Here is a 144179-nt window from a genome sequence, read left to right as displayed (position 1 = left end):
GCTTCTGGCTAAATCTTCGCGTTACTTAAGGAACTGCTAGATCAAAAGTCTGTACATTTCTTTTTTTTTTTTAATTTTTTGATGTTTATCTATTTTTGAGAGAAAAAAAGAGAGAGAGTGCAAGCGGGAGAGGTGCAGAGAGAAGGAGGGGAAGACACAGAATCCGAAGCAGGCTGCGGGCTCCGAGCTGGGGGGCTTGACTCACAAACTGCACATTCCTTTACAACTTTTGATACATGGAGCTCAAAATGTACTAAATTCATCCTCTCCATCTGTGATACATCAAAATGACTGGCCAAGAGATGCCCAGATTAAACATTATTTCTGGGTGTGTTTGTGAGGGTGTTTCCAGATGAGATAATCATGGGAATCAGTGACTCAGTAAAGTAGCTGGTACTCCTTAATGTGGGTGGACATCATCCAATCCACTAAGGGCTTAAACAGAACAAAAGGTAGAGGAAGGAGAAGTTTGTCCCTTTTTTTCCCTGTCTCATTGCTTGAGTTGGGCATTACGTCTTCTCCCATACCTGATGAGATTTACTCCATCAGCTCCCCTGCTGTGTATTTAGTTTGTGAAAGTGCATTTCCTTCTACCCCCTTAAAAACAAAGTAATATCACTCTCTGTATTTTTTAAACTCAGTTTTAATGTCATGGGAATGAAAATTGCTTCCACTTTGTAGCCTTCCAAACTCCACAATGGGGCTACTTAGTCTTCATGTCTTTTCCCCAGGTTCTACCTTCCTGTCCTCGTCTGAAGCAAATTTAAGGAGCCCTGGGTCAGTGGCTCAACAATTTGGCATCAAATCAGGCTGTTCTGTTGATCTTACTTTGCTTCCTGCCGCTCTCTGTGACTGAACCACGAGTCTAACCTTTCATGTTACACCCAAGGTCCACCCATGTCTCCTCTAGCTTATTCCCTGGTGAGAAATCTTCTGTTTTCAGGCCTGTGGGGGTTGGATAGTGGTCCCCCAAAAGGTATGTCCACACTGAACCTGTGAACATGACTTTTATTTGAGAAAAGGGTCTCTGCAAGGTAATTAAGGATTCTGGCCTGAGATGGTCCTGGATTGCAGAGGAGGGACCCAAGTCCCATAACAAGTGTCCTTAGGAGAGAAGGGGAGAAGGCAGAAAAGAAAAACACGCAGAGCAGAAGGCCATGTGTGGTCAGAGGCAGACGATGGAGTTGCTGGTAGCTAGAAGAGGAAAGGAAGGATTCATTTAAGGAAAAATATTCTGTTGTTTTACAACACCAGATCTTTGGTAATTTGGTATAACAGCCATAAGAAACTATACAGGACCCTACTCTAAGGAGCCCTGTTCTGAGCCTTCTCTCAGTCACTGAGAAACACTCTTTGCAGGCAAGTGTCACGGAAGCTGGTGGCCTGTCTATTTAGATCCCATCCCATTCATCAGACAAACATTTACTGAGCACCTACAACATAGCAGGTCTTCTTCTAGGTGCTGCATGACAGCAAAAGTAGAGACATAGTCCTTACCTCTGAGGGGCAAACATTAAGTGAATACCTACCCTGCTATCCACAGGCTGTTGTGGGTGCAGACATTGCAGCTATTTCACAAAGTGCCTCGTGGACCATGTTGAAAGCTCGGGCTTTACACAGCAGATGGCAGTCCTCTTAGAGATTTTTATGTAACTGTTACCCACACCCCACACTCCAGGCTCCTCGGATACTGGACTTCCTTGACATCTATTCTAGGGCCAGTCTAACATCTGCCTGCGGCCTTCTGTGGCTCTCCCTCATTCTCCATCAGCTTGCCCTGGCTCTCCTCATGGCCCACACTTAAGTTTCGTCCATTGTCCATTCTCCAGCTGTCCATGGTCATGGTCACTGGCCCAGAGTAAACAGCTAGTCTTAGCCCCGGACCTCGTCTGATCTCTCAGTTGGGCCCAGGTGTGCTCCATTAATTAATTTGTTCATTCATTCAAGAATTACCTACTCAGCATTTACTATTCGCCAGTCCCTGGTTGTACAAAAATGAATAAAATACAGTCTTTGTCCTTAAGATGCTTACCATCTGTATTAGTCTGGTTGGGCTGCCATAACAAAATACCACAGACTGGTGGCTTCAACAACAGAAATTTATTTTCTCACAGTCCTGGAGGCTAGAAATCCAAGACTAAGGTGCCGGCATGATTGATGTCTGGCGAGGCTTCTCAGTTTACAGATGGCCACCACCTCGCCGTATCCTCACATGGCCTTTCCTCAGTGTGTGCGTGCTCCTGGTGTCTCTTCCTCTTATAAGCACACAAATCCTATTGGTTTAGGGTCCCTTATGACCTCATTTTACTTTAATTACCTCTTAAAGTCCCTCTTTCCAAATACAGTCACACTGGGTATTAGAACTTCAACATGAATTTTGAAGAGGACACAATTCTGTCCATACCACCATCTGTGTGGAAAAGTCATGTATGTACAGGCAGTTGCCATAAGGTATCGTGTATTTCTGGGCTGGAGCTTCTGATCTGTCCAGGAGCACCTTAAAAGAAGAGAGGAAGTTATTCAGGTGGAGGAACAAAGCAGGGAAATCCAGGCAGAGGGACACAGTCTATACTAAACAAAAACATAAAACAGTTACAGTCTGTCAGGTGGATGGCTGAGATCATGGAGATGAGGCTTGGAAGGCACCATCACAACATGCTGTCACCCACCTCCCTCTTCTCCCCTCTGCCACAGTCTTACTTTCCATGTGCCATTGTACCCTCCCTCCTCACTCCACTCAGATTATCACTGCCTTAGGTCTCAGTCCTGGAAACATTTAAAATGGCAGCCTATCCGCTTCTATAAAACAGCTCGTAGTGTACAAAACACCTTCACCACATCATTTGACCCATAGAAACTGCCCAGTGGAGGGAAACAAATATTATTATATTCATATATATAATGAAAGCAAGATTCAAATAATTGTAGTAATAATAATAATAATAATAATAATAATAGTAACTGTCTTGCCCAAGGTCAGAGTGCTATGTTGGAGTTAGTTTAGGGCTAGAGCCCATGCTGGTCTAGTTTCGCTCTTCTACACCACCTGCATTTTTCTCTGCTGTGTGCCTCGTGTGTCATATTTCTCCAGTAATGCATTTACATTTTGACAGAGCTTTCTGGAAATAATGTGTTAACCAGGAGAAAAAAAAATTCAGAGTGGGAATGTTGGGCCTGGCAAGGCATTTTTGGCTAGGCAGTCCTGTCAAAGCCCATTGAATCACACATCTGCCTCTCAAAGGGCCAGCCCAGAGCAAAGCCCATGGGTATATTTTGCCGAAAGGAGCAAATTAAAGCACTTCCAAGTCAGGAAATGCCAAGCTAGGCTTTTCTGTGGTGTTAACTTACTGGCTCAAAGACGACCAAATAGTAATTTACCTACAGCCTAGCCTGTTACCCAGAATGCTTCACTGGATCTTGGTCAATGTTGCCAAGGCAACAACAACTCTTACCACTTTGGTAATTTTTAGTTTCAATCACAAACTTCATATTAACTTGGCTGAAGGTCTGATGCAGCAAAACCGTAACTCACTGGAATGCATGAGGAATAAATTCTCTTAGTTTCCAACAAATCTGACACTTTAATCCTTAAAAAATTCTGTCCACTTTGGATGGAAATTTCTCTAGAATTCTTTTCTTGTATCTACATCTTCCCTCACATAATCAATGAAGCCTAATTTAGTTGAAGCATTTCTGGATGATTCAGGTGCTAGAGTGGACTTCCAAAACACAAATATAACTGCAAGATAGAAACCTAAACTCTTCTAGTTTGGGAAACTGCCTGCAGTCTTCACCCTAATCTACCTCTCTGATCGCATATTCTCTTTCTCTCCACATGCCCTATACTCCAGGAACATGGCCATCATCACTTTTGGGACGTTCCTGGAACACACCATTTTCTTTCTTATCACTGAGTATTTATACACAGGGAGGCCCTTGGAAGTCCTCCATTCTCTTCTTTCTTTAGAACATTTTTGCTCTACTTTAACTATGGAGGTAGTGTACATCTCCTACACAAAGCCTACTGAAAGTCTTTCACAACCTTCTCTTCACACAATCCCGGAGTACTTGGTGCCTAACCCTTTATTGCCAGTACTTATGTATCTGACTTTCTCGTGCCATCTTTGCCCTCTATGTCTACTTAGCACAGCCTTGACCTGACATAGGTGCTAAATACATAGTTCTCATTACTACCAAATAAACAAGTACTAAACTCTTCTTCATAAACACTACTCGGTGTTTACTATGTGCCAGAAACCGTAATGGGAACTTTCCATGTATTTCTCACTTAATTCTCATAAGAACTCAGTAAGTCCAGAGCCTGAAATCAAACCAGTTCTCCCATCTCCAAAATCCAGGCTTTTCTTCTATGTAATGTTGTACAGCACAAGCTGGACAAGTCCACATACTATGCTAAAAGCTGAGTGGTTGTTAATAAATTGGAGAGTGATTTGTAGCCTGGATTCCGTGCTACACTTGGATAGCAAAGGGACTGGGTGGGTTGAAGGAGAGCAAGGACCAAGGGTTTGTGTAGATTAGGAGGCTCTGAACAGGAATCAGAGGTCAGAAAGACAACACGCAGGGTAAAAGAAGGGCGCAATAGCTGGAAAAGGCAAATAAGTCTTAAAATCTAGAATCTAGAGTAGGAGCCACATATTCAGTTGTTCATAGGGCCAGAGAATTAAAGCAATCCAGACAGCTTCCACTAAGCAATCTTCTCTTTTTCACTTCTACTGCGTCTCATGGTCCTCTGGGTCTAATGTCCGTTTGACTACTTCTGATATGTGTAAGAAGTATTTTACATTCACCTCCCCTACAGGAAAATAGTGTATGCATGATGGAAAAAGGTAGTTCGTACTGAACCTCCACATGAAGACTATCAGAGGGCAGGACCAGTAGAGGCATTGACACGCTGAATTCCAGAAGGGAGGTGGAGCCCAGTATTTCTAGATAATATACTTTTTAAAGGAATCTGGAAAGTTGTATCGGTAAGTAAATCATCTGATTTTTCAAGTGAGAAGATTATGCAAAAATGCTAACAGGATTATGAGGGCTCCAGCTAAATCTTGAATTTTACTGGACTTAACCATCATCTAGAAATCTTGTTAAAACAGGTTCTAGGGGCCCACTCAAGAGTTTCCAGTCTGTAGGTCTCTGTGGAATCTGAAAATGTGTATTTCTTACAATATCCTAAGTGAATTAATCCTGGTGGGGACCATGCATGGAATACCACCTGCTGGACACCAGAAGTACCAGTTCCAGCATTCAGGCAGCCTGTTTGGCACCTCGGATCTAGAAATTTAGAGGAAAGAACTGGAAACAGGAGACATCAGAACAAACTCTGATCCTGGAACTGAGACTGTCATCCCATAAGCCCTTAAGTGCTTCTCTTGGAAAATGTGCTACAAAATAAGGCAAGGGTTAGCTATCAGAGGTCCAGATAAGTTCTTATACCCTGGCCTGAGACTAGGAAAAATTCATGAAGCCAAAAGATGGCCATAGAATTTGTTGGAAATCGCAGAGTTACAAACATAATTAGGAAATGAGACAGAAGAGGAGAAATCTAAGGGCCTGACATAAATTGGCTTAGAGAAGTCAAGTTCAAGCGGTAACTCACTAACAAGTCTTCAAGCACAAGATGGGAGTTTGGGAGAAGATGCTGAACAGCTGTTCTCTGTTTTCCACGGAGGCTTGGCTAATATAACCTGAGCTTCCTGAAGAGCGGGAGGGGTTGAAGTAGAAAAAGAATTCCCGTACCCAGCAGCTGTACAGGACAGGCAGTGATTGTCATTGAGCCCTGCTAGATTCTTACCGTTTGGATCTTTAAAATCAGATAAATGATAGACTCTTAGCATATTGAGAGACCCATCCCCTGCCAGTGTTTCTCAAAGTACAGGACTCCAGCCCGCTGCTGGAAGAGAAGATGTTTTGGTGCCACATAGAGTTATGTGACTTTGGATCGCAAAGGGGTAAAGGTACTCCCCTTTCGATTCTCTTTCATCACTTGGTCATGTCAAGGAGAAAGTCTCCCTGAGGTGCTGTCTTTCTCAACTGTCTAACCCTTGCCAATCTCCCTTTTGAACTGAAGAGAGAAGGCTTCAGCGGCAGAGCATTAAGCAGGCAACAGAGTGTACAAGGATTGATTGTCAACGTTTTGTTTCTTGGTATTCATTTTTTTGGTTTCCTGTATGGTGAGTGATGCTGGTTTTCCATTTTAAGGCCATGATAGAAAGTTTCCTTTTAAATAAACAAATTTAGGAAGGCAAAGTCCGCTGAATTATAGAGAAATATCAGGCAAACGATACTGATGAATGATCGCCATAGCTCAAAATTGCACAGATGGTACATGGAAAAATGATGTTTTGGAAACACTGATCAAGCCTAAGTGGCTCCTTTATGAATGAGAAAAGTGAAGCTCTGAAAATTAAAGGTCATTCTCGGTTTCATGCAGATTTTACAGATGCGAATTTACAGGGACTGGAGACAGGCTCACTTAGGATCAAGGTGTGGGGGACTAGAGATTCCATGGTGTGCATCTGAAGCATCTCTGTCTAGCACAGTGACTGGTGCACCCACCTTGAAATGAGTCAGTTTCATACCAGCACTGTGGCCATCCCTCTGTGTTAATTGGCAAGTGAGACCTTCTCAGTACATCATCTATAACATGAGCAGCTAATTCAGGATATTACTTGAGTGCAAAAGGAAGTACTACACAGGAACATATCTCATTAAACTCTACAAGGTCTCAAAACGTATGGCACAGAACGTAGAAACCCATAAAATACTGTTATTTTTCATGCTCCCCTAATATTAATATTTTGGTGGCTGAAACCAATGAATTTTTCTCATTGGATTTATCCTATTTTGAATAAAAAAGAAGTAACTAAACATAGTTTGCAAATATTTTATTTTTTTTCCTGAATTGACCCTCATGCATACAGTATCATTCAGCAATGATCTAAATGACACAATATTTCTACAGAGCTCTGGGTTTATCTCCTTCAAATATATCAAGGCTTTACTTCATTAAATAGGCAAAAATGTCTCATAATTAGTACACTCAAATATCAGCTTCAGTGAAGATGGCCTTTGCTTATGTTGTTTGGAGGCAAATAGGTGTTCCTAAGGATTTACGAGCAGATTACACTCTTTAGAAGATGCACAATCTCCTTGAAATTGGGTTCAAACCATTTTATGGGTTATTAATCCATCTTTCAGATACGGTAAAGGATAAACTTCAGCTAGGCCTTATCCAAGTAATCACAGATTCCTAATGAATATGGCCAAATTAACAAGTTTTTGCTATAAATATATGCAGTGAGATTTGGTCAATGTAAATGCAGTATGTTTAAAAATAGAGATTATTAACAAACCCCCAAGTTCAATCCAATAAAGAACCAGAGGGAAAAAAATGCATTTGCAATCAGCCTGCCAGAGATATTACAGAAATGAATGATTTCTAACCTCTGGTAACTCAAACCTGTAACATCCGTTGTATTGCACAAATAGATCATTCAGAAAGGTAAAGGTTACTTCCAAAAATAATAGTTGTATAAAGGTGCTCCATTCCCGGGTAAATTAAAGACGCAGGCTTATTCCTACTTTCCACGCTGAACAGAACACTGGAGGAACCTATTAATAGCATCGTTAGTTTCAAGGAGGCGGCTTACATGGAATTTGGATCTTAATGTACAGAAATAGATACTCATCTACTCTCCCAGCAATGCAACAACCTTAATGGAATAATCTTTTCAAAATGAAAACTCTGCCCTAATGAAAGTCCTCTTTTTCACTAAAATAAAAAAATGAAGCAGCAAAGGCAAGACTCTCCATTTACATGAATGATGTCACAGCTTCACCAGAAATGTATATTTAAGCCTGGGGACTATTTGTTGGAAATTTTAATGTTAAACTACCTACAGAATGCATTTAGCTGTAGATAGTACAAACCAATAGACATTAAAAAAATTCCTTCTGAAAATGGAACTTATAAATATTTATTTTGAAGGATCAACAGGGTAAGTTTTCTGTCGCCTAAGCAAGTTTAATACCACCCTGTAAAATAACTGAAGTTAAAGATAATTGGTACATTTAAACCTGTAATATATGAGGACTGTTGACTGCATTTTAGAATAGCAGATTTTATTTTCATTTCCCAGGAATCTATTTTATAGCAGACTAAGCTGCCCTTGGAAACAAGGTGTGTGTGTGTGTGTGTGTGTGTGTGTGTGTGTGTGTGTGTGTGTGATGAGGGCACAGATCTCATCTGGTATCTGAAGGGCATCTTAAGAAAGAGTGATGGGATTTGTTCCTTGTAGAACAAAATTACAGTGTGAATCCTGCCTCCTGGAATTCTGTAATCTGCAGACTTGCAACTAATTTTGGTGACCCCTGGCCCAAGAAAGGGACAGGGATTGAGTTTTGATGCTTCCAAAGATGGAAATTGACCACTCCTCTCTGCACCCATGCACCTTTGCAATGAGACTTTGCAGATTTTTCCACCAAAAGGAGGGGTCTGTTTCTTCAGTCTCTGAATCTGGGCTGACCTCAGGACTTGCTTTCACCAACAGAATGTCTCCCAGTGATGTCATGCCAATTCCAAACCTACACCTCAAGAGCCCTTGCACACTTCCCCTCTTGCTCCTAGAACCCTGTCACTATGACATGAACAAGTTCAAACAGCTTTCTGGGCTACCGGGAACACAGACAAGCTATTCCAACAGAGGCCATCCTAGACCAGACAAACCCCATCGGTCTTCCAGCTGACCACGGAGGCATGAGTAGGCAGCCACCTATTCAGCGGAACCACCCTGCTCATTGATTTAGGAGCAATAACTAATGGCTGTTGTTTGAAGCCAGTAAGATTTGGGGTGTTTGTTTATGTAGCAAAATCCGTTACTCCCACGATGAATTCTAAGCTATAAAGAGTATTGCCGTTTGAGTTTCACATCAGGCAGATGGATAGATTTGGGGCATAAAACTTCCAAAAAGACACGTATATGTCTGAAAGGATAAAGTGTAGCCCTGAGTAGGTAGGGATGCTTTCCTTCAAAGACCACTCGGCTTATGTGTGGTAGCTGGGCCAGTGAGACAGATCAGCAGCCTACGTGAAAGAGACTTTGCTCCAGTTGTGGTCTAGCAGTGTTGCTAGGATGGTGAGGGCCCTGGACTTATTGCACAGTAGTGGGTGATAGCTGCAGGGAAGAGGTATGGAGAGCAGGCTCTTCTTGCCTCGGGGTCAAAGCAGAATGGACAACCTCTATAGGCTGTCCCAGTCTCCCAATGTTCTCCCAACCCCCCAAGGGAGCTCACCGGTCTTCTTGTCAACCAGACAGATGGGATTAAAGTAATTTGGATTAATAAGAATGTTTCCACTCTGTGAACTGTAAAGTAGTTCTTAACCTGCTACATCAGAATAAAAGATCTTTCTACATCGCATTTAATACTCTTGATCTTGAAACTACTTTGAGTGGCATTGTTACTCTGCCTCTCTTTTGTTAGCATTGGCCTGATATAAATTTGTTACTTTTGTTTTAAGAAGCATGTAAGGTGATGTATATTTAAAAACACATGATAACCAGGCACGGAGGCCAGATTTCCTTCATCTAGGGTGGGGCCTGAATGTCAGCACCAAATGTACGATGCAGCTTTAATGTACATCCAGGGTTGAGTAGTGCTGGGCTAGAGCTCTCCTGTTTCCTACCCACTGGGCAGAATATTTAGCATAGATTTATGCCTCCTCTGCACCACCATTTCCCCCAGGTTTTGTTGAAAACACCTGGAATTATATTTCTTTCAGATTTTTTTTTTTTTTTTTTACATTATGCTTCTTATGTTCTGGGAATCTTTTCCACTTAATTTCAGCCTCATTAATAACAATTATTTAGGCATAATTATGAGCTCAGCTGGTTCCTTTGCTCATCAGTGGGTCTTATATTCATCCTCCTTTCTATGGAGTTTACACGCCAATCAAGATGATTTCAGCCACAAGGAGCAGACCCCCCCCCCCCGCCACACACACACACAAGCAGTTGTTTGCAGAGTGGGGGCATTTTGTATCTCACAACCAGGAGCCTGGACATAGCCAGGGTGGGCTAATTTAGCAGCTCTCCCATGTCATCAAGGTGCCAGATGTCCCCCATCTTTCTGCTCTGCCAGTCTCAGCACACTAATGAGGCCTTTTAGGGTTTTCAAGTGGCAATAGCATTTTCCAGTGTCACTTGTAGATAAACAGCATCTAGGACACAAAAGATGTCTTCTCCAATAGGGCTCAAGGAAAACTTTTTCCAGAAGCACACCAGCACGAGTCCCCTCTCCCATTACGGGCAAGGAGCATGAGACCACGATGATTGGCTTAGGCCAACCACAATTCATCCCTTGTGGCTGATGAGGGGCCAGCCTCCTCTGTGTGTGCCTGTCTGGGACTTACAAAAAGTCTGGGTTCTTTTTAGCAAGAAAGAAGGGGAGAATGACTGTTAACTTAATGTGTCTGCTATAATACATTCCAATTTTTTGCATTTGTTATGTTGTATTTCCTTAAAAAAAAGATGCAGAGGTGGTGAACTTACTAGGATTTTTTTTTTTTTTTTTTTAGAAAATATCTTAATACTTTGGGTGCCTGGATGGCTCAGTCAGTTAGGTGTCCAACTTAGGCTCGGGTCATGATCTCGTGGTTCATGACTTCAAGCCCCTTGTCAGGCACTGTGCTAACAGCTTGGCCTGGAGACTGATTCACATTCAGTCTCCTTCTCTCTCTGACCCTCCCCCGCTCATGCTCTGTCTCTGTTTCTCTCTTAAAATATAAACATTAAAAAAGTGTTTTTTTAAAAGAAAATATTTTAATCTTCAAAATTGAATGATGCTTTGGATAGGTAGGTCAGTCTTGGCTATCAATACTTTCACGTGGTATATGTTTCATCAGTGATCCAATTTTGAGCCAGCATCTTTAAAATGAGAGGTCTACATGAAAACAAATACATATGGAATAGAAACATCATACGCAATATAAAAGATACATGACAAAATGGAGAAGCAAGTTGCAAATATCAGACACAAGAGAGCTTTTAAAAACACGGGAGGGCGGGGCGCCTGGGTGGCGCAGTCGGTTAAGCGTCCGACTTCAGCCAGGTCACGATCTCGCGGTCCGGGAGTTCGAGCCCCGCGTCGGGCTCTGGGCTGATGGCTCAGAGCCTGGAGCCTGTTTCCGATTCTGTGTCTCCCTCGCTCTCTGCCCCTCCCCCGTTCATGCTCTGTCTCTCTCTGTCCCAAAAATAAATAAACATTGAAAAAAAAAAAAAAAAAACAGGGGAGGGTGGGGGGAATAACAGTTCATATCGGGGTATCTCAAACCCATTCCCTCTCATAGCAACCAAGGATGCCTGAAGAAATAGCTCACTCCTGGTCTGAAACAGAAAGGACAAGCCCAAAACATTTTGTCAAATGAGAAAGCAAAGGGGAAATTAAAGACTATTAGGATCATATTGAAAGGACCTGAAGAGGCTCCTACTGGCCAAGGATGGAATAATTTGAACAAGAATGCACTGTATTGTAACACATTGATATATTAGAATCTGTCAGTTCACAATGATGCTTCAAAACAAAATAAAAATAAACAAGCAAAAACATTTTGGTTGATCATCATTGGATCTAAAAATTTACTCTAAAAATTAGTAATTTACTAATTTACTCTAAAATTTACTAATTTACTCTAAAAATTTACTCTAAAAATTAGTAATTAAAAAAGAAAAAAAGCATTCATTTTGTCTTTTTGGTACTCAGGCTAACCCAAAGGTTGATGAGGGAAAGCTTGTATTAGAAATATTTCAGCTTGTAGATGAGGAAAGAATGACTGAGTTGGAGGATCACCGTTTTACAAGAGGCGATAATGGACCTGACATTGACCATCAATGGTTGCCTCACATCACAAAATGAGAACCAGACGTTAGTGCCTCCTGATAGAAAGGTCCGTGAAGTATTCTTGCCAAAAACTTATACTTGAATTTAATCAACCTTCTAAAATTAGTCAAACTACCAATACAGGAAACACAGGGAACAAAGGAACAAGGTAAATGGTACCATGGGACAATAATCAGCAAAATACAGGTAGTGGGAAGCTCCATCAAACAGACAATGCAGTTTCTTCTACAAATAGATGGCAGTGAATGAAAGAAGAGAAAGAAAGAAGTGGTAGATTAAGACTTCAGAAACACTGAGCAAATTGCGGAATACAGACCTTATTTGATTCTTATTCAAACAAATAAACTACAAAATACATTATGAGACAATCAGGGAATTTGAACATTGATTGGATATTTAATGATATTAAGGAATTGTTGATTTTTAAAGTTAAGGGTGTTTCTTTTAAAGTGAATCTTTATATTTCCAAGATATATGATGAAACATTAATAGCTGAAATGATACCATGCCTGAGATTTGTTTCAAAATAAGTTGGTGAGAAGAAAGTCAGGAGAAGCTAGATGGAATAAGGTTGGCAGTAGTTGTTTAAACTGGGTGATGATGGGTGTTTGATGGGCAGTAACACTCTTCCACCAATGTTATACACATGCTTGAAATTCCCCACAAGAAGGTTTTTGTGTGTTTTCTAAATTTATTTTTATTTAATTATATTTTAATAACAAGTCTAACTCCAGTTGGATTCCAGTTTCTTGGCAAGCAACCATGATGGTTAGTTTTACGTGTCAACTTACTATGCCCAGATATTTGGTCAAACACTATTCTGGATGTTTCTGTGAGGCTGGTTTTTTTGGATGAGACTAACATTTAATATCAGACTTTTAGTAAAGCGAATCACCCTGCCTTACGTGATGGGCTTTATCCAACCCATTGAAGTCCTGAGTAGAATAAAGACTGACCTCCTGCAAACAAGGAGGAATTCCTTTTTTTAATTCTTATTTATTTTCTTATTCAAATATAATTAATATACAGTGTTATATTGGTTTCAAGGATACATTATAATGATTTAACAATTCTATACATTACCCAGTGCTCACCACAGAAATGTACTCTTGATCTCCTTCCCCAATTTTCCCCTCCCCCCGACCCACCTCTCCTCTGACGATCACCAGTGTGTTCTCTATATTGAGTCTGTTTTTTTGTTGTCTCTTTTGTCTTTGTTCATTTGTTTCAACCAAGTAGTGGTTCTGTCAGCGGACTGCTTCTCTGGGTATCCAACCTGCCCACCTACCTTGCAGATTTTGGACCTGCCAGTCCTTAAAATCAACCAACCAACTGACTGACAACCAACCGACCAACCAACCAACCAGCCAACCAACCAACAAATAAACAAAGAAACAAACACATCCTGTTAGTTCTCTCTCTCTGGAAAACCCTGATTAATACAGCAAACTTTTTTTTTCTTTCAAGAAGGTCATAACCCTTTTTCCTCCTGTTTGGTACTCCAAAATTTCACCATGTCTATGACAAATGACTTTCTCAGAGGAAGTTCTTTCTGTCACAAATAACTGTCTATCTCTGGCCCAGGGAAACTGTTTGGTGAGTGCCTTGGTCTTTTTCCCTATTCTTTCCTGTTGTATCACTCTTGGCTGGTCGGCTCCACTCCCTCTGTTTCCTAACTTCAATCTTAAAATTTTTATACCACTGTCCTTCTCCATTCATTCTGGAAGAATCCCTTCACTCAGTCTTTCATGATCTTCATCCATATACGTGATTATTTTATTATTAGGTGTGTCTATGGAGTTTTTTATTTCAGCAATCCTATTTTGAAATTCTAAAAAACGACTTCAAATTCAGTCTTCTGCCACTTATAGCCTCTGTGACCTAGGGCAAGTTATTTAGCCTCTCTGTGCCTTCGTTTCCTTTTCGATAAAATACACCTCTTAATAGTACCTAGCCCACCGGATTTTTAGAGAATTAAATAAGGTCAGGCATAAAAAAGGCAGTACATGGAAAAGGCTTAAGATGAAATGCTCAATAGTAATTAGCTTCCAGAGAGTCTTCTTTTTATTTTTTCATCTGTGAAGTGCTCTCAACCCTTTTTGAAAATAGTGATTAGAATTTTCAAAATTTTATATGCCTTTTCTCCATTAACTCTATTTCCTTGGAATTTTCCCTCTATTTTTTCAGATTGGTTTGCTATTTTATTTGTGCATTTTTTCAAATATTTGGTGACTCTTGACTTCCTGTTTATGCTACGAGAGAGGATACATAATGATTAATATTAGTACTGAGCACAGCAACATTATAACTTTCATGGGCCACTTCCTCTGTAAAAAAATATTTTAAATTATAGTTTATTTCTTCATTGCTCTAAAATAAACATAATCCAGGATGGATTATACTCATTTTTATAAATTCTGGTCTTAAAAAATAATTAGAACATTTTCTTGGGCTCCTAACAAGGTCATGGGCCCAGGCACACGCCTATTGCACCTAATGGAGAAATTGGTCCTGGTAGGAGGGGAGGTTGTTCTCAGCACAACTGACAGTGGAGTGTAATTGCAAGGGTTCACGTGAAAGAGGCTGAGGCCTCATTCTGCAGTACATGAAGAGTGTGTGTGCCTTTGGGGTGTGGGGGCCCTGCCACTGGCAGCCGGCGGACTTCATATGGGGTATGATCCTGCACTTCTCTCCATCTCTAAGGCACAAGTTAAGGAAACCCAGGCAAATCAACCATTGTATGAGGAATGGTTCTCATAGATTTATGCTGAGGGCAAATTCTAAAGCTAACCACTCTGAAAGGACTGGACAGGCTCAGCTATGGGGCAGCATTTTAATTAGTAACCCTGCCAGTTCTCTCAAGACCTCTTCTCACTTCCAGCCATTGGCAGATATTGTGGTTTTTCCAGGGTTCTTTTAGGGAACTTTACTCTTTCAGAGGTCTTCTTTTTATAACCTGCATTGTGTCATCCATTGCCCCTTAACTGCTTCATCATAGATTTGGTCCTTTTTCTGTATATCTCCCAGAAATTTCTGTGTTGCTGGTCTGCTGAAGTCATTGCTCCTGGCTTTCCAGTACTCTTAAAATTCACCCTATTTTTACATTTCTTCTGTTATTTCAGTAAGACTAGGATAGATGGAGAAAAGTTACCAATTGGGCTTAGTAATCATTTTAAGCTGATGTGTAAAATATTAAATGTATGTTTGCTTTAGATAATATTTTAAGTATGAAGAAAGAAACATGATAGTAACTTATAGAGCCCCTGGGTGTCCCCAAGTCTTCTGGCTTACTGAGCCCATCTCCTACAAAGATGTATGATTTTATTATTAAAAATCTAAATGGGAGGTTCCTTTCAGCTCTTTGCATTGTCAACTTAGGTTTCCTACCCCTTCAGAATTTTCTAACATCTTACTGATGTTCATTTCTCTCTACCCTATGATTCCCATTGACTACTATATAGCTTTATAGTAATTCTTAAAATCAAGTAGTGTGATTCCCACAACATTGTTTTTTTTTCTTTTCAAAGTTGTTTTGACTATCATAAGTCATTTGCTTTTTCATAGAAAGTTTTCATATAAATTTTAAAACCAGTTTGTGTATGTGTGTGTGTGTGTGTGGATATATATATATGTATATATGTGTGTATATATATATATGTATATATGTATATATATATTGAATATTTTGCTTGGATTTTGATTGGGATTGCATTCATTTTATAGATCACTTTGGGGAGAACTGATATCTTTGTTGAGTCTTCCAGTTCAGGAACATGATATATCCATTTATTTACATAGTTTTTGTTTCTTTCATTAGTGTTTTGTAGTTTTTAGCATACAGATTCTGTACATGTTTTGTTAAGTGTATTACTAAGTATTTCATTTTTTATTGTCTTTGCAATTGTCTTTTGGTTTCCATAGGTTTATTGTTAGTGTATAGATGTGAAACTGGTTTCTTTTGTGTTGATCTTGTATCTTGCAACTTTGCTGAACTCATTTATTAGTCCAAAGAGTGTTTTTGTTTATGCCTTAGGATTTTCAACATAGGCAATCATGTCATCTACAAATAAGAATAGTCTCACCTCTTCCTTCCTAGTTTACATGGTTTTTATGTCTTTTTCTTGCCTTATTGCACTGGATACAATTTTCAATCTGATGTTGAACACAAGTGGTTAGTGCCTGTTCCTCAATTTAGCAAGAAGCATTCAGTGTTTCACCACTAATAATGTTACCAGTAGGTTTTCTGTAGTTGGTCATTATCAGGAAGTTATTATTATTGAGGAAGTTCTGTCTTTATTGAGAGATTTTGTCCTGAATGAATTCTAAATTTTGTCAAATGATTTTTCTGTATCAATTGATGTTAAATTGTGTTTTTCCTCCTATAGAGGGTTAATATGATGCACTACTGCATTAGTCAGGGGTTTTCAGAGAAATAGAACCAAAAATAATAAATAAATATATTTATTATAAGTAACTGGCTCATGTGATTAGAGAAGCTGGCAAGTCCATCATTTGAAAGCCAATGCCCCAGTTTGAGTCTGAAGGCTGGCAGGCTGCTGAAAAACTAGGAAAAGCTGAAGTTCCAGATCAAAGACTATGAGGCAGAAGAATTCTCTCATCCAGGAAAGGGTTAACTGTTTGCTTTTTTCAGGTCTTCAAGTTATTGGATGAGGCCCACTTACATAATGGATGGTAATCTCCTTCCTTATTCTAATGATTCAAATGTTAATCTTATCCAAAACACCTTCACGGAAATACTTAGAATAATATTAAGCCAAATGTCTGGGCACACTGTGGCCCAGTTAAATTGACACATGAAATTAATCATCACAACTACAATGATTGACTTCAAATATTGAAACAGCTTTACATTCTCGGGATATACTCTATTTGGTCATGGATTCCATTGTCTAATATTTTTGCTGAAGGTTTTTGCTGAAGGTTTTTGCTGAAGGTCTTAGTCTGTAGTTTTCTTTCTTGTACTGTATTTGTCTGGTTTTAATATTAGGGTAATGGCGGCCTTGTAAAACAAGTTGGAAATTATTCCCTCATCTTTTGTTTTCTGGAAGAGATTATGTAAAATTGGTGTTATTTGTTCTGTAAATGTTTGGTAGAATTGGCCAGTAAAACTATCCACGCCTGGATATTTCATTTCAGAAGATGTTTAACTATGAATTCAATTTCTGTAATAGTTACAAGGCTATTCAGATTAGTTATTTCAATTAGGATGAATTTCAGTAGTTTGTGGTTTTCAAAGAATTGATCCATTTTATTTAAATTATCAAATGTATATGTATAGAGTTGTTTGTGGTTTTAATGTCTACAGAGTCTGTAATGATATCCTATCTTTCATTTTTAATATTTGTAATTTGGGTCTCTCTTCCCCCTCCTCCTCTTTTTTCTGTCAAACTTGCTGGAGATATCTCAACTTTACTGATGGTTTTAAAGAGTCATTTCTGGCATAATCAATTTTCTCTATGATTTTTACTCCCTTTTTTTGGTCTTCATCTTTTGGATTTCACTGATTTCTGCTCTTATCCTTATAATTTCCTTCCTTCTGCTTTGTATTAACTCTGCTCCTCTTTTTTCTAGTTTCTTAAGGTGGAAACTTATATCATTAACTTAGATTAAAAACTTAAGACTTTTTAACAAAAGCATTGAATGCTATAAATTTCCCTCTCAGCACTGCTTGTCTGACTCCCAGAAATTTTGATGTGTTGTGTTTTCATTTTCATTTAGTTCAATATATTTTATAATTTTCTTAAAAACTTCCTCTTTGGCCCATGGTGTTTGGAGTTTTTCCCATTACCTTTGGGTTATTCATTTCTATTTTAATTATGTCAAAGTCCAAGAATGTACTATATATGATTTAAATTCTTTTACCTCTTATGATCTATCTTGAGGAATATTCCATGTGAAATTGGAAAGAAGGGTGTGTGCTGCTGTTGTTCAGTGAAGTGTTTCATAAACATCCATTAGATCTAATTGGTTGCTGATAGTGTTTAGTCCTTTATACTTGAAAGTTTTTCTCTCTACTTACTTTATCAGGCACAGACAAAGGGGTTTTTAAGTCTATAATTATAATTATAGAAGTATCTATATCCCCTTTCAGTTCTGATGGTTGTTGCTTTGCAATATTGTAAAGCTCTATTCTTTAGTCACACATATTTAGAATTTGTATATCTTCTTGGAAACTGACACTTTTATCAATATATAGTCCTTTTTCATCCCCAGCAATTTTCTTTGCTCTGAAGTCTACTTTGTCTGACATCAATACAGCCTCTCTGGTTTTCTTTTGATTAGTGTTTTCCATGGTATATATATTTCCATCGTTATACTCTTTAGCAAGCCTATATAAGTATGTTAAAGGGAGTTTCTTATAGACCTCATACAGTTAAATATTGCTTTTGAATCCATTCTGACAATCTCTGCCTTTTAGTTGGTGTGTTTAGACCATTTACAATTGTAATAAGTATTTATATGTTTGGATTTAATATGTCCATTTTAGTATTTGTTTTCTCTTTCTTTCCTCAATTTTTCTTTTTCTCTATTTCCCAGTTCCTACCTTCTTTTAGATTATATAAGCATTTTTAGTACTCTATTTTAATTTATCTAATGTGTTTTCATATACCTCTTTGTATATTTTTAATGGTTTCTCTAAGGATTACAATATCCATACTTAACTTTGAACACTTCACTTAAAATCAATATTTTATCATTTCATGTGGAATGTAGAAACTTCATTACTCTATAAATGCCTTCACCCTCTCCTTTTTATAATGCTGTTGACTTATTTCTACATGTCCTTTCATTGAATATCCCATCAGACAGTTATAATTTTTACTTTAACCAACAAACATTTCAAATAACCCAACAGGAGAAGGATAGTCTATTATATTTACCCAGATAATTCCCATTTCTGTTGTACCTCCTTTATTCTTGAAGTTCCAAATTTCCTTCTGCTATCATTTATCTTTCTGTCTATAGAAATTCCCTTTAGCAATTCTTTCAGAGCAGGTCCATTGGGAATGACTTCTCTCAGATATCCTTTATCCAAGCATGTCTTTATTTCATTTTAATCACTGAAGGATGTTTTCACTGAATACAGAATTTCTTTTTTTTTCTTCAGCAGTTTAAAAGTGTTGTGTCACTTCCTTCTCAACTTTATGGTTTTCAGTGAGAAAACCATAAAGTTTTGAATCATTGGTCCCTTCTAAGTAATGTATCAATTTTCTCCAACTGCTCTCAAATTTTTTTCTGTTTTTAGTTTTCATCAATTTTATTATAATGTATCTGGGCATCAATTTCTTTGGGTTTATACTGTTCAGGATTCACTATACTTTGTTTCTCTTGTCAACTCTGCCACATTTTCAGTCACATTTCTTCAAGTATTTTATGAGGACTGCACTTTCTCTTCTTGAACTCTTAGAAACACAAATGTTAGACTTCTTGGTATAGTCTGCCTATACTGTTCATATTGGATGTTTTCTATTGAGCTATCTTCAAATTCATTGACTTTCTCTTCTGTCATATTCTGCTATGAATCCATCCAGTTAATTTTTTTTGTACCTCCCCATTCTAAATTTTCATTTGTTCTTCTTTTTACCTTATACTTTGCCAAGACTGCTATTTTATTCATTTTAGTGGTGTCACATTCATTCTTGAAACATTTTTACAATAACTGTGTTAAAATGCTATTAGATAATTCCAACATCTGTATCACCACAATGTATGGATCTTTTTATTGTTCTTTCCTATGAAAATTAGGATTATGATTTTTTTTTGGTTTTTAGAGTTTGTCATATTTTTTTTTTGTATCCTGAGGAATTTCAGGTGGGGTAGATATCCAGGAGTGGAATACAAATTAAAAACACAATTTGAAAACAAACCTTTTTCTTTAAAAATTATAGAAGAATTGTTCTTAAAAACTAATAAACAAAGGGAAAAGAAATCACCTATCACCTAACTAATTAGAGGTGATGATTTTCGTCTGTTTATAACCTCTGTCTCTCTCAGAATGCTTCTGAAGTTTAATTTTCATGTAATTTGATTTTCTAAGGTCAAATTTACTCTTTACTTCCTCAAATACAGATTTTAATTCTCTGATTGCAATAATCACTTCCTTTTAATCATCCTTTTCCTCACCCAGATCCCTCCTCACTTTATTTTGTTGCCTTTACATCTTATCCTTTTGACTTTTGAATTTATACTGTCACATTATTTCTTATTCAATTAGCTTTCATGTATTAGTTTTTCTTCTCCCATAGAGGCCATGTTCTTCTGACATTATTGAGGTTACAAAAAAAAATTCGTAAAATGTTCTTTTGGATCCAGTGTGAGTCGTTTTCCAACAACCGTATTTCCTCTGAGTTTTGAGTGCTATTTAGTTTACAATAAATTTTCACAGGACCTGTGTTGTTTCCACTTTCCACTTTTCCCCCCCTTATAATGGATTTTCTGGAATTGGTGCTTTTGGATTTCCTGATGGAGCACAGTTAATATTATATAGCTTCTGAGCTATTCCCAGCATCTATTAGACCTTCATAAACGTAGATATATACATTAATTATTAGACTTGGGGGGGGTGAGTGTTATACCAGTTAGGGTGTTTTGGTTGCAAGGAATACAAAATCTAATTTAAATTAATTTAAATAATAATTGGAAATTTCAAAGATGAGCAGGTTTCAGACGTAGTAGGATCATAGCTCTAGACTCATTTTCTGCCTTTCTCTCCACACTTCCCACTTCTCTGTATCGACTTTATCTTCAGCTGGATTTTGTTTGCGGCTTTGAAAGTTCTATACACTTCACTATACTGAAAAGCTCTGAGAGGTTTTCTTCCCTCAAAATTATAAAACTAAGGTCCCAGACTGCACTTATTTTGGATCAACTTCAGTTACATACTCATGCCCCAGGCTGCTAGGGACTATCATAAGAATCTCCCAGATTTCCTCCTTCACATTGTGTTAAGTGGGTTCTGCATCCCACCAAATCTACATACATAATGAGAAATATCCCTTAAGAGGAAGAAGGGATGGATACTGAATATCACCTCTCTTCCCTCCCACAATGCTCACTTCAAGGAAGTTATCCACACCTGAACCTCTGGTACTCTGAACCAATGAAATACAAGTTCTTCCAGCCTCTGCTCCCAAACTCAGCACCTTATTTGGGGAAACTAATCTCTAAGATGCAATAGTGGATTTAAATTCATCAGGCAGGGGCGCCTGGGTGGCTCAGTCGGTTAAGCGTCCGACTTCAGCCAGGTCACGATCTCACGGTCCGTGAGTTCGAGCCCCGCGTCGGGCTCTGGGCTGATGGCTCAGAGCCTGGAGCCTGTTTCCGATTCTGTGTCTCCCTCTCTCTCTGCCCCTCCCCTGTTCATGCTCTGTCTCTCTCTGTCCCCAAAATAAATAAACGTTGAAAAAAAAATTTTTTTAAATAAAATAAATAAATAAATAAATACATACATAAATTCATCAGGCAGGCAGAGATTATGTCTCTAATTGTTTTCCTTAATAATCCATGATTATGTCTCTAATTGTTTTCCTTAATCCAACTCAATAAATCTTATTGCTAAGGAAAAATTCACCCCAGATTCTAACAGTACAATATCTGTTAGGGTCCATTTCAATATTGTTCTGAAGTTTTCCAAAGATGAACTAAGTACTAGCCACTTAAACAATAGATGTTTAAATTTCACAAAATATTCTTTTATATGCAGGTATTTTATTTACCTGTGTAGTGAATTATTCCATAAGTAACTTGAGAAACACAGTCAATAAAACAATTTTAAAATTTAAATGATTTACATGAATGTGAATCAGCTGCTGGATAGATATATGTATAGGTTAAAAAACAAATCAAGACTATGTAATACAAACCAAAAAGAATGACGAGATCAGTTACTCTTGCTGCTGTTTTTGGTAATTTAATTGCCTCTAATTTAGCCTCAAATTTTGCTCTGAGCTTCCCAACAGCCAAAGGAAAAATGGTAACATAGTCAGTTACGTTATTCTCTAATATCAAAATATACCAGTCCTTTAAAAGAATTAAATCTCTTCATGGTACTAAATGTTAAATGAGTATATAGGGAGTTCTGAGCACTGTGGTAAAATGTCTTCCTTGTCAACATTTTATAGGGAATAGAACTGTAAGATCCTTGTAACTGTTTTGAATAGTTCATACACATTGAAATAATTGAAAAACTATAATTAAAAGGAATTTGATGGAGATTCTATGAGGTGCCAAATAAGATAGTATGTGATCAGTCTTAGGATTTAATTTGATCCTAAGACAAAGTTTTAAGTGTCTTGATAAATGCTTAGACTGTAAATCCTTCAAATAATCTGTTTATTTCTTCACTCGGGCTTTTGATAGTGTTTCATAGTCTTTCATTCAATTCTTTCAACAACCTGAGATAATGTTCTAATTCCCACAAATTACATTTGAAGAAGTGGAAGCTCAGAGGAGTGAAATGTTTTGCTGAAGGTCAGCCAGTAAATGACTTGGAAGGAACTCAAACACAGGTGTTCTGATTCCAGATTAACAAAATGCATTTGTTAAGTATCTATTGGGTGCTAGGCAGTGCTCTTGGGCCTGAGGATAGTTGAATAAAATGTAATCCCTGTTCTCAAAAAGTTAGTAGGAAAAATAGATAACACGTAATTTTCTCTAACTTAGCCATCACTCTTTGCTTTCATTATACTGGTGCAATACAGTAGGTGTGGAGGAGATAGTTTGGGAATATAAGACTGTTGGATAAGACTAAATATTTCTGATGTCTCTTCCAGATCGTGTTGTATATTATATGACGTGATTTTAAATAAAGATGCTACAAGTGTTGACAGAAACACAGACAAAAAGGACTGGAGAAATAATCACTTCATAGAGCTGCTGTGCCTCTTTTGGAAAAACCAGAAGTAAGAGGGAAAGGTATTCCATTTATTCCCAGGATTACAATAACTATTCTTGGCCATACTGTGAAACAGCATTTGGTGACAAAATGTCATCCTGATGAAGAAAGATTTCAAAAGCAGGTGGGAATATCGTGGCCCAAATATTTTCAATTCATACTGGCGCTGGTGATAATTTTATGTAAAATGACGAAGTCATGACTGCTCCGCCCTAGAAACGGTTCAGTGGAAAACAGATGACTGCGAGGAAGTCCAGGATGTTTGATCTATGATCAGTCACTTTCACTCATGGTTTGTAAATAACAAAACCATTTTTCAAATCAAACTTCACATGAAACTCAATATAGGTATTACCTTGAAGATACTGCAGGTTTGGTTCCAGACCACCACAATAAAGCAAGCCAAATGAATTTTTTGTTTTCCCAGTGCATATAAAATTTGTGTTTTATACTACACAGTAGTCTGTTAAGTGTGCAACAGCATTGTGTCTAAAAAAAACCAATGTGCATTCCTTAAATTAATAATACTTTTTTGCTGGGGCACCTGGGTGGCTTGGTCAGTTGAGCGACCCACTCTTGATTTTGGCTCAGGTCATGATCTCAAGGTTGTGGGATCAAGCCTCGCATGGGGCTCTGTGCTGTCAGGGCAGAGTCTGCTTGGGATTCTCCCTCTCCCTCTCTCTCTGCCTACTCACACGTGCCTCTCTCTCTCTCTCAAAATAAATACGCTTTAAAAAATGAAAAATAAAAACACGTTATTACTAAAAGATGCTAGACATCATTTAAGCTTTCAGTGACTCAGAATCTTTTTGCTGCAGGAGGGTCTTGCCTGGATGTGGATGGCTACTGACTGATCAGGATGGTGGCTGCTGACGGTTGGGGGCAGCTGTGTCTATTCTTAAAATAGACAACAGTGAAGGTTGCCACACCAATGGACTCTTCATTTCATAAACAATTTCTCTGTAGCATGGGATGCTGTCTGATAGAATTTTACCCACAGTAGAACTTCTTTCAAAATCGGAGTCAATTCTTCGAAACCCTTCTGTTGCTTTATCAACTAAGTTGATGTGATCATCTACATTCTTTGGTGTCATTTCATCGATCTTCACAGCATCTTCGCCAGGAATATATTCCATATCAAGAGACCACCTCCTTTGTTCGACCATAAGAAGCAACTCCTCATCCATTAAAACTTTATCGTGAGATTGCAGCCATTCAAATATAATAATAATGGAAGACTTTGAAATATGCAAGAATTACCAAAATATGACACAAAGACATGATGGGAGCAAATGATTTTGGAATAAATGGTGTCAGTAGACTTGTTTGATGCAGGGTTGCCATACAACTTTAATTTGCAAAAATGCAGTATCTGCAAAGCACAATAAAGCAAAGCGCCATGACATGAGGCATGCTGGTATATAAAATAGATCAAAGTAGAACAACTTTAGTTGACTAAATCCAGGGTGGGGGACAGGAGGCCCATGCACATTGTGTCCCCAGGACCTCTTTACTGACTATGCCTCCAGGTGATTGATCACTGAAGTGAGAGACTAAGAGAAAAATTACCAGGTGTACTCACAACTGCAAAGAAACCCCGCCCCGCCATTCCCGAAACCAGCCAGGGCGTGCCCGGTTGTAGTCTGACCTAAAGGCGGGAACCAATCAAGTTCTGCTGAGCGTTCAAATTTAAATGTCAACCAATAACAGCTCTGTAACCTCAAAAAAAAATCCCTAACTTGTTTGTGCCTGTCTATAAAAGAAGCTGTAAGATCCTTGCTCCGGGCCTCTTAGCGTCACCGGCAACGAGTGCGCGGAGGACCGGGTTCGAACCTGCAATAAACGACCCTTGCCGCTCTGGACTCTGGTGGTTTGTTTTTGGGGGGTCTCTCGAATTGGGGCATATCAGAAGCACGATTTGAAAACTGGTCCTGTCAATTCAAAGGGCCACTGCTCCTAGGAGTCTACAAAATAAGAAATACTGGTTGTTTCATCTCGGATGGCTACTGAAGAGCATGCCATTAGTAGCCTTTAAGGAAGTACGAATAATTTACATTTTTGGTTCTTTTCTAGTTGGTCACCCCGGTGGTTCAAGTGCAGACAAAGCAGACAAACTCTGAGAGCTGGGATTAAAAAGAAAATAAAAAACAGCTCACAGTAATGACCCCTCCCAAGAAAAGACCCAGCAATCTTCCAGCTACAGTAGCAGTAATCCCAAACCCACTACAGCATCTAATTGAAATATTGATTCTTCAGTTAGGTCTCTAACTTAAAATTCCAGAGCAGAGAGCTCCCCACCACACAGACACTCCCTTTGCAGAATCACATCACAGAACACACAGTGTTTCCTTAACATTAAGCTTCCCTGGGCTTTCATTTCAATTAGTCATAAAAAAAGATCAAGAAGGAAAGTATTGTCGGAAAGATTCCAGTCAGTGTTTTATTGCCTGAAACAATTCTCAGGATTAACCATTTCATACCAGAAAAGGAATTCTGCAGAAAGAGAAATGCTTTTTCCTTACAGAGAGGAAGCTGTGGGTAAAACAAAGAATACAAAATCTACTTTCTTCTAAGTGTCTTATTCAACATGTTTTCATTAAACAATCTCATTTACGGCATTAAAATTTTCCTGAACAAACACCAACATATGCCAAAAAATTATCACAAATCCAACTTTTGCTCTCCTTCTATTTCCATGTAGGTTCCAAGAACAACAAAATCCCTTGACATTATTATCTCCTCCGAATACTAATTATGTCACTACCACTGCATGTCTGCTAATCTTCCAGAAATAATGTGAGAATTACCGGGACGCAATAGGAACAGAATGGAATTAGAAACATATTTTGTGGATTTGTCAAAACTACCAGCTTTCTAAGAGTGGTAAAATGCACATCCAAAAACAATTCTTTCATAAGGACAAATTCCCACAATGAAGATAAATGATGAGTCTTAATACTACGCTTTGAGCATAGACAACTAGCTAGAGCAAGGCCAGTATTTGGCGGGTTCTTTTATTCTTACAGGAAATTTAGTTCACGGCACCCAGGATTTTCATCTCAGAGCACAGCTCTGACTCTAGATGAGACCTGTTTTTAATCATGCTTAATGGGCCTGGTTCCCAAGAGAATAACAATGAAGGTGAAAACCTCTTGAGCAGGGAGGAGAATACACTTGCTCTGGGGACCAGGACCTAATCCTTCCCTGTGAAGGAAGGAAACAATGTCTTCCTCCTCTTCAGTCGCAAACATTTCTTGGATGTATGAACGACAGTATCATCATGCTCTGCTCATCCCGGGCTAAAAACAAAAGAATCCTAAGCTGTTGTGCCTGAAGATACCTTTGCCGTTATCTCCTTCAGCTCCATTTTGCAGATGTAGAAACTGATGCCTAAAAACTGATGGGTTTCCTGGAGGTACATACTTGGTCACATAAGGCATAGGCATCTGTATTTATTTCCCCAATCTCTGATCAAGGCTCTCTCCTCTACTTCAGATGACAAAATCCTACATCATTCTCAAAATCAAGTCTTAGGGATGTCTCAGGGCATCTCCTTCCCTGACTCTGAGCCACTGCAGGGTCCAGACACGTATCACCTCTTTCTGGACACCAGCTGCAGGATCTGCTGGTCTCGGGGATTCCAGTGTGGTCACTTGGATGTTTCCACACTCCTCTCCGATTTTTCAGCCCTGCTCAAAGGCTTTCTTCTCTATCCCATCACTGGCACCCACCTGACCTCTTTGCTGTACCACTAACAGTCAGGCATGCACATATGTGCACACACCTCATGCTGGTTCACTCAGCAGGACTTTAGTTTTGCGGTCCGCCTCGGCTGGATTCTTCTTCCCATCCATCTGGCTGGTTCCATTCTATGCCATTGTTACCTCCCATGACTACTCCCCTTCCTTCCACACCCCACACCCAGTCTTGGGTTAGGATCCTCTAATCTCAGATCTCATGTTTCCACATATCTGTTATCTCTGCACTAAACTCGGGCACATTACCTAAAACCCTTGCATGGGTTTCCCAGATTCCGCTGGACCTGGTTTCTCCCAGTCATTGAACCAATGGACATGCAGGTATCATGTGAAAACTATATTAACTTATAAATATTGACACAGACAAGTGACAGGTAGTTAGGGATATTTAGACAACATTTGTACGTTTCTAGGCACCAATTACTCTATCTCTTTTTTAACTTAGTGGATTATTTTGAATACAGTGCACCTGTGATCTTTCTGATCCTCTCACAGCAGAACAGGAACTCTTGACATAATTTTGCTTCTACCTTTGAAAACCTCATGTTAGTTATGGACAACTGTGTGTTTTCTTTAAGGAGTTCAGTCACTGGACTCACAAAATGTTGTATCTGAGAAGAATAAGGTTCTTAATTGTGTTTGCAATGAAATATATGAATAAATAGATGGAACACATTAATACTGTATTAATAGCTACGAGCGTCTTCTAGAATGGTGTGTCCTATGCCAAGTGCAGCTGGTTGTATTATAAGTATCTTTTTATATGTCTGTTTCCCACACTTCATTCCAGGCTAATTGTCTGATTCAGATTGTGTGGCCAGAGCCAGCATAGTATCTGGCACAGTATAAAAACTCAATACTTTTGGAATGAAACATTTATGTAGTCCTAAGCTCTCTGTGAAACCTTGGCTAAGTGGATATTTCCCTGTGAACTACTTTTCCTATATCCCTTACCAAAAAGTCGTCTACACTTAAATTCAAGACACAATATATTGCCAAAAAAGTTTGTCTCCTATAATTCCCTTCATTGCCTACATCGGCCCTCTAATACCAAGCAGAATAACCCTGGTCTCTCTTCCAGATATTTGAAGACTGCGATTATTTCTCTGGCAAATCTTCATGTCTTTGGGCTAATACTTCCCTGTTCTTCAGTCATTTTCAGACATTCATTAGGGCTTAACTTTTATAAGCACACTCTACAGGTGCTCAATCTCCCACTTAAGCTGTGCCCCCCAAGGAATGCACACAGCATTGCCTGGAATGTCTGCCCAGACCGCAGTTCAGGGAGGTTGTCACCTCCTTTGATTTTGATGCCATACCTCTGCTAATGAGGCCAAAGTCTATCAGCTTTTTCAGTAGCTACTCAACTGACATCCCCATACCCACTCTTTCCCAATTTCCTATCTGAAGAAGAGTCATTCCTCACATTTCACATTAGTAAAATCAATTCCTCCCCCTTGGACTTTTAACCCTATCTCATTCTGCCTTTCCAAGGATTTTATACCATCACCTACAACCTCACTTACTTTCTATGCAACTTCTTCCTGCCTAAAGTCCCTTCCCAGTAGCTTTAAACATGCTCAGTCTCTTATCACTCTCTCTCTCTCTCTCCCTCTCTCTCTCTTTCCAGTATCATGTTCTACCCTCATCATTTCTCCCAAATTCTCTTACCAAGATCACAAATGACTTTCATTTTACTAAATCCAAAGGACAAAAGTAGCCTTCCATTTTGACTTCTTTGCTTCATTTGACTATTGACTCCTTAACAACTCATTCTTAAAACTCTTGCCATATCCTCCATGATGTTTGTCTTTCTGGTTTTCCTTACATTTCCCTTGTGGACTCCTGTTTCTCAGATATACCTTCAAATGTCTGGGTCCCCTACGTCTTACCTTCAGACTCTTTTCTTTCACCTCTCAGTAGATAATGGCATTACCTTCCATTATTTTAACCACCATCTAAAATCTAATGTCTCCCAAATTCCATCTCCATTCCAGATCTTTCTCCTAAGCTACAGTCTTATGAAAAAAAAAAAAAAAAAGAGGATACCCTCTACTCATCATTTGCACAGGGGCATTTCTGAAGTCCCTCCAACTCGACAACAGCAAATTCAACTCAACTGTCTCTACTACTCTCTCCTCCTCTTGTTCTTCTTTGTTCCATAAAAGCCAGGATAGAACACCCAGTGTTCTCCAAGAGGCCTACAGATGAGATGAGGTGTAGACAAATATAACTTGCTGAACAGGGCTAAGTCAGATACAATGAGACCATTGTTTCATTTTTGCTCCATCATTGAAATCAACCACTCCTGCTTATGCCTTCTTTCTTTGCCCTTCCTCAGAGCGCATTTCAAGCACCGTGACCATTTTTTGCACCTTTTTCAAATACAAAAGCAATCACACTGAGCTCTCTGTAACTCACTTTCAAGTTCAGTGTTTTTTAAGTCACAACTTCAATTTCTCACCCAATGTAAATCTTCTTTCCCCCACCCCCACCTCTTCTTCCTAACCAGGTTAAGGTCAGGCCTGCCCCATGAACCAGGGACCTATGCCAAGGTTGGGAGACAATATGGTCTTCTCACTCTCTCTACTTGACCCTCACTCTGTGGCTTCTGTGTTTCACTCCCTTCATCTGAGAGAAGTGCCCTTAACCCAGAATGTGTATGGACCATTAACAAAGCTCACTGGGCTCATTTTCCTCACAAAAAGTGAGACTATTGCAGTAAGTGACCTCCATATCTACTACTGCAAGATCTCAGATTTCCTTTCTCTGAGGCAAACACCAATTCGTTTGTCCACAGGGCCGTGATAATTTTTGAATTCCTAAATGTCTTGTCTATCTACAAGCTCATAAAAGAACTATGGATCCCTTAGTAATGTTTTCAAGTGAGACCAAAACACGATGAGGCACGGCCCTACCCCTGGATCTCCAAACGGTACCATCAGCAAACTGTCTTGTTCACATTCTTACACCATTGCTGAGACCAGGACAGCACCTTCAGTCCACGTCACAAGCAGACCACATATATTTCTCTTAAATCATGGTCATACTTCAGGAAAGTAGGTTTGCAGCTTTACAGTGTCCTCAACAGTCATTGTTTCAGTTACCCCTGAAATGGTGACCCATGGTCTCATCGAATCATTTCTTTTTTCTTTTCAAATTTCTTGACTGTCATGTAATAGTTTGGCTGTTTTGAAATAATCCGTTAGTCTTATAATATATTTATACTGCGGGATTTCAAATATGAGAGTGATGTCGTTGATCAAGCTTTTGTTGGCAGTGGTACAGTTTCAAATAAGATGCGTGATAACTATTTTGTCTAATACCTTAAATCTCAATCTCCTGTGCAAAAACATATTTCATTCAAAGTGACAGCAACCACAAATTACAAATTTGTGTGTGAGAAAGACTTATTTTAAAGTAATTTTAATGGAAATAATGCATGTACACAATTTAAAAGGACAAATAGTGGTCGCCTACTCCATTCCTCTCTAGAAAATCAAGACTCCCAGTGGCAACATTTTTCAAGTCTTTTAGCTATTTCTTCTGGCATATGATTCAATATTTCTAAATAACATCCTTATAGCACTCATTCTCAGTTCAACTTCAGACGTTATCTTTTGATTTCTGAGTTGGGATATAGGTTTGGATACCATGACAGAAACTAAAATGGCAGTGCCTTAAAATTAGAAGCTTATTTTCCTCTTATAAATAAGCATCAAGTTAGAAAGACCTTTATTCACCTGATCCAAGATGGCTTGTCACCATGACCACATTTCATCCAATGGAATCATGGAGAAGGGAGTGGAAGAACAAGATACTTTCCTTTTACGGGCACAACCTAGAAAATGTACATATTAAACACCCCAAATTTGTTCCACAAATGTGTTTAACAAATTTAGCTTATTTTAAATGTTTTCTCTTGTTATTGCAACTAAACAGATTTTCAAAAATACAGTTACATAATAAATGCAAAATCAGAACAGTGGTTCCCTCTGAGGAGGGAATGAAGGGGGATGAAATAGAGGAGAAGCTGAAACTGAGTTATGGTTAATGTTTAAGCCAAACATTTGGTGATGGGGTTGTAGTCTCCATTATATTATTCTGCTTTATAGTTTGCATATATTATTTTATATGTATCAAATATTTAAAATAGATTACAAGAAGACAAAGCGCGATAGATATAAAATACTAGAAAATAATAACAAGTAAGGTTGGAAGTAGGTTACCTGAATTAAGGTATTTCTAGGATCCTTATAATGTACAGAGCAAGTTTGATTACTATGAGACTTTAAGCTAGATAAGCATGTTAAAATAGCGTGGATAACAATTAAGAATAAATGAAACAACAGAAAGTCATTCAAACCAGAAGTCAGGAAAGAAAAATAAAACATAAAAATAGTAGAACTGATAAAAAATACCAAGTAAGATGTAGAAATTAAGCCAAATAATCAGCAAGCACAACGAATATAAGTGACTATACTCACTCATTAAAATATAAAGACCATTAGGGGGCACTGGTTGACTCGGCTGAGCGGCCAACTCTTGATTTTAGCTCAGGTCATGATCCCAAAGTCATGGGATCAATCCCCTCATCAGGTTCTACACTGAGTGTGGAGCCTGCTTAAGATTTTGCCTCCCTCTGCTCCCTCCCCTGCTCATACTCTCTCTCTCCCTCCCTCTCTCTCTCTCTCTCTCAAAAATAAAAGTAAGTAAAACAAACCTTTTAAAAAAAAGATAAAGACCATTAGGTAAGAATAAAAACAAAACAAAACAAAAAAACAAAACAAAACAAAAAAACCCAGCTGAATGCTGTGTATGAGCACATCTTAAATAGAAGAACACAGGTTCAAAGTAAAAGGGGAAAAAAAAAACCCACTATACACCCAGAATATATTAAGCAACAAAAAAAAAATCGCTTTCATGACATCAGGGAGAAAATATACTTTAAGGCCAAAAACATTACAGTTAAAGAAAAGCACTACCTCACAGCAATGTTTTAGTTTACTTCAAAAATTTAACTATAAACTACTATGACCTAATAGTATGGCCTCAAAATATACCAAAAAAAAAAAAAAAAAAAGCACCCAATCCATGATAAAGATCAAAGCTACGTCCCATCTCACCTTCAGAAACCTGTTCTGTCAGTATTAGACATATTGCCTGAGCTGCAGCTCCGCCCACCCCCGCAGCTGGATTCCGGCTGGATTGGCCAATGGGAACGCAGTTCTCTCTTTCTTTACCAAACGTCGTTTCCGTGGCAACAGCAGCATCTGCACTCCGGTCCAGATCCCACCTGCTTATCCCGCCCAACGTTCCAGTCATCTAGCCTCCCTTTATTGCTGCTGTTCCCAGTGTCTAAATTTTCCTCGTTTCCTCTTCTGCTTTTTGGCTCTTCCGCCACAAGGGTAACCAAGTACATGCCTGCAGTTTATCTTGTTGCAAATACTCAGAATGGTTCCTGTTTTCATGGTTAGCCTCGTCATTAGTATTCTATTGTTTCCATAGCAAATCGCCACAAATTAAGGGGCTTAAAACCACACGGATTTATTATCTCATGGTCGTATGGGTCAGGAACCCAGTGGGCTTGGTTGGTGCCTCTGCTCTGAGTTTCATAAGGGCTGAAATCCAGGTGTCAGTAAGGCCGCTTCCTTTCTCGTTTTTTCCAGCTTTATGGAGATATAATTGACATATAACACTGTGTAAGTTTAAGGTGCGCAATGTGATGATCTGATACACGTATATACTGTGAAAATGATTACCACAAAAAGGTTAGTTAACACATCCATCACTGCACATAATTACAACTTTCCTGTAGTGAGAAATATATGGTTTACTCTCCTAGCAACTTTCAAGTATACAGTACGGTGGTGTTAATTATAGTCATCACGATGTATATTAGATCCCCAAAACTTATTCATCTTATAACTAGACGTTTGTGGCCTTTGACCAACATCTTCCTGCTTCCCCTACCCCCCAGTCCATCAACATCTTCCCATTTCCCCTACCCCCCAGTCCATGGCAAACCACCACTCTATTTGCTGTTAATATGGATTTAGCTTCTTTTTTTTTTTTAAGGTTCTACATGTAAGTGCGATCGTGGAGTCATTGTCTTTTCCTTTCTGACTTACATCACTTAGCACAATGCCACCAAGATCCACACATGTGTAATATTCCATTGTGTGTGTGTGTGTGTGTGTGTGTTCACCTGTTGATGGATACTTAGGTTGTTTCCATGTACTAACTATTGTGAATAATGCTGAAATAAGCATTGGAGTACAGATATCTCTTTGAGATAGTGATTTCATTTCTTTTGAATATATACCCAGGGGTGGGATTGCTGGATCATACAGTAGCTCTATTTTTAATTTCTTGAGAAATCTCCATACTGTTTTCCACAGTGGCTATAACAATATACATTCCCACCAAGAACACACAAGGATTCCCTTTGTTCCATATCCTCACCAGCACTTATTATATCTTGTCTTTTTTATAATGCTTATTCTAACAGGTGTGAGGAGATATTTTTCATTTGCATTCCTTAATGATTAGTGATGTTGAGCACCTTTCCATGTACCTGTTACTCATTTGTAGTTCTTCTTTGCAAAAATGTCTATTTAGATCCTCTGTCCATAAATTGGATTGTTTGTTTTACGTCAGATTATTTTGTTTTTGCCATTGAATTGGCTCTAGCTTGGATTTCCAGTCTTCTGTTGAACAAGAATGGTGAGAGTGATCACCCCTGTCTTATTCCTGATTCTAAAGGAAAAGCTTCCAGTTTTCTACCATTGGGAGTGATGTTAGCTGTGGGTTGTTCATAGGCTTTATTATGTTGAGGTATGTTACTTTATACCCAATTTATTGAATTATCATAAAGTGGTGTTGAATTTTGTCAAATGCTTTGTCTGCATTTATTGAGAGGATCTTACAATTTTTACCCTTCATCCTATTAATGTGCATATCACGTCTATTGATTTGCATATGTCGGACCATCCCTGCATATGATACAAGGGATAAATCCCACTGTTGTGGTGTATGGTCCTTTTAATGTGTTATTGAATTCAGTTTTCTGGTATCGTGCTGAGAATTGTGGCCTCTGTATTCATCAGGAACATTGGCCTGTAGTTTCCTTTTCTTGTCGTGTCCTTATCTGACTTCATATTAGGGTGAACTGGCCTTGTAAAATGAATTTGGAAGTGTTTCTTCAATTTTTTGGAAGAGTTTAAGAAGTGTTGGCATTAATTCTTCTTTAAATGGTTGGTGGAATTCACCCATGAAACCATCTGGTCCTGGGCTTTTCTTTGTTGGAAGGGTTTTGATTACTGCTTTCATCTCATCTGGCAGAATGGATGGCCATGTCTCTTGCCAGGTCCCCTGAGTGGACCGGACCTGTCCCTGACTGTGGCAAAAAGGGCTAGAGTCAAGTTTAGGGTCTTTTCAGGGCCTTCAGGACTAGTGCTAGTCCTGCTCATATCCTGCAGCTCTAAGGGGATTGGAGTCAAGTAGAGGGCCTCTTCAGCATCTCTGGGGGTGCAGATAGGAGTGTCACCTGCAGGATCTCTGTGCCAGCAGGACTATTCATGAACTGTGACTGGGATGGGTGGGAGTTCAGTTATAGGACCCTTTCAGAATCCATATCCTGACCAAGTTTAGCAGGCATACCTTCAGGGATTCCCAGACTGTGACCAAGAGGGGCTACAACTGGTTTATGGGTCACTTGAGAGTCCACAGCTGAGACTGAGGTCTATGTGTCTATCACCCAATGCATGGCATGACTTTTCCCTTGACAAATGGTGCTGATGACAGAACCAAAGCCAAATAGGGTTGTAGCTGAGTCCTCAGGGGTATGAAGCTATTTCTGGATCTGCAGCCCAGACCATAATCAGTGAGTTAGCCACCTGGGTGCAGGCCTGCCTTCCCAAAGTGGCTCTTCTCGGTCTTGGACTGCACCAGAGTTTCACTGTCTCTTACCTGAATCCCAAACCTCCCACAAAGGCACTTTTGTCCATAGGTGGAGGCCAAATTGCTCTTGTTAAGGGTAAGATAGCTGTTAGGGATGTCCCATTTGGTCATCTTGCTGACCTGTATTCCCTTCTGGAGGCCAAGGGAGAAGCTGTATCTTAGGATATTCAGTTATTGGCAGAATTTAGTTCTGTGCAGTTGTAGACCTGAGCTTTCCATTTCCCTGCTGGCTACCTTCCAAGAGCTGCTCACAACTTCTAGAGACTGCCTGTATACCTTGGCCCATGGCCCCATCTTCCATCTTGAAAGCCAGCAACAGTGGGTGTGGTCCTCATCAAGGTGTATCCTTTCTATCTCTTCTGCCTCCTTATCTTTTACAAGTTCTAACTGTTTCATTTTATTCCTCTGACTATAAAGACCCATGGGACTATATCTGGGCCACTTGAAGAATCCAGAACAATCTTTCAATTTTAGGATCAGCTGATTAGCAACTTTAACTCCAACTACAAAGTTCGTTTTGCAATGTGCCATAACATATTTGTAGGCCAATTACCAGGGAATAAAGATCATGGTCCCACCTAGTTAAGACCAGCTTGACTCCTAAGGAGTGATTCCTGACAAGACCTGGTGTAAAGGGAATATTACTCTGAAAGAGTGGGCTCAGACCTTGCACTCTTCCCCCAGCACTCTGAAAGCCCCAAGGTGGTGGTTCAAGGCCCTCCCAAAAATTCAGCACAGAAGTTAAGCTGACTGGTTAGGACTTCATGCCTCTTTCTTCTTCTCCCCTGCATTTTGCAAGGAGGAAGTAAAGGCTCAGAGAAACCAAGTCATTGCTCAAAGTCACAAACTCAGTTCATGACAGTGCAATAGAAATACCTGATATTCATTCATTTATCCGTTCAATAACACTTGCTAAACCCTACCAGCTAACTGCACCAGGGAAACAAACATGAAATAAACCTTGCCAATCCACCTATCAGAGATTTTTGTTTGTTTTCCTAAGATACAAATGCAGTTAACATGTTTGCATACTTGATGCTAGTTCAGTAAAGTTTCCCACATATTTTTACATAAAAGTTTGATTTTCTCTAAGATCATCTGCTTCAGCTCAAAGGCAGCTGTCAGGGTGATAGGACCTGATTCAAATCCAAGCTGTGTGTCCTTAGGGAATTCACTTAGTGATAGTATTTACCTGAAAGGGCTGTTGTGAGCAGGGTTGAGTGGTATCTGCACGTCACTGGGAACTAGCATATAGCAGGTGCTCAGTAAGTGATAGCCGTGATCGTTGTCATTACCCAACCTCCCTGAGCCTCAGTTTTATTTTTTATTAAGTGGGCACAATAATAAGCATATCATGGGGTGATTACATGAGGAAGTATCAATAACACATGTGGCACACAGTTTGTACAAACACACCTCCCCTTCCTCCCTCCTTAACAACCTCACTAAACTGATTCTTTTTGTGGCTTACACCTTCAATAAAACACTTCAGGAAAGGTCTGTGATAGAGAGGCAATGCAGCAGGGGTCAGGATTTCAGGGTTCTTTAGAGGATCTGAAACTACCCTCCTGTGTGACTTTAGGCAAGGGGTTTGGCTTTTATGATCTTCAGTTTCCTCATCCATGAAGAACAGAATGCTCTAGAAAATAGTCTTCACCCCCTACTTTGGTTTTAAATTAACCAGAGAGTTACGCCAGTCTCTAGGAATGGAATCTTCCAAAATGCACAAGGCTTGCAAATCCCTTCATCATGCAGTTTTAGGGGGTCAGTCTCCCTGCTCATTTCATTTTCTTTTTGCTGATGTGGCTGGTCTCCCCAGGGAGATCTTGGATGGACCAAAGGATGACACAGGAAATTGGAAGCCAGGTGAGACCCAGAGAGAAACCCAAATAAACAAGAGGGCCCCAGACCTGAGACAGATAGGTGGCTTCCAGAGCAGCAGCCTCAGAGGAAGAAACAAACTCAGGCTGTCAGAGGAAGCGTTGTAAAGAGAAAACCGTGACGGAGCAGGTAGTAGGAGGTGGCTCTTATTAACATTCTCCACTGTCCGGTGATGCAGCATCCATCCCTGGAGTGTGGTGCCCCCACGTTAGGACCTGGCAGGCCTCCATGCTGAAGGAGGCCATGGAGCTACCTGCCCTACCTTGGGAAGAGGCCAAGAACAGCACAAGGGGATCTGGAAAGAAAATATACCAACCTGACCCAGAACCAAGCACAGAGTCAGGCGAGGCCAAGGTAGGAGCAGTAAATTATGTGTTAGTGAGAAGCCAGCACCCCCAAAGCAGAACTGTCTCTTACCCACCTCAGAAAGAGTTCTTTGGGGTTTGCTAGAAACAGAGACTCTTTTAAGCTGTCTCAAAAAATAAACACTTATTGTCAGGACGCACAGTCAACAAAAGAGACTGGACCACAAAAGAAGCCAGTTTGTTGTCTTCAATTCAAGGCATCACCAATGCTGGGATTTTTCCGTTTGTTCTCTCCTTCTATTTATGTCTTCTTGTTCTCTGACAAACTGGCTTGCTTTCTGTATTTTCTGAGTGACATTCCAAAAGGAGAAAATCTGGCTATTCTAGCTGATTACCATTGCCCTTACTTTTCAGGCCAATCTTCATTATGGCTCAGTGGCCAGCCTACGAATTGGCTGCCTTCAAGTCAAATATTTACTACCAATCTAGTAAGTAGCAACTCTTTATTTAAGGAACTACGTCAGAGTGACCTGTTGTGGGTGGGACTGATAGCCTTCGAAGGTAGTGGTGAATAGCAGATGTCATGTTGAACATGTCTAGTGAACATCCATGTAAAAAACAGTAATTAAGAGACTATAACGGGCTGGTACCTACTAAGCTCTGGACCCCAGGAAGTTCCCATTTCTGCCCCTCAGGGTCCAATCAGTGGCAGCATCTACAACGACAGAGGCCCCACCTAATGTATCACAGGGACCTGATATCTTGGCCTTATGCGTGACAGGAAGGGAACCAAGGGAGGAAGTAAATAGAAGGACCTAGACAGACAGAGGGTTCCTAGAAAATGCAGTTCCATAAATTGTTCTGGATGGATTTTTGCCTGGGTTCTGGGTCGTCCCTGATGGAGTCACTAGTATCACAACCTGTGCACCCAAATGCATTCCTTCCCGTCCTTTCTGTTCCAGCTGATGATTCCCAAAATAATGCTCATACCTATAGATTCATTAGTTGGGAATCAGACAGACCTGGGATCTATCTCTGGCTCAGCTGTGTGTCCTTGAGCAAGTCACTTAGCCTCTCTAAGCCTCAGTGTCCTCATCTATAAAATTACACTAAGAAAACCTACTGTATGCATGGACCACTATGTTCGGGATCATTCTTTCCATTGCTATTGGCATGTGACTGAACAGTGTTGGACTCTTGAAAGCAGTTGTCATTCCTTCTGTGACAGGAAATGGATGGAGGCTTGGAAAGAAAGAAGGAAGGACTTCAAGGCATTGCTTCCAAGGCAGAAGTGTGAAGGTAGAAGGGGAATAGTGTCAGGGCCCCTGAGGTCACGGGCTCCAGAACCAGTGCCCTACACAGCCATCCTGGGGATGGGCTGGTGTCAGATTGGAGACAATCGAGAGTTATAATGTCAGAGTCCAGGCCAGTGCTGACTCAGAGAATCCTTGGCTGATGCAACTCTGAGGTGGCTGAAAGGTCCTTTCCCACTCACTGCTGGAGCATCTTGTCCACATTCTGTTACACTGCTGGGAACTCGGGAGCCCAGAGACAGCATTTTGGGGAGAGAGTCCCCTTTCCTCCTGGAGATGCCCTATCACCGGATGAAATGGCCTGATGCCCAGAGCGGCACAGGGGATTCAGGAAGAAAAGTATGACTCCTAGAGGGCACATAACTGGGCGTAGTCTTCTGTTTTCAAGATCAAGGCTACATGACAGCTACAAAAGCAATGAGAAGAGAAAACAGGGGCTGAGGATGGGTTTATGAGATTGCCAAGTTTCCCCTTCAAGAACCATTTTGGGGCAGGATGGGATCTTTTGAACATGTAAACCCTAAAATTCTTGGATAATTCAGGATAGTAAAGGAGGGGGTATTGGCTGTTCTATTAATCTGGATATGTGGGTGCTGTAGAGAGCTTTAATCTTAAAAACCAAAGTGATAGAAGCCTTATGCCAGCTCCCGCACCCCGTAGGGGAAAGACATTGTATTATTGTTCTGAGGAAGCTACAAGGACATAGGCCTGGAAGAAATGATACTATGGGCTTTGTACACAGCTCCCAGGGATTGAAAGTCCACTCAGGGACTTTCACTGTATCAGGCCCACTGAGGCCTTCATTTGGGGCGGGGTTTTGATACCCTTGTGTGGACTAACCCAGATGTCTTTGTACTGTCAAAGAATCTAGACACTGCGTGGAGTCATGCGGTCTCTAGCTCCATGGCTGCCTGTTGGAGCTTGAAGTTCACATGCAGCTTTGCCAATAACAGGATACAACAGAGCATGCTCAGAGCAGTGGGGCTGAGTGGGCTGTGAAGGAAAGATGGTCTCCATTCAATCTGGAAGCTGATAAGGTTCTCCCACCTGTGCTAATCTTACCTTGGCACCTACTGCACCACTTGCTGTATATCTGAAGGTTCATCTTCCTCAAATCCTTTGCTCAAATGTAAAATATGTGTGACAATATTCATCTGCAAGAAGGAAAATCATAAAGAAGTTAAAGCTCAGATTCTGCTCTACACACAGCTGTGCTATTAATTTTGGCATTTCGGCTTTATTCATGAACCACTTGACACCCCACACAGCAGGATGTTTAGGGTGACTATAATGAAATTCATACAAAGGAAACAATTTAACTATCTGTCTAATTCATATAGATTAATTTAGTTCAAGTATAATTTAGGGCTTTTTTGAATCTGCATTACCAAGTTATCATTTTCTTGGTAAAATAAATTTTCCTTCTCACTCTTCTCTAACTGTACACAGAAATAGACAAGAGATGGTCATCTGGAACTTCCGTTGCCATCCATGGAAAATTCTAGAAGCTATTATTTAATCAACTAGTTCCATGTGAGTGGCTTATTGAATAAAGGAGGAATTGCTTTGGGGGGGAGATATTTTGGAATGTGAAGAGCTTAAATCTGAATGGGAAGCATGAGTGAGGAAAAACATGACCCTAGCATGTTGAGCATATTGGTGTTAGACTGAGGTCAGCATGTCATTTGTGACTCTACTGAACAAAGGATATGAGCAAAAAAGAACTGGCTTTCATTTTATCTATTATGTGCCAGCTATTGCACATATTTTAAATACATTACTTTTTTGAGGTTATGTTTCAAGCTAATATGTATATTGCCTCACTTATCTTATTAAGCATAATAATAGTATTGGCATCATAGAATCGTAAGGTAATGTATGTGGCCAACCTTTGGTCAGATTCATCTTTGGTCTAATAGACTGTGGATCAGAATGGGTATAGATGGTGGAGACGTATTGCTAGAGACACCTCTCTGTGCACAGGGAGTGAAGAGAGGGCATTTCTAGAGGAAAGAGAATATGGTGAACTCTACAAAGACTCCAAAAAGTGCCTTCTAGAGTAAATCTGTACATGGCTCTCTAGTCCTTAGTTTCCTCCTCTGTAAAATTGGGGTAATAGTAGGACCTTCTTCTTAGGATCGCTGTGAGGATGAAGTGAGAAATATAAAATATTTTAGATAATGATTATGCATAATCAGCTCTTTCCAGGCACATGTCGACCAGCTCACTCTTTTTTTCAGTGAAGGTTCTGAGACACCACTTCTTTTAAAAAGCTCTCTAGGGGCGCCTGGGTGGCTCAGTCGGTTAAGCGTCCGACTTCGGCTCAGGTCGTGATCTTGCGGCCCGTGAGTTCGAGCCCGCGTCGGGCTCTGTGCTGACAGCTCAGAGCCTGGAGCCTGTTTCAGATTCTGTGTCTCCCTCTCTCTGACCCTCCCCCGTTCATGCTCTGTCTCTCTCTGTCTCAAAAATAAATAAACGTTAAAAAAAAAAATTAAAAAAAAAATCTCTCTATAACTCCCAAACTCTAGATTAGTTTCCTCAATAGGTGTTCCCATTTGAATCTTGTCCTTACCCAACAGGGTGCTTATCACACTCTAATATAATTATATATTATATTATATTATATTATATTATATTATATTATATTATATATATAATATAATTATATAATTATATATATATAATATAATTATAGTTGTTGCAATATCTATATTGCAATTATCTGCCCCCAGAGTGAGTATCTGAGCACCTTAAGGTCAAGGAATAAGTTGTACACACTATTTTATCCCCAGAGCCCAGAACAGTACTTAGTTGACACTATGAACTTAACAGTCCTTTAATAAATAAAGTTGAACCCTTAGCATCATTATGTCATCAACTTGCTATTATTTTATAGATGAGGAAACTGAGTCCAGAAAAATATTAAGTAACTTACTCTGGTTTACCCCTTGAGTAAATGAGAGGGAGCGGGATTTGCATCCAAGACTCTTGAGTCCAAAGACCACGCTTTCCCACTAGGTATGAGGCCTCATTAAGCCAAGATCTGTTGAGAATTTCTTTCTATGTGCTGGGTGTATCACTATATAGTTCCATTTCATCTGGTTTAGACTTTGGAACAATCTTTTGATGCAAGTGTATACGTTTGCCACGTGAAGAAACTGTGGCTTACATGCCCAAGGTCATGTGGCAGCACTAAGATCCAGTCTTCCACATCCAGAGAAACCATCTGTGATCATAAGTCAGGCATCCAGCGAGCCCCAACAGCCACACCAGCAAACCCCAACAGTCAGATCCAACATGAAAGATCACAAGGCCTAAATGGATCAAACTTCTCCCCCTGAAACATTCTGACAGGCTTTGCTGATTTCTGGATTTTGCCTTCCTGTCCTGTCTCCCAGCAGCAGCACCATGCTGCTCCAGTGGGCTATTTATAGACCACCTGAAATATACTTCAGAATAGCTCATATGTATCCGTTGCAAAGTATTGTGGGAGTAATTCCTTTTTCAATGCCCAGGGAAAATTGAGGGGGTAAAAGAGAATAAAATAGTTGGGGAGGTGGGGGGGAAAGAAGTATACTGCTTAGAGTGTTTGAAATCTGTTTATAGATTGGTATTTTTCTCTTTCCTCTTTTTAACATCTCCATCAAGTCACTGAATGTTTATTAAAACGCTTGGCAAAAGGGAATATCTTATTTAAATAATGCTCTTTAGGTAATATGCTGTTTTGTAAGCATCACACAAGCTTTCTTCCTACTGTCTTCTTCGCATGGCTAAAGGAAAGGAAGATTCAGGATCATAGTTTGAAAAATAATAAAGAGCTAGGTTGCATTTCCTTGACGGTCAGTTCCTATTATGCCAGCCGTCTTCTCTTCGGCTGGTAAAATGCAATTGGAAGTTGTAAAATAATTAACCCAAAACAACAATAACCATACTATTGTCTATCAAAAACGTCTTTGGTTAAGAATGAAATAGTGACTGTAGCTCTTAAATACTGATCCAGTATAAACGGCTAACCTAGAATCTAAATCATCATTTCTTCGGCATCTTGTCAAGCATTGTAAAGAATAATATAAAAAAGAAACCACCAAATTCTGCCTTCAAATTGTCCCTCAAAAAGAAAAGACAGCCAAGATACACACCAAACTCTTAGAATGCCATAGCCCACCAACAGCAGGGCAGGGAAAGGATTCCAAAGGAGGGTCCAGGAGACCTGGTGTTTTGGTCAGTTCAGGCTGCTCCGATAAATACTGCAGACCACAGGACTTAAACAACAGACATGGATTTATACCAGTTCTAGAAGCTGGAAGTCCGAGATCAGTGTGCCAACATGGGCAGGTTCTGGTAAGAACTCTTCCTGGTTTGCAAATGGTCATCTTCCTCACAAGGCATAGAGAGTAACCATGTCTCTTCTGACTTTTTTAAGGGCACTAATCTCTTTCATGAGGGCTCCACCCGCATGACCTAATTAGTTCCCAAAGGCCCTGCTTCCAAATAATGTCACACTGGGGACTAGGCTTCAATGTGCGGATTGTGGAGGAACACAAGAATTAAATCCATAGCAGCTGGGTTCTAGAACCATCTTGGATGCCAACTTGCTCTTTCACACCCCTCTCTGGGCCATCATTTCCTCACCTGCGGACGACCTCTTCTTTCTCTTAGAGAAAACTAAAGCTCTGAATGCCACAGGCAGATGGCCGGCAGTATGAACAAGAAGTGTGGACACTGAGGAAGAAAGGCAGGGGCTTCTCAATGCACGCAGGGGATGTCTCTGGGGCAAATGGGACTTAAGATGAATGGAAACTCACTCCCCTGGGAAGGAGGACCAGTGTGCCTACAAAGAGAGCAAGGTACAGATCAGGAAGGAGAGCTCCAGATGGTGATAAAAAGAGTAAAAACTGTCAAAAGGAGGTTCAAAGACAGCAATAGGGTCAGGAGGAGGGTTCAGGGAAAATCAAAGAAACTTTTGGCTCCTTCCCCTAATTCACCCTCTACAAAGGTGGCACAAAATTTTTTCTACCACCCAATAAGATGGTATCACTTCCTTGAACAGAATCTCTCAATGACTACCTATTGCCTTCACTATTAAAACAAAATGAAACAAAAAAACTGACTACCCTTCTTACACACAATTTCTTACCCTTGATTTCAAAATTCAATCACCTCTAAAACCCAGTTTCCTCCTATATATTTGGCAGCACAAGTTGATCTAAACTAACATAAGGCTCTTTATGTTCTTTCTTTCTTGGGTGTGACTATTGTCAGCAAAGACTGTCCATAGTGATGGCAAGAAAGGAGGGTTATAGTACAATGCATAGAAGGATCTAGAGCTTTGATTCTAAGAAAGAAAAAATGATATAACTGCATTAGAACTGGCATTCACAAAAAAAAAAAAAAAAAAAAAAAGCTGGTTGAGGGTTCCATGGCATCACAGAGCTGAAGTTGATGAGACTATGACTTCCTTTAGAGTAAAAGCAATATATGATGATGTTCTATAAAATGTAGGGGCACCTGGGTGGCTCAGTCAGTTAAGTGCCTGACTTCGGCTCAGGTCATGATCTTGCAGTTCATGGGTTTGAGCCCCACATGGGGCTCTGTGCTGACAGCTCAGAGCCTGGAGCCTGCTTTGGATTCTGTGTCTTCCTCTGTCTCTGCCCTTCCCCCACTCATGCTCGCTCCCACACTCTCTCTCTCTTTCTCAAAAAATAAATAAACATTAAAAAAAATTTTAAGTAGGAAAAAAATTGAAAAACAGACATTTTTTAAACCACTCTGAAGTCTCGTCACATAAAGTCAGCCCACCAATTATTTGCAATATAAATTTTTATTTTAAGGGATTTTTTTTAAAGCTAGTTGTTATCTGTTAACTTTCTCTTAATCAATGAATGAAAGTGATTATTTTACTACACCTTATCAACATTAGGGACCATTATTTTGTTTTAAACACCAGCTGTTTGGATGGGGAATTTTTGAAAGGGGAAAATAAGCCCTCACTATTGTTTTCATTTGCACTTATTTGGTTACTCAGGGAAGTTTTAAAAAAACATACTTGATATTTGTGTTTTGCCTATTTATATCCTTTCTCCGTGTATTTCCTGGGGTCCTGGTATTTGTGTTATTGAATTTATATGAGTTTTACATTTATTACAAGAAGTTACCCTTTGTCAAACTTCCTACAGCATCATCTCTAGTTTTGTTGATTGCTTTTTAATCTTGGTGATTTTTTTTTGATGTATAAAAGTTTTAAATTTTTATGTAGTCACATCTATCAATCACATCCTTAGTGATTTATTCCATCAATTCTAAGCTTAGAAAACTCTCCCCCTTAGGAGGCTTGATAAATATTCACATCTATTTTCTTCCAGATTTTCTAACAGTTAAGGTTTTTAAATATTTAACTCTTTAATCCATCTGGAATTTATTCTGATGTTCCTAGTGAGGTAAGAAATGTTCAAAATTCTTCTAAAAAATAAAACACTTAACGCCTCACATGTTTAGCTGATATTAGCATAAACCTTGAAGGCCAAGTGGTACCAGCTTCAAAGGCGGCAAATTTCTTAATAGAGTTTAGGATTTCCCCCCTTAATAGCACAGCGTACAAAATACACACACTTGCCAGTCATTGCTCTAAGTGAGTTTATCAGCAAGCTGCACACCCAGCATATGGTCTCTTTTTCATTATTAAGAAAAGTAAGTAATAAATAGGAACTGGGGCTCCCACCAATCATTAGCAAATCCTCCAAAGAAAATTAAGCACATATTGGAATCTTGTCCCCAGTGGACTCCTGCAATCTCTCTGACTGAATCATTTCACCAAAGAAAACTTTTCCCTCCTTCCAATCTCGTTAAAAGTACGCGGTGACTCATTCCAAAGAGCACATGCAGAAGAAACCAGAATACACGCGTTTGATTTCTCTCCACGCTGGGGAAACATTCCTGCCTCTCCCTGCCTTCCAGCCCAAAGGCAGCCACGTCTGGAGCTGCACTGAAAAAGATTTGTGGCTTATTGTCCTGATGGACGCCTGAGTAATGGAATCGCTCCGTACTTTGTCCTGGAAAGGCAGGCCAACAAGGCATTGTGCTATTGACGGCTCGCATTATAATGGAGAAATATTAGGGGGATATTTCAATAGCCACCCAGAGGAGAGGCAGTGGCTATAAGCATGCCACAGACTGCTTCCAAGGAGAGTAAAAGGGACATAAAAAAAAGGGGGGGGGCCGGGGAAGGGGTGAAAATGTTCAGGGAGGGGAAAAAAAAAAAAGTCCGCTCAGAGAATACATGTGAATGCAAAGCCTGTTTGCTAGCCTGGCTCTCTAGAGAGGGCAGTAAGGATCCCTGGTATGTGAACTCCACAATTACAGCGTTATTAATTTATGCAGCTCTGCAGACCACACGTGGGACTTCATGGTAATTAAGTTACAGATAAAGTCAGGTTAGTTTCCCTCTGAAGATAAACAGTTACGTTCTGTTTTTACACACGCACAAGGAAAAATTGGCAGATTTTTAGCCAAAGAAGAGTATCTGGTAAACATATATTTCATGCAGAACCTGTCAGTAACATAATATCTTTAAAAAAAAAAAAAAAAAAAGACCACCTAGCACCTAGAAATAGATTTAACAGAGCAGTAGAATGATGGAGACTTAGCCAGTAAACCACTCCATGAGAGGAGTGAGTAGGGAGGTTGGAGGCAATAGGCTTGATGAGTCCCTCCTATGTGGCCCACATTAGCAATGTGCAAACGTTCAAGTAGACACTGGAGATAAGGATAAAACCCGTTAGCATGGTCACCTGGAATGATCAGAAACGGATTGAACCAAAACACAACCCTTAAAAAGTGGCATACACTGAACCTAGCAATTTTACTCTTAAGGATTCATTCTAGGTGAATAACCACTGTGATGGCTACATTTGGGGGTGTCAACCTGCCTGAACCACAGAGTGCCCAGATATTAGCTGAAACTTTATTTCGGAGTGTGTCTGTGAGGGTGCTTCTGGATGAGATTAACTTCTGAATTCTTAGACTAAGAAGAGTAGGTTGTTCTCCCCAGTTGGGTGAGCCTTATTCAATCAGTTGAAGACCTGAATAGAATAAAAGGCTGAATAAGAAAGAATTCATTCTTTGGGCGGCTCAGTCGGTTAAACGTCCAACTCTTGATTTCAGCTCAGGTCATGATCTCATGGTTCGGGGGTTTGAGCCCCACATCGGGCTCTCCACTCACAACACAGGGCCTGCTTCAGATCCTCTGTCTCCCTCTCTCTGTCCCTCCCCCACTCGTGCTAGGTCTCTCTCTCTCTCTCTCTCTCTCTCTCAAATAAACTTTAAAAATTAAAAAAAAAAAAAAAGAATTCTTTCTCTCTGTCTGTCTGACTCTGAGCTGGAACATCAGTCTCCACCTGCCTTCAGACTCAGACTCTAGAACACCTTTGGCTGTCCTGGTTCTCAGGCCTTTGGACCTAGACTGGAACTGTATCAGTCTCCTAGTCCTCAGTTTACTACCTGCAGATCTTGGACTTCCCAGCCCCATAACCACATGAGAGAATTGCTTACAATAAATATATGTGTATTTCCTGTTGGTTCTGTTTCTCTAGAGAACCACGACTAATAAAATTGTGGATGTGTGCAGAGATTTCCCTATAGAGATGTTCATCACAGTATTGTTTATTAATTTTTTTAATGTTTATTTATTTATTTTTAAGTGTGAGAGAGGGACAGAGCATCAGTGGGGGAGGGACAAAGAGATAGGGAGACACAGAATCCGAAGCAGGCTCCAGGCTCTGAGCTGTTAGCATAGAGCCTGGTGAGGGGCTCAAACCCACGAGCCATGAGATCATGACCTGAGCTAAAGTCGGACACTTAACCAACTGAACCACCCAGGCACCCCCACAGTATTGTTTACAATAGCAAACATTTGCAAGCAACCCAGCTTTTTACCTGATGTTTTACTGTGAACAAATCTCCATCCTATTGATATATCTCTGGACCCTTATCTTGAAGGACTAGAGTCTTCCATTGATGAATGCACCATAATTAGTTTAATCAATATACACAGGATTTAAAATTTATGTTACATAAGCTCTGTATTATGTTCACTAAAATGAAAAGAGCAAACTAAACAGACACCATAAATACTGTCTGTTTTACTTTTATTTTCTGCTTACTGAATCTCTCAGGAGTACCCTCTCCAGCAGTTCCAACAAAACGCATAGCTTTATTTGTTTTATTACCAATAAAATGCCTCCTCACAAGGCATTTTTATTGTATCTAGACTGTCATTTAAATGACCTATTTTTATGCCAGATTCTCTAATTGTGTCCCTGAGTAACCCACCTACCAGATGTATGTGCAAGGTACATTTCTCAAGGTTGTAAAAATATATATAGGGAAGTAAAGTCATGTAGACTATCTTGGTAAACCTTAAGAAAATGTTAAGACACTGTGTCAGTTAGTTACCTACTGCCACATAACAAATTATCCTAAAATTTAGTGGCTTAATGCAACAAACATTTATTACCGCATAATTTCTGCGGGTCAGGAATCAGCCTTGGCTCAGCAATTTCCTCTGGCTCGGATCTCTTACGAGGCTGTAGTCAAGGTGTGGGCCAGGTTTGAAGTCATCTCAAAACTCAACTGAGAGGCCGATCCGTCTTTGTTTTTTTTTTTTTAATTTACACCCAAATTAGTTAGTGTATAGTACAGCAATGATTTCAGGAGTAGATTCCTTAATGCCTTTTACCATTTAGCCCATCCCCCCTCCCACACCCCCTCCAGGAACCCTCTGTTTGTTCTCCATATTTAAGGGTCTGTTACGTTTTGTCCCCCTCCCTGTTTTTATATTATTTTTGTTTCCCTTCCCTTATGTTCATCTGTTTTGTCTCTTAAAGTCCTCATATGAGTGAAGTCATATGATATTTGTCTTTCTCTGACTGACTAATTTCGCTTAGCTTAATACCCTCCAGTTCCATCCACATAGTTGCAAATCGCAAGATTTCATTCTTTTTGATTACCGAGTAATACTCCATTGTGTATATATATATATACCACATCTTCTTTATCCATTCATCCATCGATGGACATCTGGGCTCTTTCCATACTTTGGCTATAAACATTGGGTGAAGAAATGGGCAAAAGACATGAATAGACACTTCTCCAATGAAAACATCCAGATGGCCAACTGACACATGAAAAAAATGCTCAACATCACTCATCATCAGGGAAATACAAATCAAAACCACAATGAGATACCACCTTACACCTGTCAGAATGGCTAACATTAACAACTCAGGCAACAACAGATGTTGGCGAGGATGCGGAGAAAGAGGATCTCTTTTGCATTGTTGGTGGGAATGCAAGCTGGTGCAGCCACTCTGGAAAACAGTATGGAGGTTCCTCAAAAAACTAAAAATCGAACTACCCTACGACCCAGCAATTGCACTACTAGGCATTTGTCCAAGGGATACAAGTGTGCTGTTTTGAAGGGACATATGCACCCTGATCTGTTTTTAAGCTCATTCAGGTAGTTGACAAGAGTTGGTTTCTCATTAGTTGTTGCACTGGGACCTCCCTTAGTCCTTGTTTGACTTCTAGAGTGCAGCTCACGGCCAGGCAGCTGATTTTACCAGAGTGAGGAAGTGGGTGTAAGAGGGAGTACACATAAGACAGAAGCCACAGTTCTTTATAGGTAGAGTTGCCATATTTAGCAAATAAAAATACATGACACCCAAAGCAGTGTTAAGAGGGAAATTTATAGCTGTATATGTGTGCATTAAAATAGAGGAATAATCTCAGAACTAGGAAAAGAAGAACTAAACCCAAAACTAGCAGAAGGAAGAAAATAATAAGGGTTAGAGCAGAAATCAGTGGAATAAAAGAATAGAAAAACAAAGGGAAAAGACAACAGAATGAATAGTGGATTCTTCAAAATGATTGACAAAATTACAAAACTTTAGCTAGTTTAAGAAAAATAGAAGACTCAAATCAGAAATGAAGGACAGGACCTTTCAACCAATTTTATAGAAATAAAAAATTATCAGAGAATACCATGAACAATTGTATACCAACAGTTTTGATAACCTAGATGAAATGGACCATGTCCTAGAAACACACAACCTACCAGACTAAATCATGAAGAAATAGAAAATCTGAACAGACTTATAATGAGTAAGGAAATTGAACTAGTAACCAAATACCTTCCAACAAAGAAAAGCTCAGGACCAGATGGCTTCACTGATGAATTCTAGCCAAACATCTAAAGAAAAATTAACACCAATCTTCTTCAAACTCTCCCAAAAAATTAAAGAGGAAGGAATGCTTCCAAACTCTCTTATAAGGCCAGCATTACCCTGTACCAGAGCCAAAGATACTCCCAGAAAGAAAAAAAAAAAACTATACACCAATATCCCTGATGAATATTAATGCAAAATTCCTCAACAAAATACTAACAAATAGAAGTTAACAGACATTTAAAAGACTATAGACCATAACCAAATGGGATTTATTCCTGGAATGCAAGAATGGTTCAATGTATGAAAACCAATAAATGTAATACACGACATTAACAGAAAAGGGGGGAGGAAAAAGCATTTGACAAAATTCAACACCTTTTCATGATAAAAAAGAAAAAAAAACACTCAGTAAACTAGGCACAGAAAGAAACTACTTCAAAATTATAAAAGCCATGTATGAAAACCCATAGCTAACATCACAGTCGTAAAATCTTTTCCTCCAAGATCAGGAATAAGATACAGAAGACTATTTTGTCCCTGCTATTCAACATACTACAGGAAGTCTCAGCCAGCACCGTTAAGCAAAAAAAAGGAATAAAAGATATGCAAACTGGAAAGGCAGAAGTAAAATAGCCTCTGTTTTCAGATGACATGATCTTATAATTAGAAAACCCCAAAGGTTCCACAAAAAAAATTGCTGGATGCAAAGTAAACATACAAAAATCAGTTATGTTTCTATCTACTAACAATGGATAATCTGGAAAGGAAATTGAGAAAACAATTCCATTTATAATAGCATCAAAAAGAATAAAATTCCTAGGAATAAAATTAACCAAGAGATCTTCCAGTTAAAATTAAATTTCAGATAAATATAGAATAGTTCTTAGTTTAAGTGTGTCCCAAATATTGCATGGGGCATACTGACACTAAAAAATTATTCCATGTTTATTTGAAATTCAGATTTCTTCTCTAAGAGGCAAAATTGTTTAAAACCCCATGTTCATGTATAATTAAGAACTAATTATTAGTAACTATGAGTTATTTAAGGATTACAAAAACTTGTTTTTTATAAACCAGAAATGGCTACATTTTTGTACCGAAAACTTGAATTTATTACTCTCTCATGCCATCTGGGTACAAAACTTATAAGTTCTTTCAGAGAACTTTCTTTCAAGAAAGAAACTTTCTTTCAAGAAGAAACTTTCAAAGAAAGTTCTCTGAAAGAACTTATGTAAATAATTGAAATTCCTGTAATTTGAAAGGACCAACTGTTTTCATCCGTGGCGTATCAGCATTGTCTTAAATTGGTTATGGCTTTCAGTTTCTACTATCTCTGACAGTTAAAATGATAAATTACTGTAAGTTTAGGAATTCTAATAGACTTTGTTAAGGACTCTGGTAAACCTCAGATTGTGTAGCGGTATACATATCTTAAATATATTCTAGAACAGATAGGGCTGGGAGAATTAAATGAAGGTGATCAAAAGACACAAACTTCCAGTTACAAGGTAAGTAAGTACTGGAAATGTAATGTCCAGCATGACGACTATAGTTAACCCTGCCGTATGGCATATTTCGTGAAGGTTGCTAACAGAGGAAATCCTAGAAGCTCTCATCACAAGACAAAAAAAACAATGTTTTCCTTTTTTTTTTTTTTTTTTTTTTTTGTCCTAACTCCCAAGTCTATGATGCTAAAGACCCAGCTGGTCCTCACCATACACTGTATGTCCTTGTATTCATGAGAACAAATGCTAAAGCCAATACCTCTGTAATCCAACACTCACCCTTCTCTCTGTATTTATTCCTAGAGTGTAATCTCTGTTGTCATAGATTTATTTTTTAACTAAAAAGTAGGATTAAGGGCCCCTGGGTGGCTCAGTCAGTTGAGCGTCCAACTTCGGCTCAGGTCATGATCTCATGGTTTGTGGGTTCGAGCCCCACTTTGGGCTCTGAGCTGACAGCTCTGAGCCCGGAGCTGCTTTGAATTCTCTGCGTCTCCCTCTCTCTGCCCCTCCCCTGCTCACACTCTGTCTCTCTCTCTCTCAAAAAAATAAATAAATAAATAAATACACATTAAAATAAATATATAAATAAATAAATAACATTAAAAGATAAAAAATAAAGTAAGATTAAATAGGGTGGGAGGGTTTCTTAGCCTCCCTAATAAGAATGACACATAAGAACCGTACATTTAGTGGCCCTAGTACCCTTGTGTATCTTCGAATCATTTTGCCATTCCATAAGCAGGAATGTGGTAAATATTTGTTATGTGTTGGTATTATGCTAATGGCTAAGAAAGAGGCCCAGAAATGTGACCTTCAACTGGTGGGACCGTACATCTGCAGTTCTGGGGACAGTCTATACTGATTATCCCAGTGTGGTTGTTTACAGCACTGTGCATTCCATTATCTCAAAAGATTTCTGGCTTGGATGATAACTTATATGGTCACCTCACCTGTAGTAGAACTTTAAGAAACTTTCAAACTCACTGGTAAGAATAGAAATACAAACTTGTAAAACAAATCCATTAATCCCTTTCTGTCTACAGTAGGCAGCTTCTAGAATGACTCCCAATGATCCCTGTCTCTTGGTACTCAGGTGGTTGGTCATTTCCTCCCTTAGAGTGTAGCTGGACCTAGTTCCTTTCTTCTAAAAAATTGAATTTAGCAAAAGTTATAAAAATTGAATAAAATATGTTTTTTTGGGATCAGTTTGCAGCCAATTAGGCGAATCATTCCAACTCACCATAGAGACATCAATGCAAACAATATACTCACGAATATAAACAATTTCCAAGCTTATCTGGGAGCATGTTAAAATGCAGTTTACGACATCAGCAAAATTGCATTAAATTTCTATTGCTGCTATAACAGATTACCACACTCTTAGTGGCTTGAAAGAACACAAATTTATTACCTAATATTTCTGGAGATCAGAAGTCTGGCATAGTTCGGCTATAGACTTGGCTACAATGATGATAACCACTACGTAGTAGCACTACATTTTCATGCTCAAGATTCTAAGGGATAATCCATTCCATGCTTTCCAGCTTCTAAAGGCCACCTGCATTCCTTGGCTCCTGGTCCCTTTCTGAAACTTCAAAGCCAGCAATGGCTCAGTGACTACTTCCCACAATGCATCACTCTGACCTCCTCTTCTGTCTCCCTCTTCCACTTTTAAGGATCTGATTATGTTGGATCCACCCCAATAACCCAGGATAATCTCCCTGGCTGAAGATCAGTTGATCTGTAAATTTAATTCCATCCAATACCTTAAATTCCCCTTTGTTTTGTAACCTAACATGCCTGCAGGTTCTATAACCTTGTAACCTAACATATATATAGGTTCTATAACTTGAACACTTGGGAGGGGGCATTATTCTGCCTACCACAACTGTGTTTTCCAAAGTGCATTTTGGGGAACATCAGTTCAGTGAGACAGTACATGAGGAAAGGGTTCATGAGGAAATATGTTTATGAGACGCTATAAACCATAGCTCAGTCTAGAAACATCACAAGGAAGTTTTACAATGAATAAAGCTGGCCAACTAACTGGAATATACAGCCCATTTTTTTTCTCAAAGTCACTGATAACATCCAAATGTTCCACAGAACGTTATGTCCGTGAACTGATACGGGACTTCTGAATTCTGGCTTCTGCTTGCCTCTAGCTCACTGTGCGATCCTGATCCAGTCCCACGGCTCCCTCTGCTAAATGAGGGGAGGGCATGGCTCAGATGTTATCTGCTCCACTATTCTGTTTCCTAAAATGACCAAAAGGTTTCCTTCCAAACCCAAGACTCTATGAACCCCTCCAGCAAATATTCATTGAACATTATGCTGCAGGTAGGAACTGAGTTCATTTCTGGGGGCAAAATAATAGAAAAATGAGGCCCTCTCCCCAAGGAAACAACTCTTTTTTTTAATGTTTCTTTATTTTTTAGAGGGAGAGAGAGACAGAGTGCAAGTGAGGGAGGGGCAGGGAGAGGGAGACACAGAATCTGAAACAAGGCTCCAGGCTCTGAGCTGTCAGCACAGAGTCTGACATGGGGCTTGAACCCACGAACCACGAGATCATGATCTGAGCCTGAGTCGGACTCCTAACCAACTGAGCCACCCAGATGTCCCTCAAGGAAATAACTCTTTAGTGAGAGACACAGTCATAAAAACAAAAATCCATGCAGCTCTTCTTTGATTTATGATGGGGTTATATTCTGATAAACCTACTGTAAGTTGAAAATATCCTAAGTCGACAATGCGTTTACTACATCTAACCTACTGAACATCATAGCTTAGCCTAGCCTACCTCAAACATGCTCAGAGCACTTACATTAGCCCATAGTTAGGCAAAATCATCTAACACAAAGCCTATTTGATAACACCGTGTTGAACAGTTCATATAATTTATTGAATACTGTATGAAAGTGAAAAACAGAATGGTTGCGTGGGCACAGAATGGTTGTCAGTGTAGGATCCAGCTGACCCTCATGATCGTGTGGCTGCCTCTGCCCAGCATCACAACAGAGCATGCACTGCATGTCACTAGCCCAGGAAAAGATCAAATTCAAAATATGAAGTATGGTTTCCACTGGGCATAGCTTTCACACCATGATAAAGTCAAAAAATTATAAGTCAAGGGGCACCTGGGTGGCTCAGTCATCTGAGCATCTGACTTTGGCTCAGGTCCTGATCTCTCAGTTCATGAGTTCAAGCCCCACGTGGGGCTTGCTGCTGACAGCCTGTCAGCGCAGAGCCCACTTTGGCTCCTCTGTCCCCCTCTGTCTGCCCCTCCCCTGCTTGCACCTGTCTGAAAACAAAAAAATATTTTTAAAAATTACAAGTCGAACCATGGTAAGTTGGGGTGCATATGTAACATGCCTGACAGATGCCCCAACAGAAGTAAATACAGAGTGCAGAAGCATCATGGAAAATGGGTGGTAAAGTCCACTGGAGATGGTGGGAGGTGATGGAATCTGCCTCTAAAGGACAGCAGGGGATGGGAAGAAGGCATGAGAGATCCTAAATAAGAGAGAACTTACTAAAATTCTGAAACTATATTTGTAATGTGCTTTCAGGAGATTCAGTTGGATCATTCAAGCCAAATGACTGGACTCGGATCCATAAGAAATGATCCTTTTCCATAATTAATATTACTGGCCAGTTTCTTGACCATATCACAGAGGGCACTACTTCCTGACATCATCAAGGCCCTTTGGGAAACATATGTAGAAGGAATCGCCCTGTTCCGGGAACAGCCTAGCCTTTCTTTGGCACTAAGGAAATAACAGATGTGATTTATTCAGGCTAAAAAATTTGCTCTAAATTATAGACCTTCCTTTGCATGTCTTAAGGGCTTTTTCATGTTTATTTTCAACAAGGGTGTATTATGTTTTCTCTGAGCCTTTTTGTCAATAGCGTGACAAAGAGAGCATGAGTGTTTCTAAATTACCTTTGCCTCTTGCATGACTAGAAGAAAAAGTTATGCAGGTTGGATATCTGTGCATTAACAAGAATACGGGAATACATTTATCGCTTTAATTTGGACCTATCCTTTTTTTTTTCTTTTTTTTACCAGTTCCATTTACAGTTGTGGGATTTTAATGGAAGGCCACCCATGTTTGGTTGTTATTGCCATTGTTTCTAAGAACAGTGGAAAGGAATCAAAAGGGCAAGGAGAAAATGTGTTCTTGTATAGAAAACTCAGCAAAATAAATAAACCAATGAACATAACAATGACAATACTTACCCAGAAGTTAGACCTCAAAAGAAGACCTTATGTATCTCCATGGAGATGGGGATAAAAATAAAACATGAGGGAGCTAACAGTTCTGAAACTGCTGCTTTGTGCCAAGTATTGTGTTACACACTTTCTTTATTTCAGCCCGAAGGCAATTCTTTGCAGTAGGGCTAACTCCTCTAAATCTAACCCTAGCAAGATTATCACACAAGTCTGTAAATGCAGTAGGTTCAAACCAACATTAACACTTGAAATATAAATCTTGCAGGCTCCCTGCATCCTTTCTACAGGATCTCTAAGATGCAGGAGTGCTTCACCTGACTCACAGCCGCCCTTCTCAAGCTCTGGACACTTACTCCATGAGGCCTGTTGCCCATGAAAACCCTTGAAGTTGGGAACTCACCTCAGTTCCCGTCTACTGGCTCTCTCCACAAGAAAACTGGTAATCCTAACAAGCATCTCACCCTATGAGGCTCCCAAAGTCATCAGACCTTAAATTGCAAAAAAGAAAAGAAAAGAAAAAAAAGAAAAGAAAAGAAAAGAAAAAAAGAAAAGAAAAGAAAAGAAAAGAAAGGAAAGGGAAAGGAAAGGAAAGGAAAAGAAAAGAAAAGAAAAGAAAAGAAAAGAAAAGAAAAGAAAAGAAAGAAAAGAAAAAAGAAAAGAAAAGAAAAGAAAAGAAAAGAAAAGAAAAGAAAAGGACTTGTTTTCTGTTGTCCTCATTATATTGTGAGCATGCTGAGCTCCATGCAGAGTGTGGGTAAGGACCACAGAGGTCCACCCCCTGTGTGTCTCACTTTGACTCCTGGGCACCAAAATTAACCTTCAGAGCCACAGTGCAAGCATCCCCTTCAATTTGTGACCACTGCCACCTTGAGATTGGACACAGCCTTGAGGCTAAGCTTAAAGACTCATCTGACCCAGACTCCTTATAAGCCTCACTCTCCCTTCTCCATACTCAAGCATCTGTAAAACCCTCTGCTCTCATTTCCCTTGGGCCAAAATGCCTCATGCCAAGTGATTCCTAGCATGACAGGCCCATGATTTCATCAGATACACAAAGACATCTCTGAGTTCCAACTTTCGCTCACATGGGGCTCCAGCTACAGACAAATGAAGCAACTCACTTTTTAAAGGCTAATAAATTGACCCAGCTGGTAAAGGTTGGAAATTGGAACCTCAGGTCTGCCTAACTTCAAGCCACACCATCTCAGAGAATGCACTGAACAGTTTATGCGGCACCCCTTCAAAGATTCTTTGGTTGTATCAAAGTTCTATTTTCCTTCTGACCTTCAGAGTATATCTCAGAGTTCAATCTAGGCTCTCCATTCAAGATTTGGAGGTCTGAAGCCCAGATAATTCAGGAATACATGCTCTCACTGATTTCTTGCTTGCACATCATCAATCAAGTGGAGGCATCCACTGAATTGATGTCCTACATATGTATCACTTTACAGAAGTTTTTGTCTTTCCCACTGGTTGTTTCATGGAAGCTCCGAAAGGTTGGAATTCATATCATCATGGGCCACAGACTCAAGCCCTGGTTGCCTATAAATTTTCACATCTTTTGGAGCTTTGGGGCAGAGTGAGGCAAGATGCCTATAACTCACAAGGAAAAGACAAGAAGACAGCCTCCAGCTAGCATCAAAGATGGCAGAGACAAGCTGATTTAGTCTGTGTCTCCTAAGAATATGGCTAACACATCTGCATGTGGTATGTCAGAAGTTAACAGTTCAACTTGAAGAAGAAAGTTGTTCTGGGGAAGACAATTTTTTACAATTCTATGTGAACTTCGTTGACAATGTATACTTTCAAAATATTCTGCAGGCACTGCATTGCCTGTTTCCTAGTGTTTCTTTGGTTTTCAAGAGAAAAAGGAAATTCTTCCAATTATATGAGCCAGGCTTGCCTTTGTTTCCTTGGAAGCCAAGCTTATTGAGGCAGGGATCCTGAATCCAGCAATCCTGAGAAACATTCTGCTCAAATCCAAATTAAGGCCAATTAAGTTAAAACCCGGCTTAAGACTTAATGCAAGAAGCCAAGGAGCCCAGCCTTGGGGTTCTAGACCATGCTTTTGTCAAGATGAGTTTCCAGAAAACACTTTTGTGTGGAAGAATGTCAGCTAATAAATCAAAAGGAAATACAGAATTGGATAATCACCATTGGTCAGCTGATAAGGGCAAGGATTATCAATGATGCTAAGACGTGTAGCCGAAAGATTGATGGGGAACTAGATATTGACCTGATGGCAAAGTATCACTCACAGGCTACAAGCTGGTGACAAAGGGAATGTAACTTTCCAGAGGTGGGGCCAAGCTACCACTGCCTCACTTGTCTCCTGAAGTGATTAAATATGCAGGACACAGCATCGTCCATGACATGTTCTCGACAAAATGTTGATCTTGGATCCACTCAGTGTTTAGTTCTAATTTTCAGCTTAGGCAGGACTTAGAGCAGAACAAGAAAGCTAACACCATGAGGAAGCAATCAGACAATTCAGAAAGAGAAACTTTCAACCGGACAATGAGCCCCAGTTTCCTGAAACTCCTCCACAAGTCAATGTCCTGGGGAAAAAAAAAAAATAGAGGGAGACTATAGGAGATTAAAAACGACTTAAGAAACACAAGAAACAATGTAATGTAGGGGCATTGATGGGATCCTCCTTGAAACAAACCAGCTGTAATATCTGGGGGCAATTAGAGAAATCTGAGAGTGAACTGGCTATTTGATGATCTGAAGAAATTATTATTAATTATATTAGGTGTGAAAATTCTGTGACTATTATGTAGAAAAATGACCTTTGCTTTTTAGAGATGTATGCTGAAGTTATTTGTGGTTGAAATGATACTGTGTCTGTAATTTCCTTTAGCTTTCAGCACAACCCACCAATGCGGTGGGTATATGTGGAAAATGTAAACAGTTGTTAAATCCACATAATGGGTAAATGAGGGTTCATTAAACTTCTTCCTCTCTACTGCTTCACACTTTCATAAATATTTTTTTTAAGTAAGCTCTATGCCCAAAGTGAGGCTTGAACTCAGGACCCTGAGATCAGGAATTGCATGCTCTACAGACTGAGCCAGCCTATTTTTAGAAATAGGAGCACTCTGCAGGGCTTTGGGCTCTGGAGGAGAGGCATTCGAGTTTCAGCAAGATTCTGCCTGCGGTTGCTTTGAAAGTTCAACGGACACATATTAGAAGGTGGAGGAGGGACCATAAAGTATCTTCCAAACTGAGACGTCACTTTGAGACCTGGAAACGAAGCAGGCAACTCCATTCCATTTACAGAGTTTTACTTAAGATAACTTACTGGGGCACCTGGTGGCTCAGTCGGTTGAGTGTCCGACTTCGGCTCAGGTCACCATCTCAAGGTTAGTGAATTTGAGCCCCGCATCCAGCTTGCTGCTGTCGGCACAGAGCCCACTTCAGATCTTCCGTCCCTCTCTCTCTCCTCTCTTCCTCCCCCACTTGCACCCCACTTACACCCCTTCTCTTAAAAATAAATAAAACATTCAAAAAGTTTTTCAAGTTAACTTACGGACCGAGGGGGTGGGGCAGGTGACAATCCAGCTGTTCTCCACAAAGTCAGGAACTTAGTCCACAGATTTTGTAGAACAAGGGCAGGTGCAGAAGTCACTGTAGTGAGGTCAAAGAGTTCACTATTTAACAGACCTCATGGTGCCATCCGTGTGCCGGAGCGGGGGAGGGGCAGAAACTATGTCATCTCTACTAGATATCTGAATAACTGTAGGAAAGATGAGAACAAGCCTCCCTGCATTCCGGTCAAGGCACACATTTACCTCCAAGGGGTCTGGAACGTGTAGCCCCAAGGGAGGTCACTGCTCTGGCACGAACAAGATGGAAGGCCAAAGATGGAGTCAGTGTTGCCAACACTCCTACATCAGGGAATCCTGGAATCTCGCTGCCCTGAGGGCCTCCCATACCAAGCAAGCATTTTACAGAGGAGAAATGGAACTCCAGACAGACAAAGTGACTTTCCCAAATCACGTGGGCAATCTTCCCGCTGCCTCCTCCACCCCATTTCCACTCTACCCAGCACAGTCCTGCAGCCTCTGAGGTTTGGGCCAAAGTGAGGAGTGGGGCTGGGCCTGTAGAAGTGCTGCCCTCAGCCTCACCCGGACTCACGGCTCAAAGCAGGGCTGGCGTGCAAGCACTTGCTAGGATAGCGGGTGACGGCGGGAAGGGTAACACAGCGTGTGAGAGCGGGCACCGAATGAGGAAGAGAAATGCTGAAATGCAGCTCCCTTTCTAGGACACTCACTTCACCTCCCCTTCACCAGTTTCTCCGTCTGTGAAATGGAACAACGATCCAAAGCGGGGACCTGGGAAAAGAATCTGCCGGTCACAGAGGATGGCACATAGTAAATGTCAAATAAATGCTATTTCTGTCTCCTTGCCTTTCCCTTAACCAAATGACGAGGATCGAGGCGTATGATGAAAAAAAGATGCAGGGTGTAGTGTTGCGTATCTTATTTAGCCGGGGACCATGTTGGAATTTCGGCTGTCCTGCTGTGGAAATTTTCTCACATTTTCTTTGCCTAGAGAAACATTTGGATATCAAAATATGGACCTCATATTAGCTCAGGAAACCAAAAAAAAAAAAAAAAAAAGTGTTGGGGGGAAGGTCTTCATTCTGTGGCTGCAATAAAGGTTTCCTTCTCTAGCGATAATCAACTCTGCATAATTAAAATCGCTCAGACTGCTGAACTAATTTTCAGACGGAGGTTTCTTCCTGTAGCAACACTTACAAGCAAAGTTTCTACTGTGAATGAATTTAATTGTGAGTCTAATTACAATTTTAATGAATATCTCCAGCCCTGCATGTAAACTTGCTCTCCAAGGCTTTGCTATCTGTTAGGGTATTTTAAGGTCTTTTCATTTTTAATATAAAGGAATGCGTTGGCAAAACGAACGTGTAGTAAAGAAATATTCTTTCTGGTTTAGTTTGGTTTTGTTTTGATGATCAAGTGAGAAAATGTAGAATGTCTGCTATTTTAAAGAGCCTTTTCAGTTTGGGTATTTCATCTTTAGTTTCTGTGTTAAGTGTTCTCTTTTCTTAAGGATGGAGAGAGCACCTTGCAACACTTATGCTCCGTTTGCAATTTGGCATGTATTATCTCGTTTCATGAATGTCCAGAAAATTAGAGTTCCAGTTTACCTTGGAGCTTCATCTATTCTGGAAATTCAAGGACATTTTATAAAGAAGCAGGAGAGAGGGAATGTAAAAAAAAAAAAAAAAAAATTCCTTCCTTCAAAATATATTGAAAAAGATATAGAACAGCCAAACCAAGTCACTTCAGTAATCAAAGATACCTTTCTTTTTTTTGTTGTTTATTTATTTTTGAGAAAGAGAGAGTGAGAGACAGAGTGTGAGTGGGGAGAGGCAGAGAGAGAGAGGGAGACCCAGAATCCGAAGCAGGCTCCAGGCGCTGAGCTGTCAGCACCGAGCTGTCAGGGCTCGAACCCACGAACCGTGAGATCATGACCTGAGCCAAAGCCGGACACTTAAGCGACTGAGACACTCAGGGGCCCCTCAAAGATACTTCCAAAAAAAAAGAGAAAGAATAAACCAACAAAATGCCACTTGATTAAAGCCAACATTTTTTAGAATAGGGAAAAATGAACACCACCCAATATCCAACAACAGACCTCAGTGAAATAAAGTGTCATGTGTTTGAGGACAACTTAGGAACATGTTATTTTTCTCTCTTTTAACTTTTATTTGTATTACACAAATAATCTAGATTCATTTAAGGCAAATCATCAACTCTAGGTAATTAAAAAGATTCTTTTTAAATGTCGCCTGTGATATAACAACCTAATATTAAGTATTTTTATGTGTGTATATACCATAACTATCCATACATACACATAATACACACATTTATGCATGCATGTGTATGTACATCTATACTACACAAAAACCATTTCATATTGCATTTACTGCTCTGTAACCTGCTTTTATCATTTAAGAACATACTGTAAACAACTTTCCATGTCAATAATTATGCAACACCACAACAGGCCGCAAGAGCACAGCCCGAAGCCCATGTGAAGCCCTCTAGGCCACCAGCTTGCATTCACCTTTCTCCTGGCCAGATGGTTTGGAGCTTTCTCTTCTCTCTTGTTGCTCTTGTTGCCGCCCCCCCCCCACCTCCACCTAGAAGCCTCTTTCCCTGCCCTTTTGTCTTTACCCCTTTGGCTGCTAGAATGCCCCTCCTGTGTGTTGTCATAGAACTGGGGACTTACATCTGGCAGAATCTTGTCTGATCAGCTCGGGACTTAAATTCATGGGACAACTAGCTACTGATTCTAGGAGTTTCCATGAGCAGCTCTGTTCTTATCACTGTGGAAACCAAGTAAAGGTGACACCCCCAGGAATAAACCCAAATCACTTTGTAACCCCACTGCAGCTAGAAACCCACAGAAAGAGCACTATAATTTGCAATACTGGCCCCCAGCCTCTACCACCACCAGGAACTCCACCCCTGCGGCCCCTGTGGTCCCTGGATCCTGGATACATCTGTGCCATCCTCACAGCACGGATTCTTTGGGACCCCACATTTTGGGTACACTGGCTTCTAATTGACAGGCCGTCTGCAGATAGATTTTATGAAATTTTTTTGAAGTTTATTTATTTATTTTGAGAGACAGAGAGAGCAAGCAGGGGAGGGACAGAGAAAGAAGGAGAGGGAGAACCCCAAGCAGGCTCTGCACCGATGTGGGGCTTGAACTCACGAACCATGAAATCATGACCTGAGCCAAAACCAAGAGTCAGAAACTTAACTGACAGAGCCATCCAGGCACCCCTGCAGAGAGATTTTTGCTAACGTGAATGTACCAAAGCTATAAGGGAGTCTGGGGAAGAGACTTCTGGTTTCTACCTTAGGAGGAATAAACTCTACAGCGTGGAATCTTCCAAATAGATGAAGGGTGTTCAAAGGCTCTATATATACAAAAAGAGTCACTAATGTCTACCACTGCAGAAAAATTCCTAAACATCTCATCCTCCAGAAAAGGCTGCGTGGTGCATTTTCAAGACAAATGTTAATTCTAAGTTACAAGTGAAGATAGGTGGACCCCAAATGGTTTGGGTCCTTAAGATCTGGGGGAGTCTTTATTCTGGAAAACCACGGCTTTTAACTTTAAGCTCTAACCACCTCTCTTGTGGACTTGAGGTGCACCCAAATCCTCCCCACTTGCCTCTGTGTTTAACCTGATTGTGTGCTGTTGAGGGAAACAGTCTTTCCTAAATGCTCCTACTCCTTCCTCCTTGTGTTTATCTTGACCCTGACTTTCCCTCACCACTCCCTAAATGGCCATATGCAAGGGATCATTCTAGAACATGAGTGAAGAGAGCAGGCCACCCTAAACAATGGAGAGGACATGGGAAATTCCTTCCTAGAAACATTCCTTCCAGGCCCCTAAGAACACACAAGAATGGAAAAGGAGCTGGGGACTCAAACCCGGGTCTAGCTGGGTTCATGCTGTAGTGTGACGGGGTGAAAACACCAGAACAGAAATGAACACAGACAATGGCAAAAACACTTTCATAAAAGAACTTCCGTTTTATTAAATCACTTTGCTGCTCTCCTAAAACCATATAAATTCTAGGAGGGAGCCAGCAAGTTGTTTCTGGATGAGATTTTGATTCTTTTAAGGGTGAAAGTGAGCATAATAAAAACAGAGAAAAGAATAAATTAAGCTTTCCAAATCTAGGAAGGCCTGGGAAAGCAAACAAAGCAGCAAAAATGCAGGATGATTTGACCCCAGCCAACAATGTAGAAAATTTAGATGGGATTAAAAAATATATATCAAGATAAAAAGTAGCAAACATCACTAACGTCACAAATTTCCAAGCAACCGAAATCCGAAATAATAAACCGAAATAATAATAATAAAAAAAGTCAGCAACTGTTGTATATGTGGACAATAAGAAAAGCCCAGCTGTGGGCTTTATTTCCGCTATGGCTAAAAGGAGTAAGGGGCTTCATGGAGAAACTGAACAGAGACCAATCAAGGGGTCCAGATGGCATAAATCCTTAGGTCTTAAAAACAAAAAATTAGATAATAAACTTACTGAATCATTGTCATTCTCTTTGTAGGTCAAATAGCAGTACAGTCCCTAAATGCCTTTTATTCAAAGGGGTTTTGTTTTGTTTTTCTTTTCCAGTCTTTTAATATGGGTTGAGGGAAATTTTTCCCGAATGAGACACAGTACGTGCCAATCACCAGCGTCCCAACCGAGATCCAAATCCAGAAAAATTATACAACTTAACATGCCGTCAGGGTAAAGCTTCAAAAAGTGATAATGAGATTTCTCCAAGTTGGACCAGTTTCCAGGTTCTCAGGGAAGGCTGCTTTTTCCATGCGGCGCATCGTTAGCTCACACACGGGACTATACACAGGACAACATTGGTTGGAAGGAACCAGCCTTGGTGTCAGGGTATCTGGGGTCAGTCCTCTCTCCCCATCCACGAGCTGGGTGACCTTGGGTGAGTAAATTAACCTCTCTGAGTCTTGTCATCCTGAACTATGAAACCCGGAAAATCAGGCCTATTGTGTCACTCATGTGGAATTTAAAAGTTATAAAATGCCATGAAAACATAAGCTAATGTTATCATTTTTGACTGTTACTATTCTGAGAAAAATCCTGAGATTCTGGGAGCAAGGAGAATGATGTTTAGCCCATGCCAGGCACTCTAAAACTTATGCTGGAAAAAATGTTTTGAAATTATAAAAGATAATACTGATTACATTTATGGTAAATTTAAGACATCATAGTGGGGAAAACTATCATTGATTATCTACTGTGTACCTGACCCTATGCTTAGAGCTTTACATACATACATTACCTGGGCTTTAATCCAATGAAGTTGAATGATATCCCAGCCCCATCCTTCCAAAAGGAGAACTCGGGCTCAGAGAGACTGAGTTGCGTGTCCAAGGTCTCATCAGTGGGTGGTTTGGGGAGGTAGGGTCCCACCAGGAGGTCTGAATCCAGAATCTGCCCATTTCAGTGACATCAGGCCCTAGCATGAAAGGCAGAAAGATCAACAAGGCCAGTGGAAAACCTTGTATTGATCACATCAATGGAAAGTCAATTAAAATGGAGAATCATCAAAATGATGCATGTAAACTGTACATATTTTTACTTTCATTTAATATACATAATATTAATTCATTTAATAAAATCAATGTTTGAAAGTTGAATAGAAAAAGAAACACAGGTTTTGGAGCATATTTTTGAAGCATGTACGTTTTTTGTATGTCATAACATAGTTGACTAGCAATTCAATATAACAAACTCCTCCCAGGGCCGCTTTGGCTTCTGAATGATGAGATTTGGCCTCTAGGTTTGATATCACACATCCTTTTCCCTGTATTCTTCGTTTTTTGACTTGTCTGTTTCTGTCATAGCCTGAAGGACTTCTTCCCTGATTCTAAGTTTATACTGCAATAAATAGAAATCATTAGTTCATTGTTATATATCATCTGTCTGTAAATCATTGGAACCGCCAATTTGTCTGGGATAGGTTACTAAACCATGTTCTTAATTATTGTCTTGTAGTTCAGAGTTTTTCCAATACTGTCAACCTCAGGCAACATTTTTCCCTTCTCTGAGATTTAGTAAATGTCGAACTGGGAGTTTCACTCCCCACTAACTGCTACTTTGGGGGGAAAAAAGAAAAAAGATCTCCTTTAATGTTAACAATTTTTAATGATTGTATGTAACCTCTATTCTTGTCTTTTGTTTCTCCTAAAATGAAACTCCAATATTATTTTTAAAAACATTTCATAGCCCCTTGATCCCTACCTTGGAACAAAGAAATGCATTCTGTTATAAAAACCTGGCGCTTATTTAAATCACTTTCTTTATTCATAACCAAAACATTCTATAACACAGGCTTTCAAAGTTTTTGCCAGTAATACAAGGCAAAAGAAATTTTACAACAGTTAGAAATTTCCTATCACGTATAACATACATGCCACACTCACACATACATACATAGAAGAACAATTCTCATGAAATGCCTTCACAGCACACAATGCACACTGATATTTTCCATTCTGCTTTATTCTATTTCATTTTTTAAAATCTTTCTCCCAGTAAATTTTATGATCCTCCCCCACTAGAATCAAGACCACAATTTGAAAAACATTGATAAGGAATTAGGTTTCCAGATGTCTATTGTCTCTTTTTTTTTAACTCTTTTTAATGTTTATTTATTTTTGAAAGAGAGAGAGCACAAGCAGGGAGGGGCACAGAGAGAGGGAGACACAGAATCCGAAGTGGGCCTTATACTGACAGCCTGGTACAGGGCTCGAACTCACGAACCGTGAGATTATGATCTGAGCTGACGTCGGACGCCACCCAGGCACCCCCAGATGTCTATTTTCTTCAAGTGTTTCCTCACAGAATGAATAAATTCATGGGGCAAAAAAAATATCAATTTATAGAATAATTCAGGGTCTGTCAACACTGATTTTTGTGAAGAGTTCCTATCTCGAAAAAAACAATTTATATCTCTTAAATCTTGGAGACTTTTACTTTTGCCACTAATAAAAAGTCAGAATTTGGAATTCCAGAAGCATTGCCATGGGCAGCTGCTGAGAATCTTTGCTGGGACTTCATACATACTGGCACTCGCTTCACCTTTTCTACCATGGTTTCTGGAAAACACCTTATAATTTAGAACTGTTTCAACTCTATTGGAGAGTTTTTCCCTAAGAAAATTTTCCCTATTGATAAGTGACTTTAACTCCTCTGTAAATTTTCAAGCAGCAGATTGATCCACAGGTAATTTGTGCACTCCAGGGCCCAATGCCTGGGTAGCACGGCTTTTTCCTACGTAAAAGTCATCCATCAACTGCTGTAAAGCTTTCAGAGAGGCCAATCTTTTGGTGCAGGGCCAAGGCCTTTTCTGTAACTATTGGTCCACAAATCGGCATTCTGTGTATTTTTTCTTGCATGAGAAAACACCAATAATCTATCAGCTCTGATAATTAGTTTTAGGATTTGTTTTTAAAGTAGAATAAGAATTTAAACATACTTGGAAAGCCATATGATTAGAGTCCTTCTAGATGCTACAGAGTTCCCCTAAACTTTTACAATTATCTTACCACATGTCATTTGATTCTAGTTCCTTCTTAAGCAGCATTCCCTAAAATCTAAATTATTCAACTGGATTTTCATAGAAACAACCCTTTTTATTATTTTCACATCCATAATGTATTGGCTTATGTAACATTTAATTACATCATACGATGATAATAATAAGTGGACATCGTGTACACAAAATTAGAGAAAGTATAACTGACTCCTTTTTTCAATGTTTACTTATTTATTTTTGAGACAGAGGGTGTGAGGTGGGGGAGGGATAGAAGGAGAGGGTGACAGAGAATCCCAAGCAGGCTCCCCGCTGTCAGCACAGAGCTCAATGCAGGGTTCAAACTCAGGAGTCATGAGATCATGACCTGAGCCAAAACTAAGAGTTGGACACATAACCAACTGAGCCACCCAAGTGCTCCCAACTGACTCTTGATAAGCATACAACTCAGGTGGGAGAATTAGTGCATCTAGACTCCAGCAAGAGGTCTACTGGCAATGAGCATTCAGAATGTGGTTTGCAGAAGAAATGGAAAGCATTGGGCAATCCAAGAGTAGGTTAAGAAGATATGGGTTAAGAGAGCTTCTCTGTCCCACAGTAAAGGAACAAAGCCATGTGGGAAGAGGTCAAGAAGATCCTAAGACAAGGGGCACCTGTGTGGTTCAGTCGGTTGAGCAAACAACTTTGGCTCAGGTCCTGATCTCACAACTCGTGAGTTCAAGCCCTGTAATGAGCTCACTGCTGTCAGCACGGAACCTGCTTTGGATCCTCATCGTCCTCTCTCTGCCCCTTCCCTTCTCTCTCTCTCTCTTTCTCTCTCTCTCAAATAAATAAACATGAAAAAAAAATCCTTAAGATTCTTTCGAAGAAGAAGAAGAAGAAAAAGAAGAAGAAGAAGAAGAAGGATGTCCCAAAAGAATTAAAGTCTTGCCACTTAGGAGGTGCAAGCCCAGGGTATTAAGGGTTAGGGGAGAAAGGGGGTGTGAAATAAAGAAAGATACTGAACATCACAGTACAGTGCGGCACATAGCTGGCAACTCAAGAGGCAGGTTTACTCACCTTGCAAGATTTCTCTGGAAAGTTCGCGAAGACAAACTACATCTCTGGGCAACCCAAAAAAGGGCAAAAAGAGTTGAAATTTATTGACCCTGCTCCTCTCTCTAATCTGCTGGCTTCCACTAGTGCAGGGTCACCCCACATTGAGTTGATTCCTCTATACCTCAAGTGCATCTTCTAGCCCCTCAGCATCCAATCAAGAAACCAGATCCCATATCCAAACAGTAGGACTTTTCAGCCTCAGCCTCAGAAGTTTGAAAGGGGAGGGGCTTAGCATGTGATGCATAAAGGTAATGCAAGTCCGGGGCTTCAGTTCAGACTCCAACCAGCTCAGGGATCTCATAAGGATGCCAGCGAAGGAGGGGATGACATTATCCAGAAAGTGTGCAACCACATGGGAAAGAAGGGGGTGCTCAAGAGAATCTGAGAAGGCACAGAAGGTTTATGCCCAACACAGGAAGCTTGACAGAGAAAGCTTTGCATTTTAAAGGACAGAGAATCGGAGTAAGGATGTTCCAGGTAGAAGGAATGGTGCATTTTAAAAGACCCAATGGGAGGAGGAGGGAGCTAAACATGATAAACTGGGTGGCTCAGTCAGTTAAGCAACCGACTTTGGCTCAGGTCATGCTCTCACAGTTCCTGAGTTGGAGCTCCACATGGGGCTCTCTGCTGTCAGCGTGGAGCCTGCTTGGAATTCTCTGTCCCCCTCTCTCTCTGATTCTCTCTCTCTCTTTTTCTCTTCTCTCTCTCTCTCTCAAAAATAAATAATTAAAAAAAATTTTAAGACCCAATGGGAGGAAATAGTATGACTTTTTTAATGGAGTGCAAACAGTAACATGCGGCTGGCATATGGGGAAGTATCAGAGAATGAGAGCAGAAGAAAAACTCAGCAGGTCAGATGATGGCAGCCCCATCACACTACTGATTTCCAAAGAGCACACTGTCAGCTGAAACCCCCTGTCTCGTTATCTTTTCCCCACATCCAGACCCAACTAGCACCCAGCCATCCTGATTCCTAGTTCTCATCCACTACTCTACGTGCCCACTAGTGAATACCCTCCCCAAGACAGGGGCGCTTGGGGAAAAGATGGAATACAGATAAGGCTTAGAGAAAATAAAAACTGTTCATTTCTCCCAAATAGTGCAGCCTACATATTTCACAGAATTAATGTTGACAGAATCCACAGAGTTTAGGGAAAAGCAAGAGCCAGAGCTCATATGATTTCTTCCAGCCATTTCAGAGCTCGCAATTTCTCTGCCATTGGTAACCTACCGTGGAGAATTCATTTCATGCCTGTCTACTCTGGTAAAACCTTGGAATGAATTGAATTGTTACAAAAAGGTGAAAATTAGGAATGCCAAGAGTCATTTGATGCAGCTAATTAGCAGTCATCATATCTGCAGTTTTGCACGTGCTCCTGACTTTCTTTACCTGTAAACTTAGTTTCTGAAGTTGGGTCTGATCAAAGAATTGTGAGAAACCCCTTTGCCTGTTGTCAAGGAAAAGGTCTTATCTCTTTACACTGGAGCATTAGAGAAAAATATTCACTTTCAAGTGATCTTTCTGTTATTGGAATTATTTTGATCAAACTAAAAACCTGTAAGCTAGAATTTAGTTCAACTACATGCTGGGTGCAGAGGATAGAGAAATGAAAGAAATGGAACTGCCCTTCCAGTGGCTTCCACTGCATGTAGATTAATGCTCCTCTATTTTACTACAATAAGAAAAGTTTGGGGGGAGAGGGGGAAGACCAAGCTCCTTGTGTGGGTGGGCGATGTCCTACCTCTCTGACCTTATTTCCATGTATGTTCCCATCACTCAACATACCGCCTTAGTGGTCAGCTCTCATTGTTTCGAACCCATCATGCCTGCTTCCAACTCTAGGACTCTGCATTTGCTGTTCCCACTGCCTAGAATGCTCTCTTCCCCCCTCCCGTACCCCAAGGTCTTCACAAAACTTCATTCCTTCATGAACTCATATATCAGATTGAAATTCACCTTCTCAACAAGTCCTTCCTTGACCCACATGTATCATTTAAGATCTTTTCAGCAACAAGTAACAAAGAAGACCCAACCAGAAATAGTGAAAACAAAGCTTCACACAACATATAGCACAAGGGAAGGATAGTTCTGTGGTTGGATAAGTCATTGGCATTGGGACTTCATCAAAGACCTAGGTCCTTTCCAACTTTCCACTCTGAGACTTCAAGATGCCAAAAACGCTCCCTTTGGGGTCACAAGTTCTATACATCATGAGGACACAATTGTGTTCACTGAAGAAGATAGACATTTTTCTCTATGCAGTTCTGATGAGCAAGAAAAATCTATATTGGAGGCCTCCCAGCTGCCAACTCTCTGACCACACTGGCCAGGACTTAGTTTTACTCAAACTAATCACTGGCAAGAAGGAAAAGACAACCATGACGGACATTGGGAGGGCTCTGGGGCAAGGTCATATTCTTATGATGACCAGAGGGTAAGCACCCAGAGAAAATCAAAGTTGTGCCAGCAAGAACAAGGAGGAAGGCTGGGGTTGGAGCAGGAATGGCTATTAAAAGACAATCAGAGGGGATGAATCACTGGAATCTACTCCTGAAATCATTGTTGCACTATATACTAACTTGGATGTAGATTTAAAAATTAATTAATTAATTAATTTAAAAAGGTAAATAAATAAATAAATAAATAAGTAAAGGACATTCAGTAGTGACTACAACATCCAATGTTACATAGCCCCAGGCACTCACTCTTTAGCACAAGGAAGCTTTACATTTCTATATGGAACTGAGTTCTATCTCATATTTCTCTTGTCCACTTATTCATTTATTATCTGATACACCCATGCAAATGTAAGCTGCAGGAGGACAAAGGTGTTGACCATTGCCTCACAAGGCTATTCCTGGCACCAGAAAAATGCCTGACACATAGTGGCACACAAAGAATATTATTGAATGAGCGCATGCATGAATGTACCCATGTACGTACCTGTTCTGCCTTTGTACCCTTTGTGGTAGTTTGGTATTCAACTTGACAATCAGAAAAACCCACCAAAACTAAAGCAGTTTGATAACCATGACCTTGGGAGATGGTCACTGAGCTCATAGAACCCGTCTTTCCTGATTTCAACAAACCTTCACAGGAACTCAAAACAGAGTGCAACATATTTCTCCTACATTTTTCACTTTCTCCAGGATTTTCTGATTCCATGATGATACCATTCCCCATCCAGAAGCCCAAGGAAGAATCTGTGATATCTTCCCCATTTCTCCTTCTCCCTTATCCACCCCCACATCCAACAATCAAGCCCTGAAGAACTTGAAAATCCATCCCTCCTCTCAATTCTCACTGTCACTCTCTCAGTTAGGTCATGTGAAATAAATTCTAATATCCTTGCCAACTCAACTTTATATGATGCTTTGACTCCTATTTCCTTATTTTCCAGGACTCAGCATTAAAACACAGCTATCAGAAAGGGATTGAGTTCATTATCATTTTGAATTACCATAATATCAAGAACATACTTCATTTCTGCTTTTTCTATCCTCACTAAGGTTACATTTGAGAGGACAAGGAGGAAGAGAAGACAGTTTAAGCTGTTACTTTAATTGGCCATTTCTTAGCAGTGGAAGAAAAGGTAGAACATAGCTCAGGGTTTTTTAGCTTGATACTCAGCCAATTGTGCAGAGTCCAATCCTGTAAAAAATCCATCAATATATAAAATAAATGAAACAAAGAGAGTCCAACATCTTTTATGATTTGGGGATGTTAGCCATGGAGAACTTTTTGCTTTCAAACATATATCATAATTATTGAGATGATGTTAAAAGAAAATTTATGGACAACATGTGATACCTCCTTTGGTCTCCCAATCAGAAAATTCCATCTATCCTCTGAATTCCCAGAACACTTGATATGGTACATTCATTCTCATCCTCTCTAGTACGTGTTAAATTATTTCTAACTGTATTAAATCTCCCCTACTCACCTGTGAGCTCACTGAAGGCAAAGCCTAAGTGTATTAGGGAGTCTTAACTCATTGGGGTCACATACATGAAATGATCATTCTCTTTTCCAATCACTGCTTTCAGCCATACTCTGTTGAAGCCCTGTCTTCCATCCCTTGATGATGATTGGGTAGAATACATCACTTCGTGGTTACTTTCAGTAATTAAAAGTCCTTTCTATTTTAAAATTTCAATTTCATCTCGGATACAAAACTACCCTCCTCCGTCCTATGGGATGGACACACGGTTTGAAAGAAATTGAGGGAGAGGGTGTTTGATCTAATTTTTCACTTCCTCCCTCTTCTCCCTCAAGACAGACCCTTAGCTCTTCAATAGTTGGGACTAGAGAAGAGATGGGGGGAACAGGAAAGGGGTAAAGGTTTCCTTACTCAACTAACATGGTTGAATCCTCTCATTTGATTTGCTGCTTTTAACCAGAAAACCACCCTTTATGTGGTGGGTGTTTATGTGCTGACTCTCCTAAGTGGCTCCCTCCAGGGCCCTGTGAAGTCTCCCCTTCTGTGAAGCACAGATCTCTTCCATGGGAAACATGGATTGCCTCTCTGGCCCCCCACTCAGCTCCCACTGGTGTTGCAGTCTCCCTATCAGTAAACAGCCTGAGTTGATCCATCCCAGCTTGCTGTGCAGCATCTTCTCAATCTCCAGGAAAACTACAACATGGGGCATGCCAATGATGAGAGTGCTGATTGCCCGGTTGTCAGCCTTTCCTAAGCCTTGCCAACTCATTCCCATTCCTTTTTCTCCTACTCAAGAGGCAGCCCCACTACCAAAGAACAGATCTAACTAAGGACCAAGATGACCATTACCGCTTCTTATGGCTAGCCCCAATCCTACAAGGGACTCTGGTGATTCCTATCATTTGACTTTGAGGGGGAAGGTGGGGATAGTCACTTCTCACCTGAACACTCTCCATCAGCACAACCCATAGGCTCTCTCCCTTCTACCTCCCCATCCTCTCCTTTATAGTCTGGGTAAGGAACCAGGGAGGGGTTTTGGTGAGGTCTGTCTTGTCCCCTGTGAGGAGTGCTAGCAGCTCTTTTTAGGTTGATGGAACCGCTGCCTCTTTGCCTTCCACTCTGGACTTGAGGTAGTTCTTCTACAGCCACAGGATGAAGTGCTGCTCAATATCCTCTCCCACAGTATAAATCTTCTCCTACTGCATAACAGATTGTTACAAATCCTAGGCTTGAAATAACATACATCCACCATCTCACAGTTTCCATGGGTCAGGAGTCCGGACACAGTTTATCTTGGACCTCCACTCAGGCTTTCAGAAGGCTACAATAAAGCCATCAGCTCAGCTCTATTTGTATTTGGAGGCTTGACTGGGGAAGAATCTCCTTGCAAACCTACTCAAGTTTTCACAAAAATTCATTTCCTTGCAGGTGTATGATTCAGGTCCATGTTTTCTTGCTTTCTGTCATCCAGGGGCCAGGACTGGTCCTCAGCCACCCTCAGTTCCTTGCCACATGGGTCCTCTATAGGCCCTCCCACAAACTGCAGATCGCTTCTTCAAAACCAGCAGAAGTATCTCTCACTCCAATCTGCTCAGAGTTTTATATAATTTAACACAATGGTGGAAATGATTACCATATTCTGCATATACCAGCTTTACCATATTCTGTTGTCTGAAGAAGTCACAGGTGCCACCTACACTCCAGGGGAGGGGATATACAAAGGTGTATTCATTGGGGGCCCCCTTTGGGCATGTCCACTGTACGTAGGCTTCCCTCCTTCCTTCAATATGTAGATGGCCTGATATGTATAAATCACACCATGATGAGTGAAACAAAAATGATTAAGGCAAGCCCCTATCCTCAAGAAGGTCATATACAAGTGGAAAACACAGTCCTGTGAATGGCTAAATTGTAGCTTGTAATAAATGCCTGCATGTAGTTATATACAAAGCACCATCCAGAGCCAGGAACACTAATTTTACAGACTGAAGATGGGAAAAGTTCACAGAGGAGGTGCTGTCTGCATAGGCTTTTGAAAGAGGAAGGGAACCCACAACGTTTAGCACAGTGCTTTACCTATATCGGGCACTAGCAAATGTGTGTTGAATAAAAAGCTAACACACGTGAACAAAGAACTAATTTTCCAAATGAGCAGAGTGAAGACTTAGGGAAACACCTGACATCACAGCAATTCCAACACAAAAAAATTGTGTAGGGTTGGTGTCGAAGGTCAAACTGGCCACATACTGCACAGGCCTTAAGAACTTCAAAGCCTTGAAAAGTCAGCCTCCTCATTCTATACCTGTGAAGCAGCATGGGTGCCAGAGAGTACAGAGCAGAGGGACATGGTCTTGGGTTGAAGGACAGGTGAGTACAAGGATAGAGCTCAGGGCAAGGGCTCACCCATCAGAGGAGAGACGAGCGCAGAGCTGTCCAGGACTACAGCTAGACAGGTGGTTCTAGACCAGTGAAATGCAGACAGTCGTCCACTTCTAAAAGTTGTATTTTCAGACAACCTTCCTGTTCATACAGCACACACCAACACCATAACTGCCTTTGATCTACCCAGGAAAGACTTTCCTCCATGAGCTGGCAAATGAACACTTTGAACTATTTAATACTAGCACTTGCCAAGGTCCATTCTAACAATGTCACCACCTTGGGCTGTACAGTAGTGTTTAATGCATAAATATGAGTGCAATATTGCAAAGATCTTCAAACGGGTTCTGGAGAGCCCCCAGGGGGGCCTCTGAGACCCTGTGTTCCTCTCCCCTTTCCAATCGAGATCACTCCATTTCTGTATGTTTTGCAGACTGGGATCCTGGGAAGACTTTATTTGAAGAAAATTCCATTGTTTGTTTGCTTGTGTTTTTCCACCAAACCACTGTGTTATTACATTTTGCCCTTTTCTTAATAAAAATGGGAAATTGGAAAACGGTCTTGACACAAGTGAGGGAAAACATAAGCCTCATAAACATATTACAATCAAAATTAAGATGGAAATCTTTAAGATCACCCAGAGCAGCCGAGCTTCATTTCAATTCAATGTTTAATGAACGCATCATGGGCCAACCAGACATGTGATTAATTGTGAAGGGAAAGAAGTGAAAGATTAACGTACAAAATATCAATAATGTATTGTTGAAGATTATGACTAAAACTAAAGATGTAATTAGGGATTTTATGATATTTCAAGCTCTCTGGAATGGGGCTCTCACCACGACACGAAATGTCTGTATCTTTCACACATTTAAGGTTAACACATACATGTTTTTTAGCAATGCGTATGTATGTACAAACCAGAAGACTATTTGCAAAACCAAAAGTGTTTTCATTAAACTCATGAGTTAATGTCTGCCTCCAGCAATGCATCTTGAATATTCTCATCATCTACAACATACAACATATCTTTTCTTTTGGTTGTAGTTTTACTTTCAATATCCATCTCATAAGTTTGGTTTCGATCCAAATCTGCTTTCTTTAATTCTTAATTCTGGCCTTTGTTTTAGCTAAGAATTTTAATCACTCTAACAAATCAAGAAAAAAAGCTTCAGAAATTCATGGCAAATATCTCTAACACTGGTCCTATTCTCCTTTCCTTCTTGTTTCATTTCAAATTATTCAAGTATAGAGAATTTCTGATCACCACAATAAGAAGCCAATAACAGTGTAGGAGCTTGTTATGAGGAAATACATCTAATGGAGATCTACTTTGCCTTGGCAGTGAGAAAAACAAATATTAAGACAAATAGAATCATTGTGCAGAAGCATGATCTCCCCTTCAAACATTACGAGAATGAGAAATCTAAGAAGCCTTAATGGGCAAATATTTGGATGGGAAGCATTATAAAACCTACTTTTCCAGAATTCCACTGCCTTCCTATGTCTTGCATTTCTTTGCTTCCTGAGTCTTGTCAACAAATAGCCTGTCTCTCTGGAAATATTCAGCAATACAACAAACAAGCATAAAACACCTATCATGGACATTACACTGTCCTAGGTGCTATGTAAGATCCAGTGCTGAGCTTATCTGAGAGTTTATAGTGTATCAGGGGAGCTAATTCATGTAATCTAACAAAATGTAAAAATATACAAGTACTTAAAGAGAGAAAAAGATAAGTTTTTTTTTTTTTGAGAAGGTAGCATTTGAGCTGGTTTTGAAATATTGGTAAGATTTAGACTTGCAAAGATGAAGGCATCCCTAGAAAGGGAACTCATGAATAAACATGCCAAAATGATAAAGCACAAAACAGTTCAGAAAATGAAACCCAGAACTTGGGCTTTGCAAACTGAAAGACTCAGTTTCAAACCCTAGCTGATTAAGCCAATTCAAACATCTTCTTAGAAGGCACAAAGGACTCTTTCCTCCGGGATGTTGAAACATGACGTTGGGATGCAGACATGACTTCTGCATGTTGAGGCAGCATGTTTTATCCCACACTGCCTCATTCTTTCCCTCCCACCCTGTGCTATGTTTATGCTTAGTTACTGACACATACAAAGCCACCTGCTCAAGGGCATCCATGTTTCAGAGCCTGGATTCAAACTGAAATCTCTATCATTTCAAAGCCTCTGCTCAGCCAAGATCAAGCTGCCCACATCCCCTTGCCTCCCCCACTAGAATCTGTCTTCTTGACTTTTAACTATCCTGGGAGCCCAGCATCCACGCATCCCACCCACACCTTGCTAGGCAACCAGCAGCTCTGGGAAAAAAGAAGAAGCTCAAGCTTCATTCTGCCAATTGGCCTTTGTTCTTTCTACTTCTTGGTGCAATTTTAAGTCACAAACAAATAAGTAGCCACCCCATGCATTGCCTCCACCTAAACTTCTCATCTGTGTCAATTTATAATAACATATGGAAAATGCCAACTGAACCGAACATTCAACATCTTGAACCCAGTAAAACAAGAAAAAAAATTTAATATCACAATGACCTACGTTACTATGATACATCAAGATATATTCAACCACCATTTGGGAAATATTTCCTCCCATGACAGGGAAGAGAAAGTGAACACCTCCCCTTGCCAATGAGTGATGGGCTACTGCATAGTGAGAGAAGTCACCTTCTGTGACTATGTGTGAAGCCATGAAGTCAGCCCTTTCCAGGTTTCATTAACATGGTATCTTAGCTCAGGCCGCTGTAACAAATTACCACAGAGTGGCTGGCTTAAACAACAACGTTTATTTCTCACAGTTGTGGAGATTGGTAAGTCCAAGATCAGGGTGCTGGCAGGTCCCGTGTCTGATGACAGCCCTCTCCCTGGTTTGCAGATAGTCATATTCTGGGGTAGCCTCACAGAGCAGAGAGCAGAGAGAAAGAGACCAAATTCTCATCCATGAGGACACCACTCACAGATCTAGCACCTCCCAAAGACCCCGCTTCTTAATACTATCCCATCCAGTTAGGATTTTGACATGTGAATTTGGAGCAGACACATATACTCAGTCCATAACATGTGGTCTTTGCAATCACTCTATAAGGAAGGTTGTTTTCATCTTGTTTACATGTGAGGACTCTTCAGCTCAAAGCAGTTAAGTGATATGCCTAGAGTCATATCACAAATTAGTTACCAAGCAAGAAGCAGAAATTCAAACTTGGCTTTGTTAAAGCCTAACTCCTAACCTCTTGTTCCTGTATAGAGATATGTCCCAGTGCGGGTCCTTCAGAATCCACTCCACAGTGTCTCCCCATCTGACCTCTCCTTTCCAAACTCTGCTCTTTCTACCCTAAGCTCTCTAACTTGCCAAGATTTGAGTGCTCACAATGTGCTAAGTACTGTTCCCAATGATTTAAAATCACTTAATTTTTACAACAGCCTGATGAAGTGGGCGGAGCTGGTGCTCATATATGAATTGTATCCATCCTGATGGGCCAGTGCCATTCATGCCAACCAGTTCCTATATACTTTTAGTATCACTCCTGGAATGTACACTATAATTATGCCTGCCTACGAGATGGGAAAGGTGAGGCTGAGAGAGGTAAGGTGACACAGCCAAGGCCACATGGTTGGGAAGTGGCATCAGCAAGATTGAAACCCAGGTCACTTTGGTGGCAAAGCCCATCCCCACACCTCACTCCACATATCTCTGAGGCCTCTGCCTATTCCAACGGGGCCTGCATTCAAATAGCTCATCTGTTTGTCATTTACCAACCCCATGAACTCAGAGGAACAGGGAGCTTCTGTGAGCTTATATTTCCTCATCTGTACAATGGGGCTACAACATACAACGCAAGTATTTGCCATGAGGTATCCATCTAAATACAGTCACGAGCATGGCTGCCTTTGGCAGTCACTGAATTATTATTGGTGGTGGTGGTGGTGTTACTTGTTATTGTCATTTCAAAAAAAACCTTCAAAAGGCGTTTCAGATTCCTTATGACCTATTTACCTCATTGTTCCTCAAACTTAATGTCTTCCTGGGCCCCTATCAACAGTCACATAAATAGGAAATGTGTTTCCATTTTCATGCTCCTGATCACATTGTTCTCAGTCTGCCTTTCCCATCTCTCTACCTATGGAAAAAGTTCCTAATAAATGTCCAACTCAGCGTCAGTGCCACCTTTCAAAAGAAGCTTTCTCCAATCCCACCACCAGAATTAATCATCTTAAATTACCAGTGCACCTCACTTTTATCTCCAGTGAACAATTTTTTCATTTACTTTTCATTCATTCATCTCCCAAAAGGCTACAACCTCATTCGTTCACGTCTGCATCTCCCACAATATCTAACTGAATACATAGAAGAGAGAAAAGGAAGAGAGGGAGTGAGCAGAGAAGAGATGGTCCAGAGATGAGCCCAATGGGGGATAAGACAGGACAGATGCTGGGCAGAGCCCAGAGAGGATGTCTGGCTGGCCAGAGCTGTTGTGTCACCAATATCCTGGGTGTCATGCATTAAAATAAACCTTGTGGGCTCTAGTCAGTCATGTGGATACTAATTAGCTGGGTGATTTTAATCAAGTCAGTTTATCTCTCTGGGCCTTGGTATCTTTAATTGTAAAATGAAAGAAATGCACTAAGTCTCAAGGGACTCTTCCAAGACTGAATTCCATGCATCCATGCCCCACCTCCAGACACACTGCCATCACACATAAGCTTGCAATGATCATAGTGTGGTGTCACTGCCTGGCTCCTCCATGAAACTCTGAGCTCCTGCAAGAGATGTATCGTGCAGTGGATCTTGTTGGCTACTGCCTCCTTTTCACTCAGCATTATTTTGCTGAATGTATGAATGAATGATCTGAAGGAATGAAGAGTTCCAGCAACCCCAGAGCAGAAATCTGGACCCAGGAAGAATTGGTATAGCAGTGATTTTGTGGCTCCTGGTGACAGAGTTGGATGTGAACAGGCTGCCCATATTTCCCAGTTTGCTGGGACAGTTCCGTTTTTGTCTATTGTCCTAGTGAAATTATTATAGCATCCCCTTTTTTCCTCACAAGGGTCCCCATTGGATGATAAGTTAAACGGTCACCCAGGAATGAGGGAACTTAGTGTTTTCAGTACTGACCATGCACCAGATGCCTGGATCAGCCATTCTCCATGCATGTTCTTTTTCAATCTACCTCAGAACCCTTAATATGAATGTTATTATCCCCATTGTCCAGATAAAGAAATTGAAGCTCTGTAAGTTGATACAAATGGCTGAAAACCTCAGAGCCACTAATAAGTAAGACAGACTCATATCCCAGACTGCCTGAATCCAAAGCCCTGCACTTTCTATGCTGCCATGTGGTTGGATCATGGGGAAGATTAGGAAATGAGAAAGATCATGGTTCTCTAGACTCAGGGTGAGATTTCTCCCACTCTTAGCTCTTTTGTTACATTCCCTCTATTTCTAATTTCTTTCTCCACTCCCAAATCCCAGGATGGCCACAGTTTCAATTTTGGTGAAGTGGTCACATCTCTCCTCTTTCCATCACTCTTTTTCTGCTACCTTAGGAGACTAAAGCTGTAAGAGAGTACTGTGCTCTATAACTCAGAAGGAGCCACAATGTTGTTGAGTATAACACATGGCAGGAGTTAATATTCATGGTGCAAGAGAGGATGTGTGCAGAGAAAGCAGACTCAGAGGCAAAGCAGAACTGGGCTTTCTCCCCAGACGCAGCTACAATGGAGAAGGACGTGGGCTTTGTGAGTCCACCTGTGTGGGTTTGAGTCCTGATCAACCACTTCTGCCTATTTGATGTTAGGCTAATTAGGTAGCCGTTCACAGCCTCGGTTTCCTCATCAATAACCACCCATTGCCACTTGGTCAGAAGACTTGTTCTCACCAGCCACTGGTTGACAGGGACAGTGCAGTTAAAGTTTAGGGTCTTAGGGCTCCCCTGCCCATGAACGAGATTCCCCGGGGCAAATCCTCTGTCCTCTCCCTGGTTTCCAATGCATCCTCTGGCTAGAACCCAAAGACTCTTGAACCTCCCTCCCTCCAATCTCTCCACCATCTTTCCTGGTCACCCTCTCATTCTGAGTTCGTGGCAATGGCCTTCTGCTTTGCCCTTCTCCCTTCCCTCCACCAATTTATTCTCCACTCGGATTCCAGATGGATTTCTTTTAAAGTGCAAATCTATTCATATCACTTGCCTACTTAAAATTCTCCAGTCGTTTCCTCTTGCCCTCAGAATCAGTTCAAACTCCTTGGAGAGAATTACACAGCCAGGGTGCCCTCACCCCATCATTTCCTGCTCTCCAGCCAGAGTGAACGTCTCTTGGTCCCATTAAGGGGCCACACTCACCCTTGCCTCAGGGTTCTCATGATATTTTTCTCTGTTCCTGGAATGTTCTTCTCTCCTGCCCATCCTCCACCCCACTCACTCACTCACTCATTCCTCATCTGGTTAACTCTTTCAGGCCATTTAAATCTTAGCCTGAATCTCGCCTTGAGGATGAGTCTGTCCTTACCTTATATGCCAACCAAGGTCACCCAATTATGGGTGTCAAATCCCCTTGTAAAATTCAGGACACTCTGAATGACTCATTCAGGGCTCTCTTCACCTCCAGACTGAACCCCCATGGGAGAGGGGACCACCTCTCACTTGCATCCTGCTATATCCCTACACAATGAGGAATCAGAGGCAAGGCAGGAATCCCATTTGTTCGTCCACTCACTCACTCATTCATTCATCAGTTCTTTCCATTGTGGTAGAGTGGGCATTTCTCTCCTCTTTCCATCACCTGCTCTCTACTACTGCCTACAAGAAAGGACTGTGCCTTGAACTCAGAGAGGAGAAAGACTCACAGACTCTTTGAGAGTATCACCTACCAGAAGTTGACCCTTAAAGTGTAAGAGGTTAAATGTCTTTAAGGTCTTGAAGCCAGACCTTGGTGAGGACTTCTCTACCTTTCCCTTCCTTTTAATGGCAACATGTGAAATCCTCAGTCTGCCCCATGCCCCTTCCCAGCAGTGGGACCATGTGGAGCAGGGAATGACACAAGTTTAAGGTAAGACACTGGAAGCAGGCAGATTTAAGAAAAGAGTAATGGATGAAAACGGGCAAAGGCTCATGTGGGAAGAGAGGGAAAGGAAGAAGTTCTGGGTGTGTCCTGAGAGACTCCAACTAAATCCCCCATCTAGAATTGGACTAGAGAAGCCATCAGAACATCTACCCCCCTGTGGATTCTGGATGGTTTAGAATATTTGTATTGCTTAGGCCTGCAATAAAAGACTGATCTAAATGTTTGCCCAAATTCCCTGTATATGCTCATAAAGGGCTGATCATTTTGTTTGTAGTCCTCCTTTGGCAAACACTAGTGGCTATCCACCAGAATCCATGTATTCCTTCTTCCATAGGAATAAAATTTAAGCATGGGCATTTCTAGGTTATGCCCACATTTCCCAGACCTCCTTATAGCTAGCTATGCATGCTAAGTGCACGACTAAGTTTAGACCAATGGGATGTGAATGGCAGTGACATGTGGACCTTCTGCACCATCACCAAGTCACTGGTCCTAGAGAGTTTCTAATTCCTTTACCATGAACAGCATCACAGGGGGACCATGCAAATGAGGACAAAGCCTTAAGGAATGCACACCAATAACATGAAAGAAGGAAACTGGGTCCATGAATGGCCACATGAAGTACAGCAGCACATCAACCCTTATTATTCACCTCAGGGATGTTTCATGAGAGTACAATAAACTCCTCTTCCTTAAGTCATGGTATTGAGGGTATCTTTGTTACAGCAGGTTAGCCATTATCCCAATTAACAGATTTCGGGCTTGTTTCTTTGTTTTCCACATCAAATGTGTAGAGCTGGGTTTTCAAATCATTGGATGTGTAAAGCAACAAGGAACTTTCAGAATGTGTGTTTTCTCTTAATACCATATAGTAATCCTAACAGTGCTCCCTTGGGACTCACTTAACCAGGCAAAGGCACACATGTTGAATTTCATGCACATTGAATTTAGATGCGTTTTGAGGCTCTTATGAAAATATATACAAATTATATCTATATATCTATCTGTTATAGCACAGTTGACATGCAAATGACATTCATGTTTTAGCCCAAAATCTGCCTTCCCCAAGAAGTCTTCCCTGAACTCTTCCTACAACACTAACCAGTCTCTCTTTGTGCAGCCCTGTTATGCAATCAGTCTCCCTAAGTGTCCTCCACTTTCCTGGATAGGCATCTGTGTACAACTTCTCTCTTCTGCCAGTTTATACACTGATGTCTCTTCACTCATTGGCTTATTTTTTTAGAGAGAGAGAGAGAGAGAGAGAGAGAGAGAGGGTGAGAGCAGGGGAGAGGAGCAGAAGGAGAGAAAGAGAGAATCTTAAGCAGATTCCACACTCAGTGTGGGGTCCGATGTGGGGCTCAAACCCATGACTCTGGGATCACGACCTGAACTGAAATCAAGAGTCAGATGCTCAACTGACTGAGCCACCAGGTGCCCATACTCATGGACTTATTGAGGACCTTTATGTGCCAGGTACTGTGCTAGGTGCTAAGGTCAGAATAATAAATGACACAGATGTCTATCCTCAGAGTCTGGTGGAGGGAGAGAAAGACACGGATCAGATATGACAATACAGTGGCAAGTACTACTACAGTGACATGAACAAAGTAGTTTGAGGACAAAGACAAGGAACTAACCACTGGGGGGATTTGAAAGTCTTCATGGAAAGGGGAGTTATTTGAATAGTCTGTAATATCTCATCCAAATACCATCACATTTTTTTGGTATATCAACCAGGAATAGTCATAAAATAACACCAACACATTACTAGTATGTATACTATTCCATTTGATCCACACAACCAGCTCTGAAATATGGGTGTTAACATTGCTCTATTTTTACAGATGGAAAAATTGAGCTCCATAATCTTTGGCTCTCTCAGGGTCACTATGTGAGTGAATGGATTTAAGCGAAAGTCTTTGGGTTCAAAAGTATGTGAGTTTTCCACCCCTACCCCCTCTTGGCCTAGCTTCTTGGGGACTGGCCTTTCATGCCAGCAGTTTATCTGGTTTTGATTTGCCATCTCCCTCAAATGCTGTCTTTCACCTCTATCCCTAAGCTCTGTATAGTGCAGCTTCAGGAAGGAGATGCCTCATATCCCCCTAATGGCTGATATAAATTCCCACAATATCAGAACCCTGGAGCCTGGTTATCTGAGAGAAGGCATCAGATGGCATATTTTAAAAACTATTGACTCCACCAGTTAAACTGTTAGGGATTTAAATTTCCCATTATAATTCTCCCAAAATCTATCCTATTAGAATGATGAAGACATTACTAAAAGTGGTGTTAAATATGCAAGATCCAAAAACACATATAAACCAAGAATAGATTGATCCAAAGGAGGCCAAATACATTCCGAGGACAGCATACCTACCTACTTTCAAAAAGCAAAGAAGAGTCATCTATAACTCAGAAAAAATAAGCAACAATATAATCCTTAACCTTGTTAACAGGGCGGGGGTGTAGGGGGCAAGCACAAACTAAAATGACACAGGGTATTTCACTAGTTTTTTTTTTTAAATAGATGAAGCATATTGCAAAATTGGGATTAACCATTTAATTACAAATACGTTAAAAAAAATAAATATTTCTCAGAATTTGCCAAGATGTTGACAGTGAATATAGTTAGGTAATGGTCATTTTTCTCTATTCCCTGAAACTTTAAAGTGCATGTATTATTTCCACCAAGAAAGAGAAGGTGGGGGTATTCAGGAAAAAGAAGGAGGTATTTAAGTATCCTAAGCAACATTAAAGAGGAAGGGATGGAACAAGAAACATATAAGCCATATAAAGACCAAGAGAATATCGTAAGAAAACAAGTCCTTGATCTTTGTGCCAAGATTAAGGCCATCTGGTGAGTCCTATGGAGCCCTTCTCAGAATAAAGTTCTGAGTATACAAAATAAATGCATATGCTTACAAAAGAAACAAATTATATTGAAATAAAGCTAACAAAATGTTAAAGCACACAAATTCGAGACTAAGTGATATGTGTGCTTCCTTATTGATGCCTGAAATAGTAAGTGGTGGGCCTAATAATAAATAAGTCATAATAAATAGTATAATAATAATAAATAAGCACAAATGATATTTCAGCATATCTTCCACAACTGTAGTAGAATATGAAAGCTGATACTACTATGGTTTGTTATTCACATTCATCACCAAAAGACATCCCGAATTTCAGTTAGCAATAAGTGAAAATAATAGTGCTGTTCTTTTTCATCCACACTCATGAACAAAGGTTGGAACCTCGGTTTCAGAAACTCTATAGAAAGACCGTATTTCAGGATAATGCCATTTTAGCTAGACAAGAGAACTAACATTTGTTAAGTGCCTACTATGTACCATGAACGGTAATATAAAACATCATGTTCGTTATAAACCCACTTTTCCGTTTACCCTCCCTAGAGGACATTGAGAGTGATAATAAGATAAGGTTGGGAAAAGAGGCTCCTCTGTTGAATTGAGGCCATATTAATAACATTAAATAACAGCCCAAACAGCTATCCTCTGTCAAGGTTAAATTCTACTAAACAATTCACTCCTAAATTCCTATGGTTGACTACCATCAGAATCCAAAAGTCGCAATCAAGAATTCCAAGTTTATGATCTTTCTTCAAGCCCTAATTGTCTATGTCTTAAAAGCTAGAGACATTGGGGCGCCTGGGTGGCGCAGTGGGTTAAGCGTCCGACTTCAGCCAGGTCACGATCTCTCGGTCCGTAAGTTCGAGCCCCGCGTCGGGCTCTGGGCTGATGGCTCAGAGCCTGGAGCCTGTTTCCGATTCTGTGTCTCCCTCTCTCTGCCCCTCCCCCGTTCATGCTCTGTCTCTCTCTGTCCCAAAAATAAATAAAAACATTGAAAAAAAAAAAAAAAGCTAGAGACATTGAACAGGTGCTTGGCACACAAAACAGAGGGCCGATAACAAGGGCAGTTGCCCCACCAAAAACCCACAGTGGGAAGGACAGCAAGGCTTCTGTATAGGATGGGGAGGGAGGGAGGGAGGAACCTGGTGCTCTGAGAAGTGAGGTGGGGGAACACCTCACCTCTCAGTGTTATATTCTCCAAGAGATGCTCTGGGTGGAAAAGAAAGACCCTAAATTCAACAGACTTTACAGAGCATTGACCTTCTGCCCAGCAATGATCCATCAAAGACTACAGGATCTCCTTTCTTCCCCAGGGAGCCCTACTGTGCTGCAGAAAGTCCTGCATACAACTGGCTTTACAATGGACTTGAGCTGAGGCTCTGCCGGTAGAGTCTGGATTTTCTGTTATTTGGGCCTTTTCCCTAGGTCATATCAAGATACTTAAATAAGAGACCATCTTGTGAAATGTCTTCAATCTAAAAGCAAATGTTTAAATTGCGAGATCAGAGGAAACCAAAGGCTCAAGAAACTAAATCAAACATGCAAATTCAACTTAAATACAGCAAAGAAAGCAACTGGTTACAGATGGCCACGTGGACAAATGGAGTCTAGTTGTCTATCTGGTCACTTTACTTATTTACTTATTTACAGGGCCATCTTGATGCACGACAGGCCTTCCTGAAGACTCTGTGTATCTGCAGGTAAATCTAGCACAGGAAATGGCATAAGAGTAGGAAGCTCAACAAATATTTGCTGAATCCAAATTGATTTTCCTAAGAGCTGACTCCTCTCCCTCTTACCCAGCAGTAATGTATCCTGAGGTTTTTTCAGCTCTCTTGCAGTCAGGCTTAGCCTGAGGCTACAGAGAGAACAAGGTCAAGGTTAATTAGGAACAGCCAAAATTCCCATAATGACAGGATTCAGGACTTCTAAGGACAAATCCTCAGAGTTCATGTACTCTAAAGTTCTTATTCCATGGAAGAGGGAGCAGGAGCCTCAGGGGACACCCAAGGACTTGTCCACTGGCTTACAGTGGGGGTGGGGGATTTAATCAGTGACCACATGCAGGCTTCTTCGGAAATTTGAATTCCATTCGGAAGTGTGGAATATTTACCTGAATATTCAGATAAGAGCAAGTCAGGAAACAATTCTGCAACTGCAGTTTCTTTGAATGCACCGTGAGTTCTTTCTCACAGTTCTGCACTCCCTTCTCCTACTGGTTTGGCAGGAAAAAAAGCACACAGACAGTGACAGTAATAATTATTTGGGCAACTAGCAGGAAGTGTCCCCCTAGAAGGCACCGGGACACAAGCTGCAGGGACGAGAGACATAGATCCTGTCTAGCCAAGATTACTGTTGGATCAACAGCATTGTTAGTGGGAGTCCATGAAAGAAGCTGCCCAGTATGACACTGGTGTTTCATGTCTCAGATGGCCCCATGCACTTCTAAAGAAGCTAGATCCAGAGGGAAAGAGAGAGGCTGGCCCAGCCTGGGCAAGAGGGAGGGTGAGACCAAGGAGCAAGCTCTGTTTGTGGGAGGGACTCGCAGCAGCCAGGCCCTGCACAGGCCCTCGAGGCTGTAACCAAAAGAAAAGTCAGACCTTGCCCCCAAGAGGACCCCTGCAGACATCAGTGCTGACCCTACAATAACAATGCTACCACATACAGCTGTCCCCCACTAATCTGAAGGGGACACGTTCCAGGATCCCCAGGGATGCTTGAAATCGCGAATAGTACCAAATTCTATGCATACTATGCTTTTTCCTATGCATACACACCTATGGTAATGCTTAATTTATAATACGGAACAGTAAGAGATGAATAACAATAACCAATAATAAATAGAACAATTATAACAATATACCGTAACATAACTTAGATGAATGAGGTCTCTGTCTCCCTCAAAATACCACATTGTACCTTACTCACCATTCCGATGATGCTGATGCTGATGATTTGAGATAACAAATGCCCACGTGATGAGATGAGGTGAGGTAAGTGACGCAGGCACTGTGACGTGGCATTAGGCACGTCCCCAGTCCCTGCTCCAGGCCCAGTGAGTCAGAATCTGGGCAGGGGCCCAGCAGTCTGTGTTTTATCCAGCGTGGGTTAGATACTGCTCTAGTTGATGGAGACACCCAAAGGACACTGCCTCAGTGGGCCCAGAAAGTGAGGAAGGGACCAGAAATTTGGGCAGTGGTCGTCCCTGCTGGAGGAGGACATGAACAGCATTAAGAAGCCAGAGGAGCAGGGTACCTGGGTGGCTCAGTCAGTTGAGCATCCGACTCTTGATTTCGGCTGAGGTCATGATCTCAGGGTGGTGAGTTCAAGCCCCGCGTTGGGCTCCATGCTGAGTGTGGAGCCTAATTGAGATTGAGGAACAAGTCATGGTAACAGAGGAAGTGAGAGCACAGGAGACAGAAGCACAAGGAAATTCATAGGGTCTTTGGGTCCCAGGTTGTTTGGAATGAAGTGCTGTTGGGGGAGGTGGGAAGGAGAAGAAATAGGCTCATGTGTGGGGCCTCCCCATTCCTTCTTTCCCTCCTGCGGGCTCACCAGACCCTTCTTCAATTTCCTCCCTGGGCAGTTCTAGATGACCATGGGGAGCACAGAGATAGGACCAAGTGTCCAGGTCTACAGTCATCCCAGGAAGCCTGCAGTCAGTGGACCCTCAGGAGACAAGCCGGTTCTGGAGATGAACACTTGGGAATCACTAGAGGTTTGATGGTTACCAAGACTGAGCTCTGGAGCACCTGCCTGGACTCATGATTTCCATCCTACATGCGCCAACCATGTGACCGCGGGCAAACTTCTCAGTCTCTGTTGCCTCGTGTACAGTGGAGATGGCAAGAACAGAACATACATTTTAGGATTGTGATGAGGACAAAAAGAAGTAAATGTAAAGCCTTTAGAATAGGCCCTGCATGGTGGTCTTAGCATCAATTATGAGCGACTATTAACAGTATTATTTCCTTTTCATTATCCCTGAATGTGGTGAGATTTGAAGGAATGGATCAGGTCCTCTGAGATGAGAGGACCAATGGGCTCTTTTACTCTTTCTGCTTCAGCAGCGTTAACTCAGGCCCTGACCTCTGGGGCCCTGCATTGCTCTCCTCCTTCTAGCCTGCACCTCTTCTTCCCTCCCTGCCCCCCCCCCCATCATTGTCTTCTCAGCTGGACTCAGTTGCAACCACCCAGGATATCAGGACATATTCGATGGGTGGCTGAGCTTGAAGACAAATCTCCAGGAGGAGAAAAATTTCTTTAATCCATATTGGGGCTGATCACCTACTGGGCACAAAAGCCTGGGAGACAGAGTCCCTGGCCTCCAGGACCCCCCCTGGCTGGAGGTAGAAGGTGGTGTATACATGCACCATATGAGTACTAAGTGAAAAAAGCCAGGAACGGGAGTCAGAGCACAGGAAGAGGCCCAAAGGAGAAAACTTTATCTCTGACTAGAACCCTCCCCCCACAGCCCACTTACCAATTTGTGTTCTCACTCTGGAATTATCAAAGCATAAGAAATCTGCTATTGAAAAAGAAAATGCCAAGATCGGGCAGAATCCTTTTTTTTTTTTTTTTTTTTTTTTTTTAATGTCCCATCTTTTCTAATCTGGGTTTCAGAGGCAGGGCCCGCTGGCAGGAGGAGAAAAAAGCACAACCCCGCTCTGACAGGCAGTTCTCCTAGAGCATGACGGGGAAACAGAAAATAGCCCACAAACAAGGCAACATGGGGCAGAACCGCAGCCGGCGCCTCCAGCGGCTTGACTGATTGCACTTCTGGTTTCAACCCTGATCAGTTGGATGGGTGGATGGACTAAAATAGAATCCCAGAATGGGTTCTGAGAACTAAATAGAGAGAGAAAGGCCCAGAGGCACAGACAGGACCCCCCCCCCCCCGAGATACAGAGGTTGTGGGGAGAGGAGGAGAAACAGTGAGAAGAAGAGAAAAAAGACCCCAAATGGGAAAACAGCCAAGGAGGAAGGGCCTGGGAGAGTGGCAAATGATGGAGAGAGCTCATAACTTCCTTCTCAGCCTGTCTGAAGGAGCAGAGAAATTGGATCACGAAACTGGTGCAAGAAGCTAGAAGACGGGCCGGGAGAAGACAGTGTGTCTGATGACCCAGCCTTAGGCTTGGAATTAGATGATGATTCTCCCCAACACAGCACCGAGGTGAGTGCCCCTCTGATTAGGAAAGAGTGTGTTCTAACATCCCCGCAGGGCAAAGGCTGTACTTTTTTGTTCTCTTTCCAACCCTGAGAAAGGATCCTGTCTCCCCAGAGGTCCCATTCACTGAGACGCGTCTGGGCAAACCAGAGGCTTCAACAGCATGTCCTAACAGCACCGGCTTTTGGGTAGGACGAATAATGAAACACCTTATTGGCAAAACAAATATCAAAGTGCAAAAGGACTGCTCAGGCAGAAAATGGAGGGAAATCTCTTCCTTCTGTACCCGACCCACACGCAAAGTCTTTTCCAAACTGGGTGCTCTTTTGGTGTTGAGCTTTTTGGGTGTTTTGTTTTGTTTCGTTTTTGTCTTTTTGTTTCTGTTTAGAGTTTAATATAAGTTGGTTGTTGCATTTTATGTGAGACGTATGGTCCTATTATGAATATAGAGTAGCTAGTGATTGTGTCCTCAGACCATCAAAAGGGACTCCCCTTCTTCATTCCATTTATCTCAAAAAATGAAGTTTCTTTTTTATTTAAAAAGTAATAAGGGGTGCCTGGGTGGCTCAGTCAGTTAAGCGACTGACTTTTGATTTCGGCTCAGGTCATGATTTCAGTTTGTGAGTTTAAGCCCCACGTCAGGCTCCACACTATGACAGTGTGGAGTCTGCCTGGGATTTTCCCTCTCTTTCCCTCTCCCTCTCTCTCTCTGCCCCTCCCGTGTGCTTTCCTCTCTCAAAATAAATAAATAAACTTTAAAAAAATTAAGTAATAAATACACACTGTACTGGAACAAAAAACAAAAGAGGAACTAACCCTAGTCCCACAACTCACAGAAAATTATTTATATCTTTTTATAATTCTTCCCAGTCCTTTTGTCCCTACATACGTACTCTTCCATTTTTAAATTTCTTTCCTGAAAAACTATCAGAGTACAGCTACTTGCAATTCTTTTTAAAAGGATGTAGTAGATGGATGCTATTTTTGGCTGCCGAACATCTGTTTTGCCTTCCTTTGATAACTGTGCCCATATCTTTTGGGTATTACTTTTCCACTGACTATACCTGGTGGGAATGTCACTTGGAATGTCCTGTGTGCCCCTAACCATGAGGAGGGAATCTGACCCAAGTTAGGCCAATCAGATGCTGCCTTGCTGAAATTTGAACCTTGACTAAAGTGGGGGGGGGGGGGAATGAAAAAGGTTGAAACTCACGCATCACAGTGCAATTTCCAAATAAGACTTTTTCTGTTGTTCTTGCCACTTCTATACCTCAAGCCCCTTCTCCAAACTTCTAGTCAATGCTAGGACTAGAAGGGCATGACCCCGTGCCCTTTCAGCAAATTTACTTTTTGCTTCAAGCAAGAAGAATCCATTTCTGCTGTTTGCAACCAAAGAACCCCCTGTGAAAATGTGGCCAAAAAGAGCATAGGAACCAGGATACAAGGAAAAATCTGCCAACTGCCCTGCTATCACTAAGCGAGCATTGCTATCCTCCCAGGATACCACATCCTTGTTCACCAAGTTCCTTTAATTTAGTCACAGAACCAGTCTCTTATGCCAGGACGCTGATACAGTAAATTGGTTGTCCTAAAGGCCTTGATTTTTCACACCTCCATGTAAGCATGCCACTGGCAATGTGACATTTTAGCACCTCCTCTAAGGAGAGAGAGTCTATTTCCCCATGCTTGAATTAGGCTGGCCTTGAGACTTGCTTTGGCCAATAAAATGCAGCAGAAATGAAGATGGGGACATCTGGGTGGCTCAGTCAGTTAAGTGTCCAACTCCTGATTTGGGCTCAGGTCATGACCTCATGTTGGTGAGTCTGAACCCTGTGTCAGGCTCTGTGCTGACAATGTGGAGCCTGCTTGGGTTTCTCTCTCTCCCTCTCTCTCTCTCTCTTTGTCCCTCCACCCACTCATGCTCTGTCTCTCAAAATAAATAAATACACATTTAAAAAAACAAATTAATATGTGCCCATTCTGAGCCTGGGCCCCAAGTTCTTGGGTGCTTCTACTCAACTCTCTTGAATCCCAGTCTGCTCTACAAGAACACATCTAAGGTTGTCTGTTCGATTGGAGAACTACATGAATCAGACAAGACATATCCTGACGCCATGCTAGACCAAACAACCCCTGGCTAAACTTCCTGTGACTGCAGATCCAAGGAGTGAGTCCAGCCAAGATCAACTAGGTCCCTCCCATAGCAGCAGGACGACCCAGGTGGCCTGTAGACTTCTGAGAAAAATACATGCAATATTACTGTGTTTAAAAAAAAATAGAGATGGTGAGAGATGTCATATTATCTGAACAAAATAAGAAGGGAATATGTTATGAAAAATACCATTTAATTACTTATGGGACAAAATACCATCAGTTGAAACTCTCCCAGAAATGCCATAAAATACAGGATAGTCCTAACTAACATCTCAATTGATTTAGCAGCGTTGATAAGAACATGAGTCCAGAGAGCCTGATTTAAATCCTCATTCTGCCACATACTGGCCATGTGACACTGAGCAAATGTGCCACGGTTTCCTCTACTATAAAAAGATGAAAAGAATAGAACCGACCCCAAGGGTTAGATGACATGTAAAGCGTTTAAACAGAAATTACTCCGTATGATGTTAGCCATTATAAATATTATTCTTCCATGACAATTTGCTGTTCAGAGTCAGGAAGCTTGAAAAACATCACAGTCTTTTATTTCCTTTACTCCGTTTGATTATCTTTACATTCTACTGGGAATAGTAGATATTACTTAATATACTACTGATACAGTTGGGCTTGATCCTACCTATTGTTACTTTTTTTCTATTTCTTTTGAATTCCTGCCTCTTTTTTGGATATTGTAAGTACTCAATTTCCTTCTTTATTAAATGTATTTTTACATACACGATTTATAATATATCTTTTAAATATATCTAATTTGTATACATAATTTATAATCTATATCATACGCATAAAATTTCCAGCATACATAGCACCATTCTTTCAGGGGTTAATCTAAAGACTACTGCACACATCCTTAACTTGTTGAAGCCTAACTAAATGAACATGTCACCAGTGGACAATACCAGGAACGTAAACCCCTTTTACCTTGGCTCCTGTCCCCCCCACCCCCCCCACACACCTTATGTTCAGTTATTGGTGTGTATTTGAAGCTCTGGGTAGCGTTGTCCTCCTCCAGGGAGGATTCATATTGGCTTCCATCAGGAACCTAGGCTGAAAATCCAACCAGAGACTCTCGGAGGCCCAGCTGTGCTCAGTCTTCAGTCTTTATGAGGACTGGTTTGTTTCTAGTTCTTCTTTACTTCTAGCAAGGGCTTCTTCCTGGGGCTTCCCCACCTCAGCACTATTTTAGACCAGATCTTTCTTTGTTGTGGGATTCTACCCACTAGAAGCAAGTAGCATTCTTTCAGTCGTGACAACCAAAAACATCTCCAAACATAGTCTAATGCCCCCTGAAGGAGCAAAAGTGCCCCCATTGAGAGCCATTGTCCTAGGATGTAACCCTACAGGATCCCCACCAAAAGTCCCAGCCCCTGAGACTTTCAAAGTCCACTCACTTCTCTGCCCGTTTGTTGCCTCTCTGGGATGAGGAAGAAAGCTGCTCTCAACAGGTCTCTTACCTCTCCTGGCCCTCCTCTCACAAACCCTGGACCCACACTTTCTCCCTCCCTGAGAGTTCCTCCAGGACCTTTTTACAGGTATTTGTTTGCTTTTCTAGTTCTCAGCCCAAACAGCGTGTCTAAAATGACTTATTTCATCACTGTAGATCTGAAGAATTATAATCAGTTGGAAGCAAAATCTTAAATAATTTCAGTTGAATATAGATACATAGAACTGAATGTTCTCTTCAAAGCTCTCTAGTACAGGCTCACAAAGAAGGAACATGATACAAATGATAAGAGACCTGTTTTTCGAGGAGTTTGGGGCTGGATAACTCTTTGCTTTGGGGCTCAGCCCTGTGCATTATGGGATGGTCAGCAGCACCCCCAGCCTCTGGTATGAACAGTAGAAGTACCTGTCCTTAGACAAATTTACTCTCCAATTGGTTTAACAGCACATGCACACTTCAAAAGCTAAAATAAAAAGATTTCAGTTGAGCTGCAAAGTACATGCATATCTTCTCCCTCAAAAAAGCAGGTAGTAGAAAACTGGGGAAGAACATGTTTATTACAAACAGTACAATCCCCTACTTTTTACCAGCTGTGTGACCTTAGCCAAGTCGAAGTTCAGGGCATTCTACAAAATGAGGCTGTGGGATTAGACAATCCATCATCGCACTCACTTCCAGCCCTGACAGATGAGAAGTCTATTAGATATCAGGTTTGTGATCATTTAGAACACCAAATACATGGGGCGCCTGGGTGGCGCAGTCGGTTAAGCATCTGACTTCAGCCAGGTCACGATCTCGCGGTCCGTGAGTTCGAGCCCCGCATCAGGCTCTGGGCTGATGGCTCAGAGCCTGGAGCCTGTTTCCGATTCTGTGTCTCCCTCTCTCTCTGCTCCTCCCCCATTCATGCTCTGTCTCTCTCTGTCCCAAAAATAAATAAACGTTGGAAAAAAATTAAAAAAAAAAAAAAGAACACCAAATACAGCCAAAGGGATGTAACATGTTGACGAGAAATCGGTCATATCTGATTGATCTATTTCATTTCAAATGAGATTCCTAATTAAGAAAGTAGAGGAAACTCATCAGACCTGGACTTTCTGGCTTCCAGATACAACTGAAAAAAGACATCAAAATGTCCCTCTGGGGAAACTGGACAAGTGTGGCCTGGTGAAGGCACAGCTCGGGCAGTTTGTAGCTAGGTGATTGCCAAGACCCTAAGAGTTCTGATTGGCATATGGCTGGAGGTCTCCCAAGGCTGCCTTTGATGTCGTAACCCCAGGCAACACCAGCCTCTTCAGGCCTGTTGCTGCTCTGTATCAATGATTTGGATGACAATCAAGAAAGCATCTCATCAAGTGTATGGGTGTTTTGAAGATGGACTTCACAGGTAAGGTGAACTCAAAATCAGGTTCGTCTTACTCCTTTGAATGCCACCTTCCTCCTAAAGATGAAGCATCACTGTGGTTTTCTTCTCCATTCGCATCTGGCTCTGAGTCTCTTCACCCAAAGCCTGAATCGTCGCCTGCAACCCCTGGACCCTCTGGCTCACAGAACTCTGCTCTGCATTTTATAGAGCAGAAAACAACTTCAAATTATAAATCAGGCACTAAACCCTAGAAATAAATTTTCCTTTCCCTGCCACAGAGAATGCCTCCTGACTTTGGGGCTCCTCCCTGTGGTTCGGCAGTCTACAGAGTCACTCAGGCTTCTCCCTGCCCCCGCACGAGTTTCTTGGGTTCCTGACAACTTCTTGTCTTGTCTGCAATTGGATAATCAAAATGCTGTCTTATTTTACTATACAAGTATGTTCCCGTGTCTACTGACCTCATCCTTAGCCATCCAGTGCCTGCTTAGGGTGGGGGTGGGGTGGGGTGGGGGGCGCTGTAGGAGGGGGCTTGCCTTCTTCAACTGAAAGGCCCACAAAGGCATCATCCTTTCTACCCAAGAGATAAATTTTGCCTTTAACATGTGGTAGACTTTAAAGGTTCTTTGCAGCCAGGATTCTATAATTCTGTGGCTTTACTTGATTTCTTTTCAAATGGCTAAATGCTTAAGAAACAAGGAGCACTAACCACCCCCACAGTCAAGGACAGGAGGGCTAGAGTTCATAGGTTGTGTGGATCAAAGTTTCCTAGAACACAATGATGACTGTCACGCATTTGCAAATCTCCTTTCTTTGTGCATTTGTACAAACCCAAATATATGCTCATCCCCATTCAATAAACACAAGCTTAAAATCCAGTAGAAGCATGAAGCAGTGACAGAGGATGAAAGAGAGTAAAAATGATTTAAAGGGGGGAAAAAAATATACAAGCACTGATCTACAGCCCAAGGAAATGAAATGTCCACGCCAGAAAAAGGAGTGGACTAAATGAGATTCAGGATTTGGGTCCCAAAATACCACCCTCCCGCTTCCCTCCCTGTTTGGTGCTGGTGGGGAGCAGTGTGCTGCCAGCAGATATTTGCATGCTCTAAGTGTTCCGCTGGGGAAGTGGGAGGTATCGAGACAGATGGCTCTAGTAAGTGTGGGCGAGTCTGACGTCAAGTTTATGAGCCAAATGGCGTTTTCCGAGTTCCCCCTCTCCAAATCCCATCCATAACAGACCCAGTAACTCAAGCCATGTCCCACCTTTGAAGCCCCCCCCCCCCGCCGACCCCCATCACTGCCATCTTCCTTTCCTCTAATAATAATCAATGACTCTTGGAGGTTAAGAATGGGCTGCCCGGTGAGGCAATGTGACTTTGACAGGTGTCACTCCCAGAAGGCCACCAGGGGTCTTCTCTCTGTAGGCCACAGACCCTTCATTCCTCCACTCACTCATCCGGCACTTATCAATACCTACCTTGTGCCAGGCACTGTGTTTTGCACTAGGGAAACCAGCATCGTTCTAGAGAAAAAAGATAATAACTATATAAATAAAATTGAGGAGTCTGGCTCCTGGCTAAAAAAGTGTCTGTGGTTTTTCAGAACCAACCACAGGCAATTACAACAGCCCTACCTGGCAGGCCTCATGGAGGAAAGCTGTCCTCCCCACACCTGCCTGGGTACAGCCAACGCCACCGGGCAGCCTCTGAAAGGAGACATAGTCAAGGACTCTGGCTGCTCTGGCCATACTCTGTATATTTGCTTTCCTAGCTATGCATCTTCATTCCTAGGTCTCTTTATCCAAGGTCTTCAGGTACTTCTGCCACGCCTTCCTCATGGGGGGGAGAAAAGGGAAAAGCCTGAAAACAAGTTTTTCTACTCTGACGGAGTACCCAGGAGTTTTCTACTCCTCCCCCTCCCCCTCAGCATCCCTCTTCTTCCACCAGCATTCATAAAATTGCAAGAACCTGTTGTTAAGGGCTCCCTCCAGGACCAGACCACCTCCCCATCAGTGCCGATTCAGCCGACCCTCCACCAGGACGCCATTCCATGGGGGGAGTGGATTAAGGGGGGCAGCACCTGCTCTGGCTTAGCCTCTTGCAGATGTCATCTCTAAGGCTTCACTGTTGCTTTCATTTTGGTTCTTTGATGCTTTAATCAACTGCTCCTATATGTGGCAGTTTAGCACTCCCTCCTTAGGCTGAGCTCCTGACAAAAATAAATAAATAAAATAATTACATAGAATATAATAAAATATCAGATAGAATTTTTGGTGTTTTCTCAGGATTTCGGCCAAAGTGCCAAACTGTGAACAATGGATGATAAAGAAAACCCACTCCACTCCCCCAGCAAATTCTAATGAATGGTATAAAGGTATAGACCAGCCATTCAGGATTTTCTAAGAGGAAGCTAAAACCAGTCTTTGGTCCTGTGACCCACAGTCCACTTGTTTTCCCCAAACTGGGTGTATGAGGGAAACCTAGAGATTAAGGAATAGAGCTGCAGGTAGGTAGTGAGGGAGCTCTCTGGTCCCCAGAGCTGCCGTGGCACCAGAACAGAGCATGATAACAGAGTGTGGGGGGAGCTCTTAAGTATCCCAGTGCCCAAAGACCAGGGAAAAAGTGCAAAAGGAGAGGCTGGCTGCCTTGGGGGTGGCCTGGACTTCTGAAGTGCCACAGGGCAAGGTGCTTAATGCTTCTGGTGGGCAGAGTGGACACCATGGAAAGCCTCCTGGTCCAAGTTGTCTCGAGAGGACGGCCCAGAGGAGTGCCCACCCCAGCAGACAGAGGTGGTGTGAGGTAAATCGCTGAGAAGGGACTGAAGGGATGGGAATTCCTGAAAGGGGAAAGGGAGAACATCCTCTGGGGTAAGAATGGCAGGAGGGAGGCCACCAGTGGAGTCTTGTCCCAAGAAAGAAACAACAGCTGCTTATCCACCTTGACATCAGACCCTTGACCATCAAGGAAGAACTACAAGTGGTACCAGCTACCTAAAAAGATCTTCTTGTGCCTGTCATTCCTCTCTCGGTCTGACTCTGAAAATGGTAGTGGGAGTCCAGTGTGGAGTAGAAGAAGGTGAAAAATGGAAGATTAAGACCCTGACCACTTTTTCTTCTGGCCTCTGTACACTGGGACACTGGTCAACAGGCCCTTAAGTCAAACTTCAGCCTCAAAGAACGGAAGACACCTTAAACTGGACAAGGAACTGAAGTTTTGACATTAAATTGGACTGGACTATTTCATATCTAAAAACAAGATGATCTTAATACTCAAAATTCACCATAAAAGCCATGGGATTTGCTTGTAATATCATCCTTGGCAAATCCTTCCCAAGCAGGTTTGAAACTGTGGTAGGTGAAAAATAAAGTTATTTCCTCATCTTATCTTACCAAATATAGCTTGTTCCAATGCCAGTTAGAGAAGCAAAAAAAGAAACTGAGAGAGAGACAAACAGGGATGAAATCTGCTTTAGAAATTGCCACCTGGGAAGGCTGAGGAAGCAACGGGTAGTGAGAGAAGGAGCCATCTCTGGAAAGAGGGGGAGAGATCAACCCAGGCCAAGGGAAGGTCATGTGCAAAAGGCAGAAAAGAGGAAGCAGCTGAACTAAGACAGCAGAAGCAGGGCGGAGCCTGGAGTTGATGTTGGAATCAGACTGTTCGAGGTAGTCCACCATAGAGTTTGGTTCAACTCCCAAAGCGTTCCAACGTACATGTTAAGATCACTTTTGCTGCTGTTTGGAGAAAGAATGAGAGCAGAAGTCAAAGTCCAGTCCTGTTAGAAGGGCATGATGCACTTCTTAGAAAAGGCACAATACATTCCCAGTGGTTGATTTTCTCAAGTTTACAGACTTTGGAAAATCAGAAAGACTGACGGCCATGGGTACTTCATGTGGCAATCTATTGGAATTTAGCAACAAAAACAGCAACAACAGCAGAACAGAGAGGACAGCATTCTCATAAGGAGCTGCCATGTGCGGTGAGGGCTGTGTAACACGTTCCATCCATATATGTCCACATATTTCCTTCTTACCCACTGGGAAGCATGTGTTCCAGGAACAATAATTCTCTCACCTCTTCTGCCTCTCTATATGTAGAGCTCCCGATCTCTTCTTTGACAGGATTCCAATGTGAGAATGCACTCTTGGGTTCTTTGTGAGCCCAAATTCAATGTAAGGATTTTGTGCACAACCTGCCACAAAGAGAAGAATGAGATTTTTCTTTCAACGGTTTAGAAAACAGGCACAAAAAAATAAATTAATTAAAACACACACACACCACCACCACCACCACCACCACCACCAATTATCAAAGAGGCTTTTGGGGAGTGTGGATGGCTCAGTCAGACTTTGGCTCCAACTCCATCCAACTTCAGCTCAGGTCATGATCTCACAGTTTGTGAGCTCAGTCTCTGCATTGGGCTTTGTGCTGACAGCTCGGAGCCTCGAGCTTTCTTCAAATTCTGTGTCTCCCTTTCTCTCTGCCCTTCCCCCACTTGTGTTCTGTCTCTCTCGCTCTCAAAAATAAACAGTAAAAAAAAAAATTTTTAAGAGGGTTTTGATTCTTTGTCTCACCAACAGTTAGGCTGAGCAACCCACCTCCGGCCTGACCCTATAGGACAGCTAACCCACGCAGACCTACCGCCAGCCCATGAAGATAAGCAGCAAACACCTCCTCGCGTTTAAGGTTCCTTAAAGGTTCCTCCTCGTGTTCCATTTCTCTGGAAGCCCCACCTGCTCACATGCATGCCCGCCTACCTGTAGTAGCAACTATGCATTGAGCCCTTGTTCTGCACCAGGCACCATGCTAAGCACTTTACATCTATTATAATAATCCGTCATCCAGCAAAAACTCTTTAAGATGAGAACTATTATTATATATCCCTATTTTATAGCTAAAGAAACTGAAGCGTGGAGACTTTCAGCAACATAATCAAGGTCAACCAGATGTCACTGATGTCATCAATGTTTCCACTCTAAATCTATCAGCCTCTGGTGCTAAACTTTTGGGTTTGATACCCTCACCTTGACTCTCTCTACACCCTCACCCCTGCCCACCAGATGGGATGTTTGCCTGTGTCCTCTCTAGCTCATGGGCCTTGTCTGTCAGCTTCAAGCACCAGCTTGGCCCTTTGCTCACCACCCATCATTGTCTCCCATGGTGGGCTCAGGCCCTAAACCACCATTCTGTTTCCAAGTAGGAGCTAATGGGATTAAGACAGACAGGGGTGTGCTAGATCTACTTAGAGCACTATATGCGAACAGGTCATGTACAGTACCTCTCTATTATACATTTAATGACATCATGTTACTAGTTTGAAATAGCCACAAAGGGACTATTTACACTATAGAAATTGGCAAACACCACACGTCAGGGCTTTGCTGAAGGGAAAGCCACGTTTACCAGTACACCACTTAGGACACACAATAGGGATAATAACAAAACCATCTTTCAGACAGTCATTTCTTCATAACCTTTGATGAACAAATCATTCGTGATTCCCAGGACCCCATCAAAAGAAGTTCAGCTGAAATTTACATGTTGGAGCCAGTTCTCCTTGTCCAGAATGCAAATATCCTTCCTCAACCTGTGCTACTTTCCTTGCTACATTAAGAGAAACAGGCTAGGAAACTTTTTCATGCTTTCCTACATTCTGTTGAGCTTGCAGTCTTGCTTAAAAGAGGGAGCCAATCTCAGGTGCCGAACCTCAAATTGCTTATTGGAACAGCTGCTGCTTTCAGCTGAGCAAGCAAGACATTCAAGGGTGGCACTTTCTGGCTCTGATGCTTCAGCCAGTTAAAAATTAGTGTTAGGGATAGCAAATAAGAAACAAAAGAAGAATCGGCTGGTGGTTTGATAGGACACACAGCCAGAAGCCTCCTTTCCACTTTTAAATGTGGTGTAAGGTGAAGGAAATAAGAAAGACCCACATCTGGGCCTTGGCTGCTCCACTTGGTACATATTCTGATGAGACAAAAAGGTAAAAGAGAAGGAAAAGGTGTAACGAATATAAGGGAGCAATCTCAGGTCCGAAGGAGAAAAGACTCCGCTGTGATGATTTTAGTACAACACTCACTCACTTGTATTTTCAATATTCTCTGGGCACCCATCATGTGCCATGAGATATGCTAGATATAGTTGTGACCAACAGAGACTCGGTTCCTGCCCTCATGGAGCTCACAATCTAGTGGCGAATAGAAACATTAAATGTGTAGTAGAAAAAGGTGTGCTGTTTCTTTGTTATGATAAAAAAAATAAATGGGCCATGGGAACATAACAGGGAAGAACCATGGCTGACCTAGTCCGGGGACCAGAAAATAAAGTTCTGCTCACAGAGCAAAAAGGCAAACTAGCAGGAACCCAGAACAGATAAGTTGAGAGCATGACCGGAACTCATCATTCCTGCAAGCATCTCATAAGTGCACTAGAGAGGGCCAGCCAGACACTATGAGTTTGGAAGTCAGATTCCTGGGTTCAAATCTGGTTCTATTAACTGACAAGCTGAGCAAGGTACTTAACCTTGGGGAGCTCAGCACCTTAGACGTGTATAGGGACAGTAATGCTTACCTTCCAGGCCTACTATTTGAATTAAATTAGTGTGGGGAATAGGACTCAGCATGGTACATGGCCTATGGCAGGTGCTCAAGAAATGATAGCTATATAAAGATTAATCAATGAGAATTGTATTTAAAAAAATAAGGATCTCTTAAACTGCACACACACAGGCCACTTGGTGAGTAAGTGCCAAAATATCTATCAGCAAAAAGATTTAATGAGGCTTAGCAGTCCTGTCCTGTGCAGTAACTTGAGAGTTTGCACAGCAAGAGCCTTCAAAAGTGCTTGCATTAAACACACCCAGAGTAGTCAGCATCTGTTTGCACCAGCAGCGGGAAGAGGAACTATCCTTTCCAACCTACCTTGTCTTGTTTTACCCAAAATGTAGTTTCCACCTGCAGTGACTCTATTCCCAGATTTTCCCAGATGAGTTTCCATTTCATTCTTTTCAATAAATAGCATTCGGATAAATGGGATTGCATGCATTTACCTTTGCAAACCTTCCTTTTAAACAAATTCATGAATCAGAAAAATAAAATCCATTGTCTAATGATATGTTGCCAACTTGATATTAGCGAAAATATGGTCATTACAGAGACTTCTACAAACCTGAAAGTCTGGGTTGCAACAGATCAATTTGATCACTACCAGTAGCTTCCTTGATATATGCTGTCTTGTTTTTCATTTCTCTGGTGATGTATGTACATTTTTAAAGTCTGCAATACTTTTATTTGCTGTATATGTGATGGGGACGATAGGCTGCAATGTGTTGTCTCCTTTGAACCTTCACTTACCTTTAACATAAATTATCAAAGAAAGCAACAAAATGTAAGTTGATTGGTCTCCCCACTTTAATTTAGTAAGACAGGTCATAATGGCTTTGTTCCTTGGCCCGACATGCCAGGGAGCTGTTTTCACATATTAATGTGACATGACTTGGAAGATCATAATTATGACAAGATAAAGGAAATTAGTTAAAACTTAATTAAAACCACATGGATAACAAAAAGAGCACTGTATGTTTGGTAATGTGAATTCTTTGTTGCTGGATTGGCAAAAAAAGGAAGACGATGCTTTGCAGTGGACACAAGGGCTCCAAGTCAATAAAGAGCGTTTCACTCTGGTCTGAAATGATCAGATCAAAATCAGAATCAAAAGGAAATGAGATGGGTGATTCTGCTACCTGTCATCACCCTTCAAGCCACCAGGACGGAGTAAGAGGAAAAGAGTGGAATTTCCATCAACGCAGAGATTGGAAGTCCTTAGTCAGTGGTGACAACATTTAAATGGGCTTATTAAAAAGCTGGTTCTCTAGGGTGCCTAGGTGGCTCAGTTAGTTACGTGTCCAACTCTTGATCTCAGCGCAGGTCCTGATCTCAGGGTCCTGAGTTCAGGCCCCAGGCTGGGCTCTGTGCTGGGTGTGAAGCCCACTTAAAAAAAAAAAAAAAAAAAAAAAAAAAAAAAAAGCTGATTCTCAGGATCTAATCCCAGCAGACATTCTGATTTGATGAGTCTGAGTCTGGCATGGCAGTCTTGAAATATTCATTTTTAGCTAGCACATTTTAGTCTTAAAGTCATTTCTAATAAAAAACATATTTGGTTACAATAAACAATGTGGGGAGATACTTTGAGATTAAGTAAATACCTGTTCCTCATTAAACTTTTTATCATCCATGTGGATGATTTCGCATCCATGTGGATGAGCCTTGTCTGAAACAGTGATCATACTCATGGTTTCAAAATGGTGGTTTTCTAACTTCTACATTTTTATTAGTTGGCATTTATTTCCTTCTTCTATAAGTTGGGATATGTAATTTCTTCCTTGTTCCTTTCTCTATATATTTATGGGGATTTTACTGTAACCATTCTCCCATTGATAATTGATATTGATGTCATTCAACAGGTGACCAGTTGATCACTATCCTTGACTTTTAATGATCACCTTGTCCCATGTTTGACCAGAGGTAGCTTTCAGAGCTGCATCCTGAAACCTTGTAAGCATTTCCTTGTTTTCTGGGCAACAACATGCTCCAGGATCATCTGAATCTTCCTTAGAATCAGACTTTCTCTAAGGAGGCCTCACTCCTCTTCATGAGGGTCGGTATTTGAAAAGAAACTGCTGCATTGAGAAGGACCCAGAATCACTGCTATGGCGTTCCTGCCAAAAATGCATATCCTAAATCAAACTGTGAGGTAACATCAGACAAACCAAAATTGATGTGTGTTCCACCAAATAAGGAACCTGTGCTCTTCAAACATATCAATGCCCAGAGAAGCAGAAAAAGGCTGAGGAAATGTTGCATGTGAATGCAGATAAAAGAGACACAGAAACCTAATGTAATGCATGCATTGTATAGATCTTGATTGGAATCTTTAAAAATTCCACATGAATAATTTGGGGGACAATAAGTGAAATTAGAATTAAGACTGTAGATTAATAATAAATAGTATTGTCATAATACTAAATTTTCCCTTCTCTCCATCACAATTCTCTCCAGGGCACTCACCAGCTGGCCAGCCAACATGGGAATGTCTCTCTTCCTGGCCTCCTCCCCCTTCCCATTCAGTCCTTTCCATCCTCTTTATCACCTCCTACAATTGGAAGGGCAGAACATGAAGTTCAAAGCTCTAAACAGAGCTGTTTTGACAATCACGGTCATAATTAGGTCTTGTCCACCTAACTGACATGCTTCATCCCAGTCCAGTTTCTGGAATAATCCTGAGCCCTCTGGACCTTTGAGCACATGAGATATGGTGCTTTAAGGCAATCATCAGGATATAAATGCTTATCTTTACTATTTGAGTTTAATAAGCTCTTTGTTATGTCTGGGGGTGTACAAAACTTATAAAAAGGTAAAGATAATAATATATCATTTGCTGTTCATCGACACTAGGGGACACAGAAGAATCAGTGTAGAAAGACATAATGTGGGTCCGAAAAAACTAGAATATGAATCCTGCCTCATCTACTTTTCAACCTTGTATGTTAAACAAGTCACTTAACCTTTCCAAGCATCTTTTTCCTCAGCCCAAAACTGGAATAGCAAAATCTCCATCATCAGGTAGCTGTTCAAATTAAACATAATAATGATGTAGGGTTGTGATTTTCAAACTTAAATGTGTATGTGAATTTCCTTGGGATTCTTGTTCCAATGCAGCTTCTGACTCGGTAAGTCCAGGGCAGGGCCTGAGATGCAGCATTTCGACAAAGCTCCCAGGCAATGCTGAAGCTGCTGGTCCCTGGACCACACTTGAGAGTAGCAAGAATTTAGGACACTGAGGAGAATGGCTAATGCAAAGCACATTCCATGCAAGTTTGTTTTTCTCTTTCTCCTCTACCCTACCACTTACGCATTTTTGAAAGAAGTTGCTAAGAAAAACCAATCAAAAGAGGACCAAAAAATAGTCTAAGAAATTCACAGCTCTCCACTAGAGGTTGATTAGGGTCAAAAGAAGATATATTTAAACCTAATTAAGATAAAGGATTCCTCGTTAGGCTGAGAGAAACTCTAAGAGTAAAAGCTCTGAGGACACATTGACTTCTGTCAGATTCCTGTCAGAAAAATGTTCCTTCAAGGAAGCGCACTGACAGCCTTCAAGAGTGATAGTCCTGACTGTAAAATTCTGAAGACATTTTTAATATTATAAAACTCAGGAAATCATAATAATACCTTATACCAATCAATTGTTTTAGACTTCACAAGCCCTTTTGGTTATATGAATGCATCCCAGCCCTCACTTCTTAAACTTTCATCAAATTGGAGTTTATGCTCTCCTTCGGCATAGGAGCTATGCCTTCTTCATGTATGTATCCCCAACATTTAGCAAAAGCCTGGCATCTAGCAGGTATTTGACAAATACTTATTAGAAAAGAGATTTTTCCCCTGGTCTCCTAATACATAATATTGCATTTCATTGAATCTAAGTGTCCATCAATTATACAGTACTAGTTTATGTATCTCTAAGGGGGAAAATGCTACCATTTAAACCTTGTGTGCCATTGATTGGAAGATACCACTCAATTTCAGAGATATTAAAATGGGGGGGGGGACGTGCACTTCAGAATCGAGAAATTGTAGTAGCTTTGCTCTCCTATGGAGTCACCCACACAGTGCAGACAGAAAATGGTTAATAGCAAAACTTTAGGGTTGCTGAAGATAACTTGAGGGAGGAAAAGAAACAAATAAGGACAGGGAGATGTTTCTTTATAACAGAGAATATCATAGATTCAGCAACTTGGGGGCAGGTGGCAATCTTTCTCAGATTGTAATCAAGTTGGCAGCCATCTTCCCTCAGGAAAAGCATTGGTGGACTCCTGGCTTCACAGCAAAAAGCATGGACCAAAGGCAAAATCCGTAAGACACTGCTCAGAGGCTGCAACATTGTGATTTAAAAGAAAAATATACATGTGGTCATTCAGATGACCAAAACACATTTGTCATATATATTTAGTCTTTGTCTACAGTTTCACAGACTCACAGTTCCAAAACCCTTGGAATTTCCTTGGTGTGGACAGTGATAAAGGTGTCTCTTGTTGTGTTAATAAGATGACTTTTGGACCCCACCCTGGTTGCCAAGGGAGCCAACCATGTGACTAGAGGGTTAACCTTCAGTCCCACCTCCCCATCACTCACACCTCACCTCTGTTGGAGAAGACCCAGACTTTGAATCAATCGCCAATGGCCATTGATTTAATCACCAATGAGTATGTAGTAGAGCCTCCATAAAAACCCAAGAGGACAGATTCAGAGAACTTCCAGGTTGGTGAACACATGGAGATGTGGAAAGAGTGGCATACTCAGAGAGGTCATGGGAACTCCTTGCCCCATACCCTGCCTTACGCATCCTTTCCATCTAGCTATTCCTGCATTACATTCGTCTATAATAAACCAGTGATTTAGTAAGTAAAATGTTTCTTTGAGTTCTGTGAGCCACTCTGGCAAATTAACTGAACCTGAGGAGTGGGTCATAGGAACCTCTGATTTCTAGCCAGTCGGCAGAAGTACAGGTAACAACTTGGGCTTGCAACTAGTGTCTGAAGTCCAAAAAAGGAGGTCATGGGAAACTCCAAATTGTAGCAGTCGGTCAGAAGCACAGGTAAGAACCTGGGCTTGCAATTGGCATCTGAAGTTGGCAGGGGGCTGGGGGCAGTCTTGTAGGACTGAACCCTTAACCTGTGGAATCTGATGCTGTCTCTGGGTAGATAATTGAGTTGCATTGTAGGACACCAGCTGGCATCCAAGAAGTGCTTGGTGTTGTATGGAAATGCCCCCTACACACGTACACATGTGGAAATTCGGTCCAAGAACCTAATTCAGAAGTGACTTGTCCTTTAACAGAAAGCATCCTGAAGGAGAAGAAAGGGGAGGAGGAGAAGGGCAGGAGGGGAAGGGGCAGGGAAGGGATCTCATTGCTGTCTCACCACACGGACCTACGTAATAGCTATCAGAGGAACCCAGAGCTATAGAATTCAGCAAGTAAGGATGTTTGGAGCCATTGCAGAGAAAGAGATGAAGAACTCAACCACTGGTATGAAAACCTCAATTCAGAGCACACTCCTTTCTGCTCTGGGTCGGGGAACCATTTCTTGTACAGTCAACTGAGGCTCTCTCAACAGGTGATCATGTTGAATCCCAGACTCTAGGGCCCAGTAAGACAAACAAAGAAATCCAAGTGATCCCTGAATGAGGTTATCCCTACCTGGGTGAGCGCCACATCACCACAACTCAAAGTGACGCCAACACCCCATGCCGCTCTGCAGCTGCCTTTATTTGGGTTGAAAGGACACCTGTTGAGGTTCTGTCTCTAGTAATGACCTTGGGCAAGTGACTCTGGGCTTCCATTTCCTCCTCTATAAAATGGCAAGAGTACCAGTCCTCTCCTCACCCTGAGGTGAGGATGATATAAGTTAATTCATGAGAAGCTTTGGAACAGTGCCTGGCATAAGACAATCACTCAACGAATGGCAGTTATTCTTACTATTATTGTCTGACATACAATTGCTCATTAACTGACACAATGACATGACTTAATGCTGGGTTAGTGAACACGCAACAGGTAGCACAGGCCACCAGTGCTCCCAAATTCCTAGCAGAGGAAAAAAAAAAAAAGTTGAACTTGCATAAACAACAGAGAAATGGGAAAAAATCACAACAGTTAGAAAGAATCAACTGCAGGAAACCGGGAGCCTGGCCTTCCAAGAACCATGACCAGGCCACTTCTCACGAAGGAACCTTGCAGCTACAACAGCTCAGGGACCAAAGGGATGGTGGCCCAACCCATGGGCTGCAGCTCTGTATCTCTCTTTGGGATGCAGATTGTGCACTGTGTAATCTGTCTTGTGCACAAAAACATTAACCTCTGGAATCAAATGTGTCTGTTAATAAACCAACATGCCGCTCACACTCGTCAGCCCCCCGCCCAGCGCCCCCACCCCCAACCCCCGGAGCCGCACTGCAGGCACATCTCATTTGTCAGCTGGTTCAACTGCTTAGGCACAACATGATTTGGAAATGTGAAAGATCCCAAATTATCTTATCCTGAGGTGACAAATCAAGTACAGTGCCCACAAGCCCAGACAGTTTACATGCCAAGTAAACAAAACGCCACCGAAGCGAGAGTATCAATCTCCTAACAGTTTAGGAAAAACAAGTTTATTTCTTATCTGAAAGATTAATGAACCAGGTTGGAACCTCACCTCTAATTGTGGCTGAACAGAAATTAGGTGCTGTTTTTAATCTATTCTGCAGTAACATAATAATGTCATGTCACAAAAGTTCATAAAGAAAGGGTCTACACTTATCTTTGGAATTATTTAAAGTACCCAGAGACTAGCCATTAATGTAAAAATTTTACATTTTCCTCAGCTATACTGCTGGTTGTTTTTTTTTAAATTAGGTCTAGAGAAACTGATAAAATATCTTCTTACTAAATAAGACTTTGTTTTCCTACTATAGACATAACTATAAAGAATATATATTTATATAGCATATTACTGGTATATTTTTAACAGCTATTGATACTGTATTTCTTGCTGACACTTTGCTGAGCGTGTTTGTCCCTAGGTTTATATCCTCCACTCGATCCACCTTGCTTCTGGAGCTGAGCTGAGACACAGACCCAGGAAAATCTGGACAAGCGAGGAGGAAATGGAAGAAGGGGAAGAAGGACAGAGGACTCGGCTGCCTTTAGGAGAGATAACCACCAGAGCCGACTGAATGCTTTTGGAGGCTCAATCGCAAAGGACAACACCTTTTCTATCTTAAAATTCTATCAAAAACAGTTGTATATTTTTTAATGAAACTTCACCTGGTTAGAGCTTTTTTCCACATGAAATGCATAATGTATTTTTCCTCCATGTTCCATCAACAAGATCCTAAGTAAGTACCAGGGAAAGATTCATCCTGAGGAAAAATCAATTTGATTAGAGAAGCAACAGACAGTAATGTATACAGAAGAGGCAACACCAACATTTCCTAGTAAATCCCCAACTGGGGAGTTAGGCTGGAGTCTTGGGCCATGACTACACTTCTGATTTGAGCAATGGAATTTGGATACAAGATCAAATTGGATTGTCTGTGTTATATTCATGTGTAAACTGATTTGAAAGGAAAATCATCATGTACCAACACAGAAGTTCAGCCATTAGTCTAGGTGATGAACTGTTCTCACTTAATAGCCCAAGAAATTCTAAACTAGGCTCATCTAAGTGAAATAATCTTCTAGCCTGTGTGCCTATGTGTGTGTGTGTGTGTGTGTGTGTGTGTGTGTGTATTTTTCAATTGAGATATCATTCCATGTCTGAATTATCCAAGCCATGCATAGTCAACACTTGGCAAACGTTGAGATATATTAATATGTAAAATAGACTTTTTTACTAAGGGGTGGATGATCAAATAACTGCAGGAAACCCTAATTTTAGAAGGAATTAAAAAACTATGGCGGAAGGAAGAAGCCCAGAATATATAATTTCCTTTGTGACAACCTTACTTCTTGTACCAAAGAAAGTTACAACAGGTGCATGGAAACTGCACATCAAAGATTTCTGACTGCCGCCTGAAGCTTCTGTCATTCTGGGGGTGTAGCTATCTGGAACACTCTAGTCAAGCCTTTCTCAGTCTTGTGCTTGTTGGTAGGGGACACAAGTCTGATTCTGCTTCTGAGAGCAGAGGAAAGCATTGAAGAACTGAACTGTCTTTGTCCATGGCTCTGAAATATGCCCAGCAACTAGAAAGCCTTAAGAGAAATCCACAGAGTGAGCATCTTTCTTTATTCTCACCAATAATATCAAACCAAAAGAATGTATTCATCCCTCACCAATAAGGACAATAAAGAATTGTATGTAAGATCTATATAAAGGCACTAGAATAAGTGCCTCCCTAAAAGAATAAGAAGACAGCACACAGCTTAATGGGGAAGGAAGATCTGGAAGCAAGTAATTAGGTATACTGAGTGTTCCTCTCAGATAAATGAAAAGTGCTATGTGACATGAAAAAGAGATCCAAACCTCTATACAGAAGTCATGGAAGTCTTCATGAAAAGGTGTCATTCAACTTGGGTTGTAAATGACAAGCAGGAACTGGTCATTTGGAGAAGCAAGGAAAGAGCATTCTAGCATAAAGAAACAGCATCACAAAGGCACTGAGACATTCAAGTGCAGAATGTGCACTCCATATCTCTGAACAGCAAGCAGTATGGGAGCACAAATAGAAGATGAAACCAGAAAAGTAGAAGACAGGTTCCCAAAATCTTATTTACCATGGTAAAGAGTATGGAGCTATCCTAGGGATGAAGTGGAAAGCCAATGGAAATTTTAAATAAGGGGAGTAATAAAATGAGATTGCATTGCTGGGGGCTATGTAGAGGATGCAAGAAAGGGGAAAACACTTATTGAAGCTTTTGTAATTTTCTAAGTAGGAGATGATGCTGGCCTGATTTGAAGTATTAACAGCAGGAAGAAACAGAAGCAAATCAGAAAGACATTTCTGATTTAGAATTGTAGGACACATTGTCCAATTAAATAGGAGAAATAAAGAAGGAGAGGAGAAATGGATGATGTCAAGATTTTAATCTTGAATGGTTGGATGGAAATTGACATCATTAATCAAGAGGAATCAGGTTTGCACAGACTGAGTTTGAGATGCCAAAGGTAAGTCAAACACCTATGCCCAACAGAGAGTGGGAAATATCAGTCTGGTTAGTAAATATTGTCAGTAGTGGGTCCTTACGACTTACTTAATTCCTGAAATGTTTAGGAAGTTTGACAAGTCTGCAGAGAGAGTGAAAAACATAAACTATGTGCTCTTGGAACTTCTATTTCTAGAACAAGTGTAACAAAGAAAAACCAGGGTCAAACATGGTAGGTATCAACACATCTATATCAATATTCAGTTTAAATATGAATGGTCTAAATACACCAATTGAACGGCAGAGATTACAAGAGTGGATTTAAAAACCCAACTACATGTTGTTTATAAGAAATCCACTTTAAGTATAAAGACATAGGTTAAAAGCAAAGGGGTACAGAAAGATATACCATGCTAACATTAATCGAAAGAAAACTACCATAGTTAATTTCAGACGAAAATGTCCCCATTCATTGCCAAAAGTATCCTAAGAGGGAAAATCCCCTTTGGCTTAAACCACCATCATCTCTTAGCAGAACACCTTCAATAACTCCTTAATGGGTCCCTTTATATTTACTCCCGGCCTCTAACAATCCATTCTACACTGCAGTCAGTATCTTTAAAAACCCAAATCTCATGTCATCCTGCTGCTTAACATGTTCAATGGCTTCCCCTTATTTTTAAGGCAAAACTCCAGGGGGCGCCTGGGTGGCGCAGTCGGTTAAGCTTCCGACTTCAGCCAGGTCACGATCTCACGGTCCGGGAGTTCGAGCCCCGCATCAGGCTCTGGGCTGATGGCTCAGAGCCTGGAGCCTGTTTCCGATTCTGTGTCTCCCTCTCTCTCTGCCCCTCCCCCGTTCATGCTCTGTCTCTCTCTGTCACAAAAATAAATAAACGTTTAAAAAAAAAATTAAAAAAAAAAATTAAAAAAAAAAAACTTTAAAAAAAAAAAAAAATTCCAAATTTGTTAACACAGCCCCTAAGGTTCTACATGTTCTGACCCCAGCATTCATTCCAGGTGCATTTCACATCATCCTGGCTTTGTTCTCTATACTTCAGCCTCATTAACCCTTCCTGTTCTTCAAACTCAGCCTGTTTCCTTCCACTCCAGGACCTTTACACATGTTGTTCCCTTTGCTTGGAACTCTCCCACCATCACTCCCTCTCCACCTGCCTAGTTAACAGGTCTTCACATATGACCTCCAAAATTTACCTCTTCCAAATCAGTTCTGGTTCCCCTTTTGCAATTTCCCAGGACCCAGTGCTGTTGTTTTATAGCACTTGCCACAAGTGTACTTCATTAGTGAATGTGAAAATATTTGTTTCATATCTGTCCCTCCTGTTAGATTGTAACAGAGATTTTGTGTCCTCTGTTTACCTCACTATATCCCCAATGCCTGGCACAGCTCCCAAGTCATAACAGGCCCTCAGTAAATACTTAGTGAATGAATGAATGAATAAATGAATGAATGAACAATACCTTTGTAAACATAATTTTAGGACAGTATAAAAGTCAGTATAGGTCATGATTATAATTCATCCAGCCATTCTCTTATTTTTTTCATTTAGATTGTTTTCAAATGTTTACTATTACAGTAAAGATAGAGAGGAAGGTGTAAAAATGAAATAAAATATTATTCAAACATGTGAAATTTCTCTTAGGGGGAAGCTTTCTTCGGGGAAAATCCTTGATTAAGAGTTTGGGGGTCTGTAACTGTGTATGGTGATGGATGTTAACTAGACTTACTATGGTGATCATTTCACAAAATATTGAATCATTATGTTGTATGCCTAAAAGTAACATAATATTGGGTGTCAATTATATCCCAAAAAAATAAATAATTTTTTTAAAGTTTGGGGTAGATTGATATTTTAGGAAGTATATGGCAACTGGTCCCCAAAACTTCAAAGAAGGGGAATTAACTGCTCGTCTAAAACGGGGAGATGAATTTTCTTGTTGTTCTAGAGGGAAAAAGTAAAAGTGAGAAAAGAGGAGAGCCATGATTTAATGGTGGGTACTGACTGGGGACAGGCCATGAGAGGGTCCCTGATCATAAGGTGGCCAAACAAACCCTAGAGAACAGAACATAGTTTGCAGTCTACCTGTCCCCATGAATCTTAACTTTTAAACAATGTTTTTGTTGAGGATTTTTCCCCAGAACTAACAAAGGGCTTGGATTTCATGTCTGGATTGACATGTAATAAAAGAAGCTGTGTGAAAGAAGCAGGAAGCAGGAGGCAGACAGTCGGAACATCTCCCAATTTCACCCTGCTCTCCAAAGGGCAAGGTCAAGAAGGCTGCTCACGTCTGGGTTGAAAAAAAAAAAAAAACCTCTGAAAACAAACCTTTGGCATTCTCTCGATAGATAGATAGATAGATAGATAGATGACAGATAGCTGATAGATAGATAGAGATAGAGATGATTGTCTCTTTTAGAATACATTTCCAAAACCGGAATGACTGGATAAAAGGTTAAACACACATTTAAGGTGAAATTATTTCTAGCAATTTATGTTCCCATTTTTTTTAAGTAGAAAATTCTAAAGAATAAAGCAGCAGCATTCTTAGAAATGGTTGTCTTGGATTACAAATTCCAGTTCCTTCTGGGTAAAAGTCATCTCCCTTCTATTCTTTGAAACTACACACACCATAAGTCCTTAATAAATGACTGTGGAATTAAATTCCTAGCACTTCTGGTGCTTAAAACTAGCTATTTTTATATGGACTTTTTCCCCCTGTATTTCTAAGAAGACTGCAATATGTCTTGATTTTTTAGATCATAAGTCCCCCCATTCCCTGACTTATAAATATCTCAAGTCTTCAAAATCACGTTGTGTATTTTACAAGAATCTTGGTTGTGTGAAATTTCCAATTCTGTTAAAAACTTGTTTTTTAAAGGATCTTAACATACCTACTCGTGACTAGCATAATAAATTCACAATGATTACCTAAATCTTTCTGACATTCAAGTAAGATTTTGTTTGTGTTTAGTTTTTTTAAATGTACAATTATTTTTAGCCCATACTCCTTTTTTCAACCTACTTTGATTTTCCTTTTTACTATATGTTATTAAAAATATAGCCTATATGGTAATTAGCCATATGGCTGACAACACAAAAAAAAAATTAGAACAATAATTTCAGAATTGTTCAAGGAGTCATTTTTTTTTGGACTCTGTTGACCTAAATTAGAAAAAGAAAATGCATCTTTAAGAAAAAAAAATTAACCTGGAATAACCTTCTCAATAGCCATTTCGTCTTCTATCTATATCTTATCAAAACTTTAAAGGGTTTTTTAAATCAAAATTATTCTCTTTCTCCAATTGATCCCTTGGCCTAATGTATTTGTGGTTGGCTTAGGGCACAACAATGCCACCTTTAGAAATATATCCTACCGTTATAACCTCACCAAGATTTGTGTACAAGAAGGTTTGTTGTATAATCTGTAATATCAAAAATCAGGAAACCATGTAAATCTTCAACATTAGGAGGACAGTTAAATAAATTGCAACCAATAAAAAAAAGAATGAGATATAACTATATGTGCCAATACAAAATTCATTGTAAGACATATTTTAAGTGAATAAACAGCAAAACATTGTGCATATTGTGTGTTTTGTATGTTTGGATTATTTCTACTGGATTATTCATAATAATAAGAAACTCATAATAATTGCTGTTTCTAGGGAAAGCAGGTAGGATGTGGTTTTGAGATGGAAGAAAAGCTTATGTTTCATTGAAATGTTTTCATTTTTTACCATGAACATATATTAGTTTTTAGTTAAAAGTAGACAATCAGATGGAGGGGAGGAGGAACTTTGGGCCTATATTTCCTGAAAACAATCAAAATCCTATAAATTTGGACCAATGGTAATCAATCCAAATTGTAGATTAGCTGCTAATTTATCTCTGATCAGCAGCATTTCTACCTCTCACCAGATCTTACTAAGATTTTAACCGCATGCCAAACAATCATGTACTCAGTCATTCATTCACTGAATCATTCCATCTGTGTTGATTGGGCCTGTGCTCTCCCAGGCCCCATCCCAGGATGCAGAAACCCAGAGGTGAGCAAGAACAGAGGCAGGTCCTGACCTCACTGAGCTTATGGTCTGCCATCAAAATAACTGGAGAAATGAGGATGAGTGCTGGGGGAGCACTTGAAAGGGCTTCCACCATTCTAGGCATCTGGGAAGACCCCTAAGGAAGGATGTTTAAGGCGATACTTTTAAGATATGTGGGAGTTAACTAGGTGACCGGGGAGAGAAAGGCTGTTCTAAGAAGAGATGGGCGGATGGTCTGTAGGAGGACATGGCTCTGGGGCACAGGAGAGCGCTGCATTGAGAGACTGAAAGACATCTAGAGTAGATGAGACATCAGAAGAAAGGACAGGAGCAGTAAGGCTGCAGAGACCATCAGGGAGCAGGTTGTGGGACCTCGGACCTCACTCAGATGATGAGAACCACCGCAAGGTTTGAAGCGGGTGTGTTAGTTTCCCAGGGCTGCTGTAACCAATTACCACAAGTCAAGCGGCTCAAGAAAACACTTCTCTCATAGTTCTGGAAATGTACTCTCTCATAGTACTGGAGGCCAAAAGTCTGAACCCCGGGTGTCCACAGGGCCATGCTCCCTCTGCATGCTCCAAAGAAGGACCCTTCCAGACCTCTTCCTAATGTCAGGTGGTTGCCAGCAGCCTTTGGTGTTTCTCAGCTTATAGACGCATCACTCCAATCTCTGCTTCTGTCGTCCCATGGCATTCTCCTCTTTGTGTCTCTGTGTGTCTGTATCCCTGTGTCCCTGTGTCCCAATGTCACTCTTCTGATAAGGACACTGTTCATATTAAATTTAGGGTCCACCTCGATCCAGATTGACTTTATCTTCACTTGATCACAACTGCCAAGACTATTTCCAAATAAGGTCACGTTCACAGACTCCACGTGGACATGAATTTGGGGAGGACACTATCCAACCCAGTGCAGCAAGGAAATGATATAATCTGATTTGAATTTTAGGAAAACTATCCTGAAGGTATTAGGGGACAGGGAGGGGGCAAGACTGGGAAGACAGATTAATTTCATATGCATCTTTATTATTTTGGAAATGTGAGGTTTATTTTGAATGTCAGACATTGAGGTAAGTGCTGTTTCCATGATATCTCATTCAGTCCTCATAGAGCCATGTGAAGAAATTCAGAGTGGTGATTTTACCTGTCCACGATCACGCAGCAGATCTTCAAACCCATATCCTGCAGACTCTGGAATCCAGAAGCTTTCCATCACCCCAGGCTCAAAACTGAAAACAAAATGATGAGAATGAGAATCCTTTGACATGGGTTTCCAGGAGGAAGAAACTATTGCCCACTAACAAGGTTCTGTTTGCAAGCACACTTCATATTCCTTATGCAAAGCCAGGGCAAAAGGTGAACAGCCAACATGTCCTGAAGAGCAGTCGTGTTGTAACGCGAAGGAATCTGATGGTTCCAATCACACGGCACGATGTCCAGTGATTCACGCTGGGTCAGAAATGTTCTTTTAAGAAAAGACCTAAGTAAAATCCGTGCTTCACAAACACGAACCCATATTAAAATAAGCCTGCTTTTTATAAGATGAAGAAACTTGAAGCCATTATCTGAAAACTCAGAGGACAGAAATGAATTTGGAGGAAAAAGAGGTTAATTGGCGGGAATTGTTCGGACTGATAGCTGATATTGATCAGAAGTCAGAAGCACTGACTGCTGGATCTTCTCCCTCTTAGTTGCTTTACCTCCATAGTCCACAATTTTAAAGGTGGATTGAAATTTTAGGAGACAATGAAGACCAAGGTTTTCTCACTCGAGCTCAGCATTTTTCTGAAGAAGGGAGGCATGAATATTCTGGCTGTAGGTTACAGTTTTCAGCACCTATTACAATTTTGTAATCTCAAAATCTGACCAGAACACCTAACTTTCAATTTTTTCATTTTGTTCCATGTCTTTTCCCTGCAGTATTAAAAGAGAAAGGGAAAGAGGGAGGTGGGGGGGGGGGGCCGGGGGCATGCAGAGAAAGGAAAAAAACTGAAAGAAGAAAGTAAATACGAGTTCCCAAAGGGAGCGGAAAACAGTGGTCCAATCGACTATTGTGAGATTCATTATCAGTTAAATAAAAATAAAAAATACAAACTTTTAAATCAAGCTTATTTTTTTTTAAAGCTGATTCCTAAAAATAAAGAATAAATGTGTTTAAAAGCAATTAATAAGGAATTTTTATCTAGGAAGTGAGCGATTTTTGTGCAGAGGGGGGAAAAAAGGCTCCAGGCTTTGCCTCATCTCCTAGAAGCATCCCATATTCTTAGATGTGACGTTGCCTTGGTAACCACAACTTGGTGACCTCGTTATTTCAACCTAATCCTGCTTTGAAATTATAGTCGCTCCACCCTTTTGCCTGGCTAGCCTGATAACATAATCATTGTAAATGAGGATGGGAAAAAACAGCAGGATACAGTCCCTCCGGTGACACAGGACCAGTCTCACCTTATCATGGAAATAGACGAACAATTAAACGGCATGAATCTAAAACCCTAAAAGTGGATTTTCTTATTTTTTATATGGCTTGTTATGCTTATTTTCAAAACCTACTGGTTGATTCAATAGAGCAGGGTATCTTGATGCTACTATATGAAAATGGAAATTTCCTACTGGTGTTAAAAGAAAAAATTAAGGAGAGCTAAACAGTCAAAGGTGAAGTTCTTAATTATGCATTTGTTTTGCCCAACAGCCAAATAGAAACAGGAATCAGAATATAGTTTTTGAACAAATAGTGCAGCAGCACCCAGGTTTGCTTGCCCAGCCTAACTTCCTCTGGCTAAAGCCCCACAAATCAGCTGTCCTCTTGAATTCAGATTCCTTCCAGAACAAAGGAGTCTTAGGAGACTGCAAAGCCCAAATTCGGAAGGCAGCAAGTGTAAATAAACATAGTTTAAAGGACATGTAATTAACTCATTTGTTTCAATTTGGGTGCTTTGAGACGTCTGTCCTGCTGGGAAACGGAGGCAAATTCCATCCTTTTTCTCGCTCATTTCCTTCTTTTTATTTGTTTCCCCTTTGAGTTCCAAAATGGTTAGGCACAAAAGCACTGGGTTCAGATCTCAATAAAATGTTTACGCTGCGCCCCAGTTCATATGTTGAGGAGTCTAGGGAGCTGTGGGACCCTGTGTCTTGGGCTCCAGGGTGCCCCTAGGCTTCCCCTCCAGGAGAACCTCCCTATTTCTGAGTGCCCCAGCCCAGCTTGACCACTGTCTTTCCAAGGGATCCCAATGATGGTACTTGGGGGAGGGGAAGAGTTGTGTGACTTGGGTATTACAACCCCCCTAAATTCTCTTGGTGGCAAAGATCCCACTTCCTCTGCCTCTCCACTTTGTTCTTCCCAAAGAATAACACTTTGATACGGGTGGATGTGGCATTGGTCTCACAGTTGGGTGTCAGTGATGGCTCACAGGTGAGGGGCCAGTTCCCAGTCAGGGCCAGTATCCAGATGGAAGCCTGGACTATATCTGGATATGCCCAGGGCATAATGCTCTAGGCTGGTATCCCTTCCTCTCTGCAAAAAATACAACTATTACCACTTATTTCTTAGAACTTTCAACAGTGTGAGGAAAGTTGTAACTTCTTAAAGGAACTATGCCACATAAATTAAAGTTTTACTGTCAGAATGACACTATCAAATCTCTTTAGAGAAATAAGTTGGAGGAGTGTGCATTTGACTTAAAAGCATATCTTTCCTTTTTCTGAGAGATGAGTCAAAAGTGGCATTTTATAAAGTGTGAGTTCAAATTACACTTCACGGGGCCACTGGAAGCCCACTCTTCTCTTGCTCACTCTAACCACAAAGAGTAAAAATATAATAACAGCTAACATTTAGGAAGTTCTCACACTATCATTAGCCCCATTTTGCAGAGGAGAAACACAGGCACAGACAGCGAGGTAACCTGCACAGGGTCCCGAAGCCAGCAATGTGCGCAGCACAGCCAAGGTTCAGACGCCCTTAGCTACTCTGCTATTCGGCCCCCATGGAACCTAACTGTAGAGCCAGAACCAATGGATGGACTCCGTGCGTAGGCACATCAAAACTCCCTGAGAAGAAATTTCCAAATAATTCAAGCTGTCCAAAGACAGAATAGATGGTCCCAACAACAAAGGAAACACAAAGTATAAAATCTAAGACCAAATACCCTTGGCCTCTCAGTACAGATCTGAGTATAAATATTACATTCTACTGCCCTTTAAGTATTCACCAGACGGGATACTTTTGGCCTGGGGTGGGGGGGGTTCTTAAATGAATGACATAGAGAGAGAGATAGAAATTCATTGGCAGATCAAGCACCTGTGTAGGGATGAGCAAAGAAGAGGAAATACACGTGGTAAGATGAAGGTAAGGGACTGATAATTGATAGGTTTTGGTCTAGACTGAGAACCGAGAGAACTCAGACAGTTACCATGAGGGTCCAAGATGACGACTCCTCCAGAAATAGATACAAAGGCACAGATCATGAGATAAACATAAAGAGCTATGATCGCATAATTCGCTGGGAGTGTGGCAGTCTCCCAACCAAGGGACAAAATGCTGGTAGATGAAAGGACTTTACGTACTATTTGAGCCAGAAAGAAACAAGGATGAAAAGGAGGACAAGAATAGCTGGAGGGCGGAGACGGGAATTTGCGAAGAGAAGGTACAGCAACGGCAGAGCTCAGACAACAAGTGTCCTGGCACATTTCTCAGAGATCTTCCTTCCACTCTGCACCCAGTGGGCTCACAAATCACCAGATCACCTTACCTGTTCCACACCTCCTTCCCTCTGCCTAGAGTCACCTCCATCTCCCCCATCACTCCTCTCTTGACTCTCCTTCAGCTTTGTGCTTTGAGTTTCTTCCTGCAAAAACCCTTTCTGGACTCCCCCCCCATCCCACACACTGAGTCTCTTTCCTTTTCTTCTCCAAACATCCTATCCTTTCCCTACCTCTGTATTGCCATTGTCCTTGCCCTGTGTTCCCTGTCACCACCATCACACCATAAACTTAGAAACCCTGTGAAGGTAAGAACCATGACATATATACAGTGCCTGGAACACTTAGTAGGCACTCAATACATTCATTCATTCACTCAACAAATATTTAGTGAATATACATTCAATGGCAGGCAGTGGAGTAGAACAGAGAATAAGACACAAAAGCTCCTCACCTTCATTCTTGGGAAGAGGAAAGGGTTTTTTTAATCAGGTAAAGAAAAGCCAACAAGACGGTTATAGATTGTTATAAATGGTATGACGTAATTAACAGGATGATGGCATAGAAAAGGAAAATCTTCTTTTAGTCCCACCTCTTTGGATCCTTCGAGAAATCTGTCACCTGCAACCTGAAGCCCCATTCATTCTTCCTTGGGACACTCATGGAGGGCTTGCTAGGCATCAGACACCAAGACCCTCAGGGAGATTTCAGGCCAGTGAGGAGAACCAACAAGTAAGCCAGGGATTCCAATCATGGTTACAAGGGCAATGACAAAGATATTTACCTGGGGCCATTGTATAATGGAGGAGGTAAAGGGATAATACATAGAAGACTGCAGAAAAGGGCTTTGGAAGGGCTTCTGATGAAGGTGACATTGACCCTAATGATTCAGAGCATCAAGATTTCTGGGACCAAACTGCCTGGGTTTGAATCCCACCCCCACCACTTATTAACTGTGTGACTTGGATGAGTTACTTAATCTCTCTGTGCCCTCAGTTTCCTCATCTGTAAAATGAGAGTAATGACAATACCTTATAAGATAGTTGTGAGAGTTAAATCAGTTAGTATATGTCAACTATTTAGAACAGGATGAGCACATGTGTTGACCATTATTATCACTTTTCAGGATGTAAGTTAGCTCAATGAAGGGGCACCTCATTGGGTAGCTCAGTCAGTTAAGTGTCCAAGTTCAGTTCAGGTCATGATCTCCTTGTTCATGTGTTCAAGCCCGGCATCAGGCTCCCTGCTGTCAATGCAGAGCCCACTTCAGATCCTCTGTCTCCCTCTCTTTGCCCCTCCCCTGCTCTCTCTCTCTCTCACTCAAAAGCAAATAAACATTAAATTAAAAAAAAACAAAAAAAGAGCTCATTGAAGGAGAGGTAGAGAAGACATTCCAGAAAGAATAAAAGAAAGAAGATGCCAGGTCAGTCGGTCAGCAGGCTCTGCCTCTGTCCCTGAATGGTCATGAGGAAGACATTGTGCCCAGCACTGTCCTATAGGTTACGGACAGACCCAGGAGAAATAGAAGATGTGGTCTCTATCCTCTAAGACACTATATCTTAGAGGATATAAACACACAAGACTAAACACATAAGAAAATAATTAAGAAGCGTCCAAGATAACATATAACCAGTGCTGAACTAGGGAGCCAGACACCAGTGATACTAACAAGAAAAATATCAATCATAGTATCCACCTGTTTACAATGTGCCAGGCACTGGGCTAAACACTTCACGTGCTTTTCCTGCTCAAGTCAGCCTAGAAACCTAGGTTACATGACTTTCTCCAATGATAAAACCTCCAGGAGATTTCCGAGAAGGAAGAGACGAACCAAAAAGCCTCATGAGAACAATAAAGCTTGGGCAAGGCCTTGAACAAAGGAAAGAATATGAACAGAGAGATGGGGGGATTAGGAACGAGGTCAGGGCAGTCTGATGGAAATATAATATGAGCCACGAATACAAGCCACATGTGTAACTTTTAATTTTCTAACAGCCACGTCTTTTAAAAATAAAAAGAAGCAGGTGAAATTAACTTTACAGAGTATTTAGTTAGCATTTATTTAATGTATTATTTCAACATGTAATCAGTATAAGAAATTATTAACAAGATATTTTTAATTAATTTTTCTTAGAAAAAGTCTTGGAAATCTGATGTGTATTTTACGTTTACAGCACTTACCATTTGCAAGTAACCATATTTCAAACACTCGAGAGCCACACGCAGCTGATGGCTACCATCTTGGACGGCAGAGTCAAGAGGGAAGAAAGAACCGGCATGGACTGGGTCTTACCAGGTTGCAGTCACTTTTCACACATTATCTAACTTTCCTCACCACCCTCTTGGGAAATACAAATGGAGACACTGAGACTCTAAGAGATTAAGTCAACAGCTCAGTAGGATTTAAACCCAAACCCCACCAATTCTGAGCTGGGGCACTTACGCTGGAACTGACTGCAGCAAATGCCCCCAGGGGCTGTCCGCTATGAAGCAAGATGATGCCTGAGCAAGGAGAAACTACCAGATCCCGGGGTCTTCTTCTGAGCGACTTCTTCCCCACCCCCCAAAGCCCACACAGGGCTTACACATCCCTCCTGGATTTGGAAGAGGAGAGGAAAGCAAGCAAGCAAACCTTACCCTTCCCTGTGAGGTAGCACCGAAAGCCCCCGCCCTGCTCCTGAACAGCTAAGCCACTAGAGGGTATGCAGGAGGCAAGGAAGGGCACCTGTGGTCCATAAATATTTAACTTTTGTTGCAGCAAAGTGCAGGATGAGGAAATACTTGGCTGCTTCTCAGCCAGGGGAGCAAGGCTCCCTTAAACCCTTTGCGGGCTCCACTTTGTCGTCAATTACTTTTCTAAAACTATTAAGAGAAGAGAGGGGAGAGTATAAACAGAATTAACAGTAATTTATGATCTGAAAAAAGACAGCAGGAGTTCGAAATCTGTCTCCATTAGGATACTTTCCCGGTGTTCCGCTGGACCCCCAAGCCACAGGATCCTGTAGGAAAAGGATGTTTATACAGCATTCCTGGCAGGAGAGATGCTTTTCCTTGCTCCCAGAGGGCAAGGTTCAGCCAACTTTCCACAGAGGGGTCTGGCCTGTGCTGAGCCTGCTGCCAGGACCCTGTTCCGGGTGTGGGCAAACACTGAGCTGTTTAGATTCTTGTTTTATTTCATTTATTTCTTGCTCAGTGGTCCCGCCCCGATTTCTACAGGGACCTCCGAGCCTGCTCTTCCCCCACCTCGACCATCAGCAAAGCCCACCAAGAGAACTGCCAACAGAGACACTCATAAGCTCTTCAGTGAGAATATTTCTGTGCCCCAGAATTTTTGAGCCAAAGGTTTATTCCATCACCTAAGGCATGTTTTATGCCATGCGGTTTCACTTTATGGAACTAACTTTTCAAGTCTGGGAATTGCGAAGCCACGATATGTAGCAGCTTGAATTAGAGTCCAAACGGAGAGGCAGCAGAGCTCCAGAATCACTGTTTCTTCTTTTTCTTTGTCTTTTCCTTTGGGGCGGGATGCTGTGGCCCAGCTGGGAACACTGTCTCTGGCACGCGCTTGCGGTCCACTCAATATTAATGATGCAATAAAGTCTTCAGGTGAATTTTGGAGCTAAAGGGAGAGACAAAAAGAAAATTTTGTAAACCACCCCCAGAATCCGTTAGCTGAAGCTCCACACGCTTTGGGCCTTCCTTCCCTAGCCAGTCTTTTGGATCGCTGGCGACCCCAAGTGGCCAATTTAAAATGACGGTTTTGGGGGGTTTTGTTGGATCCTTTTCCCTACAGAAAAGAAACATACTTCAGGGTTTTTTTATTCCCAAATCTTAGTAGCGTTTAAAAACTGCAGAGCTGGATTGAAAAAAAAATTTGTTTAAATGGGGCGCCTGGGTGGTTCAGTCGGTTAAGCGTCTGACTTTAGCTCAGATCACGATCTCACAGTTCATGGGTTCGAGCCTTGGACTCTGTGCTGACAGCTTGGAGCCTGGAGCCTGCTTCGGATTCTGCGTCTCCCTCTCTCTCTTTCTGCCCTCCCCCCCCCCACCCTGTTCATGCTCTGTCTGTCTCTCTCTCAAAAATAAATAAACATTTAAAAAATTGTTTAAACTGCCGAGCTGGAAGGACCATTAATGTCACCTCTCCTGACCATCTCATTTTACAGAAATCCCAGATCCAAAGAGGTGAAGACGGAACCCCAAAATCACACAGCATGTTAGGGTCAAGCAAAGCAGCAGTACAAGCAATGGCTCCAAGAGATTCTACGCAGCCAGATTTTAGTTCCATGATGGAAGAAGAAAATCTTTCCCCAAACCATAAAAGAAACATTGTTCTTACAGAAGAATCACTATCATCAGGCTGCATGTTCTAACAGATCCGAAGGTTCCCTTAAGGTACACACTTCTTCTTTCCTCTTCTATGCCTCCGCCGAAGAGGATGCGTTAAAGTGAATCGTGGTGGGGCCAGCATGGGAGAGAAGGATGTCAGCATTTGGCAAATGCAGGTTAGATGCTTATTCCCAAAGGCTGGGACTTGAGTTTGGCTCTCACTTGCATTAAACACTGTCGAGCGGGCATTATCATTCCCATTTTAGAAACGAGAAAACCAAAGCTCAGGGAGACTAACTGACTTGCCCAAGATCAGTTAGCCACCACATCGCAAAAGCAACTCCCTGCATCACTGTATACATGTTTCAATTCAACTGTCCATCAAATGGGGTAATAATGTCCGCCTGTAGAATCAGAAAATGTTGATATTGGAAAGAGCCCTTAGAAGAGCCCACTTTCAAACGAAATGAACCCCCGATGCATAAAACAGACAAAAATGTCTATGAGAAAGTAAATCAAAGAGAACATGGGTACTGTTGTAACGAACACCAGGAAATCCCATTCTCCTTAAAACAAAAACTAGAATTTCTAAGGGTTCGCTCCAGGGCAAGTTTCTACTCTTCCACCATCTGACACCTTTCCCTTGAGGTGTCTCACTTGGCCTCCTCCTGCCATCAGGAAGCTGGACCCCCCAGAAGGACACTGCCCACCTCTTGGCGTCTCTGTCCCACGTGTGGACAGAATCCCCTTTTCTATCTGCTCTGAGCACCATGGAGACGGTCTGGAATCTCCCCCAGGGCTGCTCCTAAAATTACTGCAGAAGAATAGAGGTGAAGTCACACAGAGTGTGGGAGAAGCCTAAAATCAGTCTGACTGACAGAACATGAAAGTCTGATCCAAATCTTATCAGAAGTGATTCTCTCTAGAGCTGGTAAATCCTGCTCTGCTCCAGGAAGGGTCTCGGCTTTAAAACGCTCTATGTATGCTGTTCCAGCTCTTCACGGAAGCCATGTGGCCACATGCTTCAAGGTCCGGGAAAGATTTCTACTCTTTGGTCCAGGAATTCTCCTTCTAGCAGTCCACCTGAAGGAAATCATGAAATAGTTCAGGCAGCAATGTGTATGTAAAGATAATTGTCACTAGCTTATGTTCAACTACAAAAAACAAAAAACAAAACAAAACAGAAGCAAATCATGCAACAGTAGGGTTTATGATGTAACCAGAAGATTGGATGACTATGTAACCATAGAAAACTGATGTTTTCAAAGCATTTTTAATGACACCAAATTTAAAAAAAAAAAAAGCATTTTAAATGGCATTAGGTGAAAAAAAAAAAGCAGAGTGCAAAACAGGTGCACATTATGTGACCAAATATTTAAAATCAAAATAAGAGAAGTGTGAGTATATGAAGAAAAAAGATAGAAAGAAAGGTTCACCCACCAGAATGTTCACAGTGGTTATGACCATGACTAAGTGGTAAGATTAATGTTGATTTCTTTTCTACTTACATTTTGCTTTAGTTTTACAGTGATGTTGCATTAATGTTTAATCTGAAAATAAAATATATTTTTTCAAGATATTGAGCCTGTAGCCTAAAACGCTGCTGCATTTTCTGAGGCTCACCCTCCTCACTTCCGCTCTGTCCCCACCTTGCTCCTCTATTTTGGTGTCTTCCTCTCCACCCGCCTCACCTCTGCCCTGTCTTCTGCTTGTCCATCTGGGATCCACATGCATGACCCAGCCAACGGTTAACCCTTCAAGGGGCCCCTCAGAGTCACATTTGTCAATATGCTAGTGCATGTTCTCAATTCCTTATCATTAACTAGAGCAACCCAGTGAAACCCACACTCCCTGTTCCTCTTGGAATGCTTTATTCCTTCCTCCTGGTTGAAAGGCAGGATCCATGTAAATTTGGAATTGATTCCACTGGTATTTATTGAGTGTCCGCTCTGTGCCAGGCCCTATTAGAGCAGAATACAAGAAACAAGGTCCCTACTCTCCAGGAGATGGACAGATAATAAATAAGCATATGAACAAGAAGACTATCAGGTCTGATAAAGCCATGCTAGGAGTGTGTGGGCAGCTACCTGAGAGGGTTATTCTTCAGAACTGTGATGGCAATGGCAAAGGCCTGGGGCAATATCAAGGATGCATGTTAATGTCAAGACATCTGGAAAAGCCCAGCATCTCCAGGGCTCGTGTATTACCAGTGAATGTTAGCATTGGCCAAGAACTCCCAGAAAGAGAGCTAGCTGCAGGATACTTCAAAAGGCAGACGCATGCACACTAGGCAATGCCAGCTGCCTCCCACTTCCCAGTAATATTCCCTCCCTCCCCTGGCAAGCAGTGTGGGTTAGAGGAGAGAGACCAGAAGAGGGATGTGAAGGGACTTTTTCTATTTCAATGTCCTTGCCAAAAAGGAGACTCTTACCGATAGGCTGTAGGTAGCGTGCTGCTAACTTCTCATGTGTGTCGTTGTTGCTTTACCAAAAGAATAACAAAAGCTTTATGGGGCACCTGGGTGGCTCAGTCAGTTAAGCATCTGACTTTGGCTCAGGTCATGATCTCATGGTTTGTGGGTTCGAGTGCTGCATTGGGCTCTGTGCTGACAGCCCAGAGCTTGGAGCCTGCTAGGGGTTCTGTGTCTCCCTCTCTCTGTCCCTCCCCCGTTCTCTCTCTCTCTCTCTCTCTCAAAAATAAATAAACATCTTAAAAAATGTTTAAAAAAGAATAGCAAAAGCTTTAAAATCACTAGTGGCCATAATGGTTTATCTTTATTGAGTTTCATCAGTAAATACCTCAGAGTCTGAGGTCCTGGGAGCACATCATATGTACACCAGATTTAAGAAAGCTGAGACAGGATACAATGAGAACCCAAAGAGTACACAGAACTTCACACTCACTTCTGCTTTCCCAACACCACATTGTAACACACACTCACACACACACACACACATACACATACACACACACACACACACACACACACTCATACTCACACCCATCCCCCTTCCCAGATCATCCATGATGCCCTGCGAACATCCATTCAGAACATTTTCCAACCTTTCTGCAAGTCACAAAGCACTTTTTTCTGGACATAAATAGGGATTTCAACAGGATTTCAACAAAAGCTGTCACTCCGTCTCCACAAAACTCATCAAGCACCAAACAAGAGAGGAAAATGGTTTGAAGCTGATTGTAACAGATTAAGGCAGGACGTTCAGTTCTAAGGAATCGCTGTTTGAGCAGAGTGTCAGATGAGCCGAGGGGCTTGCTGGAGGAAGCAGGAGAGCAGACATAAATCAAGGACACAACACCGCCCCCCCCCCAATGGCTCTCAGGCCCATGGAAAAGTTTCAGAGAAAATCCAAGAAAATGAAAATGGAACTAGCCCCAAATATATCCCAGATGTCCACTTCCAACTCCCAAGGAACAGGAAGGCAAAATAGAATAGAGCATCTTCCAGCTTTCCTAAAAATATTTAAAATGAAAATGAACCCCTTGCAATATGTCGCCCACTAGTCTGGCCTCCAGAATTTACTTTCTCTCCTTTCTTAAACCAAGTAGCAAATTGACGCCTAAGCATATGCTGCCTTGTTCTCTAAATGTGTCAGCACATGCCTTGTTCCCAATCATATGAATCGTTTGGAGGGCAAAAGGGCAAAAGCCATAGCTGGTGCTTGTACTGAGTCCACAGCTGCTAACGGGTGTTCAATACTTATTGATTAAGTGATTGCTTGATTGACCGATTGAAACATAAACCTTATTTATTGATTGACTGAAACACAAACCTTAAATATATGATCTACAGATACATATCACCTGTTAATAAAATGCTCACCAGACGCCAGATTGTGTAGAGAAAGGGTTTGTGAAGTTATTGCCATCATAATAATGGTAAATAAATACCCCTTTAGAGTTTACAAAGCACTCTCATAACATTATCTCTTACCTCCTGTAACAGCCGTGTGAAGTAAGTATTGAGGTTAATTCTCCAGTCCCAGCACCTTTCTGAGGACATAACCAGATGGGCTAATTACTCAGTTCATAAAAGAATATGCCCACTCTAACCCCGGGAATCCTGGATCGAGCTGTGTTAGCAGAAACACACAGCAGTGAGCTCTCCTGTGTGTCTTCAAAAAGACACACAGAGTCTGAACAATGGCAGCTATAAACAGCAAAGTGAATTCATCCGGAAAGAGAACCTACAGGCTTTATTTTTCATATTCCTACCACTATTAATTCATCTTTTCTTTGTGGGATGTTTCTGTTGTGTTTTGTGCTTTTAGTGTAATTTTTTGAGTAACTTAGCCCCCCTCCCCACGCGCACACACACACACAAATATCTGACAATTAAAACAAAACAAAACTAAAACTAAAATGAGCTAGGGAAAGAAATACTAGGAAAAATAGTTCATACATCAACCTATTCCAGCTCAACTTATTTTATTTTGACAACACATCCAGTTTGGAACCAAGAAACTCGTTAATAAACCTGTCCTTATGATGTTTCTAGACCAATTTTTCAATTTTAAAGGCTTTAAAAAGTGTGTTCAGGATTGTACAATCCTCCAAAATTTTCAGACTTTTCATGTTATAATGTCTATAATTTACTTTAAAGTGCAACAGTATAGGAAGTGTAATGGGGGCATGTGAGTGTGTGTGTGTGTGTGTGTGTGTGTGTGTGTGTGTGTGTCTAAATTAGTTTCAATCTACCCCACAGGGTAGGTTAGTTAACATCTGAAGAACCCTTATCAGAAATACGCACCCCAGGAGTGTTAATTAACATTTGAAAGATCCTAATTAGAAGTCCCAACTCCAGAAACTCCATGACAATCACTTCAAATACCAAATTCTTCATCTAAAATACAGAGGTCATCCATTTAACATAAGGAATATTTCAGAAATAATTTCTCACTGTTGAAATAAACAGTGTTCAAACATGCAGATTGGCTAAAATACCACATAGGTATCTCTACTACGGCATTAATGGAGAATAAAACTGTGAGGAGCCCAATAGTCTACTTCAGCGGGATATTGTGGCTTGGTCTCTTGGCAATACTATTTTGCATGACTTGACAGAGAGTTCTGTTCCCTGAACCAATTGGAAAGCTGGCTAATTCTACCTTTAGTTAGAATCCTGCTCCATCTGCCTGCAGTAAACCCAATACTGCCTGCAGTAAACCCTTCTTGCAAGGTGCTTTTAAGAGTATTAAAGAGTAGAGAGCCAGAGCTTCACCAAGAGTACAAGATCAGACCTCTGACTGCTTCTGATAAATGTTTGCACAGGCAGAATTCATAGAAACTTCATGGTAACCTATCCCCTGGTAGGTAGCAAGGTCATGGGGGAGGGGACCATGACCCTTACTTACCTATGATCCTTAGAGGCAACCAATATCCACCAAAACAACATAACTCTGATCAGCCAAACCGACTTTGGACATGGGGCGCCTGGATGGCTCAGTTGGTTAAGCATCTGACTTAGGCTCAGGTCATGATCTCCCGGCTCATGAGTTCAAGTCTCATGTCAGGCTCTGTGCTGACAGCTCAGAGCCTGGAACCTGCTTCACATTCTGTGTCTCCCTCTCTCTCTGTCCCTCCCCTGATCGCACTCTGTCACCCTCTCTATCTCTCTCTCAAATATAACAAACATTAAAAAAATTTCAAATTGACTTCAGACAATTTGCACAGTTCAGCTTGAACTAATATTATCTGGGATTGTTGGGAGTAGAATATTATGCTTCTCTACTGCATTGTAGACCACAGGGAAAGGTACTTCATCCTCTCGTATGTGGAAGTTTGGGGAAGGTCATTTGGCTTTCTCTCTCTCTCTCTCTCTCTCTCTCTCTCTCTCTCACACACACACACACACACACACACACACACACACACCATACAGGTCTCAAGATTCACACTCATATGGGTGCTTGGGAGCTTCCATGGGCATCCTTTAATAAAACAGTTCTTCATTCATTATTGGTATTGATCCCTATGTGTATATTTCACCAGTCAGAAACTCAGAGAGGCGGGGAGATGTGTGGCATCCTGAACCCATACCAGAATACTCTGCGCCCATCAAAATCATTTTTTTCTAACAATATTTAACAACATGGTAAAATACACATAATTATAAGTGAACAAAGCTTGGTGCTCAAGAAGGTATGTAGTAGGGTTTCAGTTTTATTTTATATACAGAAGGAAAACAGAAGAAAACACCCCCAAAATGTGTTATCTACTTATCACAGAGATGACACCACTAAAGGTTTCTCTTTTTTTTTTTTTTTATTTTATTTTCGAGAGAGAGAGAGACAGAGAGAGACAGAGAGCACAAGCAGGGGGAAAGGACAGAGGGAGAGAGAGAGAGAGAGAGAGAGAGAGAGGATCCCAAACAGGCTCCATCCCTGCTTGATCTTACAACCCTGGGATTATGACCTGAGCTAAAATCAAGAGTCAGACATTCAATCAACTGAGCCACCCAGGCACCTCTGAAGATTCCTATTTTCAATCGTTATACTTTCAAACTGCTTTATAATATACAAAAACATTTATATCAAGTTAAAAAAAATGTTACTGTAACAATTTAAATCTTTGCTCTTACCAGAGCAGGCTGAATACCGGTGATGTTCAACAGAATAGAAACCAAGATACATATATAATTTTAAATTTTCTTGGGACCTCTGGGTGGCTCAGTCCATTGAGCGTCTGACTTCGGCTCAGATCATGATCTCAAAGTTCACAAGTTTGAGCCCTCCATTGGGCTCTGTGCTGACAGCTCAGAGCCTGGAGCCTGCTTCAGATTCTGTCTCTCTCTCCGCCCTCCCCCACTCACACTGTCTCTCTCTATCAAAAATAAATAAAAACATTAAAAAATAATAAATTTTCTAGCAGCCATATTTTAAAAATGCAAAAAAACCAGATGAAATTAATTTTAATAATACATTTTATTTAACCCAATGTACCAAAATATTATCATTTGAATGTGAACCCAATATAAACAGTATTTGTAAGATATTATATATTCTCTCTGTAGTACTAGTCTTCAAACAAAATGTAGGGTGTATTTTACACTGAGAGCACTAGCTTTATTTCAGACCACATTTCAAGGACTCAATAGCCGCACATGACTCATGGCTCCTGAAAGGGACAACAGAGCTCTAGATGCTAGCTACAGAAAAATTAACATCAAAAACACAATGCCAGGAGAGTAGAGGTCTCTCCCAGAGTGCTTTAGACTGGGACATTCTCATGTAGTATATTGTAAAGTTGGGATTGTAAAGGCCGCTGTTTAGACAGTGAGTATTCACTCTTTATTCATTTATTGCTCACTGAGCCATCATCCTCAGTCAGGCCTTTGGCCCGGGATGATGAGGTGAGGGAAAGGGAGTCAGGCCCTCTGGGGGCCCACTGTCCAGTGGGTGAGATGGACCATTAATAGACCGTTGCAATAGCATGTTGTAGATGTGATGATGACACATCCTATGGGGTGACTAGCACACAGATGATGACAATGGCATCGACAGAGCACAGCTTCCTGCAGGAGGGGACAGTTGAACTGGTCCTAGAGATGAATGGAGAGCCTTGGCAGCAGCAGTGGAATGGGCAATAGGCATATATATGCAAAGGGACAGGCCTCTCTCCCAGGACAGAGTGAGGTCAGGGGTGTCTGGATCACAAGCTGTATCAGAAGAAACGCTGGGAAGTGGGAGTAGAGAGAGGGCAGAGGCCATGGGGTGGAGCACAAACACAAGAGATAGGATTAGATTCATGTTCTAGAAAGGCCACTTATTCTTACTCTTCGCACCTTAGTGGGTTAAATAGGGGACCCAAAAAGATATGTCCAAGTGCTCACCCTTATCTCCATGAATGTGACTTTATTTGGAAACAGGATCTTTGCAGATGTCATGAAAGGATCTCTGGATGAGATCATCCTGGATTTGGGTAAAAATCCTAAATCCAGTGGTGTCTTTATAAGAAGATACAGAGATAAGCAGGCAGGAGAGGCCATATGATGCCAGAGCAGAGATTAAAGCGATGTGTCTAAAAGCCAAGGAATACCAAAGATGGCTGGGAACTCCCAAAAGGTAGGAAGAGACAAGGAGGGATTCTCCCTCAGACCCTTCAGAGGGAGCAGAGGCAATGCATTGATTTTTGGACTTAACAGCTTCCAGAATTGCGAGAGAATTAACTTCTGTTGTGTTAAGCCACCGCATTTGTGGTAATTAGTTACAGCAGTTCTAGGAAACTAATACAAGGGATTACTGTGAAATAGAATATGAACAAATGTATGATGCCTACATGCTTGAGCAAAAAAAAAAAAAAAAAAAAAAAGTGCCTGCTTTGATTTTGGAAATTTCCATAAATGTCTAATCTGCTTTAATTTCTCGGCACCCCCTTCCCCAGCTGGGTCTACCATCCATGATGGTAGAAATAAGCACATCTGTTTTCTTGACTGCCCTGTTTCTCCCACTTCCCTTCTACTGTGTTACATCCCACTCCCCGCCATGGAGTGCAGTGGACTCTGTGACCTCAGGAATCCCTGCACCGGTGACAGCTCTTACCCCAGTCTTCCATTCCAGCTTTCTTCTCTCAGCTACACGCCTCTCCCAAGTGTCAAGGTCACCCCGTCAGGACCCTGACTTTGCCACTGTCTAAAGTATGGGCCCCACACAGTACAGACTCCAGAACACAGAATCTGTGCACGTGTGATGAGCAAACACATTTCCCACATTTTCTATGCACAATCAATACAATAATAATGGAGGTAATTGCTAATTTACAGCGGCATTAATTAAAGAAGGAGGGTCTTTTCCTGTCTACCTATAACACATTTTCAGGGTCAAAATCATACATGTTATCTTTAAGGATGCCGTTGGTCTTTGAAGCAGTTTCATATTTGCTAATTCAATCAAAACTCAAGAGTTATTGGAACAAATCTGAAGGTGTGCTGACCTCCACAAAGGTACCTTTTGTCATATGTGGTTTGCAAAAGTCAGTATCTAATCTCACCATAATTTATTTGCTAATTGTACACAGATAGGTAATATTCCTACTTCTGAACTCAGCCAGTCCCCAAACCCCCTTCCCCCTAAAAATTAGATTTAAATAATACAGTGAAGTCAAACCAAATGAAGAATTCCACATTCCTGGATCACTGCAGGAGCTTTTTATCATTAGGAATGTGTCTATGTGAAAATAAAGTACACTCCAAGAAGCAACATTAACAGTTCTCCCCATGATGCAGGAAAGGCACTGTTAAGAACTCCAGGGTTTATTTTTGCAATTTTGACACAATTCAGTAATTTTCCAGAAGGTCAGAGGGCATGAAGCAGATGGTTGGTTTCCTCTGATTCACAACAGTAACGTCCTTCCTAGCCAGTCCCCGCGCCTGGTCCAGGGCCCTGTTCTCTTCCCTGCTGCTATTTCTGAAACCTCTTGCCTGCCCATCCCTCCTGCCCCTTCCCACAGCCTGTCAATCCGTCCGTCCGAGATAGGAAACCGTCTTCCCAAAGTTTGTATCTAAACATGTCATGACCTGTTTAAAACGTTCCTTTCACCATTGCCTTGGGGATAAAATCTGAACTGCTTGGCAGGACATCCAAGGGTCCCCTTGACCCCCCCCCCCCACAGCCCCCTGGGCTCACCCTTCCTCTGACAGCAAATGCACCTGAGCTCTAACCACACCAAAGCCATCTGAATTTCCAGATCATCTCTCTCAGTGCCAAGTCACAGCATTTCATAAATGAAGGGATTGTTTTATTGTTTATTAGGCATGTTGTGCTCTCTTTTGTTTACTTTGGAACACTTCAGATTTGGTTATAATTTAAACTATTTAGTTACCTTCATTTGTTTTATTTTTACTGATTTTTAAATCCTGAAAGGACCAAAAAATAATAAGTTCTCAAAAGGAGGCAAAAATGTTAATAACTACAACAACAAAACCCGGTGTGCTGACAATATTTTGTTTGAGTCTTAGGATGTCCCTGTTCTCAGGACACCCCTGCCCAAATATTAGTCTAAGCTGTCACAGTATCTGCAACTTTTCCCCAAATGACACAGCGAAGGACAAAAATGCGAATGGAAGGGGATGACATTTTTTTAAATAAAAAGTTGGAGAGGGCTGCTTGGGTGACTCAGTCACGTAAGACTCAGGTCACGATCTCGAAGTTTGTGAGTTCGAGCCCCACATCAGGCTCTGTGCTGACAGCTTAGAGCCTGCAGCTTGCTTTGGATTCTGTCTCCCTCTCTCTCTGTTCATGCTCTGCCTCTCTCTCTCTCTCTCTCAAAAGTTAATAAACATTTAACAAAAATTTTTTTTTTAATTTGGAGAGAGTGGGCAAGAGGGTTGAAGGACACTGGTCACTAGACAAATGGACCCTGCAGAAGCTGGCTTTGGCAGAAGCCAGACTAGGTGGAACCTAGTCTGTTCTTCTCTGTGGATCCAGCACTTTCTCAGGACACTGCTCAGAGCTGCTTCCGCAAACCAAGTTCACATGCACGTGTTACTGCAGACCCACAACAAAGAACAGGGCTCTCACAGCCAAAAATGATGGCAGCCCTGAAATGAGAGAAGGTGTGGAAATGAAAATCTAGAGTGAAGTCCCATTGAGGGGATTTTATAGCCACCTCCCCTCAGACCATCCGCTCTCCTGCTTTGTTTCACACCATCTTTACCTCCGTCACACCCCCAAATAACAGCTTTTCTCAGTTGTCAAACCTCAACACGTCATAATTCAAAACACTTTCCATCTGAAATGGGCCTTTAAAAAGCATTTCCAAATCCCACAATGTCTTTCTTATTGCATAGCCTATCAATGTGTATACTGCCTTCCATGCCTTCAGAATTAATATCTGCCTTCAAACTCTTGAACTAGTTTTTTTAAGTTATGTCTTGGAAAACTGGATCATAATCTGGATACCTACTAAAACCCTTCTCGTTCCCACCTTCCAACTTTGTATGTCTAGGGAAGGCAGGGAGCAGTGGAAATCACAACCCTAGCAGGCAAGGCACACTGTGTCGGTGGGGAAAATAATTTCCCTTCTACCCTTCTAGGTTCTTGGCTGAAACCCCTCTGTAATTAAAAGCCAGATTAACAGGAGAAATACAAACAGAAATATAATAACATATATACCTCCTGTCTGCATGAGAGAGACACAGGAAAACTGAGTAACTGAAATGGCCCAAGCCACCACCTTAAATACCATTTGTAGCTAAACACAAACTGGGAAGACACTTATGAGAAGTTACCAAGAAAAACACAGCAAACAAGGGTAAGGTTGTTGTTGGGCAGATTTAAATCCTTACCTTCTGGGCGCCTGGGTAACTCATTTGGTTAAGTGTCTGACTTCGGCTCACATCATGATCTCACGGTTTGTGGGTCTGAGCCCCACATCAGGCTCTGTGCTGACAGCTCAGAGCCTGGAGCCTGCTTCTCAGATTCTAGGTTTCCCTCTCTCTATCTCTCTCTGCCCCTCCCCTACTCGTGCTCTGTCTCTTTCTCTCTCTCAGAAATAAATAAACTCCAAAAAAATTTTATTTTTTTATTATTATTATTTTAATATATGAAATTTATTGTCAAACTGGTTTCCATACAACACCCAGCGCTCATCCCAAAAGATGCCCTCTTCAATGCCCATCACCTACCCTTCCCTGCCCCCCACCACCCCCATCAACCCTCAGTTTGTTCTCAGTTTTTAAAAGTCTCTTATGCTTTGGCTCTCTCCCACTCTAACCTCATTTTCAAAAAAATTTTTAATTAAAAAAATAAAAATAAAAATAAATCCTTGCCTTCTCCATTGATAAAAGTGTTTACAGGTTTAGTCATCCTTCTCTTCCTGGTACAAAAACAAAGACGCCTTTAAAGATGGAGATTTTTTCTTAAAAATGTAGATGTCTCTTACAAAAGGATAACTTCTACTTGGCTTTCAGAGCTTCTCTTGTGTCTTCTGTTTCTCAAAAATAATCATCCTAAAATAATCCTTATGCCAAAAAGGATATTTTGGGGTAACAAATTTTGATTTCCTTCATGACGTCTGTAAATACCTATCACCTGACAAAGCTTCAGATTCCTCAGTTCCAATCAAAAGACGTCAGTTGTATCAAATTCAAAAGACTGTCCTGACTACTCAGTGGTGTAACAAATGCTGATTGCCCCCCAGCCCAGTCCATATCAGCAGATACTCAAAAGATACCCGTTCTCTTCCCCATCCCAACAACAATAAGAGCTCGTATTTACTGAGCATTTACTATGCTTTGTAGGTAATAACTCATTAGTCTTCACAGTAACCTCATGAGATAGGTTTTATTTTACAAGGAAACTTGGTGGGGGGAGGGAGGGAGGAATTATTGAGAGTAGCAAATCCACACACCAAGAAGCTATAGGGTGACAAAACAGCTGAGGTGACTCTATTGCACAGAGGAACTGTCAGCAATTAAACTAAAATTATTCTCAGGGGATGGGGAGATGGACAAAATGAGTGAGGGGGAGTAGGGAGATTATGGAATGAACAAGTCATAGGGATAAAAGGTAAAGCATAGGGAATACAGTCAATGGCACTGTAATAGCATTGTATGGGGACATAGGGTAGCTACACTTGAGGTGAGCACAGCATCATGTATAGAGTTGTTTGGATCCCTATGTTGTATGCCTGAATCGCCACGTTCTGCACCTGAAACTAATATAACATTGTGTGTCAGCTATGCTTCAATTTCTCTCAAGGTGGTATATATACGATGGAATATTCCTCAGCCATAAAGAAAAATGAAATCTTGCCATTTGCAACCACATGGATGGACCTAGAAGGTATTATGTTAGGTGAAATAGGTCAGGTGGGGAAAGACAAATACCGTATGATTTCACTCTACATATAGTATCTCAAAAACAAAACAAATGAACAAACAAAACAAAACAAATAAATACAAAGAACGATCTGATGCTTGCCAGAGGAAACAGACGTAGGAAGATGGGCGACTTAGGGGAAGGGGATGAAAAGGTATAAACTTCCAGCTATAAAATAAACAAAACACATGGATACAATGTACAGCATGGTTAATTGCATTTAACAACTTTATATGGTGACAGATGATGGCTTGTGTCCTTTTAGAATCTCTAAAAGTAAGAAGGAGAGTTTTATTCAAACCCAAGTTAGGACCACTGCCCCGGGAAACACACTTCACAGGGTAAAATGTGCTCTGGAGAATGAACAGTTTTTACAGGGTTATATACTTTCTTAAACCTTGTAAAAGCTCAAAAGATTATACATTAGCACATAAGCAGGAAGCACAAGTTTTAATGTCAAAGAACGCAGGAAAGTAGGCGCATTGATGGATGTCTTAAGGACAAGATGGTTTTCCTTCAGGCTACTAATTCACAAAGCAAGTGCACAATGTATGCTCGGTGGGCTAGGAATGAGGCTTTTGGTTTGAACAAAGCTAATGTATAGTCACGCTGACTTAGAAAGAAATCTAAAATGCCTTCCCCTGTATCTCAGGCTTTGAGAGAGTTTTCTCTCTCATCATTACATTTATTGTGGTGATCACTTTGCAATGTATATAGAATGTTGTATCACTATGTTGTGCACCTGAAACTAATATAATATTGTACTGCACGTCAGTTTAAAAAATGTCATTCCACTTAAACAAAGAAACAAAAAAAAAGTAAGGGGCACCTGGCTGGCTCAGACAGTTGAGCAGCCAGCTTCGCTCAGGTCATGATCTCATGGCTTATGAGTTCAAGCCCCGCATCAGGTTTGCGGCTGTCAGTGCAGATCCTGGAGCCTGCTTAGGATTTTCTATCCCCCTCTCTCTCTGCCCTTTCCCCTCTTGCGCTCTCTCTCTCAAAAATAAATAAATCTTAAAAAAAAAAAAAAAGTCCAGGCACCTGTGTGGCTCAGTCAGTTAAGTGTCTGACTTCGGCTCAGGTCATGATCTCATGGTTTGTGAGTTGGAGCTCCGCGTCGGGCTCTGTGCTGACAGCTGAGAGCCTGGAGCCTGCTTTGGATTCTGTGTCTCCCTCTCTCTCTGCCCCTCCCCTGCTCATGCTCTGTCTTTCTCTCTCTCTCAAAAATAAATAAATATTTTTAAAAAAATTTTTTAAAGTCAATGTGAAAGGTGAAACAGTAAAGTTTTTAAATAAATAAATTTCAAAAGGTTTAATAGAGGTGCTATGGGGTCCTGGAAGCAACAACAGGCGAGAGGTCCAAAGCCCTGGGCACCAGTTCTGACTCCATTAATTACTAGTCTTGTGACTGTTATGGAAAATCCTTCAAAGACCCACAATGGGGTATAAGACCACTGTGATTTCTCTTCTCCTAGGCACAAAAGGACTTGCTAGAAAGTTGCCATTGACCTTGACATCAGGGAATGCTAAGGGCCCCGTGTCCCCTCCTAAAAGATAGACCTCACATCTGCAGTGAGAGAGGAAAGCAAATGACATCTGCAAATTTCCTAGCTAAAAAGCCTCTTTGTTTAGAAATCTGGCTTGCATGCATATATTCTCAGAAAGACAAAATGTAGGTTCCAGTCGGACACCAACATGGGCTCACAATTTATGATCCCAAGAAAAAACTTTATTTTTATTTTTTTTATTTTAGAGAGAGAGTGTGTGTGAAAGCAGGGGAGAGGGCACAGAGAGAGAGAGAGAGAGAGAGAGAGAGAGAGAGAATCTCGATCAGGATCCGTGCTGTCAATGCAGACAGAGCCTGATGCAGGGCTCAGTCCCACAACCCTGGATCATGAAGTGGGCTGAAATCAAGAGGCAGACACTCAACCAACTGAGCCACACAGGTGCCCCTAGAGAAAACCTTTAAAAGCAGCTATATATTTCCTACTCTTGTAGGGCCAGTCTCTCTAAGGCCTTAGCTATAGGCTTCAGCAAGATCCCACTGATGTTCCTCTCCCCAGTCACCAGCCCCCCACCCTTGCACTGAGCAGCACTGGGACTCAGAAACGTTTGACACAGGAAGATTACAACAAGAGGTAATAACTGAATAGTATAGCCTAGAATTGTGTGCATAAAGCTCTTTGACTTGCTTCTGTCTCCCGGCAACCAAAAGAATTAATCAGGGTCCAGTGCAGACCCTGGAATACTGATTTTAGGTTTGGCAGGCCCTGGAATACTGATTTTAATTGAGTTGTGTCCCTTACGACACAAAAACTTGAGTTTCTTACCCCAAAACATGACGATAATAAAATCTGTCTTGACTATTTCAAGGGCCAATTGTGAAGATGAAACTTAAGAGGCAACTCAGCATCATGATTAAAAGTCCAGGCTCAAGAGCCAAACTGACTGGGTTCAAGCCCCAACTCTGTCCCCTATTTGGTATGTGACATTATTTGAAACAGGGCAGAGCAAAGGTCCTAAGTCAGAAGGTTGTTGTAAAGATTAAGTTGGTTAATATACGTGAAGCATTTCAAATGGTGTTTGCCATATAGTTAGTGCTTATGTAAGTGGTAGTTTTATTACATGAAAGCACTGGAAAAGTCAAGGCTGTTATCCAAAGACGCTGGTGCACTGTGGAATGAGCCTTTTCCATAAGCTTTCTCTTAATTTTCTAACAAGAGCCTGGAAATTTGCTTTCAGGGCACTTCAAAATATCCCTTGCCGAAATCACTAAGTCATAATGGCATTCCCTGCTTTCTGTCACCCCAAAGCATCAGAAAGGGCTACCACTTTACCACTCCTGGGGATGGTGGTGACTGGAACCATGTGTTGTAACGGAATAAACAGCATTTTCCAGGATATGAAGCACCGCATGAGCATTAACCCTTCAATGGTCACAACCGATCTACACATCATCATTCACTAACACCCCCTTCTTAAGGGTAAACATAAAAAAAGTCTAGCTCATAAAAAACCACATGCCAGTGATACAAAAAATCCTCACTCACTGTTTCTGAAAAATCACTGTAAAATTCACTCCCGAGCTCTCATTGAATCAGTTCCTGGAACTCAATGTCTAATCGATCTATAAATTGTGACCCGTATCGACAAGTCAATGACTTAAACCTCAAAACACATGAATAGACACAAGCCATATGCATGCAATCTTATTGTATAGTGTGGTAGGGGGAGATACTGGTTAGCAACAGTAATGCCCAGTGGACCACATACAATCACTGCCCCTGGAGGTCACTTGAATTTTACCATGGAGCACTTAATATGTATCAGTGTTCTATAAACGTTATTAGATTTGGTGTTTCCTAAGCACCTTCACGTACATGGTGGCTTTTAAACCTCATACTACCTTTCACGATAGACATTTTCACTTGTACTCACTCGTTTCCCTGTAACTGAAACCATAGTTTCTTTTAGTTTCAGGATTTGCCCAATGTTAAAATAAAGCTCATAAGTGACACAAACAGAACCCATTCTCTCGATTCAAGGCTAGTGTTTGCAATGCTGTTGCAGTCAATACAAAAAATTCAGAGGTAACACAAGACTGGGATTTGTTTAGGTTGGAATGTCACTGCCACTCCTACCTGATAGACCTTCCCATGATATATGCAGTTATAGAAAAAATACGGATTGACACTTTGACCAAAATTTGGCCGTCTCCCAGAAAGTGCAAAATCTGTGGCAGACCACCTGAGGAGTGCTGTCTCGATAAAGAGATTTGTCAAGAAAGGGAAACGGTGATGGGGCACCTGGGTGGCTCAGTCGGTTGGGCATCCGACTTGATTTCAGCTCATGTCATGATCTCGCGGTTTGTGGGTTCAAGCCCCATGTGGGGCCCCATGCTGACAGCTCAGAGACTGCTTGGGATTCTCTCCCTCTCTCCCTCTTTCTCTACCCCTCCCCTGCTCGTGTTCTCATTCTCTCTCTCAACATAAATAAACAAGAAAGAAAGAAAGAAAGAAAGAAAGAAAGAAAGAAAGAAAGAGGAAGGAAGGAAGGAAGGAAGGAAGGAAGGAAGGAAGGAAGGGAAGCGAGTGGGTTCTGGGAATAATAAATAAATGTACGAGAGAAGTGAGTGGGTTCTGGGAATAAATGTACACAGGTCAGGGCTCTGACTCACCTTCTCAAAATCCTCCCTTAACCACGACTTCCTCTAGATGCTATGGAGTTTCCTTTCATTTCTTCAGTTCCAGGCAGTTATGCTGACTCTGCGTTTCCTCGCCTCCCACTCCCTGCAATCTGCTTTCTCCAGCACCACTTATGAAATTGTTCTCTCTTGCACAAAAGAGTTCTGCCCTTAATTTATGAACAACATTAGTATGACACAATATAACCACTTTCCTTCCCTTTTGCTATTTCAATCAAGTCATTAATTCGTATTCATTATAAAATGACTGGGAAAAATAGATAAGAAAAATTAAAATCATGAAACCTCTAAATCACCCAGAATTCCACAACGTAGCGATAACTACTGTTAACATTCCCATGTATATCCTTCCAGATTCTTCCCAGCATACCAACACTTCTATATGTGTGTATTTTTATAAAACAATACCATAGCTATTTTAAAGCCTGTTTGGTTTTTTTACTCGACAGGATATGCACAACTTGCCAGGCTAACAGATAAAAGCACATAAACATCATTGTGACGTTGGCACAGCTTTTTTTTAAGTTTATTTATTTATTTGAGAGAGACAGAGACAGCACAAGTAGGGGAGGGGCAGAGGGAGAGAGAGAAGGAGAGAGAGAATCCCAAGCAAACTCCATGCTGCCAGCCCAGAGCCAATGCGAGGCTGTAACTCACAAACCTGTGAGATCATGACCTGAGCAGAAACCAAGAGTCAGAGGCTTAACCAACTGAGCCACCCAGGTGCCCCTGGCACAAACTATTTAATAAATATTCTCCATTGCTGAATGTTTAGGTGGTTTCTAAATTTTTGATATATCGGTAGCACTTCATTTAATCATTCTTGAAAGCATATCATTGGGCACCTGCTTTATTACTTCTTCAGGATAACTGCTAACGAATACCTGATTATCTCATTTATTGCTAATGGCTTGGTTTTTGGGATAAATTTTTATTTTTAGAATAAGTTTCAAATGCATTAGCTGAGCCCATTCTTGGTCTTACCTGCCTCTGCTCCTTCCATTTTCCAATTCCCCACATATACCACTGGAACTTGCTGCTGGTTTTTGCCCTTCTGTGCCTTTTTTCTTCTTCATTTACCCCTTTTCTCTTCTTTCTCCGGCTTCAAAATTTAGCTTCCAGGGTGTCTGGATGGCTCAGTTGTTTAAGAGTTTGACTCTTGATTTCAGCTCAGGTCATGATTTCACGATTCCTGAGTTCAAGCCCCACACCAGGCTCTGAGCTGGCAGTGGGGAGCCTGCTTGGGATTCTCTCCCTCTCTCTCTGGCCCTCCCCAACTCACTCTTATTCTCTCTCTAAAATAAATAAACTTAAAAAAAAAAATTCAGGGGCGCCTGGGTGGCGCAGTCGGTTAAGCGTCCGACTTCAGCCAGGTCACGATCTCGCGGTCCGTGAGTTCGAGCCCCGCGTCGGGCTCTGGGCTGATGGCTCGGAGCCTGGAGCCTGTTTCCGATTCTGTGTCTCCCTCTCTCTCTGCCCCTCCCCCGTTCACGCTCTGTCTCTCTCTGTCCCAAAAAACAAATAAAAACGTTGAAAAAAAAATTTAAAAAAAAAAAAAAAATTCAACTTCCGTATCAGCCTCTTCTAAAAGTCTTCTGTTGCCCTGATCTTTCAACCAGTACAACTAAAATTATACTGCTACTACTACTAATTACTATTATTATTATCACATTCATGAAGCACTTATTTTTTGCCAGGCAATATTCTAAGCATATTACATAGATATGTCATCTCATCCTTTCAACTAATCTTTGAGGCAGCTAGCAACATCCCAATTTTCCAGATAAATGGGGACTTAGACACAGGTTTGTTATAATTTCTGAATCTGTGAAGACTTACACAAAATGTTAAATGAAATAAATATATGTGTATGTGTGAAGTCTAACTACAGGTATAACTTTAGCTATCTGTTTCGATGAATAAAATTATTTTTCAAAAACACTTATAACCGATGCTGTTACCCAGAGGTAAGAACTATAGATGCAATTAAAGAGAACTCTACAATTTCAGGTGTAGCTATTTGGATAAAAAACTTAGAAACAATGGCCAATTATGAGTATTCTAGATTAAAACTCAAGCCCCAGAATCTGGTAAACACTTCAACTGCCTTTCCATGTCAATAAGAATTGAGAAAAATCCAACCTATGTGCGCCATTTTAGTTGAAGTATCATGCCATTTTCAGCTGGTATTTAACATCCTATAATAAAAATCAATGTTATTACTTTATTTTATCCAATTAGTCAAAAGGATAATTGGAATCCCTACCCATAAGACAACAAACTCCAAAATAACACCACACTATAGTTGTTAAGCATTTATACAAGCACATTACATTTCTAAAGCATTCGACAAGTAATTAGTTGAACCTAGAATTAGATTTGGTTTTATCGTCAGAACATGGGTGTAAACCTACTACTGCATAAGCTATTCAACTATTAAACCTTGACCAAAAAAAAAAAATTATTGTTATTTGGTTCAACTGCAATAAAATTAAAACTTTTTTTTCTTTCCACTCAGCTCACAAGGCCTACATGACTGTCACTACTTCACTTAGTCCCCTGCAAAGGTAAAATAATAAACATTCAGAGAAGAGGTCAGACCATGCTCAGCAGATGGAGGAGGGACAGAGCTTCTGATCTGTGGGGCTCTGGGCCAGGAAGGGTGAGAATACAAGATGGGCACAGTGGCACTCCCCAGAGAAGCTACTTTTCTAGCCACATGAGGAGATGAACATTATGGTTATTCTAAAACAAGCACAGTCACACTAGGAATCAAACAAAATTGCATGATTTTTTTTAAATAAAAAACTGTTATATACTGAAATGCCTTCCTTTTCACTTTACAACTTGTGTGCTTTTTGAATTTTGCGCCATTTTGATGTGTTACTTCTTAGAAAAATGAACATGGAAAAATGATTTAGAAAAACCAACATAACTGTTTGGGGCACACCTGAATTCGTGGAGAATTCCAATCGGCTACACACATGCACAACAGCAGAGATTATCTTTGTCCAGATATGTGGATTAATCTCTCTCTCTTATTTTTTTCCTCTCTTTCTTTCAACACTTGTAATACCTCCAAAAAGTTTCCACAAAAGAAACCTTAACAGCCAATGTAAGTAAAGACTTATCCACTCTCCCTCCACTCCAAACTCATGACCCAGAGGGGCCACTGGAGACACTAAACTTTCTTTAGGTCTTGGTAAGGTTTTTTATTAATTTAATTTTTAAATTTTCATTTTAATTCAATTTAATTTTAATTATTTAGCTTTTTCTTCATACTTTTTACTCATTTGAATATGTAATAATTCCAAATTCAAACGGAACAAAAATTCCCCCTCCACCTCACTCCTGAATCACAGAGTTTCCCTCCCTGAAGGCAACAACCAATGTTACTGAGCTCCTGTGCATCCTACCAGAGGCCTCCTTAAATCTGACTCTGCCCCCATCTCACCAGGCTGGGGGCAGCTTTCATCTTAGTCATGCTAAAGGATAACTTTTTTAAAAGGTACAATCGTGACTTTCATACAAATATAACATGAACGTGTGTCAAAAATTTTATATGACTCACTAAAGAATGAGAGAACCTGGAAAGTGTTAGAGGAGTTCAAAGAACCACACCTATTTAGGCAGGTAAGGAATGCCGAAGTGAATTTGCAAATGGACACAAAACAGATCTGTCCAGGGGCGCCTGGGTGGCTCAGTCAGTTAAGCGGCTGACTTCAGCTCAGGCCATGATCTCGCGGTCCGTGAGTTCAAGCCCCACGTCGGGCTCTGTGCTGACAGCTCAGAGCCTGGAGCCTGTTTCAGATTCTGTGTCTCCCTCTCTCTCTGACCCTCCCCCGTTCATGCTCTGTCTCTGTCTCAAAAATAAATAAACGTTAAAAAAAATTTAAAAAAAAATTCAAAACAGATCTGTCCATATAGCAATAAGCAATGGCATCCCACCAGACATGACTAATTTGCATTCCTATAGACAATAGTCCTTTCCCTAGCATCAGTTTTCTGCCACTTACCAAGTTGTAAAATAGGTCAGAGACAACAAAAGATAAAGATAAGCAGATAGTAAGATAAGTAGGTTTAGACAGCACACTCCATCATCTTCACCCATTTTGGTCTTTCACAGCTTCTCCTGGTAGTCACTCAGGTGGGACCCCTGAGTGCTATACTCTACTCACCCCTGAGACATTTAAAGGTGCTGAGATCTGTGTCACAGCAGAAAATTCAGGAAGACTCCTCTGGTCTCTGATCTATACTGGTCACTGCTGACGCGTTCAATGTCTTTGCCATGGTTCCATGAGGGGAGGGGCCCTCTATTGCTTCCTTGATGCTTTATTTGGGGTTCTCCAGAAGCTGACTTTGAGATAAGGACTTGAGAGCAAGCAGTTTGTTTGGGAGGTGCAGGCACAACTGATATGAGAGGGAGGAGGTGAGGCAGGGAAGGAAAGACAGCAATTCGATGATTGGGCAATGGCAGCTTGATTCCATGGGGGAAGTTATGGAAAACATCACGAAATACATTCTTCAAAGTTATCCTAAGGGGCGAGGGAGCTGAGGCATTTATACTTCAGCTCCCTGGAGTCACTGGAAGAGAGATCCTCCCACAGGTGTTAATTCCCTGGTACATTTGAGGAACATCTATGGCAAAGAGGTATACATGCTCGAAGTTGAAAATCCACAGGAGCACACAGAAAGGAGCTCTGTGAGGGCTCTGGAGATGCGG

At 41.2% G+C, this 144179-nt stretch overlaps 2 long non-coding RNA genes across 2 annotated transcripts; both read right to left on the bottom strand.

Moving 5' to 3' along the window:
- Nucleotides 1-25243: 25243 nt before the first annotated feature.
- On the bottom strand, nucleotides 25244-87549 carry LOC121037878 (uncharacterized). The gene is made up of 4 exons (XR_005794044.1): nucleotides 86433-87549; nucleotides 63882-64058; nucleotides 39113-39204; nucleotides 25244-26130 (listed from the first exon to the last, which is right to left on the bottom strand). It is a non-coding gene; the product is annotated as an uncharacterized LOC121037878 (long non-coding RNA).
- A 10101-nt stretch (nucleotides 87550-97650) lies between these two features.
- LOC121037874 (uncharacterized) lies at nucleotides 97651-114674 on the bottom strand. Its single transcript, XR_005794035.1, has 3 exons — nucleotides 114537-114674; nucleotides 107513-107607; nucleotides 97651-97841 (listed from the first exon to the last, which is right to left on the bottom strand). It is a non-coding gene; the product is annotated as an uncharacterized LOC121037874 (long non-coding RNA).
- Between the last annotated feature and the right edge of the window lie 29505 nt (nucleotides 114675-144179).

Source organism: Herpailurus yagouaroundi, unplaced genomic scaffold (genome assembly GCF_014898765.1).
Source record: "Herpailurus yagouaroundi ecotype Mexico unplaced genomic scaffold, PumYag 28, whole genome shotgun sequence".
In the NCBI taxonomy this organism is placed as follows: Eukaryota; Metazoa; Chordata; class Mammalia; order Carnivora; family Felidae; genus Herpailurus; species Herpailurus yagouaroundi.
The sequence above is the reverse complement of the archived record's forward strand: the minus strand, read 5'-3'. Positions and strand labels throughout refer to the sequence as shown.